The 144,179-nt window shown below is 43.0% G+C and overlaps 3 protein-coding genes and 1 long non-coding RNA gene across 9 annotated transcripts; 1 reads left to right on the forward strand and 3 right to left on the reverse strand.

Moving 5' to 3' along the window:
• Nucleotides 1–2,126: 2,126 nt before the first annotated feature.
• THOC7 (THO complex subunit 7) lies at nt 2,127–11,338 on the reverse strand. The gene is made up of 8 exons (XM_061472902.1): nt 11,119–11,338; nt 10,505–10,622; nt 9,479–9,606; nt 8,590–8,676; nt 7,414–7,471; nt 3,659–3,725; nt 3,474–3,543; nt 2,127–2,276 (listed from the first exon to the last, which is right to left on the reverse strand). Exons 1-8 carry the CDS (start codon nt 11,135–11,137, stop codon nt 2,209–2,211), a joined length of 615 nt encoding a protein of 204 aa, XP_061328886.1. The 5' UTR covers nt 11,138–11,338; the 3' UTR covers nt 2,127–2,208.
• ATXN7 (ataxin 7) lies at nt 11,249–93,362 on the forward strand. Of its 6 annotated transcripts, XM_061472892.1 has the most exons (13): nt 11,249–11,368; nt 26,783–26,875; nt 34,924–35,181; nt 35,759–35,827; nt 57,281–57,385; nt 85,126–85,378; nt 86,094–86,356; nt 87,103–87,185; nt 88,814–89,079; nt 89,496–89,694; nt 90,535–90,656; nt 90,938–91,886; nt 93,201–93,362. In XM_061472892.1, exons 3-13 carry the CDS (start codon nt 34,935–34,937, stop codon nt 93,216–93,218), a joined length of 2,574 nt encoding a protein of 857 aa, XP_061328876.1. In that variant the 5' UTR covers nt 11,249–11,368; nt 26,783–26,875; nt 34,924–34,934; the 3' UTR covers nt 93,219–93,362. The 6 variants fall into 6 exon arrangements, with proteins under 6 accessions (XP_061328876.1, XP_061328875.1, XP_061328877.1 ...); XM_061472891.1 differs by lacking the exons at nt 11,249–11,368; nt 26,783–26,875 and adding an exon at nt 34,538–34,761; XM_061472893.1 differs by lacking the exons at nt 11,249–11,368; nt 26,783–26,875; nt 57,281–57,385 and adding an exon at nt 34,538–34,761.
• A 7,925-nt stretch (nt 93,363–101,287) lies between these two features.
• Nucleotides 101,288–107,332, reverse strand: LOC133279325 (26S proteasome non-ATPase regulatory subunit 6-like). Its single transcript, XM_061472903.1, is given in 9 exon segments — nt 101,288–101,545; nt 101,672–101,743; nt 102,918–103,086; nt 104,124–104,217; nt 104,292–104,532; nt 105,569–105,726; nt 106,228–106,433; nt 107,170–107,261; nt 107,263–107,332. Coding segments are annotated over 9 exon segments (1,176 nt in total). The 5' UTR covers nt 107,310–107,332; the 3' UTR covers nt 101,288–101,448.
• Nucleotides 107,333–128,768: 21,436 nt separating this feature from the next.
• On the reverse strand, nt 128,769–132,152 carry LOC133279288 (uncharacterized). Its single transcript, XR_009746835.1, has 3 exons — nt 131,990–132,152; nt 130,997–131,089; nt 128,769–129,048 (listed from the first exon to the last, which is right to left on the reverse strand). It is a non-coding gene; the product is annotated as an uncharacterized LOC133279288 (long non-coding RNA).
• Nucleotides 132,153–144,179: the final 12,027 nt, after the last annotated feature.

A 144,179-nucleotide genomic window follows, 5' to 3' on the forward strand; every position in this document is an offset into this window, starting at 1 on the left:
ACGCTGCCCGCGTCATCCTGCCTCTGCCTCGCCTCAGCAGATGCTCCTCTGAGCAGCCTTGAGTCACTTCGGTAGTTTCAGCGCTGTGGCTAAGCCCGTGGGTTTAACCCTTGGGCGGTGTGAGCTGGCACTGCCGAGAGCTGTGGTGGTGTGCGTCATCCAAACGTGCAGCCCCACGCAAAACCGACACGGAACAAACTGAACAGATGTAGAAAAACGAGTTTGCCTCTGATCCTCATAGGTTCCTCGATTAATACCTGCTCCTGGCATTCAGCAGCTCTGCTTCCGGGCTCTCTAGCAAATCAAGCCCTCCACCATTTCAGCCTGCAGAGGTTCATCCTTCCCTTCAGGTCTCTGCTAACCTGGACAAATACCATGGAATGTTACATCCCAGCTTTAGGATTACTCTAGAAACCTTGGCTTGGGACACTCTGCTCCCGGCCTTGGCTTTGTGTCCCGGCAGTTGTCGTCCTGCCGGGTATAAGGGGGTAGAACAGGCTTCTTGTTCTGCCTTTGTACAGTGCCTGCAATGTGTGGGCCCTGGGGTACAAGTGGCACTTACAGGGACTTTTGTAACATGGATAATAACATTTGTTAAAACAGACCTGAGAAATGACGGTGAAGGTTACCCAGGAACACATGTGACAATCAGGATGACGCATGAAAGGTAGAGCCCTTCTTTACTGCTTTACTCCCCTGGTTCTGTTGTGTATATTAAGTGGTTCATACACTAGTACAATATATCCAAGATTGCATCACTGTAGTTCAAACTTGAGTATACTCCTTACTTTGCTGTGCATTTGTGTTGCTTCTCTGCTGTACAACTTCTGTTTCCACTTACATATTCTTTTACCAGAGGGGCAGACACAGGCTGTTTCTGGTCAGGTTCTGTACAGAGCAGCATGAGCTGTGGGGTAAGATACTTGAGTTATACAGGTAATTTCCAAAGAACTGTGTAAAACAGGAAAAATTGAGGTTTTGATGACAATGCCATCACAGAGACCATTTGAGCTGGTGAATGTCGCCACCTCTGCAGCAAAATACAATCCAGGTAGGCACAGACGGCCTTTCAAACACAGAATATGTATGCTTTAAGCGTGTTTAGATTTTGTCATTTATGATCCTTGTAATTCATACATGCATAGAAGTGACTCCTCCCTGGTTTGGCAATAACTTAATATTGCTGCTCTACAAAATAGTCTACTATTCACTGTTGTTAGGAGGAGGGTGTCTGAAATTGAGAACACTAAATACTTTTTGACAATGTATTTTTCATATTAAATACCTTTTGTTTGCTTACCCATCCCTCCCGATCTGCAACATTTGTAGTGCAGGAGAAGCCCTGCATGCCTCCACAGGTTCTGTCAGGCAAACCTCAGCTTCCCCTGTGTTCTGAGCTGATCAGCTGTGAACTGGAAGACTTCTGACAGCTTATTAGTCCAGGGCTGTGTTGTGCTACCAAAATTGTTTGACTCCTCGTTCAGCTGGCTTGCCTTTAGCAAACTTGGAATGTGAGCAAAACAAGCTTGGAAATGTCTGTTCAGAGATCCACTGCCACTGAGTGGGAATTACATGGCATTTAGACAACAGGAGTCCAGAGCCACACTCCTGGAAATCCCTCAGCTGTCACCTAGCTTGAGGAGGTGGCTCTATTTTGTGTAAGATCGTTACTTTACTTCAACCATATATGCTTATGACTCAGTCTGAGCACAGTCCAAACCATGTTTCCTTTATCCAAACCACTGGAGGCTTTTTGTAACAGGTGTTCTTAGAACATAGAGAACAGGTACTGACATGACCTGCTGCTGCCCCTTGTTTCTTCTCCCTGCCTTGCAAAAGCTTATACTCACTTCACTTGTTGGGAAGGTTGAAACTTGTATTTCCTACCTCCTGACAGACTGCAGGATGATCCAGGTGGATAGATTCCACCTTCCCTATTAATAATAAAAGTATCTGAGATTCTTTAACAGCGTGATTGCTGCTCTAATGCTTCAGTTTGTCATGAGAAAGAAAGTTACACCGTATGTCTTGGGAACTATTATGTATTTTGTAATGGCCAATTGGCAGATAAAATCCAGAAACAGGTTATAAATGGTGTTGGGATTAGATTCCTCCTTCTACATGAACATCCCTCTTTACTGTTGGTTTCAACACAAACTGAAGACACTTGGACATTCTTCAGAAGTATGGTCAGTCTTCATATCACATCTACTGTTTGGTCTCTGTTTCGATCTGAGTTTCCTGAGATTCTTCAGCTTCTGAAAGTTTTTCATCATCTAAAATTCAATAGGACTGTTAGTCAAACATGCTTGGCGGTACTTACAGACTGCATTGCAGAGCACTTAAATACTTTATGTTGATTGCCTTAAATGTGTAGTTGATTGTCTTATTACACAAAATGCTGAATTCAAATTGAAACAAAATCCTTCAAAGCTTAAGGGTTTTGTCTGCAAAAGCTACTGCAGGAAACATGGGGTAAACCCTACAGCATCAATGCAAGCAAAAAGTACCAAATTTAAATCACATCCTTTCACTTTGACTATTAATGGTTTATTTACTTCAAACTGAAGCTGTGCTGTCCACTGAACTGTTACTTTTTTCACAAAATCCTAGAACTGAAAGGTAATCTATACATTCATACGTATTTTAGAGACCAATACTTAAGTGTTAGTAGCACATAACAACATCCCTCTGCTAAAATGCACCTAGGATTAGCAGTTTATTCTGCTTAAGTAGATCTAGACAGCCTCAATGAAAATCTGCTCTGATAGCCATGTATGTATTTAATCAGGTCACGCTCAAAGGCTATACCAATGATTCCATCTTTGAAAGACATGGCAAATACTCAGCAAATATTACTTGAAACAATACCATCCATATTAGAGAATGAAAAGTAAATGCTGATTTGAAAATATTAAGTGTTTGTATGACAAAAGATGAGTATGACTCAATTCCTGACTTTAGCTCTTGTGTATGCTAGTTTTAGTCCCTCCTCTATTACAGACTCGCTGTCTGAGCAACTCATTTTGCTTTCCTGTATTCCAATTTCTCTTTAGCAAAGCCTCAAACAATACCACAATGGCAGTGACACATTCATAACCACCGAAACTGGAATTACACAAACAAGTTTGGAAGTATGCCCAAGAATACTTTCCTGTAAGAAATACTTTTTCTGTTTAAAAACAGAAACAACCTCAAATTGTCATTCTCCACCCTCACGTTTTAAATAAATTTGTTGTCTACAACAGACTAATCTGAAGCTAGTCATGAAATGACACAGTGGCCAGTTTGTAGGAGAAAAAAATCTCAGAGCAGTCTCAGGCTCTGGGCTACTACTGGAAAAAACTTGCCGCTGATTCAAGAGGTCTCCAACCTCAGCTGCACACATCTGGCCACTGCTGGAAGCTGCGAGTCCTTTTGATCTGCTGAAACCCACCCCAGTTATAGATAAAATACCCAAGAACACCACTTACTCTCCAGGGTTTGCTGAAGTTCATGGATGGTGCTCAGGAGAACATGAAACTGCTTTCTTCTCAGTTCCAACTGGAATGATAAAAATACGTATTTTAGGAAACAGAGCACAGACAGCACATAGCAGATTCTCCATTCATTATGTTCCTAATAATTTATTATCTAACAATCTCTATGAAAAACCTACCTTATCTTCAACATTCTCTTTAATGTGAGAAAGATGTTGCAGTTCTTTCCCCAAAGCTTCCAGCTGCCTGGAAAGAAATTGTTGCAGTATTTTTAAAAAGTTCTGTAAAGTTCTTGCAAAATAGATATGAAGTAAATAAAGAAAAAAGAACCATTAAATAAACAGCATAGCTAAACAAAGCCTAACAAATGAAGTGACACAGAGATAAGGCCCCTTCACATAGATGTTAAATTACAGAAAACACAGTCTTCAAGCCGGGATGCTTAGTGATAGGACAAGAGGTGACGGTTTTAAACTTAAACAGGGGAAGTTCAGGTTAGATATAAGGAAGAAGCTCTTTACTGTGAGGGGGGTGAGGCACTGGAATGGGCTGCTCAGAGAAGTGGTAAATGCTCCGTCCCTGGCAGTGTTCAAGGCCAGGTTGGACAGAGCCCTGGGTGACATCGTTTAGTGTGAGATGTCCCTGCCCATGGCAGGGGGTTGGACCTGGATGATCTTAACGTCCTTTCCAACCCTAACCATTCTGTGGTTCTGTAACAGCTGTATACAGGGCATTTGGGCTGTTAACAATTCAGTCCTGCTACAAACATGGTATTTACAATACAATACATACAATGAAAGTTAAAAGTGGGTTACATTAAACACCCATGGCATTTTCATAGGTTTTGCTACTTCACAGATTTTTTCATGTTGACATAAGATTAAATAAAAACACAGCATCAACCTGGAGAACATATCTGATAAACATACATACCCAACATACAAACACAACAACTGACCACACACAGTCAAGTACGTTATCTCTGACAACGGCCTGACCAGACAGGCAACATGTAGACTTTACAGCAAGCATATGTAGAATAATCTATGTTTTTGATGGAATTACATGCTATAACTTATGCCTTACAGCACAGAATTTAACACTGTGATCCATATAAATACTCACTTCCTTCTCAAATGCCAGGTTTTAATTTAATTGCTTGCCTCTGGCATCAGGAGATAAAGGAAACATGCAATACCTGTAATCTCCATTATTATTGAAGTATATTATCTTTCAACATCTCTTGGGATCTTCCTGCAAGCATTTCTGGTCTCACTTGGACCCACCACATCCAATCCTTTTTGAGGTAGGGCAAAGACTAATAGGTATAATAATGTACACCAGCTTTCATATGAGGACACAGCATCATCTCAAACTCAAATGTCCTGTTTGGTCCTTCTAATTTCCCTCTAATGCCTACCACAATTGATGCTTGGTGCAATGAAAACAATGTGTTTCTTTAAAGGTGAAGTGGACTGAAGATGTTCATCCTTGATCAGCAGACAGAAATATGTTAAGGCCCAGAAAGGAAATAAAGCTTTTTCTGAAGCACTGAGAACTCCTGCAACTGGTCTGGGCAGGGAACCACAGCAAGGCCTCCAGTCCTAAGAAACTCATGATGGTTGGGAAACAGTTTAGTGCTACCTGAGGGGGTTGTCTTCTTTTGAGCCACTACACTTGGTACCTTGAAGGGAATGCCTGGAAGAGGGCTGGGTGTGACATTATCCTTTCCTTTAATGGAAACATACCAACAGCTTATAAGCTTATACAGTGGTTTTACTAGTTTCTGAAAGGCTTCCATTTGGCCAAATGTTGCTGTTTACACCGTGCTGTCAGGTATAAGCAGACTGTGAGAAGACATGCAATTTTTCTTCCAGTAACATCCAAGCTAGATCTCGAATTTTACTTTCCACTCCAGAGAATCTCTGCCTAGCCTTCTCATTTCTGTATCTCCTTTTCTAAGACTTGGTGTCTTGTCTTGGTCCTTTTATGGACCAAGCAGCTCTTCTGATACTGCATCTAATTACACTGTGGGCACTGCCATTTAGTAGTTCTGCTCCTGTTACTTCCTGAATTGGCTCTTGTGTATTACTTGTGACTAAGCTCATAACAGCTTTTCTTCCTTTGTGCTGTACGACTAGTTGTCCAAGAAACAGTCCCTTTATAAGCATAAAGTATTTTTGCGAACTTTGTTCTATTGTGCCATATAACCTGTAAAGGCTATAAATGTAACTCCTGTAATAAACCATGACATTTCTCCTCACAAAAGGTTTTATCGAGTTTTTTTAGTGATTAAGAGTCCACAAGAAGTGTGACATTGTCAGCGAGGCTTCCTGAATTCTGATGTAAGGGTGATTCTTCTTGGTTAACAGTCTCATTTTCTGTATGCTTTCCTCAAACTGGAGAGAAAGGAAGCCTTCTAATTGAAGCACTGAATGAAAACTTATCTGATTCCTGTATTTAAAGTCTATTCATTTGGAGAGGTGAGTTAAAGCTAAAATACCTAATGAACCAAGGCTCCTTTAAAAATGTTCCATTCTGTAACCAGGCCCTATTTCCCCATCTGTAAAATGAAGGATCATACTATATTATAGTTACAGTCTATGTTTTTGACTCCAGATATGAAGGACGAAGGGCATACACTGTGGCTGCTCTTCCAGAGGACTACACTGTTTTTTCTAACCATAATACACTCTGGTAAGTAGATTATAAAGTTAAGTTTAAGAAGAGACAAAATACTCAATTTACTATCTGGACCTTACCATCATTTCTAGCTTTGCTTAAAAAACTTATAATTGGATGTGTTAAAACAAAATTAGAACAACCTCTCTAAACCTAAACCTGGCATCCTCTAAGAAGAAAGTATCATCACTTAGGTATTTCAGTTCTTATTTGATTTATTGAAAACCCTCAATTCTGTAATGCTTTATTATGAAGCCTCACTTGATAAATGGCACATGCTGCCTAATGAAGCAGTCATGCCTCATAAGAGCTGCCTGTAATAATTGAAGTTGTAATAAAATCAAGGCACACAAAAACCACACACAAGAAAGGAATGTGTGAAATACTCTCAGTGGCTTTATACCTAGAAACATCTTATTTTTAGGGTAATATAATAAAAAAGTCTTCCTTTTGCCATTAAAGATCATGGAATGTGAAAAGACAGCATCCCTCTGCAATTTCACTGGAAATGGGCAACAGGATAGGCAAAAGCTGTGCTTAAATGACAGCAGTAACACTACGCTGCATCTGTAATCAGATTGAGAACAAACTCAAAGATGCAGTAAGTTCTGGAATGTTTCTGGGCCTTGAAGTTAAACAGATTATCTCCTCACAAATGACCCAAAAGCACAGATAGTAATCCAAATCCCACAGTGACACAAGCAATACTGTAAGTTACATGCAAGACTAGTTGGACAACAGGTAGGTCTAACCTGCATGCCAGAGCAGGTTATACTGTGGTACACCACGCAATCATTTATAACCGGGCATGCAGGAACAACTACTACAAGGAAAACAAAAAAAAACCTAAAAGCTTTCTCCCTGCTTTGTCTTGTACGTTAGGCATTTTGGGTGTCTACTGATTCCTTCGCTGGCACACTTTACAGCACTTCCCCACTATCTCTCTTTTCAGAGTAGTCCATTCCTGGTAAACTAACATTAGATGTCCATTCACCTCTGAGTTCACTTACTCGCTTTAGCAATGGAAACATCTCAAATACAGAATGACCAGCAACATATCTGAGCCTATGCAAGAGGGAGATTAATGAAAGAAAGATGATGAGGGCACAATTTTAAAACAAACGCCAAGTTTTTCTTGTGTCACAAGAAATTACATAAAAGTGAGGAAAGGTCAAACTGAAACCAAGGAATGTCAACTATGGTTACTTTCAACTTACTGGCTTATTATAATTTAATGTAGTTTCACACTTACTTCAGTGTTTCATGTCTGTCTGGATGGTGCTGTATGACTTTAGCCAATGCATCATATTCTGAAAGAAATTTAAATTGTTATCTAAATAATGCTTAAAGTATTGATTCAAGAACCAAAACTCAGGTACCACAGAATGGTGCAGATTTTTTTCTCCTTCCTGAAAAACTATTTTAACATTCTTCCAATTTGTAATAACACCTTACATATGTAAGAAAAGTACCTGCAAATATACATATACAAAAATGTACATAATTTATACCATAACATCTCATTACATCAAAGGAGATTTTAAATAAACTACAAATATGACTGTAGGCCATTATCTACTCAATCAGACTTACCCAGTACTAGTGATTAGTAAAGGATGTGGCCAGAAAACACCTTTAGGTAGCTCTGCATTGCTGCACACTTGGTCATTTGTATGACCAAAGCATTGGTTTTAGATACAGTCTAACTTATGTGTACAGAAAATGGTGCTGATGTTACACATAGACATTTTTCTAAGAACTTTAAATGTTCTTAGAAATGTTCTCATGCTGTCATGAGAAGCAACAGTATTTTTTTTACACATTAAGAACAGTATTATAGTTACACGGGCAAATAACATAGCCATTTCCTGATAGTAAGATAGTACATATGCCAACCACCTCATTCACATGGCAAAATCTGTGCTGCAGGCTGGTCAGAACATATCAGAAAGCAAACACTTTGGACCTGTGTTTGTGAAGACGTAAGAGTTCTACATTCCTACTGGTTAAAGTTCTTTTAATTTCCAGTTGAGTCTAAAATTATCCACAAAATTGATCAGTTGTGTTTAAAACGTTTCATCTGTTATACTCCTAAACATTCTCATTTAGCATTTTGATCATGTCAATAAAAAAACAAATTCTTCTCTTCCATTGCTAAACTTTTGATAAAACTACTACAGGGAAATGCTTTAAGTTTCTATTGAAATTATCAGCATATACTTTTAAGAGTAGGGAAAAAATACACCCCTCATAACAGGTTCAGTGAGGATATAAACAGTGTTGCTGGGTGTGTAACTGGCACCACTGTCTCTGTGTATAGTCCTTTGTACTTTGTAAAACTGGGAACCTGTTTTCCAATACAATGTATGTGAAAAGCCAACCAAACCCTGAAACTGCCCAGTGTATAAAAGCAGGTACTGCTCCTTACCCTGGCGGTTTTTTCGAATCCTTTTTGCTTGCAGGATTTGCTTTTTGCATTCAGAAATCTTCTCATGTGCTGCAGCTATGCTATTTTCTTAAAGGAATAAAGAAAGTACCCAGAGTTATACTTACATCAAACAATACATGTAAACAAGTTATTCTGCTAAATCATATAGAGATATAGAGCTAATTGTGGCATAGTTGCCTGCCAGCTTTATCAGCTTCAAAACTACACACATTTCAATAGGTTTAAAAAACCTCTTTATTTGTATTGCAGCAAGACCAGTAGAGGTCATGAAGATGATCAGGGGCTGAAGCATCTCTCACATGAGGACAGGCTGAGAAAATTGGAGCTGTCCAGCCTGGAGAAGAGAAACTGTGTGGAGACCTCATAGCAGGCTTCCAGTACCTGAAGGGAGCCAACAAGCATGCTGGAGAAGGGACTATTCTCATCAGGGACTGTAGTGATAGGACAAGGGGTAATGGGTTTAAACTTATACAGGTGAGATTTAGATTGGATGTAAGGAAGAAGTTCTTTACTATAAGGCTACTGAGGTGCTGGCACAGGGTGTCCAAAGAAACTGTGGCTGCCCCATCCCTGGCAGTGTTCAAGGCCAGGTTGGACACATGGGCTTGGAGCAACCTGCTCTAGTGGAAGGTGTCCCTGCCCATGGCAGGGGTTGGAAATGGATGAGCTTTAAGGCCCCTTCCAACCCAAACCATTCTGTGATTCTGTGTGATTCTTTTTTTATATATTGATAAGATGCTTACAGCGTACGTATGAGTGCTCCCTATTAAGAAAAAAACCCTAAACCAGTCATGTATGCATTATGCTCACAAAATGTTCATGAAAGAACAACTGTAAAGCAGAAAACAGTTATATTTTATCACTTTACCTATGTCCTTATAGATTTTTTCATAGTTTTCCATTTCTCTCAGGTTCATATCGTACACCAGAAGAGTTTTTCCCATTGAAAATTCACACTGGGATAAAGTACTCAGCATTCGTTGGTACTGGGTATATCTGAAAACAGACAAGATGTTAATTTGTATGTATTCATTATTCATTTATTAAATATTTATTAAGCTATTTATTAAGCTATTTATTCCTAAGCAGCATGGCCCCCTACCTTTACAGAACAAGAAAACAAACCCTCATATAGCAGAAGGGAAGTTAAACATTTAACAATTATTAACCAAAGAAAATATTTCAAGAAGTCAATGTTTATTTCTTTACAAGTTTAGAAACACGGCACCCATTAACACCACCAGTCTGTCCTTGTAGCTGTAAAGTGACTGTTACAGCAAGGAGCAGATTGATCCAGGGGTTGTAAAGTTCCCAGCTTGGGCTGGCTCTGTGACCACCAGGATTAGTATTTTAATAATGCACTGCTTCTCTGTACACACAATCACTATACTGAGCTCTCTGGGAATTTATATCCAGTGCTAGTAGAGATCCACAGCAGAACAGCACGTTATCACTCATCCAGTGCCACTTTAGGCTGGTTTGGGGGTTTTTGGTATTCAAACATGAAAGAGAACCACAGCAGCAGAATACCAACAGCACTCCCTTCCCTGACAGAACGACTGCAGAACTGCCAACTAAGATACCCGAGTCACAGTCCTGTTATAATAAAGAGCAGGGCTCCCAGACAACAAATCCTGAGGGCACTGGAGCGGTTCTCGCAGATTAGATGATACAGCCCTGCAGCCTTCAGTGATTTCTGACCTGGCTCGAGTCCTCATCTCCTACCACGGGGCTCGGCGTTTGCACTGGAAGCACCACAGAGCCATTGTGAACAGCACATGTATACGTTTTAACACGGATCTTTTCCTAACGGATCAAGCCCAGTTTTCTGCTGAAACGCAAGCTAATCGGTTCCAAGGCTAAAACAAACAAACAGAAAACAGAAAACAAATACCCTTCCTCTTGAGATCCAGAATTACACCACTTAATGAAACTCTTCACCAACAAATTGATCCGCCTGTCGTCACCAGCACCATCGCCATCGATCAGAAGTCGCTTGCGGATAACTTCATCTGAGGGGAAAAAAAACCTCGTTTAATGTCTCACGCTATGGCAGCCGCATCCCCGAGCCGAGCGCGAGTTCCATCCCGGGCCCTCAGGGAACGATTCCCGGGGCTGAACAGGGAGGGTCCGCTCAAGAGCAGGCGCCGCAGGGCCGGAGCGCGCTGCTGAGGGACCCGGGCGGACAGGCCTGGGGGTGGGGGGCGCCCAAGGCCTGAGAGTGCCCCGGCATGAAGGGCCCCGGAGCGGAGCTGCGGGGCCGGGCTCAGGATGGAGACCAGCCTACGGGGTGAGAGGCCGGGGGGCCGCAGGGAGAGGCCTGAGGCCAGGGACTCGGGAGCCGTTCCCTGGCGGGCGGGCGAGAAAGCCGGGACTGTGGGGCGAAAGACGAGGCGGGCCCGGCGCTGAGGGGAGCGGAGCGGGCGGGGGTCGGGGCCGAAGCCGGGGCCGGAGCCGGGGCGCGGGAAGGGAGGGAGTTAGGAAGGAAGGAGTGGAGGGAGGTCTCACCGTCGGTCACGGCCCCCATGGCGGCGAGTGCCGGAGCCGACGGGGCGGCGGCAGCAGCGAGTGAGGTCAGCTTCCCACAATGCAGCCGGCGAGAGCGGCGGCCATGGAGGGGGAGGCGGTGGCAGCGGCTGGGGCCTGAGCCGGCTGTCGGCAGACGCGCGGGCCGGCGGCGGCTGCCGCGGGGAGGGCCGGCGGGCGAGGCCTGCGCCCCGCGTGGAACCGGCCCCCTGGCGAGGAGCGGCCCCGCCAGGTGAGGGGCCGACGGGGGAGGGAAGCGGCGGTCCCCGCGCCCGCAGCCAGGCTCCACCTCCCCGCCCCCGCCACCGCGCCCCCGGCCCCGCCGCCCCCCCGCCCGGGCCGCCCCGCCATGCCCCCAGCACATGCTCCCTCGCCCTTCGACGCGCCGTGGCGGGGTGGCCGCCGGGCCGGGGTGCCCCTTTCGCCACGGTCCTGCCTCCCAGTGTCCTCCCGGGGCCGCTGTTACCATCGCCCTTGGCTGCCCCCTTCTCCCCTCAGAGGGCTCCTGCGTGGCCTGGGGGCTGTGGATCGCATGGTGGAGCAGATGGATGGTCCTCCTGTGGTGCCCAGCACTGAGGTGATGGCGCCTCAGGGGTGGTAGGACCCACCATGGTGGCCGGACGGTCCCTGTGTCTTGAGTGAGCGGGAATAGCAGCCCCTTTGTGCCTGCTCCCTGGTAAGGGTGCAGAGGACGTGCTCATGGTGCAGGCATGAGGGAGCAGGTTGGCCTCTCCTGGGCTGCCCTTCAGCTCATCACTGAAGGGAGACAAGCAGCAGGGCCCATGGTGTAAAATACATCATTATTCTGGTATTTTCCTGGCAAGTTTTGCTGTCACCAGTGGATAAGAACAAAAGTTGTTTCTTCCGACCCTGAAAGCTAAGCTGGCACTGGAAAAAAGGCTAGAGGTGTCTGGAGAAAAGAGGTATTAAGTGTTACTGATACTAAGTGTTGAATTTTAGGCTTTTGGTCCACAGACTTTGACACTTGGGCAGTGCTAAAGCTGGCAATGTTACTGTAGTATATATCATGGTACATGAGACATACATCCAGAGCCTGACACCCTCTTACTCTCTTTTCATTATGGTTTGTACATGACTTGTTCTGCTCAGCACTTCGAACTGACAGTTTTAGGGTGGTGGGGAAAATGAGGGTAAGAAAAGAACAAAGTGAATGTGTGCTGTGATCTGTGCTTCCCAGGTTTTAGAGCTGGGAGTGATTATAAGGTGCTTTTTTTGTTCTGGATGGCGGTAAATACGGATTTGTAGATTGTTTCAAGCCAGTGCTTTGTTGTCAATAAGCAACTGGTGAGGTTCTTTGGAAGGTGCTATTGGGAAAGCATTACAGAGAATGGTCATTAAAATTCTGCCTTAACTCTTGGGAATAAAGAGGTTCCAGCATAGAAAACCTGGATAAGTGATTTCTGCTCTTGAATTTCTTTATGTATTATTTTGTGATTTGTGAGTGATATAATGCATGTGGAAACCTAACTCTCTATTCAGTTATACAAAGTTTGGGCTGAAGAACAGGTCATGAATTCATGAGCTATGTAAGCACTATTAAAAATGCTCACTTTTATGAATTCTGAATTTATTGCCATTTAATATAGTTGGTTTGACAAAAACTTTTGTTTTTTTTAAGGCTTTGATCACTATGATCCAGCCCTAGTATTTTGCCAAAGGGTGACAAGAAGACCTAGCTGAACTTCTCTTTACAGTGCGCTTTTTTGCTGCTTTTCCCTCTTCACCCGCTGATTACCTCTTGGAAGTCTTAAGCATCTAGAAGCATCCAGTCCTAATGACTGGATGAAAAACTTACTGTTTTTCTTGCCCGTCTTTGAGCTCTTTCTGTTTTCTAAACCTTTTCCATTTCTACCACAGATAGACCATGATCTGAACTGTAGACTATTGCAAGTGAAAATCCACAGTTGTTTATTTAATTGTGTTAGAATACTTTTGTGCTCTTTTCTATCATTTAATCCAATAGAATCTTTTCTCCCTTTTTGTTCATCATACCAGTGTTAAGATAGTCTTATTAAACTCTCTACAAAGATAGTCCTTGAGTAATTAATATAGAATAAAGCAGTACATATGATTAGTTAATAATATCTAATGAATTTTTTGCCATTCTTGTCTTCATGTGTGTTACTAATTACAAGATTCTTGCAAATTCTCTGTCCTGGGTCTGCAGTTCTTAAGAACAATTTTGAGAACAAAGCCATTATTTTTCTTTTCAAGACAGGGCTTTATGGCATCTTCAGTGTTCATTAACTTCTCTCCTTATTATTGGCAGATAAATCACCAAGAAACTAAGGCTATGTATTGATGTAATAGCCTGTTCTATTCCCTGCTCTATTTTGCCATTTTAAATATCCATGAGATATTTGTGCCCAGGAAGCCAGGTCCAGCTTGCTGGGTTTCTCTATGCACTTGGGTATTTGTTATGTATTTGGAGTCTTCTTTCCATTTGCTCCAAGTGGAGCTCCCCATCTTGTATGAAACTCCCCTTGTTTCACATGTGTGGAGTGTGTGTTGTGCTGGGCTGTATACCGGCATGTTTTTCCCATTAATTCAGTGTCATGTATAATCTGGATCTCTGGAGCAGGCTTGACCTACTCTTACTTATTTGTCCTTCATCAGTTCTTGTATTCTGTGCAGGCTCAGACTTTTATATAATCCTTCAACTGCCTAGCAGAAAAACTGAGTAGCATTGAACCTTCTTAGGGCATCAGTATTGGAGAGTCATGCAGTAATGTCTTGCACAGGGCATAGCAAGGGTAGAGCTGTGCCAGCTCTTTAGGAATAAGTACCTGTGTGTGCAGGCTTACAACCAAGCTAAATGTGATGTCGTTTTCCCTCTTCCCTTGAATTCCTTTATGTGTGCCGTATGGTAAGACCCTGAAGCAGCTTATACATAATAATTTGTTGCACACCTGTCCTTGTCAAAAGTGTTAAATGATCCTCTGTAACGTTTCCAGGTGACTCTGGATATGGGAAGTATAAGCTAGGTAAGTTTAGTACTGCAAGATGATACATGTGTGTGGAACTGGCTCAGATTTTTCATTACTGCCCTTTCTATTTTGCTGGAAAAAATGGCTTTTAAGTACACCTTTTTATTGAGGAAATCTGTTACAGTTGGAGTTTTCTTTCCTAAAAAGTAAATAACCTACGGGAGTCAAAGTTTAAAGTGACTTTATACCGCCTTCCCTTTTCTTTAACTCTGTATATATGGGTTTTTTTACAGCTGTAGAAAAAGTTAAAAGGAAAGAAGCTTTTTATAGTATTCCAGGCTCTAATGAGCTATGATTTTAGGGCTGAGAAAACAGCTTTAACTATTGATGAGGTGGATTTCAAATATTTTTCCTAAGCCTCCCTAATAATTTATGAGGTGGTTTTAGATTCCAGGTTTTCTTCGTGTTGAATAACTTGTAAATCAGACTGGTGTGTGGCACTAAATCTTACAGAGATCTAAGTATAGTAGGTCAGAAACTACAAGATATTTTTATCCAGTCCAACCTATATTCTTGACAGAAAGCCATACCAAATCTATTTAGTGAGACCTATTTTCTGTAAGCCTATGTTTCGGGTTTCTTTTTACCACCATCATTTATTTCTTTGATTGTATACTATGATTTTGGGCAAGACCAAATCAAGCTGGTGTCACCCTGCTGTCCTGTTCTAAATCATGTTGGAGTGTTGGGTTTTCTTTGCAGCCTTCTTTAGCCTCACTTACTGAAAACTAACATCAGTGTTTCAAGAGCTTGTCATCTTATCCTGTAAAAATTCTTAAGACACTTGTGGTCTGGTTCTGCAGATTTTAAAACACTCACTTTTGGCAGATAAACCTGAAATATTTCAATTGAGTGATAGGGGCAAAGAAGTCGTAGGGTTTCTATTTTACTTTTAGACACTCAGCCATGTGGTTCTTAGCCTTGTAAAAAGCTTTCCTAACATGGACCCTTGTGTTTCTGCAGAGCTAGCACATTTTCATAGAATTACAACATAACGAGAGGAGGGAGAGTGCAAATACTTGTTGTGACTGTAGTGACAAGAGCAGTAATTTAAAAATGCAACATTTTATTAGGGGACCAGTAATCAATTTTTCTGTCTACTGCCTGTGTTACCAAGACTGATTAAATGGACTGTTAATACCGTACTTTAGAAAGCAGATAGTAATGGCACCACAAGTTGTGGGCTACAGGATCGTGTTTGTTTCTTGTTTTTTGCTTTGTAACTGGAAGAAGCCTGTAAAATTCCAGCATTTTTCAAAAGAGCACTTTGTAAAATGCAAGTCCTGGAAATATTTTGTTTATTGGAAAGACATTTCATTACTACTTTTCTCATGAAGGGAGACAAAAGCTTATCTTAGTCTTAAAAAATAGTGCTGCATGGACCGTTTAGATAATTCTTCCTAAGGGCTCTGTCTCTTGGTTAATCTCCATTTTAGAGGTGGCATTCTGATGTTGACCTTTTCCAGCTATCTTCACAGGAATTATGCAACAGCTTTCTACATCTCATACCCGGATCCTACTGAATATTTATGAAGCTTGAAGATCAATTATTGTACATTCTGTCGCTAACTTACTAAAGCTTGTCAAACTCAAGGTGAAACTACAGGATACTGGAAATTTAGGTACTCAGTATAGAAAACTGAGCTTACAGGTTGGTGGGATGTGCCCAGCAAATGGAAGCACGACTTGCTTCTGTGTCCAGCGGTGCTTTAACTTAACCAGATGGTTGAAGTGGCACACCGGGTTATGATAGATATTGCCAGTGGCTTGGTAGGTTTCCGCTTGGCAAGAAAGTCAAGGTGTTTTAGCAGGTATCTCATGAAACTGATGCAAGACAGATTAGATGGTCAGATAGTTCTTCTAAGATGGTTAACACCATAGGCTTCAGCTGCCTGTGCAGTGCCTTGGAGATCCCACACAGTGTCTGTATGCTGGGATTGAAAATGACTGTCAGGTAATTTTAGTCTGTGTTTTTGTGTGTTTTGTGAGGAAGCAGCCATTTATCCTTGCGGAATGATTTTTGGCAGCATTAGTCAGTTATCTAGTAGCCTCCTAGTTTGTTGGCAGGATGTTTTCAATGTGGCTTTATTTTACTTTTCTGAAGAAAAAAAAAGCGCATGTTTTTCTTTTTCCTTCCCCAATCCTTCCATTTATGGGTTTGGAGTATTTACATTGTGCCCTGAAGATCATCAGTGGTGTGCCAGAGTTTTCAGAGGAAGAGGTGGATGTTGAATGAGGTTTTAACACTGACTAAGAAGAAGAATTCATCTGTGTTGGCATCAGGCCAGATGGTAAATGTTTGTACTTAACTGTGGCTCCAAACATTGGATGAACAATAAGAGAGTTGTGAATATCATATTTACTTGTATCATGTTTAAATAAATAGCTGTTAGTGCTACTGAGGAAACTTTGCACACAGATTACAAAGGAAAACAGGCATTTCCTCCTTTGGAAAGCAGCTCCTGCTCGACTTCAGAGTGGTGTTTTCTGAATCACGTGGCCAGATGCTTTGCCTCGGCTAAGCAAGCTGAATCAGAGCTATTGCGTAGCCTCTCAGTCAGCTTTTCAAAGTTTAATACAAGTTGGTTGGTTCAGTTTGTTTTGAGCTATTATTTTTGTTAAAAAGCAATCCAAATCCATAAAAGAAGATGTGGAAATCTTACAAGGCTTTGAGCTTGACTGTGTCTTGGAGGGATGTTGAAAGAAACACTTCTATCTCAGCAGATAAAGGAAGAAAATATCAGTTCTATGTCTATAAACTCGTTTCTCATTTTAGATTTGGTTTATATTTTGCTTTGGGTTATTTTGTGGCTTATTTTTGTTTCATAGAGTAACTCTGTCAGTGGGTAGTGTTTAAGCATGGCTACCATTTACATTTCCAAAAAAACATGGTACGCTGAAGCATGTTCTCATCCACTGATTTGTAAGTGAGTTACAAGCCTGAGCAGTGAAATACTAGTAACTGGAGGCATGGTCACATGCTTTGAGATGCCTGCTCAGGTTTAGGTTTTAGCATGTTGTATGTTGAATGAAAACAGTGAACTTCATTTCTCACTGTTATGAGAAGGTAACTTGTCTTTTCCAGCAGAGACTCACAGATCCAGGTTATGGCATTTCCTTACCTTTCTCAAGCTGATTGTACCAAAGGGAAGGCTGAAGCCACTGGGGTCATGTTTCCAGGAAGGTGGAGCGGGGCAAATGCTTTAGCATGTGCTGATGTTTCGTTAAAATTATACCCACCAGAGCAGCTTGAGAGAGATGATGAATCTGCACGTTTTCTATGCAGTAGCCAAAATAGGAATGTGCTTAAATCCTGCCTCTGTCGAGGGCTAAGCACCTTTCTCTAGGGAGCATTTTGGATTCACGCTCTCTTGAAATTAGGATCATAAGCCCTTTCTTTCAAAAAGGGAGCAAAGGTCAGTCTTTGCTTTCAAAACCCAGGAGGTGGCAATGGTTCTGGTTCCCCTTTCATCATTAGCGGAGCTGTTATCCGCTACACTGCTCACCACATGTGTGGGAGACTTTAACCCAGCTATCCTCCTTCCTGAGGGGATTAATGCCCATAATTCTTTCCATCAGAGTAAATTTTGTAATCACCAGGCTGTTCATTAGTGTGAGGTGGTGTTGCTGTCAGAAAGACAAGCTGAACACCACAGCATAGCCCAACACAGGAGGTGTTAGATGACCGGGGACTAAGGTGTTTAGGGAAATAATCCATAAAAGCAAATTAGAAGTGCCAAAGAACATAAGGGATAATTTTTGCATTGCAGATCAGATTCTATTCAAAGATGTACAAGTGTCTTCCTGGGGATTTCCAAATTATATTTGCAAGCAGGGATAGAATTTGGACTTTAAAAGTATAGGGAAACAAACAAAAAAAAAAGTGGAATAAAATAATCTGCTTCATGAACTGTTTCAGTGAGTTGCAAAATGTAAGTAGAAAAATTAATGTCAAACAGTGGGAAAAAGAGAAATTTAACACAAAATATGTTATCTATAAAGTGAGGGTATATACCTATTTAGGTATACATGTACATTTTCAGTTGAGGTACAAAAGTGGTTACATGTGCCCAAAACATTAAGCCCAAAATGTTCTTTGAAAACCACCAGAAGTTCTTTTTGGTTGTCTGTTTTTTGCCTTTATTTTAATATAAATTTAAATATTGATTATACAGGGAGAGAATTGAACTAATAAAGGAGGTAAGGCAGATAAATTGGATTTTATAACCTACATGAATAAAGATTGGCTTGTGAGAGATGAGAGTAAAACAAAACCATGCTAATAATAACTACAAGTATGCACCTGTGATTTTATGGTTCGTTCTGTTTTCACTTTAGTTTCATTCCAGTGTCACTTTGGCAGTTATGGGTTGGGGTTTTGGTGGGTTTCTTTCATTTTTGAGATCTGTTTGTGGTTTTTGGTGTGTGTGTGTGTGTGTGTAAAGTTAGGATGGTGTTGAACAGTATCCTGAAATAAAATTGTGTGCATGTATGTTAAAATAAAACAGATGAGATTTCTTTTTCTTTATGTCATGAATTTGAAATTTGATTTTCAAAGTACCTAAATTGCACTTAAGCTGCAGCCACTTTGCCCAGGTTTGGAATAGAAGGATATTTACAGTCAGGTTTTCTGATAAAGCTTTTCTTTCCTGCTGTTATGTGAAAGCCTTTCAGGGACAGGAGCAACTGACTGTGACTGTAGTTTATGTCATCAAACAAATGGAAGGAAATAGCTCAAGAGCTGCTGTTTTGACATGTTTATGTTAAAAAAGCCCAGCCTGGTCTGCAAGCTCCTAAAGGGATTTTGAACTTCACTAGTCTTCTCCAATGTTAGCATAGAACTGTAATATGGTAATAATACAGATAATAAGTTTCCTAATGACTGGATTGTTCTTATCAAATCTTTATTTGTAATTGCCTTTCTACAGAGTCTGTTCCCCATCATGTCTTTCTAAGACTGTCCTACTAAATTTAGCACAGAGAGTTACAACTCTTAAGAGATCCATTTTGCAACCTACATTTTCTTCTCTTTCTGCTAGGATCAGTTGAGTGTAATTGCTGTTCTGTGTCTTTTTTATGGTGGTGGTTCTCTTCGTTACTCTTTTGTGGCAATGGATGCTATGAGAACGTGCTGCTCCCTTGAAGAGGCCTCTTAAAGTTACTCAACAGTATAGTTGTCTTTAAATAAGGAGTTTTTCTCTGCTGTCTTCTGTGCCCATGGTGTCTTTTAAGCAGCTGCAGTACTGTCATTTCTTGGGGAGAAGTAGGTAACAGGTAGCTCTAGCACAAGACAGCTTCTAGTAGGTATGGGTACGGTACAGGACTGCTGTTGTCATTGAGAAATATATTACAGTAATTCCCATCAAAATGTGCACTTATTTTGACAAAACTATAGAAATAGGAAATACTACCTTAACTATATGTCACTGTGCTTAAAGAAGAATGATTTCTGCTAATCCAGTTGTCAGCAGGGCCCAGACTTCTTTAGGCTGCATTATCCTTTCTGTTGAGAAAGGAGGGAAGAGTTGCTGGAAATTCCATGGTCTCTTTTGCCAAAAGTCATCTGGTGTCAAGTGAAAGATCTTCCCAGGCAAGTGTCTTCAAGAGGCGTGCTGAAGCTGTGATAAAGTTGTCTGTTGTTACCGGAGTTTAAAGCTCAAGAGTAAAACTTGCTTTAGAAATACAAATCAAAAATAGGAAATGTAACTATTGAGAGTTTATGGTGACATTTTGTTCTCAGTTTCTTAGCATGTTTCTCAGCAAACAGGCTGAAACACAGGATTTACTTGAAAAGCAGTGTGGTGCCGTGTTAAGTTTCCCCACATATACAACTGGAGTGTTTATAACAAAATGCATTTACAGTGTTCAGAGAAAAGCAGGGAGACATGGGCTGAGTGCGTGGTAAGAAGAGAAACCCAAATAAGTTATTTCTTTAGGCTAGTTATAACTTTATAGAATGGGAAATTTTTGAGTTTTTTTGAATGGGCTTGACATTTCTTTCATACCTCTCACATCTTTACCACTACCATGGTCCGTGTGAGGCGGTGTGCTCTGACTGTAGGTGGCAGTCACTGGTAGGCAAAGGGAAGAGGATGTCTGCGTGGCTGGGCTTGGACCCTACAGGTCTGCACCGGATGGCTTCTCTTGCTGGAATTTGTATTGTGTTGGACAGCAATCAAAGCATCACCTCAGCTTCTCTCCCTTCCCTGCTGCAACAGAGGTGCTGCGAAGACAAAAGCAAAGGGTGAAATATAAAGGGAACTGAGAAAACGTTGCAGTGAAACATTTACAAGAGAGCTTCAGTAATGCCGAGGATAGTGAAGAGATTTCTTTTATATCAGCAAGACTCTTGTTCTAGATTAACAGAGCTAAATTTGTTTATAATGGAAAAAAATAGCAGTTTTCCATTAAATTTTGTTTCAAAGAGTAAAACAGATTGACCAAGGTGCAGCCAGGGATAGTAGGAGTGAAGGAATGTGTGACTGTAATCTCATTTAATCGAGTGAGGATTTCCTCACAGTCTCATGGGCATGAGAAACAGTTCTCTTTTTGTTTAAGACCTTGTATCTTCCCCCATTCTCCCTTTGCAGTGTCCAGCCTCCCTTAATTTCCAAACTCCATCAAATCGCTTTACAGGTAATTCCTTTCCTTCATACTTGTTCGCCATCTGTCTCTTGATTCTCCACTCTGTCTCTTCTCTTTAAAGCAGGATGGGCTTGAAGTGTTTTCTCTCCCTGTCCTTGTACAGGTGCTGTTTGCCTTCCTAACTCACCGCTGTTGAGCAGTTTGATGTAACATTGCAGATAGAAAAGGCAGAAGTGCTCAAGCATATGAACAACAGTTTCTCAGCACTTGCCATTTTAGGATGATTTCACTTAATCAGATGAATACTGCTTGATAAGAAAGCTATTGTTATAATAAATACAGTTAAACCCCAGGAATGAATCTATACATGTGATTTTATTGATGTCTGGTTTTATTGATCTGTGGTTTGCAACAACATGGTTGCAAACGCAGTGCCAAGTTACAGTCTTGTTTACATGTGTGCAAATCCCAAGAAACTCTTTGAAAAGTGCTGGAGTCATTCTGGATTTCCAGAGGGATACTTAAGATCAAGTTTTTGCCTTCAGTTTCAATGAAAAGGATTTATATTGTGTATTGTATTAACTACCAATATCAGTAAAGGGACTGTGATCCTGTAAGTGCTTTGCAGATACTCTGCAGGATACCTTTTGCACTAAAAGATTAAGTGAAAATCAGAAGATCTTAATTTTTGCTTAATACAATCCTAGCAACAAGCTTTTCATTTCTTAATGTACTAGTTTAACTGTGAAAAACTACTGATGTTTGAAAGGAAAGGTGCTTTAGTTGCAGAAGAAGAAAAAAAGCAACCAAAGATTTAATTAGGTCTTTAATTTTTATGTGTTTATAATGAAAAATACCATTGGCTTATTATGCCAGTTCTACAGTTCACTGTCAAGTGCATTGCCAGAGCCAGTTTGAGAAGTGTGGACTATCGTTTGTGAGGGAAAGCAGTAATTTAACACAGCTTTCAGTGTGAAGCTTGTGTCAGAAAGCCAAGATAGAGATAATTCTGGTGTTAAGTCAAAATTATATATTAGGCTGACAGGTATCACTGTCCCTAATAGATTGCACAGTACAGAGATACGAGGAGTGATGCTTTCTATTCCCATCCCTGCCTTGAGCTTGGTAGGTAACTGTGGGCAAATCACTCCTCCTGCCTCAGTTTCTCTGTAAAAAGTACGATAACGATGTATACGATTTTGTGTTTCCTGTTGAGCTCTAAAGGCAATACATAGCAATGAAATTGTAGGAACATGCTGGGAAATAAAAGGTAGTAAAATAAACATCTGCATTACAGGCAGCTTTGTCCTGGCAACTTATTATAAAATTATTGATTCCACTGTTCTTTCCCATTGAGAGTATTGCTATGGACTTGTTCATAGGATTGCAGAAAGAAAAAAATTGCTATTATGCTAACCTATCTTTGAGCTTCTCATTCAGAATTTACAATCAGGTTATTGTGCTTTTATTCTTGCCCATTACCATCCCCATGAGGGACAGTTAAAGCTGTAGTTAATGGACAATAAGGACAGCAAAGGTCTGTCTTTCTTGTCTCTATCTCCTCCCTTTCTATCTCTCTGTCTCTCTTTGGCCGTTGAAAATGTAGGTCATATTGCATCACCATAAAATGGAACAGTCAGAAAGGTGCTGGAAAAATGCTGACATCCTTAGCCTGGGGTGCATGCCAGTGTCCTTTGTTTACATTGAGAATAGTGTTGTACCTGTGTAAGAGCCAGCATCTCTGCTAAGGTTAGTGCTATGGTACCTAAATTATGAGTCAGATTTTAAGATGACTTTCATCTGCCTGCAGTAATTTAAAATTAGACAGATAAAATGCAACCACTCATAATAATGATATACACGAGGAGCTAATTTGAAATCTTTAATCTTCAATAACTGTGACAGGGTAGTTTGAATAATATTACCTTTAACAGAGCAGCTCAGTAATAAATTTTGCAAATCAGGGTAATCATGTACTCTGCATTGTCTTGATTAGCTGTGCCTTTCTCTCCTGAAAAGTAGATTTATATTTTATGTTTGTATATTCTTTTAAACATTACTGTGTTGCTTCATACACCCTTTTAAATTAACCAACCAGGATTTTATTCATTTAAAAAAGGGGAAAATCATGTCCAGTGTTCTGTTGCTTGCTACCAGACTGTTAATGTTTGTGTTTCTGATGTAATACAAGTTGTAATCAGTATGAAATACTGCTGTGGCATAAAGTGCAGAACATGTATGTTTCTTCTCTACAGATGTATGTAAATACCATGTTTAAAGAAATGTATAAATATAATTTCAACTGTCCTTATTTATCTTAGTTTGGTGCAGTAAGCTAATGCGTTTTATGGATTGGACTTTCAATTGGTGATATAAATCATACTGTAAGGTGCAGGTGTTTTGAATTATATGACAAGTTACTTTCTTATAGAATATCTTTCATTATTTCTGAAACCAAATCTTTCTGTTCTGTGCTCTGTGTGGTTGTAGGGTTAAAGTGTAATGTGCAGAGGCTTCTTAGGACTTTGTTGCTGCTAAAAGGGTTTCTAAGTTAAAAGAGAAAATGTTGGAAGATAAAACTAAAGTTAGTGATAATGTGATTTGTTGAGCAAAATAATGAATGCAAGTCTTCTTCTGTTGCCATTAGACAAAGGAAGAGGACAGGAGTCAGAGTTAAGACCTCTCACGTGCACTTTGCTGTGCACAATTGTATTTCAATCTTTATCAATTTATTTAGAATTATCCAAAAGGTTATGTGGTAACAAAGATATTACTGAGGTTTGGCCCTTCTCATTCTGAAGATACCTGTGCATGCTTGAAATAGTTTCAGAATAACTTGTATCATATTTTGCACTGAATATTCTGTTGCATTTGTTTCAGAGAAATATTTTATACTGGTATACATAGGAACTAAATGAAATCTTGAGATGCTGCAGTTTTGCAATTGTATTTAGCAAAGTTTGGTACCTAATCCCTATTGGAAGGGTGTAGCTGGTGCTTATTTTTTAGTCCGTGAAGATGTAATGAATTGTGTCTCCCGAAGGGAACTGAAGGGACAATTAGGTGCCTACAGTTTTTTCACCATCTCTGACCCTCTGAGATTGTGTAGTAGCCTGAGAGTTGCTCCGATTTACCCCTGAGCTATTAGCTAGCTCCAAGGGCAGCCTCCAGCCTCTTGCTGACGAGCTCCTGTTCTTTCCACGCACACCTCCTGTGCCCGTTTTTCCAAGGGAAAGAATAAGACATTGTTAGATTATCCCCATAATTATAACATGTCTAAATGAAGCCCAGTATTGAGGTGATTATACCTGTATGAATGGTATTATACCTATATAATGGCTTATATAAATGTAGACATTGTACTTTATCTTAAATTTGGATATTTAGTAGATAACAAAGGAGAAATGTTTCAAAAGTCAGGAACATCCTCTAGTGCATATTTCTGACAGCTTGAAAGATGAAAGAGTTAAAGGAGTTTGTGTAGCTGAGGCATTAGTTTTGAACTTTCAGAAGTTCAGGATGCTTTATCATATATACTTACATGAAAATTGTAATTACAGATCAACTGATTAAAATATAGGAAATGTAAATGTGTTTCCTCTTAAATGAATAATACACGTTAGTCACAGTAACCATGCCTTTATTATATACCTCTGTGTAGATGTGATACAGCTTTTGCTCTGCCAGACTGTGGTTTCCTGTGTGGCATATCAGTATCTCCTCAAAGTATTAAAGAGCAATTGCAAACAAGTTTCTCTGATAGTCAGGCATTGAGAGTGGCATCATGCTTAGTCTGCTTCAAAAATGCATGCAGTATGCAGGCCTTTTTCCATTTTCCTTGACTGCTGCTTTGGCTGCTGTTGTCATCTTTCCATCCTCCGACCAGCTCTCCTGTTCCCAGGGTACCAAAGCTTAGAGAGCTCCTCCTGCCTTGTTCTCAGTCATCCCATCTCTTCCCTGCTTTACTCTCTGCTGACACTTGTGGTTGTAATTGACCTGCTGTAAATTCTGGACAAGAATCATTCCTGTTCTTTGCCACCCATTATCCAGAGAAAAAGTCCTCTTTCAAGGCTCATTAAGCTGTCACTTTACTCTTTTGAAACTTACTCTCTAAACTTCCTTCAAACTCAACTCCAGATGTAATCCCTACAGCAAAATTCACAGGTGGTGACATACTATGCTCTGATCTCTTGTATACAGGAATAAAATTCTTGCTGATCCGTCCTTCATCCTCATCTGGTCCATTTTTTTACATTTACTTACTACCCTATTTCTAGGTCTTTAAGTCTTTGGAGGCCTTCTGTTTTATAGGTAGTTTTTGTTTTCATTGTTACATGAAGCGATGGAACTAACTTTTGATATGACAAATAACATTTATGTCAGGATAGAAAAGCGCTTTGCATGCAGAACTCTCATATTCCCTGAAGAAACTGGGGAAGAGATGAAGGGGTGAGTTATTTCCACTGCAGGGAAGTCATATGGTTGAAGGGATTGGGACTTTAAGGCTAAGCACTGAATGATCTTTGGTGAAGAGGTTGGTCCCTATGAAGTAAGAGTCTCCTGTCGAAAACAAACGAAGGAGAAAATGGATCTTTGGCAAACACTTTGGCATTGCCTTTCCCAGTGAGCAACAGCAAGAGTTGAAGAGAAAGTTTTGTACTGTACTATTCAAGGAGATTGGTGTGTGTAACGAGGAAATACGTTTTCTGAGACTTCTACTAGTGTAGAAATGTGTTAACCGTGAGTTTTATTAATCATAAAGCAGAACATGTCTGCAGAAAAAAAAGAGGAAATAATCCTGCTCTCAAGTGTTGTCTGCTGAAGACAAGAAAGTTTTGGATTTTATAGAGTAACTGGAATATAATTAATCTCAGATGTGCTTCTTAGCTTTAGTTATGTCACTGAGAAGAGTAAAGCTTGGAAATAGTCAATGTATCTGTAGGTGATCTCAGGCAAGATAGTGTCAGCTACTAAGCTGCAGTTTAAAAGAAAAGGAAAAAAAGAGGTGGGATGTTTTATCCTCAATGCATAAGAAGAATTTGAAGCCATGAACCCAGTTTGTAGACAGCTTCCCAGAGGAGCAGAAGGCAGGAACAGGCTCATTGTGCACCTTCCACTGGGGCAGAGGCTGCAGCCTGTGGGGCGGCTTCCATGGCCTCTTGGACTGCATTCCTCTCATCTGGACTTTAATCCTTGGAGAGGAAAAAAGTAGTTTTCTCTGAAGTGTCATCTGGTCCCAGCGCTAGATTGGCTTACTTCTATCTATCTGCATGACTTTTTAGTAGATGCAAAAAACAATCACCAGATTGATTTTTGCAAGTGCTTTGAAATTAGTTATTTGATCTTTCACATAACCTCTGCACAAGGATGGTTGAAAATTTCTTAATGTTTTAACAGGGCTTTGGTTTGATTTATGCTCAGCCAGAGCAAACTAGGCTTACATTTGGTTCCTGTATAAGTTTATAAGCATTGAATGAAAGGATTTTGATTGTGATGATGAAAGTTCTTTTGGTGGGAAGGACAACCTCAACCTATACATTTCTCAAGCTTTTGTGAAATCCTTCATCAGCAATGCAGCTCTAGTCACTGAGGGCTGTTACGTGAGGGATCATTTTTAGCTAGCTGCGTTCTATGACATGGTGGTAAAAATGTCAATGACTCTGTACCGAGAGCCCCTGTTGTCAAATCATGCTGTATTCTAGCAAAATCCTGGGTAGAAAATCCAGCCCTGTCATGTAACCAGCTTGTGGTATAGACACAACTGCCTGCTTGGAAGTCTGGTCAGTAGTAGTCGATGTAAGTGCAGTAACTGGGCTGAAGATTGAGATTTCATCCAATGCATACCTTTCTGGTAATGTCAGGCTGCCATTTAGAGAGCTGCTCTGTACATAAGAGTGCATAACAGCTCCCTGCTTACCTTTGAAATCCATTGCAGAAACTGAATTTGTACAATTGATGAAATGCTCCATAGTAGTTTTTAAATAGATACAGTTGTAGTTACGAAATGGAGGTAAGGTTTCAAACGTCTTAGTGCTTTTTTTGTTTTCTTTCAGAATTAATCAGGTACAAGTTAGAAACAGCTTCCAAAATCTGAACAGATGAAGATCAATTGATAAATCAAGCCAGCGATTCACCATACTTTCAAGGTACTGTGACATGCTTAGCCAAATATTTTTCTTAAGCATAATATTCGCATACTTTAGATGTGAGAAGTGTAGGGAACAGGATATTAGTAGGATTGCAAAGCAAGTCTGAAGCGTTACCAGATGCAGTGGGGAGACTTTTATTTTAAATGCAGGTGTTTAATATATGTTTCAGTGGGAAACTCGGCGACCTTACAATCAACCTAAAGGGAGTTCAGTGCATGGAACAGCCAGACTTAGATAAAGTAAGTTGGATTGTTTCTCTCAGTCATTTACATGAAGTGAGTTGGAGAAGTAAAATGTGGCAGACAGGCAATAGTTTTAATGTATTTATTATATTTTAGAAGAATTAAGCTGCATTTTCTGAATAATTATTTTTGTCTATTTCCAAGTTTCCATGATAATTTTAGGCATTTAAAGGCTGTTAGGCTCTGTTATACACTATAATCTACCAGGTACATCAGTTTTGTTATCTTACAAGTTCAGAAAGCAAGATTGTAAACTAAGAATGTAGTTGCCTGATGCAGTGGGGTTGTTCTCTATAACTAGCATTTTTGGCAAGATGTTAGGAAAAAGAGAAAACTACTATAATAAATTGAAAATTTGGTTAAAAAGCTGCTAGTGCTAGAGTGCTTTATCAGGCACTACTAATTCATTGAAACAATATCTGTTTCCTTCTGTATGTTTCCCTTACATTTATCTGTACTCTTTTTCATCACATCATTTCAGCATTTTACATATTTTTTTGGTTGATTTCATGAAAGAAAAGACTTCACTCTGAGTTTGCATTTTTCTTATGCACAGACTTGAAGAATCCTGTTTGTTACTTGAAGAATCCTGTTTGTTATAGCCTGGATAGTATTTTCTGCGCAAATAATCTTTTAATAGATCTTAAAACAGGTTGCAGCAGAAAGGTCCATTACAGCTAGCATGGAGCTGGTCTGCAGAACTTATTTAACTTATTAACCTGAGTTCAAGAAGAGTGAGGAATGTTTGACATTTATATGTAATGTTGGAAACTGTGGTATATGAAGTTTCTGTAACAAAATGCTTCCCTGGGTTTTCCAGCGGACTGAAAACCCAGAGTGCCTCGGGCTGCAAAAAATGGCATTGTTCTTATCTACTTCCTTGTTGCTCATCACTAAATAGGGTCACACATCTATCAGGTTTTCATATTATCATAGGAAGGTCTAGATTGGAGGAATCCTCTGGACATCATCTAGTCCAACCTTCTTTTGAAAGCAGGTGATTATCTGAGGCCTGATGAAGAGCGTACCTCCATCTTCTCTACAGGTATTTTTTCCTTATTGGAAGACTGTGATTACACCCCAGCTGAGCCTTCTCTTTTTTAGATGAGCAAACCCAATTCCTTCAAATTTCTTCATAAAATTTTCCAGCCTTCTCATCACATTGTTGGTTAGCTGCTGAGCCCTGTGTAGTTTTTTAATGTGTCTTTTGAACTTGGCCTAGTCTTCCAGCCTGTCACAGTCTCTTGTACATATGACACTTTCTTCAGGTATATCCCAAGGAGCTCTGTTTGTGACTGCTGGCCAGTTTGATTTTGAGCCATTACCACCCTTAGAGCACAGCAGTTTAGCCAGTTTGCCAGCAATTTCACAGTCAACATCCTTCCAAACTGACTTTCTCAGCACCCTTGCATGCATCCTGTCAAGTCCAGTAGACCTATCCCTGTCCAATTTGTATGATGTATTGTTGCTAACTAGCAAAATCGGTGGTCAGTGCAAGGAGTATCAGCAAGCAGCAAGCAATATGTAAGAAGGATGGTATGAAGTTAAATTTCCTTGTGCCAGGGTTCTCAGGATCCTTAATTGATGTTAACCAGCGTATTAAACTTCTGAGGGTATGAGGACTGAGGCAGCTTCGCATTGTAGGTAGGCATCATTGTGGTCTTGGGGAACTCCTGAGTCCTGAGGGCTGTGCTTAGACCCAGAGTGTTCTGCCTCAATGAATTGCCAAGGAGCTACGTGGGCAAGCTGGCAAGAAACCAGGCAGGGTTATGAAACCTTGTGTGGTAGTTAGGTTCCATTGGAAAATCCTAGGTAGCAAACTGTTCCCAGTGCTTTGATTTCAATAAACGGAAATTCAGCACTAATGTTTTCTTACAATTGACCTGAAGAGCTGTGTATTTTAATCATTCTATTTGTAATATCTTAGTCTCCATGTATAAATGAGAATTTAAAAGGTCATACCCATTTTTGACTCCTCTGCTTAGTGATTCATCTGCATAGTTGGATTGGCGAAATGGTTTTAACATTTCCAAATTCAAAAGGTGATTTCAATACCTTAATGTAAAATTAATAAACATTAGTTTGATTTCCACATATCAACTGGATGAATCTTGTGTAGTTTTACCTATTTCCCTTTAACACTTTAAAACTTTGTGTCACTACTCAGTGTATTCTCTGTAACATTCTTTTCAATAATTGACAGTATTTAGTGACATCTATGCAGGTCAACGATCTGTGTTCCTGTATTCCTTACACTCCATATTGTGTTAGATTGCTGTGTTATCAATTCTTGCGGAAATTTGACTTGCATTTGAGGCATATTTGATAGTTAAGAGAAGAAGGAAATAGTTGCAAAGTTTTGCTAGATACTGTAGATCCTATTAGCCCATGGCAATGACATTGACTTGTAAATTGGATGTAAAAATGTTAACGCTATGTTCAGTATAGTCACTGTGATGATTGGATAAACATACAGGGGCATCTGTTGCCTTTTTATCCTAATGCAGAATTCTTTGCAGATTTACTTACATTTATTGACCTATATTCTCCCATTTTTTCTCCTCAGAAAAGGATACTTTAAGTCTTCAAATCTTAACAATATTGTTATTTTCCCTGGTATAAGTGGTTTATAAGAGTTACCCACAGTAATTTTATATTCCAGTATTTAAAGTAGCTATATTCCAGCACTTCTGAGCATCTTTGACTCCCCCTTTGAAGTATTACTCATCAATGAAATTACAAATATCAACCTGAAGCCAGGATCTGGGGGAGAAAGGGTAACAGACTGGCATGGCTTGTTGTGTAATTTTTTATTGTGTGCTAATCATGATTGTTGTTCTGGGGAATCACAGTCTTGTGTATAGTTATAGAGGGAGAAATTGCTTGATTTCACTGGAGGTGAGGGTGAGCTACAGATTACCATAATGCATTTTTCTTTATGTATTCGTATTTTTCTATAGCAGGGCTTAAATGAAATAGTCTGTTTTGAATGGCGGATAGTTTTCCCAGCTCTGTCTGTTCTGATTTATATGAACTTTTTATGTCTTGCTTCCTCACTTGCCCAATTATATTCTTACAATTCTCGTACCAGGGACATACTTCAAAATGCACGGCGTGTACTCCCCATTGCACCGCTGTCAGTGGGAGCTGGCAGAGGGTCAGAACTTCAGCTTATCAGCTGCTGAATCTTACCTACCAACAAGTCTTCACTAATAATATTTGTTCTTGGTTCTTAAGCCCTTCTTGATCACTTCATAACTTGTGGCTAGAAATAACTTTTTTTTTATTTTCCTTAATGCCCCTCAGATCTTTTCCTTGACAGACTTTGTTGTGAATTCACTATTTTTCTTTTGAGTACTGATAAAGGTTCTCCTCCCTCTCCCTTTGCGCTTCAGTTCTTGTCTTCTTTCACTTCCATTGTGGAAAATCATCAGTGAATTGTATCGTTGTGCTTCTGTTCTTAAGAGTTCAGCTACAGATTCATCCTTCCCTTTTCATTCCAGTTAAGTGTTAACCGTATCTCAGGTCCCATACAGAGGCTGTCTTACAGGTTGTAACTGAGCAGCTGAAGTAAGTGCTCCCTGTTTGAATGGCTTTCCCAGTCCCACTGGCAAAAGAAAGAAACCTGGTGGTACACGTACAGCTTTAAGCAGTCGTTGTATGCGGTTTGTAAGCATACATTCATTCAATCATAGTACCACCAACCGCATATATTATATTGTTAAATCTATTTAGTGAGGTTTAATACTGTAGGTTTTCCTTTTTTGTATAATTGGTTTCCTCTTCTTGACTCCTTTCTTTCATTTTGCAGGCTGTGTTATATTTTTTGTTTATGCTTTCTTCACCCCATTGTTTGGCAGCTTTCTCTGCATCATCCCCAGTTTTCTGCTGCTTTCCTGCCTCACATTTCCTTTCCCACTGTCTATCTGACTTAACTGATCTTGTTTCTTCTCTCCATTCTCTGAACACCTGTTCACATTCACACATAGGAGTAGTTCATGGTTATTCACACACTGTCTCAGTCGTCATGCTAATTCTTAAGCTATTTTCGTTCCTCAGCTAAGGCCTTCAAACTGTAGCATTTCTGGACCCCTTTATGTTCTCTTAAAGCAACATTGGCTTCTAGGCAGTGCTTTTCACACCAGTGTTCTTCCCACCCCTAACTAGATTCATCCAACTTAACTTTGGGTACCTAATGCAGGTGCCTGATTTATGTGCATGGTCATCTATGACTACTTCTGTGGCCAGCAGGAAGAGAAGGGCTTCTTCAAAAATGCTTTGGACCAGGAGGAACCAAACTAATCCAAAAACTACCCTGACTCTCTGCTGATTGCCCAGGGAGCTTTGGATGAGCATCCTCCTCACCTGGATGTCTCAGATTTGTAATAATAATTTCTGTTCAAAGCCTACATGTATTTTCAATTCTGATCTCCTACTAACATGATGGATTTTCAGGGGTTTTCCCTATTTTCCCTAAAATCATCAATGCATCCATGTATAGCACTGTGGAAACAATTTAAGAGAATTGAACTTGTGTGCTTAAAACAACCCAAGTACATATTCAACCTGGTCAGTTTGTGGGAAAAGAAAATTCTCTCCACTTCCAGGCCATGTAGAATCACATTTTCATCTGCCCTGTTCCTGCTCTCTGAGTGGTCTGTCTTGTGCGTTGAGCTGATGCACTGATGAGTCTGCTGCCACTTTTCCTCCCTCTGCTGGAATACTGATGTATTCACGACACATAGGGAAAATACTAGTGGAAGAAGGATTACGGGAGGACAGCCTGAGGCCCAGGCTGCAGAATTAGATCTTGAGTGGGAATACATAGGGAAGAAATAACAAAAGCTGTGAAAGAGGGAGGGAGAAAAATGTAACAACCAGTTTGAAAGGGCAAAAAATAGGAGTGAGAAAGGGGATAATCAAAGTTGTATGAAAGAACAGAGGTGTGTGCTTTACCTGCTTGGCACTTTTAAAGCAAGAGATGCTTTTGATTAACTTGAGGAGTGTCAACCTTAGAAACTGGTTGGTTAAAGTAGTTGGCTGATTAATGTGATTCTGCCAAATGAGGCCACAGAACTTTTGTGTTATTTGACATACATCTATCAGTAATAATTAAAGAAAAGAACCATGTGATGTGTGAATGCTAAACCATGGTAAAATCTGATCACTATTAAAAGGTATATGATGGTGTTCTGTGGCTCTGCCTGATCAGCCATCACTGTATGTGCTTTATGATCTATGCAAAATAAATAGTAGGAAAAGCCTTTATGAATTTGATGGACACTCAGATGTATCAAGGACTCTTTTCCAAACTGCAGCAGAGGCAGCTTTCTGTCTGCTTTCTCCAGACTAAAGGGGAGCTCTATGAGTGAAGTTTGTAACATAAACCAGATTATTTGACACAGAAAATATAGTTCTGTCTGTAACATGCCTTATCCTATGGCTGGAGTCAGAATTCAGCTATGGATGTTGTTAGACTCCATTTGTGGAGCATTTGAAGAGCTAAGCTTGAAGGAAATCATGATTTTTTTTTTTTTTTTTTTTTGCCTATCTGGCTTCTACACTGCAAAAAAAGCTCTGTCCAGGAACTGTTTAGCACCTGACATTTTTTTTCCAGTCATGTTCTCAGCTTTGATTTTAAGTAGCTTTCTGTATTACAAAGCATATAGTTTGATAATTAATCAAGCAATAATGCCCATCATTCGTCATTTATCTTTAGATTCTAGTTCCATAAACATCTTCACTCATGCTTAAACTAAGAGGAGGAATTATTTCACTGTTTTGGGAAGCTGCAGTACAGTTAAGAGTGTAATTATCTGAAAGGTCAGGGCTGAGCTCCAGAAGTTGATACCCTTTGTTAATTAACCCTACTACAGATGTCTGCAGCAGGAGCCATTTTTGCTCTCTTTATCTAAATCTCTTGGTGTTTGCCTTTTATTAAGGAGTTAACTTAGATTTGCAGTGATCAAGACAAGATTCTGTATTAGATCTACAATTCTACAAGATGCATTCTGAGTGTGACATAAATTACCAGTTGAGTAGAACACTGAAACTATTCTTACAATGACAGCCGATCCCATATGATGTCTGATGAACTTGTATTTCTGCATCTTCTATATGGAAGGATTTGGGAAGAAACAGCTGAAAGATGGTAGATTTAGATTAGATATAAGGAAGTTCTTTACAGTCAGGGTGGTGAGGCGCTGGTACAGGGTGCCCAGAGAAGCTGTGGCTGTCCCATCTCTATCAGTGTCCAAGGCCAGCTTGGACGGGGCTTGGAGCAACCTGCTCTTGTGGAAGGTGTCCCTGCCCAGGGGCAGGGGGCTGGAACTGGATGAGCTTTAAGCCTTCCAACCCAAACCATTCCATGATTCTATGATCTGTAGCTTGTATAGTTCCACACTTTAAAGGAAACCAGTGAAGCCTCTACTAAGCCTGCATGTATACACACTTCTGCAGGACTGAGACCTTGTAGCCTAAACAGATTTATTTACAGCTTTGATTTCTGCTGCCTGGTTTTGCAAATACACATATGGGATCTGTGAGCAGTTTGAGTCCTGTGCTCTCACCCTTACTACACACGGGCTGAAGACTGTAGAGGAAGCAGCAAGTCACTTTTTTAGGAAGCAGCAAGTCACTTTTTTATAAGTTTTTAGCTGTTTGTTCAGGATGCTGAACAAATGTTCAGAATGCTGCATCCCTGGCAGTGTTCAGGGCCAGGCTGGATGGAGCCTTGGGTGACATGGTTTAGTGTGAAGTGTTCCTGCCCATGGAAGGGGGGTTGGAACTAGATTATTTTAAAGTCCTTTCAAACCCTTACTATTCTATGATTCTGTGATGTTGGCACTGATGGCAGCATCAAGTGTAGCCATAAACCTTTGCAAATTTATTTGACATTGTTACTAGAACTTTTTATTTTATCGAAAAGAGAGCCCTGTAATAAATAGGGGGTTAGAATCTACAGTTTAGAAACTCTAATAAATAGTTTCTAAACCGAGATTTTTTTAGCAAATAACTCGATTTTGCTTAAACTTCGTAACTAGGAGTTGCCAAGCACGAAAGCATCCTTTAATCCGAGCTTTTATCCCAAAGTTTAGGGAAATAAAACACAACCAAAACACTGTTGGGTAAAAAGAAACGTGGAATATCAATGACAAAACCTCCCCGTGAGACAGGTTACGAGTAGGATGAAGGCGGAGACCCGGCCCCGTTCCCCCCCCTCCAATGCCCCGGTCCCCGGGCGTTGGGGGGGGTCGGGCCTCCACCCGCCGAGAACTCGTTTCCTGCTCTCCGCTGCCTTTAAGGAGGCACCGCATTTAAGGTGGACCGGTCAAGAGGGGAAGAGGGGAGGAGCCGCTTTTGCGCGTCACGCCTCCTTCAGCGTCGCGTTCCTCCGTTCCGCCCCCCCTTCCCCCTTCTCTCCGGTGCTAGGCGGCGTTGTGATGCGGCCGTTGCTTTTGTAGGGTCGCGGTGAGGCTTGAGAAAGAGCGGCCCATGGAGCCGGGAAGCGCTTGGAGGACGGTATAACCCTCCTCTATCCCAGCTCCCTTCCGCCGCTTTGTTAGCGCAATAAAGAGGAAAGGGAGCGCTTCCCAGTACAATAATGGGAGCCCGGCTCCTTCCCCATGGGCCGCCGCTGAGGTGAGTGGATGCCTTCCCTATAGAGATTCCTAGAGGAGAAGGGGGAAAAGGGGTTAAAAACCATTAAAGCTGGTTGTCATCCCCTCGGCGCTTCCTTAAAGAGCTCGGCGCCACCTTAAAAAGCTCCCGATGTCTCTTCCCCCCCCCCATTACGTTCTATAGCAGCGGAAAGAATGTCGGCGCGGGCCGCGGGTGACGTCAGAAGGGAGCAGCGCAGCGCGGCGGCGGTCAGGCAGCGGCAGCGGCGGCCCCGCCACGGCGAAGGAGGAGGCGGAGGAGGCGGGAGCGGCGCCGGCCCCGCCGCCACCGCAGCGGCAATGGCGGCCGTCGGAGAGCGCAGGTCCCTGCCCAGCCCCGAGGCGATGCTGGGGCAACCCTGGAGCCATTGGGTCGATGCTGCTAAACTTCACGGGAACGACGGTGAGTGGCCGCCAAGTCTCACTTGCATCCCCCCCATCCTCAACCGTTCTACCGGCCTGGTTTGTAGTGGGGGGGGTTGCCCCCGGTGCGGCGCGGCAGGGTGCCCGGCCGGAGGGCGCCGCGGGGACCGGGCCCTAGGAGGCGGTTGGGTCCGTTTCTGCTCGCGTCGCGCTTCCCCCTAATGTCGCGGCCGAGTTCGTTGTCCGGTGCGCGGTCCCCGGGGCTCGGGCGCGGCGCGGGATGAGGAGCGCTTTGCCCCAGTTCCTTTAATCCGGGGCACGGTGCTGGGAGGTCTGAGCCCGTCCCCGGAGGCCGGTTGCTCCTGCCCTCGATTGAGCCCCGGCCTGGGGCGGGGGCAGGTCCCGGCTGAGGTGAGGCAGCCCCCGCCGTGACAGCGGCTCCGCTGCCGAGGACGGGACGAGACGAGAGGTGTCTGGCTCTCGGAAGCCGTGCTTATTGCGGCAGCGACTGGAGCGCCTATTCCTGAGTTACCAGTTTGTTCCCGCGGGGGAACGGGCGGTCAGTTCTGCTCTCTGACTTGTGTGGGCATTGACATCTTGTGGCTTTTCGGTTTTAGGAACGGCGTTAGAAGAAAGTTTCAAGGAATACGGCCGGAACCGAGAAGCAATGCGACTTTGCCGAGAAGGTGAGTTGATTCAGTCATGAAGAGAAGTGCACTGCGAAGTTTTCCTTCTCGTAACGAGTTATGAGAGGACGTGTATGGGAAAGAGAAGGGAGACTTCAATCCTATCGCTTTGGATTTGGGACTTGCGGCCTGTCAGTGAGTGGTGTCATTAGCATTGTTACTAAATTAATATATAATCTCAAAACTACAAGATAGGGCAGAGGTTACTTGTTGTCTTTACAGTGTTTCTCTTTGGATTATTATTTAAAACTACAAATAAGACTACAAGGAAGCTGTGTGAACATCACTGATATTTTCTCTTGAACTAAAACATTTTGACTTTTAGTGTAATCACTGTCAGTGCTTGAATACTGATACCTTTACTCTGTTGTGTCCATGTGTTAATGTTTATTTGTTAGGGCACTCCTAAATGAGAGTGACCTTTCACCTGTGATTAGCAAAAGCCCATTAACAGCCCAGTTCATCTCAAGAGTAACAATGCTGCTCCAGGTTGTAAGCAGATGATGAATGAAAACTATAGATTATTGGTAACTTTGTAACAAGGAGTGGAAAAAACCCAACAATGATGAGTCTGATTTGTGGTGTTCAATTTTTGTTTGTTTGTTTTTCCAGTCTAACAGTTGTTTTATAGCAGAGAAATGTTCTAAAACTTCCCTTCTGTTGTTGTTGCTAGCTAGGTACTGTTGGACTTGGAGAAGTATATCACAGAACAGGCCTTGCTGTTTTAAATACTAGATCAGTTAATTCCAAATAATTAATTTGATGCTGTTAGAAATGGAAGACTGAGTTTGTAAACTTGGCTTAGGACCTTAGGAGATGATCTGATTCAGTACTTACCTACTTGTGAGCTAGAGACAACAGGTGAAGTCTCAAGCAAGGTGGTACAGACTAGTAAGGTGGGGAGGCAGTGACGCATCTTGAGGCTGAATCAGAATATCTGTTTGTTGTAGAATTCCTACTGTTGCTAACATTGTGGGAAAATCAATTTCTAGGACCAAAGTCAGTGGTCAGTGACCTGTAAGAAAGATGTAACAGGCAGCTGTGCTGTGGTGTTCAGCATCACTTGTGCCATTGTGCTAGCTTCTGAGTGTCTGCATAAGTTCTTAGGCATTTAAAAAATGACCTTATTGCTTCCACTCCTGAGTTCCAATCTAGTAGTAGTTGTGTTGGATATTTATTTTTCTGTATAGACAAATCATTCAAGTGCTAGAACAGCATTTGTAACAATAAGCATACGTATTACCCTCATAAAGATTTTACTAATAAGGATTTTCAAACATTCTTTCTTATTTCTACCTCTTAAAATGCAAGCATCTACGGTTTCCAGATTTCAAAGATTAGCTGGCAGGATGAAGAATAATCTTTTTTCCTTTTTCTCTGGAGAGAGCTCATGAAACTGTTTTTGCATAGGCTGACCACCGAGACACAGCTTCTCTGCACTGACTCCAGCCATGCGAGTCATTTGTAGGGTTAGGAATTAAAGGAAGTTCATAAAATACGGTGAGAATTAAAAGTGAAACCTGGTAGCCCTGTCAGGCTTCCAGACCTGTTTGTTTTGGTTGCTTTATGACACAGGGATGAGTTGCTGCCTTGGTGTCTACCTGTAGCTATTGTATAGGGAGCAAAATAAAGCAGAAGAAAAAGCTCAGTTTGCACTTACAGAGCAGCAAAAGTTGCCAGCATGTGTATGTGTTGTGTTATTAAATACAACTTTGAGAATCCTGTAACTGATTCCTTTTCCCAGGAAGAATTTTGCGTTTAAAATTGAGGCACAAACATTAAATAATTGAACTGTGTAAACCATGGGTCTTGGCATAGGAAGGTGAACCAATGGTATACATTCTGTCAAATCAACTCTTAACTTCAAGATTTTGTCTTGGTACCTCACAGTGTTTTAAATACAGCCAACAACAGAACTTGTGTAAGAAAGTTATTTCTCTCCAGATCGGGAGTTGACTCAGAGGCCCAACTTCACAAAAGGATTTCAAGGTTATTTAGGCTAATTTAACCTTGCATTGCAACTCTTCCAGTTTGCATAAAAGAATTAAATATTCATGGCCTGGAGAGGCAGCGAAGGAGGGAACATGACTTTACAGCCCACTTATTAGAATCGGGTTCAAACCCAAGAACTGCTTGCTTTATTTAACCATTGTCAGCTTTCAGGTCAGGTTCCCACTCGCCTGTGTACCCACTGGGTCATGGCATGTAGTTGGTTCCTTTCCCACATGTGGTTTCTCTGCATCTTCTAGTGGGAGCAGCTTCATCATCAACCTGCCTGGTGAGAGGTGGATTTCAGGCTGGTAGGAAAGAGTGTCTGTTCCTCCTGAGCGAAGAGTGAATGTTCCCGTTTTTGTAACACTGTATTAAAAAGGGACTTAGCATTTCCAGCTCCTCCTTTTGTTATGTTTATCGGGAAAGAATATGCCTGTTATTTCTTGAAAAGAACAAAGGACATAACTCTGTAATTCCAGGACAACATTTGCAAGCTGTGGAGAGGGGCAGGATTTTGGGCACGTCTTTGTCACTGGCAGTTCCTATTGGCTGATCAGGCAGCTCCTCTCAGCATGATTTTGGTTGTGAAGCCTGATGAGTCCTTAATACCTGTCTCAGTGATGCTAGTTCCATGTAGGGGTCAGGCAACTAAAATTAGTTCATAGTCTCATACCCTTTTTTTTCTGTATCTAACCCTTCTTGATGTCACCAAGCTCACATTGAAGTAAGAACAAAAAACTGAGCTTCCCAAACTCCCTGTGTTTGTCTCTTCTACTTCCCTGTTTCTTTTTCACTGCTCTTACATGCTTTCTATTCTGCTAATCCATAACATGCAGTCATTCCTGCTGGCATCCTCACAGACCTTCACAAAGTGAGAAACTTGCTGGATGCTTCTACTGCTTTTTGAGGCAGTAGCAGTCCACACTGTGCTTTGATGTAGAAATTGGAGCTGCAGGAGCAAGGTACAGGCCCAATGGACTAGACTCACTTTTGGTATGGAAAATGCGCAACAGATGGAAATGAGAAAGGAGCATCCATCATCATGGAAAAAATGTTACTTTAAAGTACCCTTTAAAATTCACTTTTAACACTCAAATATTCTTGTGATGAGCAGTACTATCGATGTAAGAGCATGTTGGAAGCAATTGTTTGTTATTTTCATATGTAGTTCACGTGACAGAATCTTTTAGCTCACACAGTCACTTAACTACTTACTGCTTGTGAACCAGCTGAAGGTGTGATTCCTCTGCCACACAGCTTTTGCTGTGATGAAGCAAGTACAGCATGTTGCATTATAATCTATAAATGCATCCTAAAATGGCAGGGCAGAAAATGTAGTCTTCTTCATGCATTTTTTCTTTTGTTTTGAAATGAAACATTGCTGAAGTGCATCTTCAGACTTGTGATGCTGGGAGCATGTGCCAACAGATGCAGCCAGTGTGCTCACATATGCCTAGTTCATCTTGGAGATGCAGCAGGTCTGAAAAGGAGGTCGATGTGTCTTTAGTTTTCATTTGAACATGATGATTCTTGCAAACATTGAAAGATTTTGGCAAACAAGTTCATTTTCAGGAGGTTTTTGCTAACCTTTGTTGAATTGGGTTTGCTTTTAAAAGTTTTTTTAGCCCATTACTGTTGCGAAGATGATCTCAAAATAGAACTGTGTGTGTCAGCATAGAGTTCATTCATGGTAACATTGACAGGCTTCAACAGGATGAACTTAGGCGTCTTGCAGAATTTGACAACAGGTTCATTCCTTTCACTCTATGGAAGAGTTTGGCTCACCAAGTAGAAACAAATCTGAAGTTGTTGTGATTGGGGGCTTAGCCCTCTCTCACCCCCTGAGAAACTGACTCTCCCTGCACTAAACTCCTAGTTGATACCAGTTATCTTGTATGTTGTGCTTTTGGTTTTGTTTTATTTAATACATATCACCACCGCCAACAAGGCTGGATTGGAGAGACAGAGGAAAGAACCTATCTGCTCTTCAGAGATCATAGCTACTTGCAGTTATAGTTACGTGTGTAACCCTTTTGAAGTGGTTGGGGTGAAAGTCTGTTAGATTCTTATATTGACTTATAAAATAAGTTTAAGATCTGTATAATAAGAAGAATGTGAAGGAAATTACAGCATCTCAGAATGGAAAATAAGCGTGGAGAAGATTTGGTTAGACAATTTGAAATTAGGTGTTTAATAATGTATTTAGGGCATTCTGAAACCATGGGGTGTCTTTACTAGAGCTTAAACATCTCATTCTTTCAGTTACATATACAGCCCCTTGTTTGTTTTGGTGTGTTGCGTACTTTGAGAGGTGAATCCCTTGGTACTGCCTATTTCAAGCACTTCACTAGTACCGTCACCATAGCTTATAGCTAAATGGCAACAAAGGATTAGGAGGAGTAGAGAACAGTTGTAACTTGGGTCTTGAGCTCGATTTGATCAATCATCATGGATCAGGATTGTTGAATCTTGGCTATAAAGGTCTTGGCCACCCTTACAGCATCCATACAGGCTGCCAGTGATTTGTTCTGTTTGCACTTGGTGCTTCTTAGAATCCTGAGGAAGTGTGTGATTGCTTTCTGTATGTAGCCAAGCTATTTTGGCTGAGGTGGTCCTCAGATGGTTGTGGAGGGAGATGCAGAGGAGACAATTACTTCGTCATAGGTTTGGGTCAGTTGAGTGATGGTCACTGGTGCATTTGATGGTGCTTGGAAGGATCTGAATTGATGCTTGCTGTGTGGTGATGTAGCATGGAACCAGTCTTAACAGTTTTTAGACTATACTGGTCTTAATAAAGCAAGTGTTGAATATTCTGTGGGAGTGCAGGTTGACAGATTTTGGTGGGCACCTTCAGAAGACACTTCAGAAGACTTTCTGACTGCAGGAATCAATCAGGATTGCAGGTGGAAGCAAATTCTCTTCATCATCGTGTCACCTGATAACAGTTGAACATTGGCTCTTGGGCAGTTAGTATGTCCTGGGCATGGGGGAAGAGACTCCATGAACCTCTAGGAAGGGCATTCATTCTAAGCTTTCAGATTTGATTACATTAGTTGTTGTAAATGAAAGTTAACCAGAGCTGTGAGGGTACATGTGATGAACCCTTGTTCTTCTTGAACCCTGAGCTGGGCAGGGTTGAGCAGTGAAATCCAGGACCAGGCCAGGAGGGCTCACTAGGAGCATCTTTACTACATAGACCCATCATCTAGAATTTTCCCAGCAGCAAGTTCAATAAATAATGAAGGTATTTGTGAAACTTTTGTTCCAGTATTAAGTTGTAAATACAAGTAAGAGCATCTTATTTCGTATTTGTCTTTATTCAGCCTTGGGAGGTGCTCAATTGAGTTGATTTTTTATTGTGTTAAATTGTGTCAACGATGCTTAGAGGGCTCTGTAGTTCTTGACTGCCTGCAAATACCTGGTGAGAATTTGTAATAGATTGAAATATGTATTTCAAGGTAGCAGTACAAAGTGCCACTCTTCTCTTTTGACATCCTGCATAGCTGTTCACAGTCTGTAATCAGATAAATCTCCTCTTCATTTCATTGCATTTTAATTGACTATTTACACAAAGTGGTGTAAGGATTTGTGGGCTGGTTATCGTAAAACAATTACAAGGAGACTTTAAAAGTGCATTGAACTGTTTAAGAAAATTGGAGAGATTTTATGAGATAGCTTAAGCCCCATGCAGTGTGACAGGATTTTGAGCTGATCTGCAGTGACTGGCCCTCGTTGTCTTGTTATTTTTTCCCTCAAATCCAAGTTCTGTTTACAATATTTAATTATTTCTGCTGGGATGAGTCACATGTTATAAATAGAATATTGTGATGTTCGACTGCAACTTAGAACTGTGTCATCTTTTATGTTTTAAAGATACTTTGCAGGTTTTTGATATTACCATAGTATTAGTGTGATATTGCAAAGCCTTGGGGACTTTCAGTGGAACTGCAGCCAAAAAACTGCCTCAATCTGTCTGTAATATGTGAGGAAGCAGGATATTTTTCTCTTTATAAGAACCTTTGAGACGGTTGTCTGTACACATACATCGCTGTCAGGAACTCACTGTTACCTAACGCTTCTTAAGAGGTATGTATGATTAGCTGGGTTATCCCTGCGTGGAAGAGGTGATGTCTTGATAATTCTTGATTAAATACTGCTTTTTATATAGTTTCTATTCTATATTTATCTACAGATGCTCAGTAAGAGAAGAACAATGTGATAAATATGTAGAAATATGACTGTAATATTAGAGTTGATAACACTAGTATCTAAGTAGAGCAAGAAAGACACAAAGGCTTAGTGAAGGGTACTTTTAAATAAATTGGGTTAAGAGGATGCAGATTACTGTCTCTAAGGTAACTATTTTAAAAGCTATTGCTTCCACTGCAGTGGATCTATAAAAGAAAATGCATACAGTTCTTACACCTTCTCTGACTATGCTAGTGTATGGCTGTAACATCCACAGGACAGCTGGGGATATGTGTGATGTCTTAGCACTTACAAAACAGAAAAGATTTAATCTTTCACAAAGCATTACAGTATTTGATTTGTAATGGAGTATTCTAAATAGTCTATAAGATGCTTTAAAATTGTTTCTCTTCATTTTTAATGAATAAAATCACCAGTGGTGTGGAAGTTGCTCATATGTAAGCCAACATATCCTGGGCTGCATTAAAAGGAGAGTGACTAGCAGGCCAAAGACAATCCTGCCCCTCTACTCTGCTCTCGTGAAACCTCACTTGGAGTATTGTGTGCAGTTCTAGTGTCCTCAACATAAAAAGGACATGGAACTGTTGGAACAAGTCCAGAGGAGGGCCACGAGGATGATCAAGGGACTGAAGCACCTCCTGTATGAAGATAGGCTGAGAAAGTTGGGGCTGTTCAGCCTGGAGAAGAGAAGGTTGCGTGGAGACCTCATAGCAGCCTTCCAGTATCTGAAGGGGGCCTATAGGGATGCTGGGGAGGGACTCTTCATTACGGACTGTAGTGACAGGACAAGGGTAACAGGTTAAAACTTAAACAGGGGAAGTTTAGATTGGATATAAGCAGGAAGTTCTTTAGTGTAAGGGTGGTGAGGCACTGGAGTGGGTTGCCCAGGGAAGTTGTGAATGCTCCATCCCTGGCGGTGTTCAAGGCCAGGTTGGACAGAGCCTTGGGTGGCATGGTTTAGTGTGAGGTATCCCTGCCCATGGCAGGGGGGTTGCAACTAGATGATCTTAAAGTCCTTTCCAACCCTAACTATTCTATAATTCTAAGATAGCAAGGTTATTACCTAGAAATTCTTACAGTGTAGGAAATGAATGCAGCTTTGTAGAACCGCAGAACAGTTTTGGTTGGAAGGGACCTTAAAGCTCATCCTGTTCCAACCCCCTGCCATGGGTAGGGACACCTTCCACTAGAGCCGGTTGCTCCAAGCCCTGTCCAGCCTGGTCTTGAACACTGCCAGCGATGGGCAGCCACAGCTTCTCTGGGCAACCTGTGCCAGAGCCTCCCTTACAGTGAAGGATTTCTTCCCAAAATCTAATCTAAATCTTCCCTCTGTCAGTTTAAAGCCATTCCCCCTTATCCTGTTCTTACAGGTCCTTATCAAAAACCCCTCTCCAGCTTTCTTGTTCGCCCCTTTAAGCCCTGGAACCTGCTCTAAGGTCTCCTCAGAGACGTGACTTCTCCAGGATGAACAAGTCCAGCTCTCTCAGCCTGTCTCCAGAGCAGAGGTGCTCCAGCCCTCAGGGCATCTTCGTGGCCTCCTCTGGACTCATTCTAACAGTGTACTTCAAGTTTGTAGCAGCAAGTGTTAAAATCTGGCAAAGGGGATTCAAAGTGTATTGGAGCAGAGTAGCACAACTGTAAAAGCAGTTGTTATGGAAGGCAAAGAATGCATTGTAATCGCTGTTCCATTGCTAGAAGGCTTTGCACAGTCAAAAGTTCTCCCTGCTTGTGCAGGCTGTGTACAGATGTGAGCCAGTTCCGGTGGTTCAGTGGCTGTCAGACTGATTCTCGTGGTAAGCTGGATACTCGTGGTAACCCCAGATACTACAGGGATGACTTCATCAAAGTAAACTGCACTCACAGCTGCTCCCACATCACTTGGAGCCACGATCGCTAGCTTTGGAAATGGTCATCATGATGGTAAATATTCCAGGTTATTGGCTCAAGTAGATGAGAAATACTCAAGTGCTCAGTTACTTGTGTGTAAACGATGCTTGTCAGCCCTTGTGGAATAAGCTCTTTTATGGGAACCTGCTTTCCCATGAGAAGGATCATTTATTTACAGTCTCACCCTGCCCTGATTTTGACTTTCGATAGCTTCAGTGTAGTCCACAGACAAACTTCATTGATAATAGAAGGTGAATGGGAGAATTGGTTATGCCTCCCTTCTCTTCTGGTGGGTTATAACAGTCAGAAAACTTTGTCATCTTTCTATCACACTACGGACATTTAATGAGAACACAGCATTCTCAACTGGCACTGGAAACGTATACACAAAGCAGCTGAAAGGCTAAAATCAATAGGGAGCAGCTTTGGGGTTGTAAGTCTGTGGTGTTCTATGCGTTTTTGTTCTGACATCTAGAGCTGTTTTTATTTGCAGGAAAGTTTGTTGGACAGTTTAATGCTGTTAAAGTTGCTTGAAAGTCCTGTGGCAGCTTGCATTAAAATGAAGTGTTGAAGCTTAAATTTGAAAAGCAAATAATATGCTGACTACACAGTAACGTTTCTTTTCTTTTAACATCAAATTCAGTTGTATTTTGCCCTTCACAAATGCATTTTCCGCTCTACTGTCATTTTCACTGACTGCATAAACACAGTGGTAGATATTGTCAGTGGGAAAATTTTGGTTCTGGTAGTTTAGTAGGTAGTGTCCGGGGATGTGAGGTCTTGTTGAGCCACTGAAGTCTTCCTTCTGACTGGAAGGAGGATGCAGGACCAGGGTATGGGCTTGGCCAGTGAGACTTTGCGTATGTGACAGCCACATTCACTACAACCTGTGATCAGCCAGCAAAGTACTTCTCTAATGCAAACATTTTAATTGTCAGTCCCTCGATATTGTAGCCATTGCTTTGTCAACGTGTATGCAGCCTAAGTGACACCCTCTGGCTATTGTTTCAGGCTAAAATACAGAAAGCCTGTATCAGTTTATACCTGGGGTGTGGTTCTGCAATCTTCTTTTTTTCCTCCCAGTAATGTGGGATTAAGCAGCTCCTCCATCTCTGCTGAGTGAAACATTTGTGAAATAGTGGTTGCATTCTAACTGTCAAGTTGTTTCCAAAACAAGGTGATGGTTGCTTAAAGAAGGTGCTGAATTTTCCAGCATCTATTAGGTCTGGTAATCCTCAAACCTGTTGGCCTGTGCTTGATGACGAATCATTTCAGAGTGAATTTGGTCCAGTTCTTACATGGCTACCTATGTGACTATAGAGCATAGTAGATCTTGTATCTTGGGGATCTCTATGTGAGATGATGTATCAGTGGATAACTGCAGTGTATATCAGTTATGAGTAGTGTATTGTGAAAACTAAACAGCGAGCAAGAACTAGTTTATCTTATTTAACATACTGGTTAGTATGTTTTTATTATTTCTTAATTTTCAGTAATTAGCCCTGTCAGAAAGCCAGGTAATAGAAATCAAAAGGGTTTTCGACTGCAATTCCTGAGGTGGTTCCCAGTAACATTGTGAACTGGAGAAAATACCTTTAGAATGTGAGTTACTCTGCTGAGGAAGAGTTACGGCACCATTTATTTTTATCTCTTATTGTAAGGCTGTTGCGAATGATGCCAGAAGGAGAAAGAGGGATCATCTATACAGTGTATGTGAGTGTGAGCCATACCAAATAGCCTTCTTATCCCTTCAGAGCAAATCTATAGTAATGAGGAATATCCAGAGGCCTCAGACTGCAAAGATTTGAGTTAACTGGCTGTGGTGTTGATGGCTGTATCAAAGGAATGAAAAGTGTTCCCATTAGCCAGACAGTGAGGTTGTTGGATTATTGAGACAGCCATGTGAAATAATATGGAAAACAGCTTTCAAAATAAGAAGTTTTCCCAGGATTTTTACTACTTTTCCCAGGAAATACTAAAGTTGTCTGTTTCATTCCTGTTCAATTAATATGACTCTATAAATGTGTTATAGAAGTCTAACTTTGACAGCCAGAAGGCTTTGCTGGGCTTTTTTTTTTTTCTTGTAAGGGATATAATCTTGGTTTTTAGGATGTTTTCTTCAGATAATTCATTTTTTAAAACGTAGAATCTGTGTTTGAATGTGTCTGTTCTGCCCTGCTAAGAGAGGTGGCAGTTGTCCTCTCACTGGGACTAAATGGAAGTGTTTGAGAGGAAAGGCTTAAATGAATTTCCTGGTGAGCAGCATTTGCTTCATAAAAATACTTCAAGTTGAATTTTAAAAACAATTTTGGTTTTTCTTTCTGTATAAGGTGTGTTACCCAGAGTATCTGTCTGGAAGTCATGCTTGTTCAGGAGCTGCTGTGCCATGTTGTAGTTGGGAATTTACAGAGGAGTTTTGATCCAAATTCAATAGAACTGTGTTTCTTACCAAAGCTGGTGCAATATGTGCTTACAGAATAGACTGCAAAGTATTGTCCTAAATATTCTTTTTTATCTTTGTTTTGTGGCCAAGTCACTGAAGGAAGACTTCTATTACCAGTTGTGTTACGAGACTCTGGGGAAAATACCGGTGTTTGAACTACTACGTTCATGAACTACTCATGATATGGTTTGATTATGTTTTGTATCTCAGCTGGGGCAGAGCCCTCTCCTTATCTGTTGTTTCTTTTCTTGAGCCTGCTTTAATAGCCAGCTGACTTGATTTGCTTTGCCTGGCTATTTCAACACTGCTATTTCCATGGGGTGTTTGGAGAAGTCCAGAACACTTCAGCCCCTGTTTGGGAAATTTCCTTTGGTTCTACCTGACTATAAGCTTGTGCCCTAAATGTAGGGGCATAGACCACCATGTAATTTGCTGGAGTAAAACTTAGACGACTCTTCTGTTGTTTTTGTGGCCTGAATTTAATGATCTGAAGTGTTAGCTTCATAGCCTTGGAGATAAGAAAGCTATTCTTACCCATGGAGCAGGTGGAGCACAGGAGTAAAATCTTCAGTGTGCTTGTCAGTGTGTCTCACCTAAGGCTTGTTTACAGCTTCTTGGGATGAAAAGGGTTCTCTGTGCAGCACTGCAGTTCTCTGTCCTCTGCTGACACCATTGAGAGTCCTTGTGGATAACAACAATGATGTGAAGGAAGGCCCCTGTCCTGGGAAAGGACCAAAATCACAGTCTGGATAGGTTGATGTTCTTCATTTTGAAATGGGAAGAAATGCTGGTAAGGTGCAGCATCAGCAGGTTTATTTATAATTTAATCACACTAAGAGTTCTCCTGCACTCTGTGAAATCCAGGCTTAACAGGAAGCCTGGTGTTGTTTTGTCATCGCAGTGACTCAGGGTGATGTCACCAGCTGACGGGAGCATTTGGGGTGTACCCACTGTTACGGTGGCCCTGTGATACCCTTTCTTGGACTCCTTTGGCATCTTTCCCCAAGTGCTCAGCACTGTTGCTGGAAGCAAAAGCTTTTGAGCAATTTCCAAACACAAAGTGGTGCATTGTGGGCCAGCACTGGGAAGACTGGCTCAACAAGTTTGGCAGCTGAGGTTTTGGCTTCCTGCCTACCTTGGATAGGCACCAGTAGTCTCTGAGCTGGTCTGAGCTGAAGACCTCAGTGTAGGTCCTGAAATCCATGCGTGTGTGACTGCTGTGTCTGGCACAGGATCTGCTTCCATTGTAAACCACAGTCTTGACATCCTAGACGTGTTTGCAGTAGTTATCTTTTGTCTGCTGTAGGAAGGTGGATGTGTTGGTTCTTGTCAGCATGCTGGAGGGAGGTAAAAAATTTGTTATAATATCAAAGGATCCCGTTTACTTTTCAATTTTCTGTTACCTGTTTAACCTTACCGTTGTCATCCTGAGTCACCTAGGGGTGGGTAACTAGTGCTCTGAAATATGCTTTTCCATGCCTTTTCTTAAATACCAACTTCAGATTTCCTTTGCTGTGCCTCTTGCTGATAAAATTGATTCCATGTATCTTCTGTAACATTTACTCTACAGGACTCTGCAAACAGGCCTAGTCTAACATGCTGCATTGGGACCACTGCTTGAAGTCTGTAGCGTTCTTGACGGGGTGCAGGACACCTCTTGCTCATTGCATGATCATACTCCAGATATATCTAATCTTCTTGCATCTGCATAAGGATGACTTTATTTTGCTGCCTGTATAATCAGGTTTATTTGGTTTATGTCCTTTTTGACATGAGATGACTAAAAAGTAAAAGTTGTGCCCTATTTGGTACTTTTTTTCCAAGGGCAGAGCATTTTCCTTCCTGGCTGGCCCACAAAAGAGATAAAAGTTCTTTTGTCACATTCCTCTGTGCATTTAAGTCCATTTCTACGTGTTCATATACCTTCTTCCCAAGTGTGAGAAGAGCACTGTTAGCTGCGGAGGAACCAGAGGAGAGAATTAGTCTTAGAAATTTGTGTCAGAAGCATGAGTTAGATGAAACCAACTGAATCAATACCTTAAAGAGCCTGAGCAAATTCTTCTCTCCTTTGCTTTTGTTTTGTTTTACTTTTGGTATTAACTTCTGTGTACATCAGAAGTGGGCTGGTGTTCTGCTTATGTTATAGAGGCCCACACCATGACAGAGCAGAAAAATTACTTTCAAGCATGTCAGCCCTTTCAGGTCTTGTGCAGGTATGGTATGTTCTAAGTGATCTTCAGTTTTGAATGCAGTCCTTCCCAACCAGTCCTTCTGTTGAAGAGTGGAATGGGTGGTTTTGGTAGCAGAGAGATAGTGTCAGATATGGAAGAAGAATACCTGGTACAGGTTTGTTCATCCTGTGTTTTCAAAGTCTCATTCTGTATCAGGTATCATGTATTTCATGTGTAATGTTTGAAGATGGAATTCTGGAAAATTCTGTGAAGTCAGGCTCCTAAAATAAGGTGAATCACTCTTAAGAGCTAAGAAACACATCTTGAAATAAGGATAGCAATGGGCTTATTCTAAAGTTGAAATGATGTGTAAAGGCAAACCCTAAATTTAATCTTTAGAAGAATTCAAAATTGCATAACAATAAAACAGATTTCATCTCCATAAAGATTTTTAGGCTGCACTAAGTTTTTGTTGTATCACAAACAGCCAACAGGGGAATTACTGACCTTTTACTGTGAATAGGTAGCTTGATTTTCTTCAGTGCTCATCTATTTAGTTAATATAAGTGTGTGTCAGAAGACAACTCTCACTGGTTTAAAGCCCAACACTTTGGAACAGATAAATCTCCTCTTGGAAGGGAATCTCTGATAACTGTAGCTCTGTATATGCTGGAATACATCAATTGTGAGAAGTAAAGACTTACTGGTGCCTTAGCTTGATAATTGAAATAGTCATATTTATTTGTCTAAAGGTATGCAATAGCCAAGTTTAAAATACTTTGTGTCACTACATGTGTCTTCAAATACAAAAGAGGCGAGTTAGCTCTTACTAGAACAAAATAATTGTTTTATTCTCCACTTTATCTTTTAATGCTATTAAATATCGCAGTGCTACTGGTTTATTAATTATAGTACATTCATATGCTTATTGCTGTGCCACTTGCATTTTATTCTCTTTTAATTGTATCAAATCTACTGCTAGTAAATCTGTAAAGCAAAGGAAGTAAATTTTAATGCAAAAGCTATAGTGCCTGCCAAATTGAGAGGGGTGTGGAAGTGTAAGTTGGTATGTGAGAATTGACAGGCATCAGTTTTCTTAGAGCTATAATAGACGTGATTGAAACATTCTTACTTTTGGGGTGGATGTTCCATTGCATAGAGAATGGGAGTGGCAGGGGTGGGGTGGTTTTAGGTAGTTGGGTTGCCTAATAAAATACTGAAATAGAATTCAGTTGACAGGTCATCTCTGTAATTTTCCTTACTTTTGGGGGTTCTTGCATATGATGGTTTGCTCCCTCAGGTATTAGGCGAACAGTGTGAAATGATGCAAGTTGAGCACTACACATGTCCTATGTAGCAGGGAATATAATGTGGTTTTATTATTACGAAGTTTTGTTGTTTTCTCTTCTAAGGAACACACTGTATTCCTCCAGTTCTCAATAAGAAAATGTGTAAATCTGTAGGTGAATGGTTGTTACCAGTCCCCCAGTTACTGGGTGCTGAGATGCAGCCAGCACCCAGTTGTGTTGCTGTGATTTGGACTATTACATGGGGAAAGATCGTAAAACCCACACATGCCAAATTGATTTCCTCAAAAGTATGTCTAGATAGGAGATGGGAGAGGATGAGGAGCTTCAGAACATCACTTGCATTCATCATGTATCAAAATACTTGTACTGCAGTGAGCAGTTTATGTAAACTGTGAGTTTAGGTTTAAATAAAACAAACATTTTTTTCCCCCACTACAAAAGTATAGCTGCTGCAACGTACAGAGTGCTGTGCGTGAAAGAGAAGAACCAAACTTGTTGATGTTAATTCATAACAGTAGCATGCTGCAGGGTATATGCCTTAAGATACAGTTTAGACTATTCTGTGGATGATTTATGTAATTGAGGCTATGTGATTAATTGCTTATCCAGATCTTCTCCCTCCCATAATAGACCCTGTTTTTCTGTTTAATAACTGGAGTGGTTATGTGTATACTTTCATATTAAATTAGCCCAAATTTGAATTTTACTGTGTGAGCTCCCAAGTTTTTTTATTTCCTGAATTCTGTTTAACTTTTATGTCGTAATTACAAAATTAAACTCAACTTTGAGGCTTCCTTGAGCTATTTTGGTGTTGGGAAGATAGCAAATAGTTGATTCTTTTTGACACAAACCCAAAATAATAACTTGTTGGCTTCCCTGAAATACAGCAACAGCATGATGAGATCATGGCACCTAAAAATAATGTGTGACTTTGAATAAAGATTTTGAACATGACAAATTGGAAGTTCAGCATTTACATAATATTATACAAATTGGCTGGAGAAATTTCAAATATCTTCATCTTTGAAAACCCGTTAATAAGGAAATTGGAACAGTTTTTGCAGCTGGCTGAATTCATTCAAATTGCTGATGAAAACCTGATGTAACAGAATACAATGTGTGGGGGGAGACAATCTGCTGAAAAGTTTTAAATACACTGTTTCATTGAGAAATGTATTAATCAGCCTCTCTGCAGACAATCTTCTGTAAACTTGCTCACTGAAATTTGGTATTATTCTGTGTAATAAACTTAGGAAACCCATTTAATAGTTTTGAATTGAACAATTTGACATAGGTTTTGTGTTAGACTTTCCAACAGATTAATTGTGGGTAGCTGAATTCATATACAAAGAATTTGACTAAATTCTTTGATGTTTGCTTTAATACGTTGTTTTATGTATAATTACATGAACATTCAAATCTTGGGAGCCTAAAATTAGAACTCCCATCTGCATGCTAGGCTGCAGGTGCACGTGTGCATGACATGCTTCTGTTTGGTATCTGCTGCTCAGTTTCATCAGTAGGCACGATACAGAGATTTCCCAAGACTGCTGAGTATCAGAGGACAGGAGATGTGACAGTGTTGCATTCTGCATCTCACAGAGAGAGGGAGGAAAGACTATGGGAGAATTGCAGTGATTGTGTTCTTGTAGCCTGCAAAAGGGTGGTGTTTGGATTTATTGCCTGGGTATGCACACAGGAGTGTTACTGCCTGCAACATCAAACCTTTTTGCTAGAGGTGAAGCAGGAAGGCGCAGTGCAGGGGAAAGGATGTTGGAAACGCAGTATAGCTGAACCCATGGAAAATGGGAGCTGGGAGAAGTGGGTCCTCCTTCACCCTTTCAGGTTTCACTGGGCAAGGTTCTGCTTAAATTTGGAAAAGCAAAGTCAAAACTGCAGAACCATAGCTTTGGAAAAATAGGCAGTTTTGAGCTTTGAAAGGAGAGTGGACAGAGGGGGCTCCGCTTTTGGAGATAAAGTGTTCTAACAGTTGTAAGGATTTGCAATGGTAATCAAATCTGGTAATGCAGCTCCTGTGCCCAGTTAAACTAGATTGTGGGTTTTTTGGTGTTGAAGTGAAAGGAACTTCTCCAAGCTAAAACTTTGAGCTTTAGGTATTCTTAGGACTTCAATAAAATGCTATGTAATTGCTGTATTTGCTCAAGTGGAAAATGTAGTAAAACTATTTAATGAAGTCTTCAGCTGTTCCATCCTTCACCCAATCAATCGGCAACTGCACGGTGAAACAAAGTTCATGCGCTTGTGGTGGGAACCCAAGGAGAGCTGTGCCTTTCAAATGCCTCCTCGCATAGCTGGGCTTTCAAAGCTGAATGTGCAGAAAAGCCAGTTACTTAATGTACAGAGTGGAGCTGGCAAGGAATGGAAAAAATAGGTAACCTTGCAGAAAATACTTTAGCAGTCTTTCCCTCTGAACCTAAATGAAATAGCAGCTCGAGTATGGGGATGTCCATTTGTTTTGCTTTATTTTGTATTAAAGGGTTCTTTTGTATCTAAGGCAACATGAGCAGAAACCTTATGGGGCACATTTTTAAGAGGAGTGTTTCGGTGTGTAAATTTAATCATCTTGCGTTGGGTTTGTTTGACTATGCATATGTTCTTTGCAGGCACAAATTTGTTAGGCCTGCACATATGGTTCATAAAATACTTGGGTTCTATTAATACATCAGTGTTCATTACTTGAGATTTTGCAGAAAACCCTTAAGTATGTATATTTTACCAGAAATCTCTTGTTTTGGTTTAAAACTTGTGTAAAACCAGAGCACGCTGAATATTCACTTTGAGTTAGTATTAGTTTTACTTACTTCGTTCACATTATCTGCTTAGGAATATTCTTTTTCTTATTGCCATCTTTCAGAGTACATGATAAAAGAATTGCCAGTAGTTTAATTTCATTTCAACACTGATAAGTATACAAAACCACATGTGTGTTCATGAATGATAAGCACTTGAGTGTTTCTGGAAAACAGTTTGGGAAAATAATGTGTAGAAAATAGTATTTCAGTTGCAGGAAGTGAAGTGTTTGTGGATGAAAGGTAAGTTTTGAGCTGCTAGCTTAGATCGCTTTTTAATCAGTTAAAATAAGGGATTATTTAACTTAAAATTGATGGGAGCTCTACGTAAGATAACTGAGTTACAGTACCTTATACTGCTGTTTAAAGCAGTGTACTTTGCATAAAGCTTGACCTGAGATCCTCCCTGTACCTGAAGATTGCTTGTTACTGACAGCTAACATAGGTGCAGCAGGACTCACACCCAGTGTGCAGCTATCTTGGGCAGAGCTTTAGCTGTTTGGGCTGGCTCTAAGCAGTTGGTATGATTATAACCAAGCTCAGCTTTCTGTCTGCAGCCTGCCTGGGTTTGCCATTTCATGTGCTTCATTTTCCGTCCTCATGCCATGCCTCCAGATCACAAGCTTTTAAATACACTAATTCCACTGGTTTTGGAGAGGTTTTGTCCGCTTTCTGCACAAACAGCGCTGCAAGGTATCTTAACTAACGAACAGTTATCCTATTTGCCTGTAACACTTGTCCCAGGTACTGTCAGATCCTGTTAAAGTAATAAAAGTAATGTATTTCTACTCTTTTACCCTTTATGGTTGTGGAGGACATGACTATCATTTTCCTTATTACATGCTCAACAAATACTGCAGTTAAGATACCTCAGAACTGCCTATGGCACAGGCTTGTTCCAGTCTTGCTGAAGAGTAGGGCAATATATAAAATAAAGTTACCTTTTTAAAACCACTGTAACTAAGTTACATTTGAAAGGAGAAGTGAACTGTGGAGGTCACAATGTTCAGAGGTTTCATATTGTGGAGGTAAATGAAGTTGTTTTTTTTATGGCATTAGTAGAATTAACATAACTGGGAGCTCTTATAATAGTATTTGTATGTTGATACTGCAGAAATACTGCATTTATGGAGAAATAAATGGAAAGTTTGAGGTCTTGGTTTAAATTTTTAGTTTGACCTTGAAAAACATTCCCAGATGGAGAGAGTTAAATGAGCCCAGCTTTGAAAGAGGAACATATGAATCACGGTTGCTAGGCTCTTCCTTGAGAGGCACAGGCTTTACATGTACAGCGAAGTATTTCGAAAAGTAATCTTTAAACTCGGAGGAACAGTGCATTTGAAATGACACTGGCAAAATACTATAAACTTCATTAGACTTTTAAATAGAGAATTTGCATGTCATTAAATGAAATGGGTATAAAGTATTAGGCGTTAGAATATCAACCGCAAGACTTGAGAACTTTCATAAGAGGTTGAGAGGGGAACAGAAAAATTAGGCATACATCTCCTCCTCTTGGTAAGTACTTCTTATGTAAGTTCTGTTATTCTCTGCCACTTGCATGGTCTCATTTGTCAGTCTCGCAGCAGTGCCACATAGGTGTTTGCCGTGTTCAAACACAAACTGAAGTAAGGTTTTCCTGAGACATGCTCTTGCTCTGCTCATCTAAAATGATAGTGAAGCACATTAAACACATGGGATGTGTTGTGCCTAAGGCTGAGGTTCCTGGGTTGGGAAGTGTGGATTCAGGTCTCTTGCAGTTGTCTTAAACAATCTTGGTTGAGTCACACTCCTTATAGCTTCAAACCCTTTGTTAAAACTAGTTCAGGTGAAGTATTGATACTACTTTTTGCCCACTGGTATCTGTTCTGTGACCCTTAGGTGCTAGTCTCATGTGTTCGTGCAGTGCTCAGCATCATCAGGTTCTGTTGTTACTTGGGCTCTATCGATTTCCCTAACAAAAAGATTTGATCATGTCTATTTTAAATAAATGCTTTAATAATAGAAAAGCTATGGGTTATTTTACCTCATACGAGAAAGCAAAAGAAATCACATTTAGGACTCTAACCATCACTACTTCCTCACTGGTTACATTTAGATGCTTCTGTATGGCTATCTGTATCAGTATAGGGCGAGGGAACTGGGGAGAAGATCTTTTACATTAATGTCTGTGATCTGGCTGGGAGTCTTGTGTGTGACTTCCTTTGCAGTCACAGTTGAGATTTTGGGTGTGCAGCAAATCCTTTATTTCTCTGTCATGTGGTTTTGCTCTTAAACCTATGAGTTTATATATTTATTAGTATTTTGACATTACTTTGTCACTCAGAGCTTTGATTTTAAAACCCCACATATGTGCTTCAGAGTGTAAAGGACATTCATGAATCACTCATTTCTTGGGATCCCCAAACTGAAATAGGAAAACATTTTTGTTTGCATCAATTTGCCAATTTGTTTCACTTGTTGTTTAAAATTGCAGCTCTTTATTGCCAGCAAATATTCATAGAAGGGTACTTAGAGAGCAAGTGGGATGTCTCAGACTAGTGTCAAGGCGTGCTTTATCTTCCAAGAGATACAGAAGTAGGCAATCCTCTTCTGGTGTAAGCGAATTTTCCCCGCCCCTCTCATGCTGTACAAGCTGGTGTAAAGTCTGTGAACCCAGTGTTGTCTGAAAGGTATGATTATGGGAATAGGTACCGGGATGTGGATTTACAGTTCCTTAGATGTTATACGGTAGTAGCCTCTCTGTGTGCTATTAACTGTGTAAATAGCAGGCAGCGTGCTATTGTCCCATTCATCATGGCCTGTGAGTAGTCAGATGGAAATATTCGATTGCCCTGTGAAAACTGTTTTACACAGGCATACTCAAAAAGCTCCTGCATGAAATATTACCATTTAAGTTTATATGCTTTTTTTTCTTATCTATCTTAATATTGCATCACAGAAGGTAGATATTGAAAAGTAGAAGTTTATTATTCCTATCTGGCTTTTTTTTTTCCACCAGCATATATTTACTAGTTATGCCTAGTTTGTGGTGTTAGGTGTGCCTGAGGTCTTCATACTTCTGTTGATAAATATCATATAAATAAATAAACAAGAGTCACTACTTAATGAAGTGCAAATCAGAGTTATTTACTCAATGTAAGCTCAGTTGCAAAAAGGTGCCTGTGACTTAGAGAAGTGTAGCTCTGATCTGTCACAGCCAAGTCAGGTGTCCATGGTCATTGTATTTGCATCCAGCAGCAAAATCCAGTTGCAGCTGTTATTGTAGGAATCATGCTTAATTTTCATGTAGCACTAACAATATTTTTGGAAAACCAGGGATAAATCTTATTTTTAAAACTAAAGTAGTTAATATGATGGAAGACTTACTACAAAGGGAGCCCATCACTCTGGAAGCTGTTCCATGGGGATACATTCTTTTGTCTGTGAGAAACAAAGTGTCCATGGGGCTCTGCGGGGCTGACGGTGTCATTCTGCCAGTGGTTACCTTGCGTTAGGGCACATTTGATCTTCAAATGCAGCTTGCTGAATTTATGTCATAATTGATGTTCCATTAATGAGCAAAAATATGGATGTTGTTAAAAATACACATAGGCAAATTAGTATCTGTAAAACAAAGCACTGACATCAATTCCTAGCATTAAGATAAATAAGTTTAACTTAATTTGTAAGTTACTGTTAAGATAAATCTATAATTTGGGTATTTCTTTTGAAGAAAATTCAGTTTTCATATATCAGTTTTAAACCTTTAAATAGTGCTGTAGATCCCTTAGCCACAAGGTTGGCAATAATTAATTTATAGTATTATGTTTGCAGCTTCCTATTTTGTATCTTCTGGTGATTCAAGATAATTTTTAGTTCTATAAATGTAATATACCTTGAAGTTATGTAGTAAATCTTGTATTTAATGCTCCAGTAGTCTCTGAATGCAGTTTGAACTGTTAAACTATATTCATAAGAAACTATACTCTTAAAAACAAAATGGTAGAAACTAATTTTATTAGGAAAAGTCTGCAAGTATGTGTGTTATCTCTGAAATCCACACATGCTCTGACATACTGTTATCTCTCTTTCTCTCTCTTCCATAGCTGTTACACAGATCTCTGGCAGCAGATGGTTGGACTATAATGCACTGTTAAATAAATAAAACCATTAGGCATGTAATAGTGCCTGGTGAATGACTGTGTGTTTTAAAATGTTTTAAAAAAATTAAATAGAAAATAAAGTTCATTTTTTTGAATTTATGTAATTAAATTGGAATAAAAGCCAAACCTCTTTCAGAATACATAAAACATCCCCTCTGATGTTGTGGTTGTCATTTAAAGTCAGTCTCTTTTTATTACATTCTTACATCTGGTATAAGATAATCAGTCCTAAATCAGTTTCCTAATAGATGTTTTCTGCAAGTAATCACTCATTTTACATTTATCATCATAGGAAGATTTTTGCCTTTGTCATTCTCCAGCACAAAATTATCTCTTGCATTATATGCCCTTTTTTTTTCTAATTTTCAAATTTGATACAAATGTATTACAATTATGATTCAACACTAGTGTCATGGCTCTGTAATTAAACTGTTTCTCAATAATTGTCAGCAGCTGAGAGATGCCATTTTGTCTTTTTGTTTTTAGATATGCCAATATTTGGTCTTTGCCCGGCTCATGATGATTTCTATTTGGTGATGTGTAACCACTGTAATCAGGTCGTAAAACCACAGGCATTTCAATCACATTATGGTAAGTGCTTAACTGTTTTTAATAATTAAGGGTGAGGTTAAATCAGGATTAAGCCTGGCAATTTTTTTATTTTTGATGGTACATAGATCATTGTATTCTAAATAATGTCAAAGAACATAACCTGTGTTTGAGCATTTTATATACATTGTGATGCCGTTAATAAAGATCTTGTTCCTTTGGATTTTTTCGGTGCCTTCTTGAAATGCTGAAGCCATACTGTTCAGTTTTGAAATGACATATGTCTAATGTGTTTCACAGACAGTAAATGTAGTATTCTTCTGTCTGTGTGTGTCATTTTTCCTCGTGTTCACGCAGGTTATTTTTACACAGGTTCTCTTACAGTGCGAACTTAAGCTAAAAGCTAAACTTACAGATTTGGTTGTAAAACACCCAATGGCCAGTAAGCTTATTTATTTATTTTCAGAAGTATCAGTTTGTATTTGTTTTACTGGTCTGATGGTTTTGTATATAAACTGTGCTAGGAAGTTCTTATTGTGTTGGTTGGTGTCAGCCAGTGTTTATAGAGGACTGAAAAAATGTGAAGTGCTGCACAAGTTCAGGTGCACTGTTACTTCCTACAAACCTCACTGGGGGGAGGTTGGCAGTTCTTCTTTTCCACACTTAAGGCTAGAAATTAACTTCAAACAGTTTCATGCTAGTGTTTTGATAGGAGGTTTTTGGTATTCAGCTTTTTGTTTCTTGAGAAATTCAGAGGATGTTTTCTGTCCTGGTACTAATAAAATAGATGGACAGAGCGTCTTCTGAATTACTCCTTCCTCACGCTGTGTTTGTACACATTTCCTCTTTTCTAAGCCTACTGATGGTGTTTAAAATAGTAGGAGATGCTGGGTACAACTTTTCTTGCATCTTAAAGAATCCAGCCCTTTGGCAAGAAAAGAGATACTTGTTTCTGCTGCTTCGTAGAGACTGGGAAAAGGTCTTCCTATGCTGTGCAGAGGGTGAACTTCCTGTCCTTTCCACCTCTCACTTGTTTGGGTTTGTGTTGTTATGCCTTATGGCTGCTGAATTCTGTGCTTGTGTTGCAGAGTGACTTGGAGAAGAATCTGATTAGGTTTTGTGATGTAATTCTTACTAGTTTGCATGTTATTCTGTGGATGCAATACTAATAAAACATTTTATAAACCCTGTGGTTTTGTGGACATAGGTCTTCAGAGCTGTAGGGAGCCACAAGAAGAAAAGGGCATCAGAATTTCTTGCTCTGGTTGCTCTAAGCCTTTGTATCAGCCAACAGCAAGTCCACCCCTTGCCAGTGTTGATTCCTCACCTGTCACTGAGTATAAGTTTGGGATATCTAATAAATCCTTCTAAAATACCATAATAAATTGGTTCTGACAGTTAAAAATAAATATATGGGGGAGGACTGGATGGTACTTTGTTCTGAGTTCTGGCATATTGCATCTTCCATGTTAGTGGCACTAACATGGAAGTGGCTTAGGTTGGTAATGATGGAGAGCAGTTGGTATCTGCAGACACTTCGGGTTATCTTTCTGAAACAAGCAGGTAATTGCCAAATACTGCCTGATAAACATGTATCTGTACTGTAGGACCCAGTGTTGTAGTTGTTGGCATGACAGACTTATGGGCAGATTGAAGAAGTGGTTTAGGAACTGGATAGGTAGAGCATTGCTGCTTGACCGTGGACATGAAAACGTGTTGTAATACTGCTTGTACCAGTGTTAAGCTTGTTAGGCGAAGTTAACTCAAACTCTTTTGTAAGCACTACTTGCAATTTAAAAGGGACAGAGTAAAGAGGGAACTACAAAATGAAGGTATGGAAAATACTTTAAAAGAATAAATACTACCTATTCCCATCTGTATCACATTTTAGGAGCATGACTTCTAACCATGAACCTTTCTCTAAGGTAAACATTACATCAGTGGTAGGCACATACTTTGAGGGAAACATAGAAGGAGGGGATGGAAACTACGAGGTTATTCTTAGTATTCCTTAAGCGCATTCTGAACAATGAAGATACTCAGCGAGGCCTGTGGTGTGTAGAGGAAACAGGCGGGGTCATTCTGATGAGAAAAACAGGCTTGGGTGGGGTGAATGTCATTAAAGGACCTCAGTTTGCCAAACTAATAGCCTCAGAAAGGTAAGAAGGCTGACTTGATGATTTTGGGTAGTGCTAGCTCTCATTGCTTTCTATCAGCCTTTACGTTCATGAAATCCTTATACAGTTGTCCCTTGTTTTAGCAAATTGAATGCAAAAGCTGATGGATATGGCAGATGATCGATTACTAGGCAATGGTGTAGGGTTTATTTTAACACAGAATGAAATTGCTGCAGTCCTCAAAACACCCAGTGCTTGTAAATCAGAAAGTACACTATCATGATAGTAAGAAAGTAAAACAGTCTTTGGATTGATGGCAGTTTGCCCTGAAGTAGTCTTTTATTTGTGGCATTATTTCAGGGATTGATAAAGGACAGATTTTTCTCAGAACCTGTGAAGTATTGCAGTGTGAAACTGCACCTTTGAGATGTTCTTAGGGTCTTTTAAAGTTATTTCTAATTGTTACCAGAGAAATAATAATCTCTTAATACATTCTGCAGCTCCTGGTGGTGTGTGTCGCTTGTACTCGGTGTTCTTTGAAACTTGTCATGTGGGGTTTTGTATTCTGAAGTAGCAGAATATGCTCTTTTAAAATGTCACTTTTGTCAAAGGAGGGCCAAGCAAACTATTAACTAAACCTAATGAGCTAATTAATTTCTTCCCAAAGCGTATTTGTGATACACTACTTAACTAGGTAGACTGAAAGTGCATTGCAGGACATATGCTGGGTTTTTTCCCCAGACTACAAGTAATCTCCACATTCACAAGAAATAACTTAAATGTAACCTAATTAATCATAATATTTGACCTTTTTAGTTAAATACTGTATTAATACAAATCACATATTTTTGTATTAACTGATATTTTAATATTTCAGGGGCTTGACTAGAAGAGATACCAGTTTAAAATGGACTTTGCTTTTTGAGGCAGTCAAAGCATTTGGAGTATGAATTGTCATTTATTCTATCCTGTTGGTATAAATACTTACACTGATTTGTAACATTTGATGACATATTTGGTATTTTTAACACCATGTGTAGGTTAGTTTTTAAAAGCATTTTAATACAGTGAGATACCCAAAGTCTTCTTGTGGTATTTCTTCTAGCCTGTGTGCAGGTGAAGACCTTCAGTAACCACAAATGATTCTAGCTTCTCGGCCTAGGGCAGCAGTGATGCTGAGGACCTAGTGGGGCAGGAACCAAAAAGGAATTGTTTCAAGACAGATCCTATGTTCTGTTACATCTCAGCTGCTTCATTTGTGGGGCTGGACAAGTGATTTATGTCCTTCATTGCTAGGATTCTTGCTACTGCTTTTGGAATGGTTATGCTTACATGGTACCAGCATCTTCCTTGGATGGCTGTAGATCAATTCAGAGGTGAAAGATGATGAAAGTGTGTAATATTCAGGCATTCAGTCTTGTGGGTGAAACACCTGAGATCACTTGTCATGATGATCTGTTCTGAGAAAACAGAATTTTTCTCCAGTTGGAGTATTTTGCTCCACTCTATATGATCATATGCCAGCATCTCCAACTTCCGTGCCACGTAAACCTTCCCTCTGCATTCAAATCAGGTATATTTCTGCAGTTCCTGCACAGTTTTCTCTCTTAATGTATAAATTCTTACAATAACAAAAACTTACCTGCTTGTCAAATTGCTAACTGCCACACTGCTCAAGGCAGTGGGATGTACCTGTTTTCCTTTTACTTCCTCTTTCTCTGTCCTTCCACTGAAAACATGCTAGAGACAGTTCTCATGCCTCACTGGAAGGTTGCTCTTTGAGGAGTCTACTGTGACAGTTACTTCACGTTGTTCATGGAACCCCTGAAGTGACATGGTTTTCAGCCTGTGTGAGATTTTGTTGATATTTTGACAGTTCCAAGGGTTTATCACATCTCCTGTGGTTATCAGCCTCCTGTCTGAGGAGAGCTGCCTCTCTGCGCTGTCTGGGCTGCTTTATAGCTGGGGGAGAGGAGATGGCTCAGTGTACAAAGTAGCATCAGTGCAGAGATGTGGGGTTTCTTCCTCCTAATTTATCCTAGGGTTTTTTTTTTCCAGTTCCCTGTTTCCTCTGTACTTTGTTTTCTGTGAATACAAAATGGGGTTAAACTCTCAGCAGTAATACTGAAGGCTACCTGTAAAACTTAAACTGAGAGTACATGTGAGTCATGTAGTGATTGTGAAAGCCATTAATACAGTACGTGTTGGAAAGAGATGATAATAGTGTGTTGGGCTGTTGAGTCATTAAAAAGCTATGTCTGGTGTTTTAACTTCCATAGGTTTGGCATGCAGTGGCAAAGGTGTGCAGCTACTGTGAGCTTTGCTGGCTACTACTCTGTGAGCTGGTGGGGAATTGCTCAAGTGTTTCAGTTTCTGATCAGTGCACCTTTCAACCTCAAGCACAGGATTCAGAAGCAGGATACAGATTAGCCCACCTTGTGTGATTTCTAGGAGGTCTGGATATTGGATAGAGCAGATCATCACACATTATACTCAGTCTGGTGAGACTCACAGGACAGATCCTAGTGGTAGAGCCAGAGATGCTCACTTGTGTAACTTACTTGGGTCCATTCTGCAAGTCAGTGTAAGGTCTCTTGTGATCTCCTTCATCTAATTGTATAACCATGCTCCTTCCTCTCCCAGCCAGTTCTCACACCCACCTTTAGTTAGCAGGTTTACTACTTGGCTAGTCATAAGGGGGGGTTTATTTTGGTGTTGGTGTTGGTGTTAAGTGCTTGGGTTTGGAGAGAACATGTGATATTTATGTTTTTAATTGGGATAAATGATCTGTTAACTATCCCTGCCAATATGCTGTTGTGTTTTGGATGCTATATTGTGTTGTTTAAGTATTGGAACCCCTCACTGTTACATATTTGGGTTCTTCTGACGTACTGTGAATCAAATATAAATTTCTCCTACCCTCTTTCTGTTACCTCAAATTTGGCAGCAGCCAGTGGTTCTGCAAAACCTGACGTCAGTATTTCATAGTTTAAAGTTGTATTTTTCACAGTTGTGCAGATGTTGCTTGTTTGCAATCCATGTTAAACACTCTCATTTGATTCTAAAGTCAAAGATAAAATATCTGTACAAGGCAACATTTGAAGCAGATAAGTAAAGAGAGGAATGTACTGAATCTTGTTCCAAAGCCATTGGACCTCAGGATGGGGGTTGGTGTTTTTAGTTGTTGGGGTTGTTTTCCCCTCATAGGAGGTTACCTCAGCTCATCCACATTTTGTGAAGGATAAACCCTCATTATAGCCTGTATAATTTTGGCAGCAAGCAGTTTGTTTCAGTAATCAAGTATCCACTGTTTGCTAATGTCTTTTTAAAGCAGGATGGGAACATTTTATACAAATCATAAGAATTTTCTTGGGTATCAGTGATCTTTTGTAGTCGTCTAACCAAAAAGAAAACTTGCATATTACATGGTGTGCCACAGATGTGCTGGAGTAATCTGCCAAGCATATTGCCAAACTTGTGCAGGTGGCTTTTGGCATATTATGGCTTGAGTTAATATATATGATTTAACAAATTATCACTGGCAGCTTCAGCAACTTCTGTTTAAATACCCAGTCCTCTTTCAGTAGTTTGCACAGTCCAGATTCCAGCAGTTGGATCTTAGTCTCTGGTTCAGCAACAAGTAGTTTAATTTCTTGGCAGAGTTATGTGAAATGCTGTGCTTTTGCAAGACTCATCTTGGCATATTCCCAGAAGGGAATGGGCTCAGAGGTCAGCACAGGATTCATTTCAGAAACAGCAAGAAAAACCCCATTTCAGCTGGTTATTTAGTTATTTTTAAGTGATGCATCGGTAAATAAGAAAGCATTACCACCTGGAAAGAAAGAATGTGTGTTTATAATATATATATACACACACATATATATATATATATATAAAATATATGTATTTCAGGCTTTGAAATGTGTACCTCAAAGCCATTAGCTGAATACTAAGTGTGCCATGCAGATTTTAAGGAGTGCTGAAGTCAGGTGCTGCAGTTAATTGTAACATGGCAAACAGTTCGTATGCCGAAGGTTATTTTTGTAAGTGTAATGGCTGTTGTGCTTGTTTTATTACCTGCAACCATAGAGAGGCTCTTTGAGAAGCTGATGGTAGTTTTCTAGGAAAACTGCCTCCTTTTTGTGAGTACATGGATTTGTCAAGCTCTGTTGAAGACATAAAGCAGTTTTGAGTATCAGCTAACAAAAAGGTGGTGGTCAGCTTCAGAATTAAAGAGGAAATTTATCATTCAGTTTACCATTTACACTTACCATGTAACTCATGTTGCATGCACTGTATATGCTAAAATGCTAACTTAAAGTGCTTTGGTGTGTTTTTCCCTTCCCTGTGGTTAATGTCAATTGAATTTCATGCTGTTCTGCCATAGATGCAGAAATCCTTGTGATTTATTACTGAGAATGTTAATTCTGTTCTTACCCAAATGTTAAAGTATTTAAAACAAGCCTCAACATACAAGGGTTCCATGAAAGCCCTGCTCTTTTATAGTGATCTCCTTGCTAGGTATTTTAGAGACTGGGACTGACTGCTCCCTTTTCAAGGTAAACATTGACAGGGAAGAACAAGTGGAAAGAAAGAAAAACAAAGATATTTGTCTTTGTGGGAAAAGAGGAAGCGGTGCTATGTTCACTGTCGCTTACTGAAATAGCTGTTCAGCAAGAGGGAGAAAAGTGAGTATGTTGATCAATAGAAATGGAGTAAGATCTGAAGAGAACAAATAGTTCTCATGAAAAGTATCTGTGGAGTGTATTTGGCTACAGCTTCCCTTTGGAAGAAGCCAGCTGGGATAGTTGCACCAGGTCTGCAATTAAAAGTGATTGACAGTGAGAGAGTTAACCAATCTAAAAGTCAATCTGAAGTTTCATCATTCAGAACTCGTTTTGAGTGATGAAATGGCACGTGGAGCAGAACACAGCTCTCATAACCATAATTTCAGATTTTCTGGAGGTTCAAGGAAGGCCGTTCCACATCAGCTTATGTGCCTCTCATCCTTGGAAGGTTTCCTTCACGGCTAAAAGGGCTCTTTCTAATGCCTAAGCCACTCCTTCGTGCTGGAGTCCTGCCAGAGGAGGTGGCACACAGCGTGAGGGCAGGCCATGGGCATGCAGGGTTTGGCATGTAGCCCAAAGCTGAGTGCAGAAGAATGAAGCTGCAACCTGTTTAGGAGCTGGGGAGGTGGAAGAAGCCTGAATTGGAGTAGAAAAGGGCAGGATTTCTGCTGTTGTGGAGGAGAGTTGAGAATGTCAGAGCTCTGTGTTGAAGAGTGGGGTTAGAAGTAGTTTAATTTCAAAAGCCAGCCACATGCAGATTAATTATAAGCACTTGCTAATTTGTTTTTTGGGGGAGAACGATGAGTTTGCATGAACTCTCTAGATTATTCTAAGAGCTGCAAGCCTCAGATGAATACCATGGTGCTTTTGGATTCCAGGGAGAAGTATTCTGAGAAGCTTATAAAACCATGTTGAGTATTGAACTGTGACAAAGAAAAAAGTTTGGGTTGCTTTTTGCCTGTTTTGTTTTCCTAGTTTTTCTCTTCATGGAAGGACATAGTTTCAAGTTGCACAGACTGTACTCTCTCATCTCGCCACCCGACTCTCCAACAACTGCTGCATTTGGAAGAGAGAAGATTTGCGCATGGTCTCTCTTCCTCTGCAAAACAGATATGAAGGTCAGATAGGAAATCTCGTCAGTGACCATGACTTCCATGGCTTCATTTGCCAGGATACCACTGCTCCCAGCACAGAGCTGTGCAGCACCCGGCAGCAGCACAGCAGCTTTGGCACGGCTGGCTCAGCACAGCTAGAATTAAGTGGTTTGCAGTCTGGGTGTGTGTGTGTGTCCGAAGAGGGGAAAGAGAGGACGCGGGGGAATAGCTAAAAAGGGAAATGTAAAACAAAGAACTTAAGTAAAAGACATATAAAAAAAGATGAAGACAGTAAGGGAGAAACTAAATAAGGAAGGTAGGAGAAAATGACCTTGCAGAATGAAGTAGATACGGTGCTAATTTTGTGACTCTCTAATAGCAGGGGTGGGGGGGAAGTGAAAGAAAGGAGACGTTAAAGAGGGCAAAACAAACACAAGGGTTTTTTTCCACTAGTTTTTCCTCTCTGTGTTTTGGCAGCAGTGCTGTTAGTGTGGTTTGTGTAACATCCTGGCATTCTTGGATTTTGCATGTTTTGGTGGGGAGAACAACAGTGTGTCCTACTTGAGATGCCTCTCCTGGCTTTACTAGGCACTCACCATAAAGAAAAGAGATGGTTATATGCATGCATATGCACTTATTAATAAGTCATCTTACTTTTTGTTTTACTTATGTACATTCCTTCTACTGTCTTTTGCTTAAGTTTATTTTTAAATTCTCATTTTCTGTGCTCAAAATGTTATCTTTCTTAGAAAGTAGGATGTATGTGTAGCTTTCAGCGGTGTTTGCAGTGAGGGGAATGCCCACCAGTTCCCTACAAGTAGAGAGAAAATGAGGTACTGTACTAGCTGGAGGAAAGTTACCCAGGCTGGACCTACATAAAAGCAGTGTTTTGTAGGAGCTTCTCCATCTGCTGCCTCAGGAAAAGTAGGCAGTATTCTGAAAGCTGTATTGTCACCTACAGCAATAGGGCACCAAAGGGTAACCAGGCAGGAAGGTGAGTGTTGCATTTTGGGGAAGAACTTGAGACAATATTATTCTTGGCAAATGAAAGAAATCAATAGCATTTTGGTTTTAGGCATGGCTGCAAGGTAGCTGCTACCTAGTTTATATAGGCATTATGTCAAGTAATTTTCACCTGTTGTTTACTCATTTTTGGTAACCAATTTGCAGGCTTTTTGAAACCAAACTTGCTGGTATTGACATGATACTGCTTGCTTTGCTCTTCTTCCAGGCAATATAATACATTTAAAATCTAACATATGATACACGTACAGCCTAGAAACTCTTTTTTAGGTATTCCCAGAAGAGGGAGTGTGTAACACTTTGTATACACTGAAACCTGCATGTTTATTGATGAATAGCAGTCAATCTGTTTTACCTAATAAGTTAAAATGATAATTGCAGGCTGAAATTCAGAAGAGCACACCTAATGCCATTTTTTTAAGCTAGTCGTTAGGCTTAATTCAGATTAACACTAATTAATTACATCAAAGTAATGTAAAAGGCCTTGAAGTCAATTCAGATTCCCAAATGTCATGTCCACCTGTAACAAACAGCTTTTCAATAGCAGTCTTGGATTAGCTATTGCAGTACTCAGCTTTGTACAAGCTCCGTAACAGTGTGAAATCTGAAAACACAGGTAAACTACTTTTTATAGTGTAGAAAATAACAAGCAGAAATAGATAAATATAAGGTGAAATTTCATTTAAGTCCATGAAAGTATAATTAACTAAATAGACCATCATTAGCTACCTCGGGCAGTAACAGCCAAAATACTTCCAAACCCTATTATCTACTATTGATGAAACGAAAACATAATAGTGCTTGTATAGAAAATCAGTATTTTTACTCTATAATTTATGTAGATGTTCCTCCAGTTGTCATGCAACAGGGGCAACAGGCTAATCCTTTGAATAACAGCAAAATGATGTAGAAGAAAAAGCCATCAGTGTGGCTTAACATGCAGATTCCTGATAAACGTCACCTGTTCTGCTGCTAATACAAGTTCTGTAGTGTCTGAGAGTGCTGCTGAACACAAAGACTGCAATTGCATTTTGTTTCCACAGGTTGGACAGCCATCACCCAGTGATTCTTGTCCTCTTTTCTGTTCTCTGTTCACCTGAGAACAAATTGCCCATGTTGGTGTGAAACTCTCACTCTTTACACTGCTTTGTAAAGGATGCAATTAGACCAGGCTCCTGGAGAGTTGAAGCTGTTCCTACACAACTGATTTTTTTTTTTCTTTGTTGTTTGGCAAGTTGGTCAGAAAATCTTTAACTCACAATTCTATATAGAGTAGCTTTTGAAAGGAAGCCTCCTCTTCTAGCCAGGTCACCTCCTTATGTTTTTACCCCATAGGATTTTCTTCCTCTGCCAGGCAGTTGTATTGTGCTATGTGTCCTCTATGTGTGACTGTGCCAGTTGCAAAGAACCTGTTTGTCATGTCTTGTGGTTGGAAAAAGCCCTAGTATCTGGGTTGCAGGTAATTCTGTGCATTAGGTAGAAGGTGTATGTACTTTTTTCAGTGTGCCCTTCCACCTTTGAGCCTGAAAACTTGTTTGTGGGTTATTTGTAGAGTTGGATTTGAGCAGAAGTTTTGTGTGATATACTTTGATAGTTTTAAGAGCTGTTCATTATTGTCTGTAAATATTCATGTGGAATTCATGGCTCCTCTCCTTGCTAAGAGGAAAATTGGCTGCATCTGCTTTGCTACTATGTGGCTGAAGTCTTCCTTTGAGTTCATAGGCTAAGCATTTTGGTGTTCTGCTGTGTCAGTGTGGTCTTAGTGAAGTAACTGTTTAATCTCTCTCACTTTTCTGGATCATAATGAGAAACCTTATAGTACTCTTTAAGTCTCTGGCCATTCTCATCATTGGCATGGGACTAGCAAGCGCTCGCTTTCTTCAGTTTCATTTTGGCTTACAGCCTGTGACGAACCACATGTAACCATGTATGTGCCTGGAAGCATGCCACGTGGGCCCTCTCCTGGCCTCTAAGGTCTAAGGAAAGGTTTCTAAACAGCCACAGTTCGCTCCCCTCCCCTTGTAGTGCCCTGTCCTCTGCCCAAAGGTCATCATGTGGGTCACAAAGCTATCCACCAGCCAGCTTCTAAAAATACCTCTGATTTAGAGATTATATAAACTTATATATGTGAGTAGTATTGCAAAGCTTGATGCTTGCATCTTGCTCTTTGCAGAATGAGAGTGACAGCTAGTGTTACTTGTATTTCGTGGTGGCCAGTTCCTGTCTTAGCTCAGCTCTCCATAGGCTCAGTCAGTGTTTAGGGTGGTTGCTGACCTTTAGGACCACACTCATCACATTTTTCTGTGCTCACAAGAACATACCGAGGGAGGATGAAGGCTTGGCATATAGTTAGGATGTGCTGAAAGCCCATATTAGCTCCTGGGCTGCTTGCTGTTTCCTCTGCCCTGTCCCAGTTGTCTAGGTGGCAGTGGTCCACAATAGCTGTGGTTGGACACTTGAAATCTAACGTACTAAATGTCTTTTCCTGGTTTCATTCCCTGAAAATAGCATAAGTCTCTATAGAAGCCTTCCCTCTCTGTGTGCACACGTGCTATATGCATAGCAGTTATTTATCATATTTCTGGTATAAACAAGCACATTGTGTAAGTGGAGTTGATACTGAGGCATAAAATGCTGTCACTTGGCTGTGCACCAACAAGTCTGACAAGTTGTTCCTCTGTACTTGTTTGAATTTGGACTCGCTTCACTCCTCTAAAACCTGAGGAACTTCCAAGCATGCCCACTTGGAAAAGAAAAGGAAACACCAAAACCAGAAATCTTGCCTGATACATTTGTGTTTTCTGTAGCATGTAACATGCTCTCCAAAGTGGGAGCTGCTGGAGAGAAAAATCCACTGATTGCAAAATCCATTGTCCCATGCTTCTGGAGGTTCTGGGTATTTCATTCATGATGGTACTTTGGAGCACTTGTTTCCAGCTTTGGGGAGAGGAGGAAAGGCATACAAGGCCTTACAATCAAGTTTGTAGTGCTACTTTCTGTATGATTTTGCTGTTCCTTTCACTAAGGCTGGTTTCGTGGTGTCACGTAGCACATGGTGGAGTTCTTTCTGTGCAGCCACTGTATCAGCCAAGTAATTTTTCTAACTAACTACACTGGAGTTCTCAGTTGATCAACTTTAAGAAGTTTGGTGTTGGCTCATGGCCCATCATTCTCTTCCTTCCAGGAAGAATAATAATAGTAGCCAGTAACCAAACAATCTCTTTAAAACAAAATATTTACAACAAAATTGTTTTAGGCAGTACTAGATGTAAACATAAGCAAGCTGCAGTGTAAGCAAGCCCAGCTTATGCAGTGTTGATATCAAGCAGATGAAATTCCATGGGAGTCTGAACTTTTTTGTTATGTACCCCCCAAAACTTCCAGGAACTGGCAAAGTAATGACGACTGCAGATCACAACCCAGTTTTTTGCCCTCCCCAGTTGCTTAGGCCTCCAGCCCATTCCCTGGGATCAAGTCACACTTTAATCCTTGCTTCTCCTAGCTCTGTTAGTTGGTTTTATGAGACTGTCAGGTCTGTGAGCTGATGGGTTTGCTCTTTGTTAGGGAGCAAGCAGATGGTGGGAAGGCTTGAAGGGAGCAGTTGGGATTGGGGGAGAGGGCAGGGACCTGCTGTGGCAGTATTAGCTCGCACCAGCGAGCTTAAAGTGATTGTGCAACTGGTGCCTGAGATTGCTGAATTTTGGGAAAAGATAAATGAGTTGTTTCATGTGCACTGCAGATAATGAAGCCTGGTCGTCTGTGGTTTTCTCCTGTGTGTTTTGCCATTGCGCACCCTCCTGTTGCAACACCTCCTGCCCTGTGTACATAGATAGCTTTATGTCTTGTGTCGTGTTTTGTTCCTGGCTCTCTTCCTGCCCCCTTGGTTTGGTTTAGGGTTTTTGGTTGGGTTTTGTTTCTTTGGCTGCCAGATTAATCAGACATATCATGGCACAGCTAAACTGGAGTGTGCATATGATGACTGACCAGTGAAGATCTTCCTTCTATAAAAGCACTTGAAAGGTCTCACCTTTACTGTTTTAATGCTGATTTTAATGCTAATGATAAACCCCAGTATCTCTGGGACCTCTCTCAGCAGGGGGCAGGAGGCTGCACCACCTCAAATACAGCTCTTCATTTGTCTTAAAATTAACCCAATTTCAAAATATAGAACACTAAAATGTAGTCAAGTGGTAGCAGACATGGTCGAGCTGTATTTATCTCACTCCACAAAGCCAGGCAAGAAAATATAATGTAAGTAAAATATCAGAAATGCTCTAGCCATTCTTAAAAGCAATTTTCTTGGCAATGCAAAATGTGCAAAATACTTCAGGTTGTAGAATTTCTCATTTTTTGAGGCATTTTTTAACATTCTGCAATACTCATTCATATCAGGGAGCTCCTGCATGTGTGTGCATAGTGATAGCATCACAAATCATGTAAATATCTTTTCATGTTATCTGTGTTCAGTGAGAACAGGAGGGGGTGGATGCTGTTCTTCACCTTATCTTGAGCAGCAGAAAGCAAACTTTCTCACATTGCAGTGGTTTCAGCCCGAGTCCAGTTGACCTTCTTGGATGATCTTGCAACACCAAAGACCTGGAAATTATGTTCTCTGCAGTGATTCACATTGAACTGCTGCTCTCCCTTCTGCCTGCCTGTGCTGCGCTGATGCTAGAGAAGGGAGAGAGCAGTGTGTGTGCAGGTGTATGTCCCTTTGTGTATGGATCTGCACAAAGGATCCTCACAGCTTGCAAGGCTGATTTTAGGGTTCTGAACTCAGGTATTAATTGATAGTATGTTTATATTCTCTAATGTTGGTGGTGCTTTGGGGGAATTATTTTTAATGACTTCAGTTAGTGTTAATAGAAAATAAAACCTTTTGCAGTACTTATACCAGGAAAAGAATTTTGGAATTTCATCGCCTTCTGTAGTGGGTTGTTTTCACCACGTTAAGTAAAATTACTCTTGCGTTCGTCAGAGTACACTTGCAGCATGTGATTGCACTGTGGCATGTGCACAGTGAAACTCGGTAAGTATTTACTGTATGGACTTACTTAGACTTTAGTCATTGGGAAACAGTAAATAAAAACAAACTCACATTTGTTGTTGAGGCAGTTGGCATGTACGCTTCTGTTATAAGCAAGCATAAAATCCCATTGCATTCTCTCTGCTATTGTGTGCCTTCCCGTGGGCTGTTGTTTCTCCCCATGTGAATGTACTGTCATGCCTCTCCCTTCCATTCCAGCTCCTGCCTTGATGCCCAGCTGTTGGGGTTTCTTAGCAGTTGGGTTCTTTGTCCTCACTCAGAAGGAAGACAGAGTTCTGTATTGTTCCACTTGGGAATTAAATTGCCTGATCTTGGTCAGTTTATTTGTGGAACAAGCAACAAAATAGAAGTTACTTGCCCTCTTGGTCCTCAAATGAGGTTAAGCCAAATCAGAGACTGTACAAGGATAAATTGTAGTTTTTAAGAAGACAAGTACATCAGTGCTGGTTCCCCACATAGTAGTTTAAGGTCAGGGATTTTGTGAACCACTAAAATATGATGGAGATTTAACCCAGCCTTAATTACGGCTGTCAAGTAGAAGAGTGTACAATAGAAACAAATTCCTTCAAAAGCATGCATGCCTCTGGTACTAATTTTAGCTATGGAAGGAGACATGTTTTAAAACCAGCATAATCCAAGGAAATGTCTTCGTTTTCCTGAGTTGTCCTTCACAATTAATGGGTAGGTGACATGAGGTGTCAACTTGAAATTAAGAGCAAAAGAGGAGCTGGTTTCTGTCTCATACTCTGAGTGCATAGACATGGGAAAAGTTAGTATTTAGTATTTGTTGTTTAGCATTTAGTGTTCATTTCTAAGCTTGTTAATGGGAGCAGTAGTCTTAGGGTTTCTGCATGTTCCTTTAAAAAGAGAAAAAAACATCCCAAACAAACCCTAATCTAATGAAATGGTGCTCCCTGCTGCCTTTTAACCCTTCTTAATGGAAGTAATATGCTAGCACACTGATACTGACACATAAAGGTGTTTGTACATGCCAGCTGCCTTTTCTCTTGGCTTACTTTGTTTTAGTGAAAAAGTGATTTGCTTGGTTTTAAAAGTGAACTTTGGTGTAATTCGATAAGTGAGGAAAGACCAGAGAAATCAGCTTTGATTATGGTAATTTAAAACAAGAGCAGGCCACAAGCTGTTTCTTCCCATATTTTCTGTCAGCAGATTCACTGTAATTTTTATGAGTGATTACTAAGGAAATGGCCCAGAAATTTAGTAAAAATTAGATTTTAGTATCTATGCACTGGCTTTGGCTGGAAATCAATCTTTGACGTTCAGACCTCAGAATCTGGAAATTTAGGTTGTCGAGACCTATCTGGAAATTCAGGATAGTAAATACTGGAGTGAATTTTTGCTGCTGGAGAATCGGGTTGGAAGGGACCTTGAAGCTCATCCAGTTCCAACCCCCTGCATGTTGCTTGTAGTTGATCATAGAATCATGGAATGGTTTGGGTTGAAAAGGACCTAAAGGTCATATAGTGTCATATCCCCTGCCACAGGCAGGGACACCTTCCACTAGAGCAGGTTGCTCCAAGCCCCATCCAACCTGGCCTTGAGCACTGCCAGGGATGGGGCAGCCCCAGCTTCTCTGGGCACCCTGTGCCAGCGCCTCGGCACCTTCACAGTAATGAACTTCTTCCTAATGTCTAATCTAAATCTCCCCTCTGTCAGCTAAAGCTTTAAAGCCATTTCCCCTTGTCTTGTCCCTATGGGCCCTTGTCAAAAGCCCCTCTCCAGATTTTTTGTAGGCCCTCTCTAGGTACTTGAAGAATTTTACAAGGTCTCCCTGCAGCATTCTCTTCTCCAGGCTGAGAAGAAGGCTGAAGGGAGCCTTCCTTCATAACAGCATCCATGTAGCCTGCCACCGTGACTGTACATCCCTGGTGCCGATGCCACCTCTGTGGCAATAATGCCCACCGTTGGTGAAGCTGAGCCTGGCCAGAAGGCTGGGGACAGCACTTTGCCACCAGCCTGGAGCCACAGCCTCAGTGCACGGTGGTCGGTGTGGACCACAGCATTGCCTGCAGGTGTCGTGGGGCCTCGACAGGGCTCCCTGTGGATAATCAGTCTCACAGCGAGGGATAAAGCGCTGCAAGCAGCCCGTTGAGCCCTTCTGAAATGTCACCGTCACACCCTGGCCCTGCTCCAAGAACAGGCGAGCGGCGTGTTCCCTGCAGATGGGGACAACCCAGTGAGGGTGAGCTCTGCTCTGTGCAGACCCTGCCAGGCTCTCTCTGGAGCTGCAGGGCAGGGTGTATGAGTACCTGACCACGGGCTCTCTAAAGAAACTCAGATATCCCCAAAAGCGCACTAAAGGCAAAGCTCTGATGGGAAGTTCAGAAGCAGAAAATAGCAATAAAGCCTTCAGGGCCTATTGCAATCCTGTCTAGGTTAATTCATCTAGGTTAAATTGGCAGCTGTTAGTCAAAGTGTTAATTAAATAAACTATTAAGACTGTGTTTGTTTTAGCTTGTTTTCCTGAGTGTGCTCACCCGTGTAATTTATAAATCAGAGGGCAAATACATTCCTTGTTATGGCTCTGTGGATGACTAGCTCTGAGCAGGATGGTCTATGCTGTTATATCTCTGCTTGGGAGGAGGTGGGAAATGCAGACACAGACTGGATATGTCAGGTGCAGTTGTGTTCTTATTTAAAGTGTTAAACTTGCACAAACATCTTAGCACATCCTAATTACCGCATTGCTCCATTCTCTCAAAGTGAAATGTGCAAAGGCTTGGTTATCTAATTTGAAAGACATTATTATGCAAGCACAGTAGCTTCATGCCCTCGTTTGACTGTATTTGTGATTTCTGTGATACTTTGCTGTGCTAATGCTGCGGTAAAATTTTAATTAGGGTATAGTTAATGTGGTCAGTGTGTTTAAACACGAAACTTGTTTCACACCTATTCTGATTGATGAGTGCTAGTGAAATAAGCTGTTGTGATCCTATTTTATAGTTGAAAAATGACTAATGCCTAGAAATGTTAAATCAAGGTAAAATAATGTAAGGATCTGACTTAAAACAAGAAACCAAATTATTTATTCTCCATTTTCCATTTGTGTGGCAAATTTGAGTATTTATGTTCCAAGAAATTTCATGGTTTTGGAAAGTTGTTCAGCTCTTGAAACATCCTTTAAAAATACTGGCCTTCACCTGACCACAGGTTTGCTTCCTATCTTTCCTTTCCATTCTGACGAAGTTAAAGATCTTGTGTTTAAAACCTCAGAACAGAAGATGGGGTGTTGCCCAGCCTGGATCCCTTCATTTCTCCACGACGTTTTCCTCGAAGTGGGCACTACCCATTGGTGTAGAGGCCCAGAAACACTTTCATCCTGTTTGTTGTGGGGAAGCACCCGAGTTGTCACATCCGTAGGGTGTGCATGGTCAGTGCTGTACATACAGGAACAGAGGTGAGAGATGGATAACGTTAGAGACAACAATAGGAGCTTCCAACTCGGCTCCATCAGTGTTTTCACTATGAGCAGTAGCACCTCAGGGAAGAGGAAGGGCTGTTGTAGTTGCTAGTTCTGAGTAGCCATGTGCATGTTTATTTTATTTTGTTAATCTTATAGAGCTTTTGTATCGTGTGACAGTGGATATCCATCACTAGGTAGTTGTACAGCATATAAGGAAAATGTTTGTGCTCAGTGTCTTTTGACCCTGTATTTTCTTAATGACAGAATCAAAGGATGTGATTTACTTAGCTGACGCTGCTATTTTTGTGTATATGCAGTGATACTTCCTCTTATTCCCTGGCTAAAAGCAAAGTCAATTCACTCTTCTTGATCTCTTTCATATGGAGAACTTTCCATTTCAAGGCCTTGTTTTTTATACCCATCTCCAGAAGTTTATCTGTTAGCCCATAACCCACTTCATATTTTGGTTCCTGACTGTGGCATGACTAGAAGCTGGGCAGGCATTGGGATATGTGGACTCATCCGAATGCATGACACAATATTATGATATTATGTGCTAAGGTCATGTAGAATCATAGAATCATAGAATAGTTAGGGTTGGAAAGGACCTTAAGATCATCAAGTTCCAACCCCCCTGCCATGGGCAGGGACACCTCACACTAAACCAGGTCGCCCAAGGCTCTGTCCAACCTGGCCTTGAACACTGCCAGTGATGGAGCATTCACAACTTCCCTGGGCAACCCATTCCAGTGCCTCACCACCCTTACAGTAAAGAACTTCCTCCTTATATCCAATCTAAACTTCCCCCTGTTTAAGTTTTAACCCATTACCCCTTGTCCTATCACTACAGTCCCTAGCGAAAAGTCCCTCTCCAGCATCCCTATAGGCCCCCTTCAGACACCGGAAGGCTGCTATGAGGTCTCCACACAGCTTCTCCAGGCTGAACAGCGCCAACTTTCTCAGCCTATCTTCATCTGGGAGGTGCTCCAGTCCTGATCATCCTTTCTGGGCTGCGAGTGCACGCTGAAGCTGGCTCATGTTCATTTTCTCATGGACCAACACCCCCAAGTCCTTCTCTGCTGGGCTGCTCTGAATCTCTTCTCTGCCCAACCTGTAGCTGTGCCTGGGATTGCTCCGACCCAGGTGTAGGACCTTGCGCTTGGCATGGTTAAGCCTCATAAGGTTGGCATCAGCCCACCTTACAAGCATGTCAAGGTCCCTCTGGATGTAAGGAATATTTTTGATGCTGAAGGGGAAGAACATGGTGATAAAGGTGTAAACCTGATTTCTGGGTAGATAATAGGCAGAAAGAGAGAGAAAATGAGAAATTAGGTGATGGTTATTCACTTAGTTCTTTACTCCCATGCTTTCCACACACTGTTGTCCGTTAAGTTTCTGTTTGCTCAACTTTTAATGAAACTTTGGAGTAATGGTTTCCTTTTTTATTATTACTTTTAATTTGCCTTAGGCTTGCTGTGGAAAACTGAAGCTTTTCCTTAATGTCGTTCAGAGTAAGCATATATGAGACAGAAGTTTTCCAATGCATTTTTGAGGAAGCTGACCCACACTGCTTCTCAGTATGCTGTGCATCTGTACTGCTTAACTTTGTTGTATTTGATGCTTTTGTTTATTATCACTGTGGCTTTTTCTAAAGCTTATTCCAAATAATTGTATTTTTTAATAGCAAAAGAATAATTTATTCAGTATCTGCTTTTTAATCATGCAGCGCAGGTACTGTCGTGTCATCCAAAGGCTATGCAGAAATTAGTGCTCATAATGTGGACGTTGTAATCTCTCTATGGCCTGATTACCATCTAAGACACTCTACTGTCCTTCCATAATAACTCTGCAATATTTATATGCCAGTGCTTGACAGATTTACAAGACAGCTACTGACCTAAAGGGCCAGAGCCTGTTCCCTGGTGAGAAATCTGTCCTTTCCTCCATCACTTGGCATGTTGGACAGGAAAGTGTACCAGAAGTTTGGTCTTGGATATTATGTCTGTCTTTTTGAGATGTTAAAGCCCTTGTGCTTGGGTTTACCTGAGTAAAGAGAGGGATGGGGAAAACATCCTTTTCTAGGTGATGAAGAGGGACTTCCATTGGTCATGTCTCCATTAAGCTTGTGATTCTGCTATATGAATAATTTAATGTCCAGCCTCTATCAGTTTTCCCACATTGCTCTCAAGAGTTTGACTGGTCTCCAGAGGGCTCTGAGTAGCTGAAACCAACCCAGTGGGAGCATCCCTAATTCCAGTTTGCCACTGCATGAGGGAGCTGCACGATGCAGCAAAATCCTAGTCTGTCTGCAGGCTTGGGGTGACAGTATGTATTGGTTGGTACTTCAAAGGGTGTTTTACATCTCTCAGAGGCAAACCCTGTGTGTTTTAAAAAGGAATTTTAAATCTGTGGAAATTGATTACAGAACTGCTCAGGTGCACTGAATACAAGGGGGTTTGAAAGGATTAGTAATCAATGTGGAAAAATGGGAAAAGTAGCTTTAGTAACATGGACTTGTGGGGAGGCAGCAGTGGGAGAAGGGGATGAACTTGAAGGTTGTTTATTTAAATACATTTTAGTGTTTCTGGTTTGTTTGCTATATTCTTAATAACTGCAATTTACTCCTTTCTGTGGTGGTAATCTTGGAGATCAGGAGAGGTGGTTTTGGTTTGGGGCCATCTTGCAGCAGTTACCATGGTGGAAATGGACATTCCTGTCCAGTTAGTGTTGTGCTATTGGAGAATTACAGCACCCTCTTGGTCACACTGTAGGTGTACCAGTTTTAAAAGCATTGTTTAAATACCCTAAGTCATAGGTACAGAATCATCTCCTTTTTGAAATAGAATTTTATAGTATTGAAGTTGGAATTCACAATTGTACTGATGGAAACAAAGTTTTTTTTATTCCCTGTGTTTTTTCAATGGTGGAAACAAAACTGTGACCCTGCTTACATGGAGTTTCATGCTCCTTTATCTAACATATTTTGCACAGTGATCACTTGGGAGTGCATTTTAGTTCTTGAAAGTAAATCTCTAGGAAAATAATAAACACACATACTTAGAAATCAGAAGTCGAGTAACTGCTTTAACATTCTTAAAAGTAACTGGTGCTTCTCTGTAACTGCTGTAGTGAAGTGAACAAAATAATAGCAAAAGCTAACATTTGCCTTCTGTTTCTATCAGAGAGATGTGGTTAACTAACATTCATAACACCTCTTGGGAGTTGAGTAAATAATTTGCAAATATTCAAAATTAAATGGTGGGAAGCGTCAGGTTGTTCAATCAGGACACCTAATGCAGTGCCGTGAGGCTGGCAAAGACCAGAGCCAGTATGTTTTCCAATTCCTAACCTGACTTTCAATTCCTGTGTTAAGTGCTTTGGTAAACCTGCTTTTAAAAACAAACTAAACTGAGAGTTGAGCCTAAAATCTGTCAGTCTCACACTTCTGCACTGACAGAAATAGGTTACATGAAACTTTTAGTTAAAATAGCTACTACAAACACATAATTCAAAATGATCAGTGACTTTTAAGTGTACTGGGCCATCATAAACACCCAGATATGTTTCCTTTACATGTCTTAAACCAGTGTGAATTACTATGGGGGGGGTTTGGAACGTGAATGTTACACTGAAATCCAAATATTTGTATATATGAGAGCTTAGGGTTCTGAATTGAGCATTTGTAACCAAAGCATATCTTTATTTTTTTTCTCTGTAATTATGAGTTTTCATAATAGATTAGTGCACCCTACTTAAAGCAAAGCCAGATTTTATACTCCTTTTTCATACTCTTTTATCCAGTGTATTTTATGCCTTTTAGGAAGCTTGTAGTGTGTGTTTTGGAGGTGAATGACAAGGGAATGGTGCAGGAATTTGTACCTGCAACAGTGGAACCTTTGCTAGGATGAGGAGCAGTGGACAGCAGAGTGGGAATTAGATGCACCAACGGTGTCATTTAAACAAGGATGCAGAAAACAGATGACAGACATATAAAGCTTAGTGGTGATACAGCCCTCATGTGAGAAGTAAAAGTGTCCTAGGAACTGACAAATAACTTTGGAGCTTACCCAGTCAGCAATTAGAAAGGTCTTGATGTATTGGCTTTATTTGTCTTTTGGCTTCAACAAAAGATTTTCTGAGAGGAAGGTCATTTTCTAAGTTCTCATTGTGGGTGAGGGTAAATGTTTTATGGCCCTTACTAAGCCGAAGCCTCCATGAATTCTTTTAATGTGAAAGAACATTTTATAGGGAATTTAAAACATCATTGATCTCTATAGTTATGTTTTTGCCTAGTGTATGACTTTAACTTTTTGTCCTGTTTTAACCTCTTGGGTATTAACCATCTCAGTGTAAATGTAAGGCTATCTTTGAATAATACTGTAGCACATATGTGGTGAAGGTGTAATGTAAAATACATACATAAACCAGCATGTTTAAATCTCTGCTAGGCAAAGCAAACCTGTTAACATACCAACTTACGGAGGAGGAATCTGGGGTTTAAAATATACTCTTCAAATTGCTGAGGTATTGTATTTTAATAGATATTTGAGAAGAGACACATTTTAAGTAGCTTAACTGTCTCTTTACGTGATGGTATCTACACAGGCAATAGAAATATTTGCTACTGCAGTTGTGCCGGGTATTTTTAAAGTGAGGAAGTGCAGGACATAAGGTTGCATCGGTACTGCTTACTTGGCATAGTTATATGCATAAAAGATGCTATAAAACCCTAAATAGATAAATTATTTATACCTATTGCTATTTATGTATAATACAGAAGAACTCTAGTCAAGTAAAGGCTATGGTGGCAATTGATGTAAATACATAAAGCAACATAATGCTTTTGTATGTGCTACCCTCACTTGCATTTGGTATGCTGTGATATAAATGATACACTCTATTTTCCTTTCTCTTCTGCTAACCTGCTGTTTTTCTGTGAATGAAGTGCTGTAAGCATACATGACTATCCGTCGGATTCTCTTTGTGGTTTTGCTAACACTGAGTGGTAAACAGTAATATCAGCTGCCAGTTGCAAAACAGTGTGGGGTTTTTTTATGAAATAGAAGAATTCTTTCTAGAGACATGACAGATTGTACTGGTGCCAGTCAAGCCTTGGCAGTCTGTCGTACTGATAGCTTGGACTCTATAAATATTCTTTTCTGTAACTTTCTTTACTGGAGTGAAGAATACAGCTTCGTTTGGATGCTGTCTGTTCTGCTCAGCATATGTTTAAACACTGCACATTTGAAGGTGGAGTGACCTCATCCTGATTTACAGTGCAAACAGAATTGATGGGGTGATTAAAGGGACATCAGTGGAAGATTAAGGCAGAATCCTTGGTATCTAGCCCCTGTGATTAGAGCCGGATAATGAAGCAGCAATAAGTGAGTGAGCCGCAGATCAAGATCCCACACAGGCGATTGTTCCCAAGCAGCTTCGGCTGCCAGGGAGGCATCAAAGGAAGAGTAATTTGCCTGCTATGCTCATGACTGATTTAGCTCCCAGGTTTCCCCTGTGAAATCCTCATGGATCTAATGTTTTTCTTATTCCTGTGTCATGGTGGGTCAGAGCCCAACATGATCATTTGAGTTAGAGCCACAAAAAGGATTTTAGTTGCTTGCTGAGTAAGGTCTGGTGCTCTGGTGAAATGCCCCTCCAACAGCAGTGTCCCTGCTCTCCTGTCAGGCCACGGATCTGATCTTTCTGGAGAAATTAGATCAAGTTAATTTGCTCTCCACAATTACTCTAGGAATATAATAGTCATATTGACAGAAAACAGATGATATCCTCAGGTGAAAGATGTTTGTCTTAATGTGGCTGCACTAAATTTCTCAAATGACAAGTCAAGCAGCAGGAGATGGAGAAAAATCAGTTTGCTTTCAATTGCACTTTTATCATGCTTAGGTGAGACAGAGGTATGAAAGAATAGTTTCTTCAACATAAAATTATCATTATGCTTTGTTTCAGTATACACATCTAATTCTATACTCTTGAATTACACACTCAGGCTAAACCTATGTTCAAGCCATTTTTCTGACTGCTAACTGAAGTTGCTCCATATTTCACTGAACTAAACCCATGTGTTCGGGTGTGCTTCAGTTGTAACAACGGCTTTGCGCGCACTGACACAGGTCAGTTTGACTTTTTGCCCAGTACTTACGTAAGAAGTGAGTATAAAAACCCCAAGGGTTTATGAAATTTGATCTGTACATCTTGTATTTGCTGCCTAAAGCTATTAATTGATGCCCAGACAGAATGAACAACACAAAACACTTCCTACATTTTGGGAACTAAGTGTAGACTTGGGAGGACTGTTTAGAGTATTATTACTCTTTTTTTGATGTTGTTGTTAAGCATACAGCAAAGAAAGTAGCATTTTATGAAAAACAGAATATTTTTCCCTATAAAAGCATATCTTTTCATTTTAATAAAATAAATGAAGTTATTAATCACGGTAAGTCCAAGTGTTTATTCATTGATGGAAAAACAAGTAGTAGTAGCCAAACATGGTAAGAAGTGTTCCTGTTTTTCTTTCCCCTTGTTTTTGTTCACCTTCCAGGTTACTTTTTAGCATTTTGTCAGAAATTGGTGTAAGTTTAGTAGCAAATACACAATGGAAAATAAGATTTTAAACCCAAGAAAACTGGCAGCCAGACTAAGGGCCAAGTGAAGCTGTTTAACTTTGTATTTTTTAAAAGCTCTTGAGATTTGCATTATCAATATCCATTTTATCAGGAAGCTTTGTGTTCTTTGGCAGTATGCGTATTTAATTCTTGTCTAATAGCACAAAACCTCTTTGCTGTATTTGTCAAAATTGGTAGATGACACATATCCTGGTCACCAAGCAGAGGCAACCTTTGCTGTGATGCCATCTCTCCTCATAGCTTTCTAACTTTCCATACAGGCCTTCTACTTAGGATCACAAAGATGTGACATAAATGCAAAGATACTTAAGGGGAGAAATTTGTCTGGTAAGGTTTAGCATTGAATGCAGCTTTCATTTTAAGTCAGGTTCTACCCAGGGCTATGGGATAAACAAAGGTTTCCCAGTTCTTTTTCCATAGCCAAAACTTAGATCTTTCTGATATTTAAAGAAACAAAACACCAAAACCAATGACAAAATCCTGCCTGAAATTTTAGAGTTTAGAACCGTGTTCCATAGGTGCAGTATTTTAAATATCACTTTGATGTGTTGCAGAAGCAATCATGACTTCAAAAAGTTGTTTTTCTCTCAAGAAATATTATTAAAGGACATGAGTGTTAACTTGTAAAATATGAAAACTGAACACCTGAAGATAATTATATCTTTTAATGTTTTCAGGCTGACTCAGAGTTAATGGGAAATGGGAACTGTATTAGATTGGCAGATGATTAGTAGAATTTATCATTATAATATGCTTAGCATAATAAGCATGGTGGTCTTTGTTATTCAGTGACAGTTTGTGTAGTAATTTTTTCATTAAAAGACTATGTCTGTCAATAAATATATTCATCAGATCAAGATTGCCATGCTAACACATCTGGTTTCAAAACTATTAGCTTTCTGCAATAAGGCGAGGCACCAGTAGTCTTCAGATGCTGTACAAAAGAGACCTTGAGCAGATTTCACTTGAGAACATGAAGTTTATAAAAAGACCAAAACAAATCCCAGTAGCAGCTCCACCTGTACGTAAGTCAACTTGAAACACGTCCAGGCAGGTTATGACAAATGAGCTGAAAAGTCTTTTCCTTTTGTTGATAAACTACACAGGTCATGGTTATGTGCAGAAGGAGTGATTGAAGGTTTCACAGACTTAGAACATCTCTTTCAGAAATTGTGTGTGTTCCAAATTGTGTATCTGGCTGTAGAATAGAAATTCTCTCTGTTTTGTTTGGTTTGGTTTTTTTTCGTTAGCAGCAGTTTAAAACACTTTATTTTGGTATTAACTCACTTGTTTGAGACTAGTGCTATGAAATGTTCATGCAAACAGTAGTCAGTAACATCTCAGTTCAGTACCAGAACAGTAGCAGTTGAAGCTGCCAGAAAGAAGTGTTCATATCGCTTGGATTAATAGCTGAGATGAATATTTTGTCTAGTTTATTGCTCATGATGGGATGCAAGGAAATACCAGTCTTACTCTAGTCCCTTCTCATCTGTCAAGGAAGTAACACCCTCTCTTCCTTAAAAAAAGCCACATTTACCTCCCAATGATTGCATTAGTCATCCACTGGATTGAGATTATTTGTAACTGTGGTAAGAACTTGGGCTTTGAATTTTCTAAATATACCGAAGGTGGAAGAGAATTGAGCAATTCCTCTCATTATCTCACAGAATAATCTCACAGGGTGTAACATTGCTTGAACTAATGGCCCTCAAATAGTAACTTATCAAAGCTGCTCAGGGATTCTTGCCACTACTATAAAAAGACATTTGGCAATAAGCAGTACCTCATATTAAAAGCACAGCCATTTACTAGAACGTCAGTGTGCTAACATACTTCACTTACAAACCCTTTAATGGCATGTGGTTCTAGAAACCTAAGTAGATAACTTTTGAGTATCACAGATAACTATTTCTGAACACTATCATTTTAAAGTAGTTGTTTCTTGACATGGGTGATGCATAAATGCAGTGATTTTATTTCTGTCAGTCATTTCACATGACCTCTCAGAGCTTTTTGGTTAACACTAATTAAGAACTGATGACTCTCTTGCAGAAAGTTTGTTAGGGTGCACCCATTGTGCAGTTAAACAGAGAAACACATCATATGGTTCAGTCTCTGAGTTGCTTCTTGACTGCAGTTTCCTACTCCAGTCAGAGCTCTTATGCTTCCTTCCGCTCCCATAACTAATGAACATATTTAAAACATTACTTCCCCACCTCTGCAAGAAGGTTGATAGATGTTAAGATTCCTATGTCTTCCTCTTGCACTGCTGGAGTGGTTTGACTTTTTTCCCCCTGGTTCTTGCTGTTGCACCTCATTAGTCTTGCTTGCAGGTGATGTGCCTCATGACACTGGTGCAGGGTTGGTGCTGACTTGTTTGGTGGCTTCCAGCTATAAATGGAGTCCTTGTGGGTCATCATCTGAGTGTTTGCTGTATTGAGGATAGCAGGGAAGATAAAATTATAGAATGGTTTGTGTTGGAAGGGACTTTAAATGTCATCTAGTTCCAAACCCTGACACCTTCCACTATAGACCAGCTTGCTCATAACATGAAAATAGGTCATATAAGCAGAAGATGGATGTATTAATTTATGTTTTCAAGAGTGTTACAGCTTTCCATACAGGTTGCACTGAACTTTACTTTCACTCTTGAAGTAGTTGCAACTTCATGAGTAGCCTGCTTCTTTCATAGTTTGCTGAAATTAAAGTCAAAATCTGTAAGCTGATCCTGGGATTGATGAGTGGTGGATTTGGGCACCTTTAACATCACTTGGCTGAGGAAGAGGTATTATTGCTGTTGAGGTGAAAGGTGCATTTCCACTCCCCTGATGGACCAGCTAATTCTTGAGTCTCACTTAGATCTGTGGTTTGCATATACTTGATTACGAGATATCTCTTAAGCAGGTGTTGATTACAGAGATCATCGAGGAAGCACAGGTGCCCAAGTATCTGTTGAGCAAAAGGTCATTTAACATGTCCATGTGTAGGCAGAGCTGGGGGCTCCCTGGAGCTGTGACTGGGAATTCATTGTTCTATAGAGCTACATTTTTATATAATTACAGTAATAACAAATACAGTAATTAATAACATTAAATGCATCAAGTAATTATATACTTTATAGATTTGATTTAATTCATTGTAATTACGTTAATATTTTAACTGAATTGATGCTAGCAATATATTAATGTCCTAACATTAAATAATTTATTTGCCAACACAAACCTGACCACTCTCGATTCAGATGTTCAGATTTATTTTTTTTTTAGAAGAAATAGAAATCCTGTGGAATTATAAGAGGAAAACAAAGCAAACAAAAAGCAACCACCACAACACCCCAAAATCCACTGTAGTCAGTACTTCAGGTATTGTTCTCAGGGGTGTTCTCACACTGAAGGTCTAGTAGACCATACCAAAAGGTTGTTGTGAAGTCAAAGTTAAAACATTGGCTAGAGTATAATATTGACCGTTAGGAGACAAATTGTTATCCTTTGAGGAAGTACGTTTAAGCTTGTTTGGCTGGAGGATAGGGGTCTGTCTCTCTGCTTTGTGTGTCTGAGGTCTAGGTTTCATTCTCACTTTCTTGTTCTTTAAGATGGAAAGTGGGGAGCATTATTAAAAGCCAGGCTTTAGTGGCTGAGGCATGTAGCTCCCAAAGTTAAAAGAGACTCCCATAACCGGCTGGGGACCAGCATTGAGTGGAACCTCCTGGATTGCAGTGAGGCTTGAATTCTCTATGCTTTGTGTGTGGCAGGGGACCTCCCAAGCTAATAAAGGAAAAATGTTAATGGAGTAAATGACAACATGAAATATTTGAGAATTGTTTCTGTGTGGGAGCTTAAAATCCCTTTTTCTTCCTCCTTTTCAGAAAGAAGACACAGCTCCTCCAGCAAGCCACCTTTGACTCCTCCCTCCTCTTCAGTATTTTCCCTCATTTCATCCTTCCCTTCAAAAAACAAAGGTAGCTGTGGAAGTGGGAGCAATCGTTCATCCAGTGGAGGTACTAGTGCATCATCATCAAATTCCAAGGTGTTGAAATCGCCCAAAGACAAGCTGCAGATGAGCGGAAACAACAGGTTAATGCATTCGGTACAGCATAGCAAAGTTCCCCATGATAAAATGTGAGTATGCCTTTTGACAAAGAACTAAATGTTATTGCTTGCATAGACACTGCTGTATCAGTAGAATTTCCTTTGTGTTTCAGAGGAGTTTGTATGAAATCACTTTAAACTTCTCCAGATCTTTTCCAGCAGCCTAGTCTAAGATTATAACATGATCATGTTATATACATTATGATATATATGTCATGATATAACATGACTATGTTGAACAAGAATTCTTGCAAAACTGCATCTTAAATCACTATAAATACAAGCCATTTTATTAGAGGCCCTTAATTCTTCAATCTGTTGTGCACACTTTGATCATAAGGGGGCTCTAGCTCTGATTCAGGTGAGTTTTGACCTGCACACATGAGATTACACAACTGATAATATAATTTACTGTCACAGAACAGGGCATTTCTCACTGGACACAGCTGGCTCATTCCAGTTGCTTTGGTAATAGGTTTATTTGTGAATCCAAGCAACTGTTTCTGAATTCTCTGACTCACTGAAATACTTACAAGAAAATGAGGAAAAGAGGTCAGAAGAGATTACGGACATGGTAAAAAAAGTGAAAACAAAGATAAGAACAAAAAATCTGTGAATAAAGGAGGAAGGCCTCCATTTGCATTGTGAATAGATTGGAGTAGTGTTGAGTAATAACATATTAAGTACATTTATAATTTATGACTGTAATTTTCAATTTCTTCCCCCTTTTTTCCATAAATAATAGTATGACTCCATCTGTCAAAGTGGAAAAGATTCATCCAAAGATAGATGGTGCCCAACTGAAAGCTGCTGTTGGTCCAACTTGTTCTACTACTGTGAGTTCCTCAATAAAGACTGGCCTTAATTGTCCCTCAATACCAAAGCCACCCTTGCCTTCCCCTGGACAGATACTGAATGGTAAAGGTCTTCTCTCTGTGCCTCCGTTTTTGGAAAAGAAACCTGAAGAAAATACAAATAATAGGAAATTTTTACATAAAAGATTGTCAGGTAATTTTTTTCAATTATTATTTCCTGTATTTCTCTTAGTAGTGTATCTATAGAAACACATACACAGAATATATAGAAATAAGCTTCAGAAGTAAATTAAACACTTTTATAACATTAACTTGTAATTATATATGGTTTATATGTTAGAATTTAAATCTATAATTGGACATACTCTTAAAGAACACAAACAACTTGAAATGTGGATATTGCTTTCAGAAACCATACAGACCTCTAAGGCCTGTCAGTTCTTACAGTTATAAAATTACATTGAATTACTATCTTTAAGTATTTTCCTTTCCTTCTTTCTATATGGAAGGTCCAAAATGTACATAGCAAATGGAATGACTAGCACCTTAAAAAATGGAAACCCTGTCCGACCTTTACACTTTCTAAGCGCAGTAACTTTGAGCGTTAGTGGAATGGTAGAAGAGTTCTCAACACCCAAAAAACCATCATTTGTCACACTTCATATTGGTGGTGTACTCTAATACTAAAATGTAGGATCTACTCCTTCAGGGTCCCTTATAGCTGTGAATGTCTCTGTTCTGTTTGTAGACTTGAGATCTGTATCTCAGCACACCATAAGCTTGCTGAGAATGTAGACAATATTGTGTGCAATTTTATTGTGCAGTTTTATTGGTACATTTGAAAACAGATTCCAGTCTGGTTAATTTTTATAATGAAAATAGATGTTAGTATTTCACAATGTCTTTTGATAACTTTTCAATACTGTGTACCTTTGACAGAGAGAGAATTTGATCCTGATATATACTGTGGTGTCATAGATGTGGAAACCAGGAAACCTTGTACTAGGTCTTTGACATGCAAGGTAGGATATCTCAATCAGAAGAAAATTATGTAAAGTTTAATTCAATTTCCTGAGGAATATGACAGAAAATGGAAAACTCCAGATTTCTGCTGTCAGTAATTACCACTTTAAATGGCACCTCTCAAAATATGTTGCCCAAAACTGAGAAGGAATTGGTTTTGAAGTTCAGTTAATGCTTTATTCAAACACTTATTTTTTAAAGTAACTCAGAGGTTTGTATTTTTGTATAAACCTTTTAAACATGGATATTGACATGGGGCAGATTATGTTCCTTTGCGTGTAGGTAGTAGGGGGTCAGCATGATCTTTTCGGGGATATCTTTTGGGTCATAAATGATGAATTTTAAAATTCCTCATGAACATTGAAAGTATTTGTTTATGCAGGATTTAGATAAACTCCTTTCCCCCCAGCAAAGTCTGCAGCAGATACTTAGGAGGTATTTGTGTAAATGCTCATGCTGCCTCATGTACCGCTACAGCCAACCCAGAAATGAGTTTTAGAGTTAGGAACTCTAAATTAAGCAACCCATAAAATCTTTTTGGTCAGATGAAATGTGTCCTCTGGCTCAAAAATCTTGGGGAGTCAGATGCGGAGAGGTATCAGTCCCAGGGAACCAAAAATCCAGATCCCTACAACTGTGTAGTATCAGCTACTGTTCAAAGCAGCTGAACTGTCAGTAGGGGAATCATCTGGTAAATAAACTACCTACAGAACAAAGGTAAATGAAGCTAGTCCTGATGTCCCAGAGGAGCTGAACTTGAACACATTGCCCTTTTGGAATTGCAGGGGGAGGCAATTGTTTTGCTACTAAAGGAAGGAAAAGCTTCAAGATTTTACAAGAGATCTAGGCAAATCAAAAATGTAAAGTAGAAATGAAGTAAAAATGCTTCTCAGCAATTCCTTACATTATACCTATTAACATTATTCCTGTTGGAATAGCTGTTTGTGTTTGAATTACATAATGGTAATTTTTATCTACGAAAATTGACCCAAGGAAAACTTTTATACCATATGAAAAAAGGTATTGTATGTGAATTAAGAATTCACAAAAATAACTTCCATCTCTTTCACTTTACCTAGAATTCGTGCCATATAAACATGTAGCATTCAGGATACTCAGAGGACTTTGAATTCTGTCTCACTCTGCATTCTGCTCTGTTGTTTTGCATTCCTTCATATCTATTTGATAGCATTAGTTTTTAAGGAGTATATTATTATACAGAAGGAAGCAGAGTATTTTTACAAATATTTTTCCTGTCTTTCATTAGATTTAAATATCGTGTTAAATATTTTTGTAAGTGAAAGTACATACTCAGTATGTTTGTTTGTGCAGTAGTTGGCAATTAAAATACCAGTGTGAAAAATATTTTTGGTTCTAGTCTTAACCTTAGAAGAACTCTGGCAGCTTCTTCTTTAGAAAGAAATTTGAAAGAAACCTTCTACTTTTATCAGACAGGGATATCATCGTCCACGCAGCAATCTTAGTTTGGTTTCTATGATTCTTCCATTTATTTGCTGAACCGTGAATGTGACAATTTTGTGTTTCAGAGCTCTAGACACATGCTTTGAGTGTCTGATTTCCACAAATCTAATAGCCTGGGATTAATGATTTATTCATGGTTTTGCAGACACATTCCTTAACCCAGCGGAGGGCTGTACAGGGTCGAAGAAAACGATTTGATGTGTTATTAGCTGAGCACAAAAGCAAAACCAGGGAAAAGGAACTTCTTCGACATTCGGATCATCATCAGCAGATGCCCCCTCTCAGGGAACCACATCCCTCACCTACTAAAACTTCCCAGGAGCTGCACCAAAATTCTCATGGAGTTACTCTTACAGAATCAAAGCCTTTATTACCTAACAAACCCAAACCTCACCCCCCCAGTCTTCCAAGGTAAGAAAAACCTGCAGATCCCATGGTATGAAATTAATCCTGATAGCTTCATCAGGTGGACTTTGAAAGAGCGATACAGATCTGTTGGACAGGGCGGAATTCTTGCTCTAGGCCTGGTGACCGTACAATTAGCAATTACATGCTGAGCTGTAACTCCTAGCAAGGAGGGTTTGGTGTTTGAAATAGTAAAAGCAGTGTCAACTGACTGCTGACAGTTCAGCAGTGGTTGGGCAATGCTGCTTTTCCAGGGGTACCAGACCTCCTGTCCTTCCTCCCAGTGGATGTATTATGAGACTCTGGAAAATACCGGAGATCTGTTAATGTAGATTTCCTTCTGTTGGTAGTAGTAAGTGTTTAAGCTTGGAATTTTTAACTAGATTTAGTTCAGTAACACCTTTCCTGCTTGCCTTGCCTAGGCTTCCAGGCTGTCCAGCCCAGCACAGTGGAAATGCCCCTAGTGAGTCTCCTTCTGTCCACGAGTCCCCGCACCCTCCCTTGCCTGCAGCTGAGCCAGCATCTCGGTTATCCAGTGATGAGGGCGAATGTGATGAAAAAGAAGAGCCTGTTGAAAAACTGGATTGTCATTTTTCAGGTCATCATCCTCAACCAGCTGCTGTACGTTCCCAGTAAAACTTAACCTTGGTCTCTCACTGGCTCTGAACTTGCAAACAAATTACTTGAGGGGGGTTTAGGAGTTGTTTTGTATTGGATATGCTTGGGGGTTTTCCCTTGATTTTAAGAAAATCATTTTGTTGCACAGTAGGCAGTGAAGGTTTAGCTGTACTTGTAAAATAAATGTGCTAAAGAACTATGCTTGCAGATCACTTCCTCAGAGTCCAAAAGAAATAGGAACACAAAACGCTGAGGATCAAATTGGTAACTGCTTTAAAGGGCTGCGGGTTTGGAATAAAAACATGTAAACGGTGCCCTTTGGGTGAGATTTTGTTACTGGACTTGCTCCCCCCACCCCGCATCCCCCACCCCATTCATGCACACATTTTTTACTTCAGGTGCCATTCGTCAAAGTACAGGTAGCAGTGATGTGTTAGTTTAATAATCAAGTCTTGACAAAAGCTTAGTCTAAAAGCACAAGCTTTGTTGCCTTGCCTGTATAAAAAATTATCTCCTTTGCAGAAAAATACAGACTCTGAAGTAGATCTTACATGTGTATATATATTTATATAAACACAAACTAATATCCTTCCCTGTTCAATCAGAGGGATTTAATTTTGACCACTGCTTTTGGTCATAATTATGGGAGTATCAGAGGGGAAGAAAATGATCATAATAAAAATGGTGTTACACCATAGAAATAAAAATTGTAACATATTTTTTAATCTTTTACTTAAACATCTAAAAACATGCTCATTTAGCAGGATTTATTTGTAAATAAACTGTTATTCAGTGAGTTGTTACTGAAAGTAGAAAACACCAACAAAAATCTGTTCTTTCCAGTTTTGCACATTTGGTAGTCAGCAGATTGGAAGAGGTTATTACGTGTTTGACAAGCGGTGGAACCATATTCGATGTGCACTTGACTTCATGTTGGAGAAGCATATTAATTCACAGATGTGGAAGTGAGTAGAAGTGAAAGACTTCTTATTCTTCTTGGTATTTGTGGAAATATGTGAAACCTGTAGTTCTGGTTAAAGAACAGTAACCTTGTGTTCAGATTAATTGGATCTATAGTTGATAATCTGCTTTACGTATTTTTGCAACAATTAACTATCAGTTTAATACAATGTTAGTGGCATTAATCAGCCTCAAGATACACTTTAATGTAGCATTGTTAGACTTAATATTATTCCAAAGAACAGTAGCTCCGTAGGTTTTCACTTGTTTTTCTGTTCACCTGTAGGAAAATTCCTCCAGCATCCAGTAACACAGCATCAGTTCGTGCACCTCATCGGACAAACTCGATGCCTGCTTCGCAGTACGGTGTCAGTGCAGCAGGTTTCCTCTTACCCACCACAGTTATGTCATCGCCAGCGTTGGTATCTCCTTCCTGCGTGTCTCTGAATAATAAATCAGTACCATCACATGGAACGACACTAAATGCCAATCCTGCTACTTTGGGTGCAGTGGATCCTGTCTGCAGTATGCAATCAAGACAAGTGTCTTCATCCCCTTCAACACCTACAGTGCTTTCCTCTGTACCTTCACCTATGCCCAGCAAACCTCAGAAAATGAAATCCAGCAAATCTTTTAAACCTAAGGAATCTTCTGCTGGCAGTGGCACCTGTAACAGCACCGGCAGCGTCAGTAGCAGCAGCGGCTCAGGAAAGAAGCGTAAAAACAGTTCCGCACTGCTAGCACCTTCTCATTCCACAGAATCCTTTAGGAAAAACTGTGTGGTTAACTCTGGAAACTCTGGGACCTCCTATCATCCATCAGTGACAGCTTCGTCCCACAGCGTTGGCCTCAACTGTATGACAAGCAAAGCTAACTCTGTTAGCCTCAAACATGACCAATCAGGGAGGGGTCCTCCGACTGGAAGCCCTGCAGAATCGATAAAGAGAATGAGTGTGATGATGAACAGCAGCGACTCCACACTCTCCCTAGGGCCATTTGTTCATCAATCCAGCGAGCTGACTGTAAATTCACACAGCAGTTTTTCACATTCGCATACTTCCCTTGACAAATTAATAGGAAAGAAAAGAAAGTGCTCACCTGGTTCAAGCAGCATAAACAGCAGCAGCAAAACAAATAAAGTTGCCAAATTGACATCGGTGAACAATGTTCATGCAAAACACACTGGTGCAATCCCAGGGACACAAGGACTGATGAACAATTCTCTTTTTCATCAGGTAGGAAGTTTTCTCTTGAAGTAAGCTAGGATGAACATGCCTTTTCACTTGCTTTTTTTACATGTGTTCTTTTAATTATTAGCGAGCCAAGTCCAGATCCTATTCAAGTAAAAGATAGTTCTCTTACTTGTCCACTACTCATTTAAAGTGGTTTTATAGTACATTTTTGTAAACACTCTCATAAAGTGTAGCTTTATTTCTTCTAAACTTAACCTTAAAATGTTCCTTAGATGTTGCCTCTGAACTGCTCTTAGGTGAAATTCAGTCCTCACATTTAAAAACCCAATGATTTTAAAAGTAAATCTTGCCAGCCAGCCATGGAACTGATCTGTGTTTCTCAGCCTGACTTCTTGTTTCTGTGTCAGTTATAAACATTCTGCAAAGTGGAACATAATGTTGCTGATAACAGAACTGTGATACTGTGATAAAATAAGCCTATTATCCCAAGGTGTCATTGACTAACTTCTTAATAATAACGAGATTAAATGTTGTGAATAAGATAGAAACCTTTTTAGTCAATAAAGGAAATAGATTTACTATAAAGGAAGCAGATCTGAATATACAAGATCCCATTTTAAAATTTCGTTTAGGGTTTTGTTTTTTTTTAGATAAATTGCACTCGAAAAGTAATGTATTGGGAGAGAAAGTTCTTGTAAGCTAGGATGAGAATTTAGAAACGTGGCTCAGGCTTCTTAACAATACTATTCAAATTGACTTGTAGGAGCACTTGGAAGGGAACAAAAATATTTGATACAGCTTGAGGAGAAGACAGAAGATGGAATTTTAGAACTAGATTTTGTGATTGAAAAACTAAAATTTTTTGTTTCCCCTGGTGCTGATAACCTGATGTCTGGGTCCCTGCAGGACCCAGAGGAAGGTCAGGAAGAGCTGCTTCAGAATGGCTTCTTACTTTCCAGTTTCAGCCATAGATGAAGATTTTTCACCATTATGTTGTGTTCACTGTAACAAAAAAGAAGCATTCAGAGGCTGAATTTCTTTTTGAACTTACCTAGTAGTTTCTTTTTCAACTATGCAGTATAAAGGAGAAGTATAATTTGAGGTGAATTAAGGAAGGAAATCCTGTCTGAAATCATTGTAACTTTAAAGAGCTTTAGCTTGAGAATTGTCAAGTCTTGGAGGAGCCAACCTCATGTTGTTACATACAACATCTCGGAGGATACAACCTCGTATGTATCACGTTGTTTCTGCTGATTCTTCCCAAAATATGCTCTTGTTATCCAGAAAATGTCTTTCAAGGGACCTGCTCTAATAGCTGCCTCACTCATCCTTCTCTTTCTTTTGCTTGCTTCAAAGCCAAAGGCACGTCCCTGATAGCTGGATGCACCACGGTGAGAAACAAACTGGACACTTTCCACTACAAGCAAAACCTCCATCTGGATTTCTGGACTCCAAGATGCCTTGAGTTTTCCCAACTTCCCATGGTCCTCAGGTGTGGAAATCTACTGGACTGTCACTTAAACAAGGAATTTCCCTGAAGCCATGTCTGTAGCAGCGAATATACTAGAAATGGACACTGGATGAAGTTCAGCCACATAATTGCTCTTATCAGTGTTAACGGTGGTCTGGACTGTTTGCTACAAATCTGTGAGATTTTACTTACAGGAGTACATCATCTTGCCACTATTGGACATAGATTGGCTGGGCAAAGGAATGTTTTCTGGGAGGAAATAAACGTTACTGTGGACTTATTTTTATACTGATGGTGTCTTTTGTAGGTGATAGCTAACCAGACAGACACCCTCAATGGAGAAGACCCTGTGACAAGGGGGAAAAACGTGTGAGGCACAGGGGAAAGAAGCCCTCGAGAAGGGAATATGGCTTTAGTGTTCTTATAGCAATGTTCCTTTAATGGAATATAAAAATAGCACAATTCAAAAACTACTCTGTTTTGCCCAGCCTTTTGCAAGTAATTTGGGATAAGAAGCTATCAGGAGTTTCAAAAAGACAGCAACAAAACAAACCCAACAAAACCCAGAAAAAAACTTGTTTGAAGCCATTGCTTAAAAAAACAAGTATAAAAATGTTATACTACCATGATACAAACCTTATTTTCTGTTCTTTAGAATAAGATTTGATTGCAGAAGAAAACAAGTTAGGTTTGTTTTTTAAAAGAATCCAAAACCATCCAACAGGCAAAGGCCAATAACCTCTAAAACTGTATGCCCAAAGAACATATTTATTGACCTATGCTGTATACCATAGGCCTTTGTTATTTAAAAGGAATAACATGTATTGGTTAAATGATGCTGGATTTGCCTTCCAGCTGGTAAAAACAGCCCTTTTTAAAGTATTTAAATATTTTCTAAGAAAACCCATAAAAGCCAGTTTCTTTATGCCTTGTTTGTACAGCTATGTCTTTGACATGTTACGCTTCAAAACCACTACCCAGTTCTGGAATAAAGGCCAGTTTAGCAGCAGAGCATCCCACGCCTACCCCAGGCTTTCTGAGTAAAGGGGCTTTACCCAGTTTTATATAGTCCAGTCACTTTTGATGAATGATTTTTCTCTTGCTCCAAAACACCTCAAAAGTGAATTCCACTAAAGGGCTTATTTGTCATGATTTGATCCACTTGGATGTTTTTGTTAAGTTTTTGAACATCAGGTAAAGTTTCAAAACTGACCTAAACTTTCATAAAGGGGGCAAAGCAAAGGCAAACAGATTCCTAACCAAGAAGACGGGGGGTTTTCCTGCCTTAAAGGGGCACCAGCTATTGCTGAGAAGAGACAATCTGAGCCTGTCCAATTGTTTGCGTAGCCCAGCCTTCTCCCCAGTTCTGGTGGCAAGTAGGAAGTACATCAGGGAATCCACAGCCACTCTGAGTAGCAGTTGCGTAGTTGTTTACCTAACGATGCTTTCAGTTTAACCTGAACTTGCTACAAAATCATTGTTATAGCAAAACAACAAGAAGCCTCTATGCAGACACTTTAGCTTTGAATTGGTACAAAAGATCACATTTGAGAAAGCAATGTACTTAGAGACACTTATTATGCAAACTTAAATATAGACAACTTTTCAGGAACAAAAGGATTTGTATTTAATAGGATGCCCTGTTGAAAGTATTTTTGCAACTGCAATTGGGATAATGTGAAAGGAACCAAAGTGATAATGCCACAAAGAGAAATTGGAGTGAAATCCACGCTCCGATGAAGCCCCTGGGGCAGAGCTTCCATGTCGGGATAGCGCCAGTCGCAAGTGCAATTTGACTCTCGGTAGGCACAGAGGTAAAGGAAACAGGAATTTTGGCCAAGGTTGAACATTAGCAAGTCTGTGATCCAGCTCTCCTCTGGTCTTTGAAGGTTCTGTTGATCTGAAAGCATAATGGCAACCTCATGCTCCTTCGTAGCGTGCAGCCATGTTAACATGGGAATTCCCCATCGCTGCTTCTGCAGTGCCTGTGTTGCTGGAAGCCATTGGGAATAGAGTTAGAACATCCTAAATCCTGTCTGCCCTTGAGCATAGACCTGCTTCAATATTATGTTTTCGATCTTGGTTACGAGCAGAACATTGTTCCTGAAGCTTTTTTTATCATCACGTACTTCTTACTGTAAATAATTAAGGAAGCTTAACAATTAATTTTTTCCATGCAAAATGGAATTTGCAGTGGCTGGGTTGTTTCTAGACAGATTTTGGTATTAATTTAAGAGATACAGTTTTTATAAATCTTTCCAACTTTGCATTACGACTCCTGCAGTTTTCTTAACCTACAAAATTGCTGCAATGATGAACAAAGAATTATACAAGAAAAAAAAAAGAAAAGACAAAAAATACCCCATACTTTTGTATCTTTATTTTGGAATTTTCTTGTTCTATTATAAATATTGAAGTATCCCTATTTCAGAAAAGACATATTTTGTTAATTGATTGTACATATTTAAATATGTATTTTTGCACAGGTCTTTTTTTCTTATATCCAGTTTTGGTACAATTGAGATCATCTACTATTTATTTATTAATTAATTAATAAAAAAAGAAGAAAAAAGTACAGGAAAAAAAAATAAGCAAAGCAAATACCTGTTTTTTTTTTTTTGTCATTTGAAGTGGTTCACTGCCAAGCCAATAGCTCCCAGGCCTCTGCAACATGAAGGGATGCCTCCGTGCTGTGAAAGCTGTGTCCCTCGTCCTTGTCTTGGGAGCTGATCCATCCTTGCGGTCGGGTTCTGCCACAGGAACCTGGGTGCAGGGTCAGAGCCGACACGGTCAATGCTGGCATTACTTCTCAGTTGCCTGGTTCCCAGATGACTACATTTAGTTTCTAAATGACACACTGCTTCTCTCTTCCCTTTAGTGTCCGTGTGTGTGCGTCGTGTGTGGGTCTCACGTGGTTTCCAACTAACGGAAAAACTGAAAGTGCCTGATTAAAACTAGTTTTAAGCTTGGACTGTTCATAGACAGCTTCTCCTTAAAAGACTTGAATGTTCAGTTGAAACTTTGGAGCTTGCTTTTTCCACCTGTATATAATATATGTGTGCATGTATATATGTATGTGTGTGCGTATATGTGTATATATGTACACACATACATATATATGTGTTTTCTGAAATGAATGAGATGACAAAGCAAATGATGCTGGTGACTTTTTTAAAACCTTTTTTCATTAGAATACCTTGTGTTGGAACAATCCCATTGATAACTTGTGTTTAATGTAATGCCAAGGGTTTGGAAAATGTGGTTTTAACCAGCTATTTCAGTCTCATTTTGGGAAAAGGGGAGTATGGTATTCATAAATAATCTAAAAGATGGTCAAAAGAATTCATATCCAGGAAAACAAAACAAAACCCCAAGTAAGTACCTCTTAAAAGCATTCAGAAACAGACGTGATTTCCAAATGGCATTTCTAAGGCAGTTGTCTTCCTGTAAGAGTTCTCTTGCCAAGGAATCTCTCTCTTTGTCTTTTACTCATTCTGTCCTGGAGGAGGGAACTGGGCTTAGAAAGACTCTTATAAATGTTTCGCTGTTCAGCAGGAAAGAATCATTTTTACCTTTTGTGCAAAGATATTTTACGTTTGAAAGATGATTTTAACATGAGCACTACATAATGTCAATGTGAATGTAGGCCTTGAAAGCATCTTGCTCGGTGTTGAGCCTGGTTCTAAAAGCAATCTCCTGTGTAAAATGTGTGAATAGTTTGATAATTTGTATACATAATCAAGAGCATCTGATCAGCTGAACCCTGTGTTGGCTGTTGTATAGTACATGAACAAATGTCATGAGATAGAAAAAATTACTTTGGATATTTAAAAGAAGAAAAGAAATATATAGTCTATTTGTTTTGTAACAAGTTTCTGTAAATAAAATAATTTATACTATTTATAAGAAAAAGTTGTGCTTTGCTTCATGACAAAAAGATTAGTTTGTTGAACAAACATGTTACTAAACAAGGCAATAAAATTAGGACTTTTCAATAAATGAGGTTGGTTGCATGGAATACATGATATGTTTCTGCTTCATTCTAAAATCTTTCACCATTAAAAGGAAAAACATGACCTGTGTTGGTGCCTACGTGAGCTGATTTCAGAGGACTGGATCTGGGCAAATCCTGCCACCGCACCTCGGCATCACATCTGTACATCCTGCGAGGTTGGGTACGGGTACCTTTTCTGGAGGTACCTGCCCTCATAGTCACTGCAGTATTTCTCCTGTATGAGGACATTTTGCTGCTTAAGATTCATTCTTTATATTGTTTATTGTTTTCTAAAGTAAATCATGAGAAGCAGCTTTTACAGCCCCAAGTGCGGTGTGTGGAATGGTCGCATTTTCTTTTTATTTATGTGGGTTTTTTCCCCCTTCCAAAGAAGTATCTTTGTGTTTTCACTGTTTAAAGACCCGGTGTGTGGATTCATCTGGTTAAATACTTGTTCCTCTGGGTGTGACTCAGGACTCACATGCAGTGGACAACTGAGGAGCATTTTGTAGAGCCAGTTAACTCCTGCTGGTGGGATCAGGCTTCCTGGTTACACCCATGCTGATGCTGCCTTCTCTCTCCCTGCTTTGGTTGGGTTAACAGTAAGAGCAAAATTTTCCTTAGTGTTTAGAATTGATGCTACAAGATACAAACAGGTCTCAGCCAACAGGCAGGTCCTGTTTTGTCTCTGTAGAGTACTTTTAATATTTCTACATTTACCTCTTGTGTTGACTGAAGGTTTTGTTTGACTCACCTGCCTGCAAATCTCTGTCTTTCCAGTAGCAGTTCCTGGTATCTGCACTGTGCTATGTGTTTGGCACTGGAGCTGGGTGTGCTGAGCTGCACAAGTGATGCACAGGGATGGCGGTTTGCAGAGCGGCAGGACAGGCAAGTGTTTGAGCTGACTCTGCTTCAGAGCTGGGATTAACTTTACATTCAATACAGGGCTCAGTATCCTCTAAAACTTGGAGTGGTGGAGAAAGAGAGGGAAAAAGGTGTGCTTATCCCATAGAACTCTTTGAGGTTCCACAGAGCTCGGCAGGTTTGGGGTGTCTCCGCCAACCTCGGGGCAGAGAGTGGAGCTGCTTGGGGGGGGGTCATCGCTTCTCCCAGTGACTCAGTTGGTACAGGAAAGGGGTTTGTCATGAAAAGTACCTTCTGATGCCATGCTGGAGCAAAACCCAGTGAACATAGGCTTCACTCATAGGGGCAGAAGCAGTTTTTGTCTTGGCACTCACTGATTGTCTCACAGGAAAATACTCCAGTTTGTATTGGGAAGAGTTACTTGGTGATATAGGAGTTTGAGACCAGGGCTTGCAATGCAGACTCAAATGTCAGAGGTTCTTGGTGTGCACACCGTATTTCCAGTGCCCTTTGCATTTAAATGGAAGCTGAGGCTGTATCCTTTGAACCTGAAGGCATCAGCTGCCTTCTGATGTGTTGGGCTCAAGGATTACAACCTAAATCTCAGTCCTGCATCCACAGCACTTGCAGCTCTGGATGCAGAGGTGTGAAGCTGACACGTGTTAACATTGAGGCCATTATTTGTACCAACCACAACCAATACCAAGAGCTTGCAACTGGCTTTATTTAAATGCAAATTCCTGTTTGTTCATTATTACCATGTTCTACTGCAACAAATAATCAAATATATGGCTTGTAGGATCCATCCCAGGACTCTTGATTTGTCTGAATGCTTTCCTCAGTGCTTTGGCTCAGAACTGTGTTAGCTGCTAGATTTGCTCCTAACAAGCAGCTCTGTGGGATCTTGGTTGGGGAAAAGCAGCATATACTTGTTTTCTGGCCCACCAAACTTCAGGGGAATCTTGGAAGTTTTTCCTGAAGTTGTTCAAACTGACCTGGATTCAAATTCTACAGGAAAGGATGGAAAGTGGGCTGAGAAATGCAGTCAAAAAACTTTGTCCATCCCTGTGAGAAATGGCTGCAGCCAGATCGGTACAGAAGCTTTTTCAGCATTGGCTGGGACAGTGCTTTAGGTGCTCTGATCATCCTCTGTTTTGCAGCTAAGCTCACTCCCCCTGCCCTACTCCCTGCTGCAAGGCTGGACCTTGAACTTCAGAGCCCAGTGTTCAGTGAGAGAGGAAATGGAGCTAAAGAATGTTTGCACACAACAGATTTCAAGCCCGTTGTAGCTCAGCTACAGCCCTACAACACCCCAGCTCCTGTCCTTCCCTCCTGCGTCCCCACAGCTCTCAACGACAGAGCAAGGTGGGAAGTGGATGCATCTAAATCTGTGTCTGCTTCTGGCCACCTCATCTGAAGTGAGCTTTGCGAAGTGAAACTGGAGAATGGCATTAGTTCAAGGGACTGCATGAGCTTAAATTACGAGAGGGAATGTACAGCTTTGGCATGTGGACTATAAATCCATGGAAGGGTGTCAAGACTGAGGCATGAATGGCTCTGTCTGGAGCACTGCTCACAATCACAGTGAAGTAAATGGAAATTGTGAGAAGAAATAAACCAGTGGTAAAACCAACATGACCGCGGGGTGGTGAAGGGTAACTTGAAGCTATTTCAAGGTTTAAAGGGAGCAGAAATCTCATTGTTTCTGATTTGACATGGAAATTGAAGTAGTGGTTAAAAATGGAAATATAGGAAAAAATGTGCTTTTGATCAGCCCAAGGCATGACCGCCCTGAGCCCTCAGCATTCCTACTCTGTGGAATCGGGTTTCCTTCTTTGCAGGAGAGCAATAGACAGCTGCTTTGTGCATCCAGCTGTGGACTTGAGGAGGTGCTGCCTACAACCATCCAGAATTGTGTTCCAATTCTGAGCCAGAAGGCTGAACTGCTCCACAAAAGCCTTAACGTTGTTCAGGTAAAACTGTCACGACTCTTTCCTGCCAGTTCTTGACCCAAAAAGCTCTGCCAAGCAGCTCTTCCCGAGTCCTCCTTCGCAGGACAGAGGCTGAGATCACAATACAAGCAAGGCAGGACTGTCAAAGGGGGTTTTTGCTCTGGTAGGATTCATGTGCCTGTTCTGAACAGTGTTTTCATCCACCTGAGCAGAGAGCGCCAGACTCTGAAATGCTTGGCTCCACAGGGGTACAATGATGTCAGAATAAACTTCTGAAATTGAAAGCTCTGCAGATACCTTGCAGCACACTGGGAATCTTTAGGAATGCTTTAATTTTTGACACAAAGCAGACATTTGGGGGGTTTTGTTGGTTTAGTTTGTTGTTGTTGCTCTTAGCTACACTAAAAGAGCAGCAAGATTTCTCCTGAGTGAAGCCTGTGTTAGCCTCGTTGTCTTGAATTCCTAAGTGCAGTGGCATCAAACAGAACTAAGTCACAGACATTTTTGGGAAGAGAAAAGAAACCTCAAGCCAAGCCAGGTGGGGAACAGCTGCTGCTGTAGGCTCTGGCCCAGCCAGAGCCCACATGTCATCAGGATGGCAGCAGCCTGCTTGAGACCTTTATTCCTCAGCAGCTGTGGAGAAAGACATGTACCCCCCACCCCATCAGCATCTGATCAGTTGTGTCAAACTGCAATGGGATCTTCTACTGTTCCTACCATCAATTTGACATCTAACAGAGGAAGGAATTACAAGTGTAATGCTTTGCTAATGTGCTGACTTTGTTTTCAACAGCTAGCAAGTGTAATCTTCAGGGAGAGGCTACTTCAGGTAAAGGTGTTCCCAAAGTTACAGTCCTGACAGGTTTTGTGGTTATATTACAGCTTCACCACAGCCACTTGTATCCTTACTCCTTCTCCAATCCTCCCCTAACAGGAGTTTGTCCTGCCAAAAGTGCACAATCTCAACTAAACTTTTTGGCTACTTTACTATTATACAGCTGATCCTTTTCACCTTGCATTAAAACACCGAAGTCTTCAAAAAGCAAGCACGGAACCACCACTAGTTCTCCCTGCTCACAGATCTTTGACCACTGTATACACAGTGAGGTCAAGAAACAAAGTGTATTACAGGAGATCATCATACATTTAATAACTGAACCAGGATGCTGTTTTACAGAATGAAGTGGAAAGTGAAAACACTACCTCTCTTGCTAGTCATGTTTTTTTTTAACCTACAGTATAGCAAGTTATACAATATATTTATAGGTTACTTCCAAAACGTTTTAAACATCTAAAGTCTGCATTCCCTTGCATTAAAAAAAATTATATATTAATTACTCTGGAAAGTTTCTGAACTCTGTTTAGCAGCAAATCTCCTTTCTTGATGGTTTCTTGGTACTGCCAATTCTTGCTATCAGGCCTAGGAATTGTGAGGGAGAAAAAAAGAGAAGTGAGAACATATTTTACACAAAGCCACTTACACTTCTGTAATAAGTGTCACTGACTGTCCAGAATTCAACTGGGCTGTCAGGAACTGTCAGCATACCTGTTAGTTTCTACAATCTCATTGTCTATTTTGCAGTGTAATTGCCCTGCTGCAATGAATCTTGAAAGCTCCCTAGGTAAAGAAAAGAAAAAGAAAAAGCAAGTTGGTTAAAAAGAAAAGAAAAAGCAAGTTGGTTAAATGATGTTTCAGCAAGGACTTGCAGACCCAGCAGCACTGAACCTGCTGTTACAGACCAGCAGTGTCAACACACTGTGTTTCTCAAGCAACAGCCTATATATCTTCATAAGTTATCTTCTTCCTCCTCATCTTACTAAAGTTTGGACATTACATACAAGAATTCTAGTGATCTGAACACAAAACATCTTAGTACCACCTTCTCAAAACAAAGGGTCATAGTTGAGGAGGTGAAATTTATCGCTTAGCTTATCAGCTACTCTTCAAGAGCAAAGGTAGCAGCAGTGCAGTGTGCCTACTTGTAATCTATCCTGAGGTAAGTATCTTCAATCCATTCAATCAGCTCCTTAGGAAAGCCTCTGAACAGTTCCCTACTTTGTAGTAGCTCCAAATATGCTGCTTGTTTTAATTACTGTTTTGCTTAATCAGCTGGTGGTCTACAGCACATTACTGACGGTAGAAGAAAAAATTCCTGTGATCAACAGTAAGACAAGTTACAGCTTGGGAAGCATAAGGACTAGTATGACTTTAACACATTTACCTTTGTATTGAAGGTATTTGGTTTCTCTTGAAACACCTATTAATTAATTTCTGAGTATTTCAAGCAGTATTCACATTTCTTTAACACTTTGTTTCTGTGAAACTTCTCTATGAAGGAATGACTCTAGTGAAGGCATTTGAATCAAAGTTTCCTGTATACAGAGTAAAAGTCAATTTTGCTCTTCCCTTTAGTTCTCATCCTGATCTAAATCTGTTGGTTTTACACTAGAAAAGAATTGCAAGTTGAGACTGCAGAGTATGTTTGAAATGAAAAACATCAGATCCAGTCTATGTACTTGAAAGCTAGTAGTAGATAAGGAGACATGTAGGGTACGTAAAATGCATGGATCCCCAAAGTTATGAGTTAAGTTTTGGCACAGACTGCACTAAAATTATTTTCTTCACTGAAACATAAGGTTTGCTTAATTTTAGCCAAGCTCTTACACAGAAACGTAACTCGGCATGGTTAGAATCAAAGCAGAAAAAAGGTTTTATTCATAATCGGATCATTATAAATAATTCCAAGATGTAAAATGAGATCTTTATGAACTTAAAAAGCCAAATAACTTACTGATCTATGAATTCTACACTGACTCCAAATGCTTCTGCCATGTAGCCTAATGTCAGTGACCGGCAGGACTCTAGGAGCTGGCTGTAGGCATGAATTCTCATTTCCCGTAGGTAGTATCGATTGTGAGGTGCAAAGAGCCAATCCTTTTTCATCTCTTGCTCTAAAACAGCTGAAAAGAATAAGAGTCAGTAATCTCTAAGAAATGGAAATTATCAGTTACTTAGATAAACCACGGAACACCAGTTAATAAGTAACCAGTGTGGACAAACTATATTGTGTTCTTGCGTACTTCAGGTGTTCTACACCAAAGAGAAGTAAGTTTGTATAACCTGTATCAGTCTTAGAATAAGAAGCAATGATAACATGCAGACAGTGTTGTGGCAAAGCTAGTGAGACCCTCTGTCAGCATAGAGGAGACCACCTAGCTAAAGACAAGTGCTGGGCCCTGCTGTTATGTGCTGGGAAACAAGCAGTACTTGGTATGTAACTACCTGAAGAAACATTGGTCCCCAAAGCTGTGTAAGGAAATGAGATTCACTTTCTTGTACTACCTCTTAAATTAATTATAAGGATTTCCAGGCAGTAACTTTTACTCCCACCAGTTTTAGTTCACAGATAGTGGTAAGGCCAACAGTAGAAAAATGTTGCCCTTGGCTCTCAGTTTCATCAGTCTTCCATAAAATGAAGGGTTCTTTTTTGCTCTGAGAACTGAGCACTCTGAGAACTGGCAGGAATGAGAGTTTTCTGAAAAGCTTTCCTTCAGTGTCACTCTTTTACATACAAACCAGAGCCAAAAGCCAAAGGTAAGATCCATGAAAACAACCTTCTTTGTAATTTTTTACAGGTTGAGATTTCAGGGGCTTTAGTCTACAAGTCCTAGAACTTCTTTCAAAGATAAAAACATCCAAAGCTTTCCCATCTGTTCCTGCTCTTCAGGTCAGTGCTGCACAGCCATTTTCAAAATGCTTTTACACCTAATCAGATGTGACCTTTCAGAAGGCTCACTGTACCTGAAAGTCTTCTTTGCTTGTTTGAGAAATCAAAAACAGCAGCAGATTTTAGGTCACTGTGCAATAATCTCTCTTCTTTCCTGTGTAAAGTAGTTCTAGTTCTAGACTATAGATACACAACTGAAAGTTGTGTCTGAATGTGAAACTAGGAACTGAAGCATCCGAACTAGTGTTGTAGGCCAAAACAGAGACTTACCTAATGACTGGAAAAAGGCTGAATAGCGGCATTCGTAGAGAGAAAAGAGATACTGCCGTACAGCTGGCAAACTGCGTAATGCTTCCAGAATCTGCTCCTTCAATAACCTGAAAGCAAACAAACGTGTTTAAATACCATCACTTTCAGCCCAGAGACAAACAGATAAACTGTGTTGTCACCTGCTTTCCTTACCTTCTCCCTGAAGTCAGGCCTGTCTAATGCGATCATGCTGACATAGACAGTGTATGTCACAAACATTTTGTAATCCATCACTTCATAGGATGTAAACGTTGAAACTGTGTTAAGGAAGAGCTCGGCTGCTTGCTTCAAATCTCGAACAGCTACACAGTAAAGGCCCTGGTACACTTTGAGGTGGTTTCTTGTGCCCCAGTCTTCTTCTTCTATTAGACTGAAAAAAGAATAAAAAGCAGTATTTACTTATGTAAATGCATTTTTTAAAGTACAGTAAACCAACTGCTATCACGTGATCAGAGAAGGAATAACTTGTTTTCTGTTACAGCTTGCTGACAGTCCAGGAGGCTTTGTGAGAGGGGGAGGAAAGTGGCTTCCTTAGGACAGGACAGATGCTTTTGCACGGTGTAAGCTTCAGCTGAAAGGAAAAGTTTACAGCCCCCTAAGTTGTGCCAACAGTCTTCTGAGATGTGCAGGTAAATACTGCTGTCAGCCTTGGCTGTGGCAATGTATTTCCCTGCCCTTGCTGCTCAAATCACAGCTGTCCAACCAGCAGCATAGAAAATACCTGAAAGTTAATATGGTTTTAAGAACCATACTAACACAAAACTGATGTGGCTGTGAGCAGGGGCACAGGCAGAGACAAATTCTTGTTGCTGTGAGAAGACAATATAAAAAGTCATAGCCCAAGAAACGTGGTTAACTGGGAAGACCCCCTGTCCCCTCTGCCTTAGTGTCTCATGGCACCAGCAGAGACCGGCAACAGCAGCTTGCTACAGGAACTGCTGAAATTCCAAACCTGGAAACACAGGGACACAGAAGCTAGCAGTGGAAATGCAGGAGGAACGACTGCAGCATGCTGACACTGGGCTCCTGCTTCCAGAGGTAAAACTGGCACTTCACAGAGCCAGCTCCACTGGCAGCAGCTGCATTCAGCTGGCAATTGTACAAGCTAATCACACTCAAAATTGTCTTCTAAGAACAGAGAAGTGGGAGCAGAGGGTGAGCTACAAATTCAAATCAAATCAGTCGCTAGAAAACAGATGACACAAAATATTAACCTTTCTTTTCTCTTCCCTCTCATAAAAAAAAAAAACAGGTATAGGAAGTGTTCTGCTACAAGGTACCACCCCCCCACACCCCCCCCGTGGCTGTCTCACAACCAGCCTTAGCCATTTCTTGACAGCAAGGTGTTTACCTTCCATTGCTTTTGTTCCACTTCATCTCAAAGTGCTTTAGTGCACTCAAATGACTGAATTGATGCCTTTTTTGCCTTCTCAATGTTCCATGTGATGAGGTTGTTATCCATGTAAAACAAGCCAATCCTTAGGAGATAGAACATGATATCCAGACGATGTCCCAGTGCCACGGTTTTGTCATAGGTCTTGTGGAAGGCAGTGAGAGCTCCCTCCTAACAAGACAGCATTTTCTACTGTAAGAATGTTAAAAGCACCTAGAATACTCCCAAAATGTCTGTTGTAAGTTCCTGTGTTGTCTTCTGCTGATAGTCCTCATGTTGTTAGTTACCCATAGAACTCTAACATTGAATAATCTTAAAGAATCAGTTTAAGTCAGGTTAAAAGAGGTGATTCTAATATAACTTTTAAATCTCTATGAAAACCAACTCTGTACCTTGATTTCAAGTTTTACTATGTAAACACCTTAGAAAAGTCTACAAGACCACAAGGAAAAAAAAACATCTGCAAATGGAAAATGGCTTTCTTACAAGGGCTACTTAGTTTTTTCCCTGAATTTCAGTAACAAGCTCCCCTATTCCCACTGTTCCCACCATGTTTGAGTTGTGCCCTAGAGGAAACACACTGTAAGTCACTCGGTGCTCAACGTGCCTAGCTAAAAGGATTACAATGCAGTGTTTTTCATATGAGTCCATAAAGCCTCTGCATGCACCAACCTTGTCCCCAGTCCTGCACAAGTACTCAGCTTTGGCCATCATTGCATCTCGGATCTCACTCTCCCCCAAGATCTTTTCTGCATCTTCTAATTTGTTGTCCAGACATTTCAACTCTTCCTCGTTGGCTTTCTTCATTTTGTTCTGCAGCTCCATGTCCATCTGCCGCTCCAGAGACTTGCAGAGTGCTTCATAATACAGAGCCATGTCTGAAAGAAAAGCAGGAAGGCTTCTACTGCTGACTGCTGCAACAAGCGTTTTTCTAGAGCACAGCACTGGAGGACATTAGGGCTGATCCTCAATGCCAGCTAACTCCTTTACGATCAGGTAACTATTAAATCCAGATGTGGAACAGCCAATGTTTCCGCACTGTCACACTTCTTTTCTGACCCTTTTCAATCACTGCTCCCGTTTGCACTTCGTAACATCATAGAATGGTTTGGGTTGGAAGGGACCTTCAAAACTCATCCAGTGCAACCCCCTGCAATGTGCAAGGGCACCTTCAACGAGCTCAGGTTGCTCAGAACCGCACCCAGCCTGGCCTTGAATCAGGCATGGTGCATCCACCACCTCCCTGGGCAACCTATGCCAGTGTTCTGCCACCCTCACTGTAAAGAATGCCTTCTCCACATCCAGCCTTAATCTCCCCTCTTTTCGTTTAAACCCATCACCCCACGTCCTATCACAACAAGCCCTTCTTGGAGTTTTCCCATCTTTCTCATAGGCCCCTTTTAAGCACTCCACTCAGATCAGTGCCGCACAGTACTCAACCCGTGCCTTTTAACACCACCACCCCCCCCCCCCCCCAACAGCGGGGGACGGGGGACAGGGCACACACACACACACACACACCGCCTACCCCGAGCACTCAGACCGGCTGCTGCCCCAGACAGACACGCAGGGGACGGAAGGGGCACACAGGAGGTTAATGGGGCCCGCACTCACTGTGGAGCCGCACGGCCACCATCAGCTCGTCCCGCGCGGCGGGGCCGGGCGAACGGGGCCGGAGGCTGAGGAGGAAGCGGAGCTGGGCGATAGTCGGGGGTCTTGGGCAGCCCTTCTTCCTCCAGGTTCTCCAGCGGCATGGCTGCGGGACGGGACGGGACGGGACGGGACGGCACCGGGACAGCTGAGGCCCAGGCGGACTCCGGCCGAGCGGCAGCGCCGGCGCTCCCCCGCACCTCAGCCGCGACGGACGGAAATCGGCGGCGCGCTTCCGCCGCGCAGCGCCCCCTGGTGTCGCGGAGGCCGGGAGGAAAGGCGCGCACGGGCGGTGGGGTGGCCCCGGGGCTGCGCAGGGAGCGCGCTGTGAGGACGCGCAGGAAACGCGCAGGGGAGTGACCGCGGGCACGCAGTGGCGGCTGCAGGCATTGAAGGTGACCGGTTGAAGCGGTCGCGAACGCCCGATGCGGGAGACGCTGGGTCCTGTTCGCTGGTGGATGCTGTGCGCGCAGGGTCGGTGGGTGAAGCCTAACGAGGGACCTCGGCTTTTGCTGGGGAAAACAGCGAGGCGGCAGGTCCAAGGCCTCGAAGTTGTAAGAAAGAGGTGGGGTGTGTCACCAAATGTGGCTCAAAATGCAGGAAGCAAATAAAAGGGGCTTTAAAACCCCCGTGTTTTGGTTATATTTCATCCAATTGGGACACACACACACACACACACACACCCCCCATCACACCCGACTCCTGGCCCACATTCCCATGTACTTTTCACCCAGCTTTTCTTTACGTTTTCCCATCTTTTCATTAAATACCTTTATGTTTGTGTTTCCAGACCTCACACAGCACACACTGCTGGTACCGGGGTATGGAGCATGTCTCTGGCCAGTGCCCAGCCAAGGCAGGTGAGTGGCAGTGAGGTCTCGTGGCCCCATGTGTCCCCCCCACCCCATGAGCCCACTAGGGGCTGCCTGCACGCTGGTTGTGCCAGATGCTGTAGGTGGAATATCTGCATGCAGCATGGATGCGTCTTCATGAATTTGCATGTGAGGAGTTTTCCTGGGCAGTGCTGGGGGAGTGGGGCTCCTGCAGAGGGGAATTTTGGGTGCCCAGGGTTATCCTGTGGGATGCAGCATCCCACCCAGCCTGACTGGACCACATTTCCTTGCCCAGCTGGGCTCCTCCAGACACTTTTTGGTTTTAAATAATGTCTATTGCTGGGTTTTAAACACAAGGCTTTTTGTTAGTGCCTCTATTTTGGGGTTGTTTTTTTGGTCTGGGTCATGGGATAAACCATTCCCTTGACTGTTTTGGTGCAGTATATTCCTAAGATTGGCTTCTTTGTGTTGGGTGTGAATAATTCTGAAAAAGTCTGTGTGAAAAAGTCTGCTGGAAGGAACTGTTGTCTGCTGCATTTTTCAAAAGTGCCAATATCTGATATGTTGATTCTGATATTTTCTTCATAGAACCATAGAATGGTTTGAGCTGGAAAGGACTTTAGGATCATCCAGTTCCAACCCCCCTGCCATGGGCAGGGACACCTCAATCTAGATCATGTCACCCAAGGCTCTGTCCAACCTGGCGTTGAACACCACCAGGGATGGAGCATTTACCACTTCTTTGGGCAACCTGCTCCAGTGCCTCACCACCCTCACAGTAAAGAACTTCTTCCTTATATCTAACCTGAACTTCCCCTGTTTAAGTTTAAATCCATCACCCCTTGTCCTATCACTACAGTCCCTGATGAAGAGTCCCTCTCCAGCATCCTTGTAGTCCCTTTCAGATACTGGAAGGCTGCTATGAGGTCTCCACGCAGCCTTCTCTTCTCCAGGCTGAACAGCCCCAACTTTCTCAGCCTATCTTCATACACTTAAGTCATTGGCTTGTACTTCTAATGTTTTAGAATAAAATACAGGAGAATCAGTGCTTTAAGTTGAGCAGCTCCTTTATTTCTTTAAAACCAGGGTTTTTTTGGTCTTCATTTCTTATTTTTTGAGTTGCAATCACTTTTGCATTGATTGCATGATAAGGAATTGCTTCGATGTTTTCCAGAAAACTGCACAGAGATCTTCTGCAGCAGCATTTATGTTACTTGCCTGTTGGCCTTTACATTTGCTCAGAGACCTATTGATTAGGGGGTTTATGACAGACACTTTCAGGCCTCTTGCATCTTTTTCTCTTGAATCTTGTCCTCAGCTCTATTTCTTGGGCAGTGTGCTCCAGAGCTGGGATGTGCTGCTTATCCTTCTACATTCACAACTATTACAGCTCTGGCCATTCTTACTGTGCATAGAAATACCCACATCTTGTCAACATCGCTGTGTTCATTGCAATTCATTGTGGCAGTAAAAGCCGCAGTTTCATTATGTACTTTGGCAGAAAAAGTGTTTTATTCCCTGTTTCTGAATTTGCCACTTTTTAATTGGACCCAAACTAAGTTGCTCTGTGGGAGAAAAGGGAGCTGAGTTTTCATTTTCCTGGGTTCAGTTTATGCTAAAAGGTTGAGGTTTGTTTTGTAATGAAACACTAATTAATAAACCCCATCCATCCCTTATTGTATCTAAATATTGGCCCACATTTTCATATTTATGTATATATAAGCAATAACTGGGAGCAAGGGAGCTGCCTACACAGACGTGATGTTCACTGCTAAACGTGAAAGATTCAGAAAGAACATTTATATGTCAAACATATGAAGAAATAAAGCTTTGTGTTGAACATCATTCTCACGTGGCCTTACAGCATTCAAATGGTCCAAATCAATGAATATTCATATTCATTGATTATGAATATCCCCAGAAAATGGACTTCAAATGGTAGTTTCCTTCCCTGCAAGATGCAGCAGGGCTGCAAGGAGCCTGGTGGTGGCTCCTGGTAACAATAAATGATGCTCTTGCTGGAAGAGAAACAGCATGGCTATGCTGCAGGTTGTTTAAATGGCATAATGCACCCTGGTTATCCAGCTGAAAGCAGGAACCAGCTCCGTATGCACCTCCTCAGGACTTCTCTATGGCTCTGCACCCACAAAACACTAATCCTGTCTGCATTCCTGCTCACACCAACCCCAGCAGTGGCTTTGATAGCATTCAGGGAGGTCACCTCTACCCGATGGTGATTTTGGCACAGAAACTCCATAGCTGGAAAACACATTTTGCCATATCTCCTGCTTCCCCAGAGTAAGGCGGCTTTCCATACCCCTGTGGGAGGTTACTCCTTGTTTCCTGAGCAGCCCTTCTGCCTTAGGGCCGTACCCGAGCCGCCCGATGTCCCTCCCTCCAGCGAGGCTGGTGAGGCGCAGCGTGTCCTGCAGCGGAGCTGCCACAAGGTGGCAGTGTTTCAGAGCAAGAACTGCCCCGCGTCTCTAATTCCGGGAGCTCGCTTTGATGGGCTTGTATTTGTTCTCCCCTAGCGTGCAAAGCGAAGCCCCGCTATCGCTAAATGCTACCCGAAAGCTTTGGGAGCCACCAGCCAGGGACCCTGCTGCCACTGCTCCATCCACTCATAGAGCCCCTCTGAGTATGAGGGCTCTTCTCTCGCAGCTCTCAAAGGGAAAAGCACACATAAAATCATAGATAGTTAGGGTTGCCAGCAACAGGTCACAGAAGTGCTCTGCTTCACTCTCCAAGGAGATCTGGTGGCACTACCTGATTTTCTACGGCTTCAAAGGCATGGAGGACCCTGGCTCTGGGAGCAGCCTCTGCAGGTAGATCAGGATTCACAGCAAGGCCTGGGACTGGACCTGGGTATTGCTGAATGGCTTTAATTCCCATCATGGTAGGAGTGAAGTGTCCTGGGAGCTGGTTGGTATGTCCATAGAATCATACATAGAATCCCAGACTTGTTTGGGTTGGAAGGAATCTTAAAGTTCGTCCCATTCCAACCCCCTGCCACAGGCAAGGACACCTGCCACTAGAGCAGGCTGCTCCAAGCCCGTATCCAACCTGGCCTTGGACACTGCCAGAGATGGGGCAGCCACAGCTTCTCTGGGCACCCTGTGCCAGCACCTCAGCACCCTCACAGGGAAGAGCTGAGATGAGCCTAAAAGCTCATCTCAATCTCCCCTCCATCAGGTTAAAGCCATTCCCCCTTGCCCTGTCCCTACAGGCTCTTGTCCAAAGCCCCTCTCCAGGTTTCTTGTCGCTCCTTTAAGCACTGGAAGCTGCTCAAAGGTCTCCCCAAAGCTTTCACATCTCCAGGCTGAAGAAGCCCATGCTGTATCAAAGAGCTCTTTTTGCACAGCCACCACACCATGAGCTACAGCCTCAACTCAGTAACATCAGTTACACTTTCTTACCTCGCTATGATCCTCAGACATCTTCAAGGACAACGGGTTTGTTTTGTTTTCAGGGCTGTTAAACTTTGGAAAAGATGACACTTGAATCAAGTCTGGCTTCATCCTTCAGTAGTGGAAATGTTGACAGCAATGCTCACAGCTGCACTGTATAAACCTACAGGTGTTTGCTGTTGATTTCTTCCGAATAAGCTCCCAGAAGTTACCTGGGTTTGTAAGTGATTACTGTTGGCAAGATACGGCTCTTTTCTCTGGAAGTGTGGCTCTCAGGAATTACAGTCTGTGTTAGCAAGGAGTGAAAGGCACAAGGTCAAGCTCTCTGCCAGTGCAGATCCACTAATGTCTAATATAACATTAGACAACCCCTGGCACCAGTGTAAGGACAGTTAGAAAATGCCCTTAACAACTGGATTTATGCACTTCTTCACCTCCTTAATGCTGTTTTGTCACCCTTTTCATATTGCTAATTGCATCTGATCAGCCAGGTATATGTTTCACAGCAATTCCTGTCTCCTATTTATCTGCTTATTTTCAAATCAATAAATCTTTCCCTCCTAGACATCAGGATGTGTTGAAGGACAACATCTCGCATAGCTCCCAGATTATGTCTTTTACAGCATTAAAGTCTGTTAATCAGGGTGTTCCAACAAACAGCCATCTTAGGGGGAGTTTATTCCCCTGGAATGAAACCGCAATTGTAATTAGAGATCTGAAAAGCTATTCATATGTTAGAGCCATGAGAAATCAAACTGACAGGAGGGGATGGGATGCGATGGGATGGGATGTGGGGGAGCCTTTTCCTTCTCCCTGTACCTGGGTGCAGCGGAGGATGATGGCACGCTGCTGCCTGAGACTGCATCTTTTTGGACAGCAGAGGACCCACTGTATTTGGTGCCAGGACAACACATATGAAGAGACAGCTCAGGGGTGAAATGGCTGTAATGAGGAGTGGGAGAGAGCACTGCCAGCACGGGGAAGTGAAATCTTGCATGGAGCCTGTTCTATCATCAAGCCAAGAGATTCCAAAATGCTGTTTGTGGAGATGTGTAAATATACACACACACAAGTGATTTATGCTTGAAGCTTGTGTTTTAGGTGCTGTGTTCAATCCGCCTGTTTTTAATGCAGACTGGTGGACGGTCTGTACCAAGTGGTAATCTGTGAGGCTGAATTTCAAAGTGAGGTCTATTTACTGAATCTTTTCCCCTAGAGTTCCTTTCAGAACATTGGTACATCAGCTCACTGATGTATCTGTTTCATGCACAGCAGCAGCACCCTGGACATAACTGGTGTTTCCCATGACAAGCAGTGTCAATATTGTCACAGACTGGTGCTGGTTCCCCGCTGGTTCCCCTTGGTTCCCCGCATGGAGCACTAATATTGGTGCCCCATTCAGGCTGACGTGATGGTTTCTGGGGGGTACCATCCACAGGGTAAGGACTGCTGCTTTTTAAGGTATCCTATTGCATGTAGAAACCCACAAATCTTTATTAAGATCTGTCAGCTCCAGCTGTGTGTCTGTATCTGCCTTTATCTTTTAGGTAATTCGTGCTGTACACATTCACGGCAATTGCTTTTATTGTATGTGGCTCCTTCTGCTGGGCACTTCTGTGTTGACTATGATTACTACCACATCAACTCAAAATGCTCCTGTACTGTATAATTATCTGCTTTGCTACAACGCCTCTCACTGGTAATTACACAACTTCAGCCCTTTTACTAAATTTCAAAGACTTTAAGAAGTGCCGATTGCTCCTGCCCAGTCTCTGTCCAAACTGGCAGAGTTTTACATGCCTAAAATTATATTTTTTAACCTTGTAACAGCTCTGCTGTAATCGGGATATTGATTACAGTACCTATATGTTCAAGTAAACAATTTGTTTGGAATTCACTGGGGATTACATGTGCTGGTAGCAAAAAGCTTATTTAACTCCTCAGGCTGTTGGCTGCTTGATGTGATAGTTGTTAATTTACTGAGATTATGAAATGGAGAACAGGGATTTGGAAATCTTTCAGTCCTCTGGGGACTTACTCCATTTTCCTCCTCGTCAGCTCGGCCTTTTCAGCCTTCCCTGCAGCACCTTCGTGACTTCTGTCCTTTGATGATTTTTTTAAGCCTGTGTTTCTAAGGCTATAGTCTCATACAGTTATGCTCTTTGCCCATCTATATTTCTGTGCTGTAATGCACTTGAACTCCTTGGTCAATATGAACCAGATTTGGTAGCTGTTATTAGCTCTCAATAATGTCCAATTCCTTGAAGTTGTTGTTTGAGGTAGGGCAAATCCAAACTGGGAAGGCTCAGCTGTTCTGGCTAACCCACATTGTCCTGCCCTTCATTTCAGTACCCTGTGCTAACAATGCCTGTAGTTTAGCTGGTGTTCAGGGAGCATCACAGGGTGCATGGAGGGACAGGATATATACAGGCATGAGGCACATGGGAAGGAAGGGCCATAGTGGGGATAGGGTGAGGAGAATGGGTACAGGATGCATGAGAAAGCCACCTTCTCACAGAGCAACAGCTGCCACTGTAATTACAAATATTGATGTATTTTCCACAGCTTCTTTTCAAACACAAACACATTTATTTATTTTACACTCTTTACAACAATAAGTCATTTTCACATCAGGCAAAGAAAAGCACTGGGCTCAGAAGTGTTCTACAACTTCTGAGTTCTCACAGCAAGCAAGGCACACGTTTACTCATCAAGGGAGGCTGTGTGTGATGCAAATACCACTGCAAGGGTTTAGTATCATGCTGTCTTTTAAAATCAACACATTGGTGGTAAGGGTGGAGTCTGAACGTACTGCTAAGTTCTAAAACATAGGGGAATTTAGCTCTGGCATCACAGTATATTTTCCTGTACTTAAACAGCATCTACCAAATGGCCACTGGCTTGAATGTCAATTTAACTGAAGCAGATGCTCGTTTTGTTCTCCTGAGTGCACTATGAGTCCCAGAGTGAGTGGGATTTGAGGGTACATGCTGCCAGCCCTGTGCTGTACTGCCCTGGTACCTATTGCTTTACTTTGGGTGAAAATCGCTGGATTATTACTTTAGGGAGTTTTATGCCATGTTTAATGAGTGTGCAGAAAATTCACACCACCTGGAACTGAGAGTCCATCTGTGTGTTCCTCCTTCCTGATGGAAGCTGCTTTGCAATTGCAGAGGTGCCTGCGTGACTTTGGGAAGCAGAGAACTCAGATGCCCAAGTACCTTCAGTATCTCTCTTCCTGTTGTCAGAAAGACTAACCCTGCTTTCCCAGAATAGGAATATCCTTCATTGAGCAGAGGTGAAGAAAACTCTCCAGATGATTTACATCATGTCTTGAGACCAAACCTTCAAAGTCAGAGAGAAGGGCCTTAAGCAAGGAAAGCGTGGTTTAGCTCTAAATGCTAGTGTTACTAGCAGTATTACGACAATGTGGGTAACTATTGGTTGTATATTTGATCTTCTTCAGCTGTGATTTGACATTATCAAGTAAAAAACACCTGTGCAATTAGTTCCTTTTTGTGTCCTTCTGTCTTGTAACTGCTCAGAAAGAAACCTGCGCCTCCATGGTGTTTCAGGAATATCTAGTTAGTGCCCTGTAATGCTCCAGCTGGCTGCAGCACCCATCCTTAGTTGCTGTGGCAGGTATCTGCGCTTGCAACTGGGGCTGCATTTACCTCTCTTTTTGTAGCTGATTAAAATTGCCTCTTAAATGGTGTTATTTAGTCTCAATTTCCACTATCCTTTCACCTCTCCCTTGACCTTCCCATCCTCATCTCTTGCTTTATGGACCTTTCTTTTCCCCTTGTTCTCCTTTGGTAAATGAGATGGTTCTGCCGCTGTTGCCTCCTTTTGGGGTGTGGTTTGAGTTTTGATCATTATATTTTATGTGGTGCAGATGTGACCAGCTTCTAAAATCCACTCCCCACAACTCACATGAACCTGATGCAATGCTGGAACATCCCTAAAGTACTTGCCCTTGAACCAACCTGCTTTTGTCTTGCTGCTGAGACACACTGCTTGGGAGTTAATAGCACACAGGCACCATCTGCTGTCACAGGATTATTCCCATTTATTCACTGCTTGCTCCAATGTGGCATAAAAAATGGAGTGGGATTATCCTCTCCCCAGCCAGCAATGTGTGCTAGTGAATGATATAACATATTCTGCTGCTTCTTGCATTTTCCAGCTAATATTTTTCCTTGTTACAACTCAGTCCTTTCCTCTCCAAGTGCTTAAATTGCCCTTTAATGTTTTCCAAGGGTGACCTGCATGACAGTACCTTCACATCAGTGTTAACACTGAATCCTGCCCTACTGCTCCCAGCGCTGTCCCATGGAGGTTGTCCCTGCTGCTCTGCTTTCTAGGCTGGCACCCCTGCTCCTGCCCCTGCACTTGCAGCTCACATGCATCAGCCCACCGGCTGGAATAACCCTGGATGTGCCACCATCCATCTGGCATGGGGAGGCGCTCCTCATAGCAAAGAAAAGGCACTTTGTGAATCGTGGTTTGCTGCTCTCCTGAGCAGAGACAAAGGTTCCCCAGTTTGTGGCCATCACTACTTGCTGATAATTGCAGGGTACCTCCCAGTTGGTTCAAGGTTGTACCCTGCCTTCCCCCCATTGGGGCTTTCTGCACACATGCTGAGCTCCCTGTTTTGTGCATGTTCAGATTATTCCAGCTCTCTGGCATCCATCCATTCTGCTGCTGGGTGGCTGGATCTCGCCCTCACTGTATTCTGGTCATAACCATCCTCAGTCAGATGCCGTTTAGACCCTGGTCCAACTCATCAAACAACTTGCTTTCCTTCTCAAGGCCTTGGACTTTGGTCAAGTTAACCTCTCTGAAACTCACTCATCTTCAGTTTGGTGCAGGAAGTGTTGGTTTTGTGCTGGCTTCTTTTTTTTTATCAATAGTGTGTATATACATACATATACACTACATAGTTATATATAGAATCATAGAATAGTTAGGGTTGGAAAGGACCTGAAAATTATATATATATAACTATATATGCCCACCGTACTGTATATCTGTAATTACACACACATGCATGAGTTAATCTATCTATACATACGTAGGTATGTATATAATAAGGCTTGCAAGTGTCTTACTTGCATTCATTTTCCCCTCCAAGCTTTTTTTCTCCTGGATTTTTTGCTGAGCCATAATTTTCTGGTTTGCCCCATTTTGCCCTTTAAAATCTATTTTCCAAGATCACCTAAATTACCATACTGTTTATTCAGTTGACTTTTGATGTCTAGAACCTTTGCAAAAAAACATTCCTGGAGCAGCTACTTTCAGCTACCTTTTTCATACCTACTTGTGTTTTGTGCTACTTTACTTGTAGTTTTCATGACAATTATCCCCAATTAACCTTGCTCTTGGTTGCTGGTTTACAAAGCTGCCCCTGCTCTTGCTCATCTGAAAATATGACTGCAGAAGTTTATATACAGTTCAATTTCTAATTCTCCTATCCCTATCTCCTCTATGTCCCACTAGCACTATACAGGTGCTGCAGCCTACCGTAATATATATTGCATTCTCCACAGTGACATGGGAATGATTTAGAGGGCAAAGCCTTGAAAGAAGCAGCATGTTCCAGCTAGTGGAAGAGGATACATCACCCATGGAACAACTTGTACAAAGGATAATCTTTACCTGGCGCAAAGTGAATCAAACCACTGCCCAGCAGGGATTCCCAACACGGAGTGGAATCAGGTCTGGTACCTGGAAGAACAAAAGGAAGGTGAAACGACCACTGTGTGTGGGGATGGTTTGTGCTGACCTTGAGGCTTGACTGGCTCCTGCCCCACTGTAACCCAGCACCAGCCTCTGCCCAGCCACATCCTCCATCCTCCCTCCTGGACACTGCAAAAGTTGCCTAAACATGGAAAACTGCATTTTGAGCCATATATTGGCTATTTCAATGTGTTACCATTTTTAGCATCTTCTTGGTATTTTCTTGTTGCTTATCCCCCCTTTTCCTTTTTTTGCCACCTCTACTGACTCACAGCCATTCCTGAAGTGCCAAACAGCAATCCTTTGATACATTATCCTTATATATTTCCTTATGATCCTTATCTATTCAGTCTGTAACTCTGAGCTTCTGTGTGATCTACTCTCAATCCTGCCGTTCCCTCCTCACCTTTTCTGTGCATCATTTTTTCCTTTATTTGACCATTTCCTTCCATTTTTCCAAGTGCTGCCTCCTTCCCTTCTTACCTACTCACGTCCTTCCCTCTCGCCACCCCAGCTTCCTCTCCTGAATCCACTGAAGTGTAATCTAAACCATATTGCATGAAAATGGAAGCCCAGAGAAATATTTGCTCTGGTTCTTGCTAGCACCTCGCGATGCCAGTGAGCTCTGAGGCAGTGGATTCTCAGCCCTGCAGTAAAATAAGCTTTTCCCGTAAGTTGAAAATCTGAGTCTTTCTCAGCAAACTCCAGTCAAAATGATTGTCAGCTCCAGAAGTGCCTTTTGACTGAATTCAAAGGAACGCATTCGGAGCGGATCTTTTCATTTTGACTGTGATAAAACTAATTACAATTACCAGTCTGTTACTGAAACAGAAACCATTCAGAATGCCACAATATTTGAAGTTAGATTTTAAGGAACAAACATCCCAGATCAGAGGAAAAAAGGTTTCAAAGTGATCATCTTCTTAAACAGTCTTAATTGCTTGCAAGATAAATGGGAACAAAGAATTAGGAAAAAGAAAGAGGCTTGCAGATAATCCATATGGAGAATGTGATCTGCTATGACAAATGCGGTGGGATTCAGTACCGAATTGTCCCACCAACCTGCCTGCCCAAATGCCACCACTGACTTGGCTTGTGATATGCAAGGGGGACCAAGAGGTCCTATTTCAGGAGGTTATGAGATCTGCTGGTAACCAAGAGGAGCTCTACAAAGCTCCTTAAGTTTTTTACTCATCCTTGTAGTAGCTCTCGCTCATCTCATCCATAGTCAGATGAAATGCGGGGTGAATTGCAGCCACTCTGGGTGAATCACTCTGCCTTGTGAGAGCAAATTATCCCAGTTCTGGGAAAACCTTTGGGAGCTTGCCAGCAGTGTGTGGCCCTCTTTGGGTAGAGAGGGAGATCTTGGTCATATGTGAGACTGAGCTGCTCTGTGCAGCTTTTTCCAGTTAGCTCAAAAACTCCATTTATCCCTCTGGAAGGCTTTTTATTCTGGAAATAAGTTATTTTTAGGTAAATGACTGATCAGAGCCTTGACTTATTCCACTGTCTGCTGGAGTTGATCTCCATGGGTGCGCTTTGGTAGTCTTATCCTTGCAGTTACGTATTGCTCACCATCAGGTCCAGCCCAGCCACAGTGGGTTTGGGGTGACATTCCTTATCCGACTGTCTCACCAGGACCTGGAAACACATCGTTGTGGGTAGCTTCATCAGCAAGAGGTTAACCTCACTTTCCTGAGGGTTACTAGTGTTTGGTGCTCTATCTCCATGCTCTGCTCCCAGTCCGTGTATCCAATCCCAACACCTTGGGACACACCTTGTTAAGAGCTGCATTTCCGTAACACCATGTACTCAGGGCTGTACTCAGTGGCCCTTTGTGCTGAGAGGCCCATTTGGGCTCCTTTTCCTGGGTGGTGGGATGGGCTTGCCATGGTACCACATGGATGTGGATTTGGGAGCAGTCACGGCTGGCTTTGGCTCAAGCTATGGTGTTTATAGCCAGCTGTGGTTTTGGCAACATTGTTCCTGCTCCAGCTTTTCTCTGGACACGTGGTTCGGGTACAACAGTTCCCTGCGGCACAGGGGTCGCTGCTGATGGTTTCCCCATGATCTCTTCCCAGTGATGATGGGGCCGCTCGGTGGCCCACTTCTGTCATGGAATGGTATTTCATTCCAGGTTAGCACAATGAGAATGTGCTGGACACTGGAAAGAGATGTCTTGAGCACACAAAGCAGCTTACAAGCCTGAGAAGAGAGGAGGGAGCTTTTCATTTGGCAGCATGATGTGCATAACGAGCTCTTGCTTTTAATAAGCCCACAAAGCTTTCTCAAAAGCCAAGGATTTTTTCTCAATCCTGAACACATGAGGTAATTTCATAATGAATGTGTGTTATGTCCAACTTCCAGAAAGCCTTTCATGTGAAAATAACCCAGCAAAGGATTTTCAGGATGCTGAAGTGAACTGAGTGGAAGTAATCATGGAACAAAATGTTGTGATATTTGCTCTGTGCTCAGAGGTTGTGTGGCATCTTGTATTGTCTGAAACAGCACCAGATAATAATCATATGTGCAGATCTCTCAGACTGGGGGAACAGGGAGAGGAGCCAATCCTTGTGTCTCCATAGAGCTGGAAGAAATCTCGGATATTTGTCTGTGGAACAGATGGAGATTTCACAGACATGAATCTAATTAAGCTTATTCCTCGCCACAAACACTTCAAGCCCTATTTCTGAGATCTGAATGTCTTTCCAAAATGAAGCCATAGGAATACCGCTTTCATGCAGTGTGCTTTTTTTTCTTGCCTTTTTTTTTTCATTCTGGGCAAAATTAATACAGTTATAGGCTCAGAGCAGTATTTGCTGGAGTCAATAATACTGATTGATAGTTGGCTATCAGCAGAATGTCATGCATTAATAATAGCTGAATTTAATCCACAAGTCCAAGAGGGCTCCTGGTGGGTACTGGAATCATCCAAGCTGGGATGACATTTGACATGCCTGGTGCTCTCTGCCCAGTGATGGGTGTCCTCCCCACCATGGGTACCAGAGCCTGTCCCTGCCTCCTGCACTGCTATGTGTTTGTAGGTGCTCAGGTTAGGGCCAAAACTGAAATATTTAGCTGTTTTTTTCCTCTCTTCTCACCACATCCCAAGCTTTAAATTAGAGCAGTAATTTCCTTGGTAGAGAAAAGGGCTTAATACAGCAAGGGGCTTCACTGGAGCCTTTTTGTTCTGCCTGGGATGTGGAGCAGTGCAAACCTGGCTCCAGCAGCATGTCCCTGCTCCCTCTGGCACTTGGCATCCTGAGCCCCCTCTCAGCTGTTTTCATGGCACACATCCCTTCTGCATGTCTCTGCCATCCCACAACCACTGAGACCACAGCCCCACCACAGCTCTACAATGCACTAACTTCATCTTGTAGCCACTTGGTTTAAAATCCATGATTTCTTGATTGTGTAAGTTCTGTAGCTCCATGTTCACATGAGTTGTGGCATACCTGAAGACAGACAATTGAAAGCTCAGGTTAGCTACTTAGTTAATAACTGACTGTTAACACCCTAACCAGAAGCTTGAAAGGTCTTTGGTAGTCTTGCTTTTTATAGTCCCTTAAGCCCACAGCAGTGGTCTCCGACAGGCATTGTTAATGCTCCTAAAGACACTGATTTCAACATAAAGGTCTCAAAGCCAGCTCTCTCTCACAGACCACAGAAATCCAGCTACTGATTTGACCCAGTAACCCAGTTTACCTAGACCAGGATCTGCTCCCATGCACCAATTTACCCGAGAGTCAGAAAGACAAGCAAGAATGATGACCTATTTTGAGACATTTGCTTTCTGCAGCAGTCTTCATGCCATAAAAGCCTTCTGTTTACACATACTCAAAGCAGTCCTTTTTCAACATCCCACACTTACCATACACAGAAGGAAGGTCCTTTCCTGCTCCCTCCCCATTTGCTTGCCAGTAAGCAAATGTCTGAACCCAGTAACTAAAGTGCAAAGCCTCAAGTCTTCCCTCTGAAGTTGGAGCTGGTGTTCCAGTTACTATCCTGTCCAAATCTGCTTCCATAAACCACTGGAAATAGAAAACATACTGATGAAAACCTTTGAATTCTGTAATATTGTTTAAAGCTTTGAAAGAGTTAGGCTGCCAGAATTAAGATTCTCAGCAGCAGTTTAGAATGTATATTCGAATTAGTATTGGTATGTAATTTTGGTAGAAATTGAGAGATACTGTTTCCTGAAGAGCCTTCTTTGGCAGCCTGTTTGAAGCATGCTGTGTATCCCATCACACCACAATCCAGCACAGTTACATCACCCAAGTTAAAGTAGAGGTTGAACAAAAAAACCCACTACCATTTCCACCAGCGACTGAATTCTGGGGGTAATATGAGGAAGGGAAGAACTGGGGTAGTTAAAAGGATTGGAAGAAGTCTGATTCGTGAGTCCGCATCTAAAAGGAAGCCAGTATCTCACCAGGAAGCATTCAGTGCCACATTCCTCTATCACACCCAGCATATCAGAAATGCCACCTTCATTTTCTCCTCAGTGTCTGATGCACATTTCCACTCTTAAGGGTCAGCAAGTGTTTGGTGGGTACACACATCTGCCTGTATTCAAGACTGTCACCCTCAGCAGCGTTCAATAGAGACCTTATCAGGATAAGAAGTTTCTGAGACTATGATCATCTCATTCCAAAGCAATGTCAAAACCAGGGCAGATGAATCACATTCTCACCTACAAAGGAACCTACAGAGCTTCCAATGTCTACCACATGCAGCTTCCAGAATTTGGCAAGTCAAGTGTAATCCTAAATTCCAGTCATATTAATGTAGTCAAGTTTAGTTAGCATGGACAGCAGCAAAGTTCAATAACTTGTCAACTTCATGACTAAAGCTACAAAAACATTCCATCCAAGTATCTTCCAAGCAGTCATATGCACACCAGTCACGAAACAGCACTCTGAGCAGAACTAAGAGCTCTAGGATACTTTACATACAAGAACAGAACACGATCCCAGGAAATCCACTAGAAAGTCTCTATTGCAACAGTATGCCATGGGGAGATGTTAGCAGCTGAGGAGGTCAGCAGAAGCTTTCCTCATTGTATGCACAAGTCATTGTGCAAGCTGAGGACACTCTTCCAGCTTGTTTTTTCTCTTGTTTGTAGTATGAATAACAGGTTTGCATATCCTAATTTGAGCTGCATTGTTATTCAGAGCTGTTTTAAGACATTTCTCTAAGCAACTCCTGACAGCATCACTTTTTAGATCAGCACCAAGTGCAAGCCACCTACAAAACAACCAGCCAGCTTGATCTACTAGATGTTGTAGTAACTGCACGGAAACAGGTTTCCTTAACTAACATTTCACATACAGAAAATCTGTACTTGAAAGCCTTTACAAACAGTTTCTATCAATAAGTCTTTACTATTATTCTAAACCTGTACATGCACTGCTAACATCCCTGCCCAGGAGAGCAGTTACTTTTATGGAATCCTATTTGATTAGATTTCTATACTCAGTGTTCTTTCAAGGACTGGATATCTGATCTCTGTTCTACCTGATCTGCCTTGGACCTGGGAGTAGACAGGAGAAGCAAATATGAACATTCACACTTTCAGGGCGGTCTAAAGCTCAGACCTACAAGATTCCATAGAGTGATCTTGGCCTAACCAGTCCACTGACAGATATCTACACTGAAAACTGAAGCACAGAGCAGATGCAACATGGCAATAGCAAAGGCCTGCATATGAAGTGTTACCCAGATTCTGCTCCAATATGCTGGGACAAAAAGCAGACAGTGTGAGTGTCAAGAGCCTCCTGCCCTCTTCCTCACCGAAGCCACCTGCTCTTCTTTCTCCAGGCATCTAAGTTTGTTCTAGTATTTAGTTAGTTCATACTTTCGGAACAGCAGCCACCTTTCAGTTCAGTTCTGCTTCATCAGAACCCAGTCTCTACACTGGAAACAAAATGCTGTACTTCAGATCAAAACAGAGGTCATATTAAACATATTAGCGGAATAAAGTTTAGCAGAATGCTTATCTGAGGGAAACAAGTTTTACCTACAAAGTTCACTTATTTTCAAATTGTTTAGAACTAGGCCTTTGGGGGAACTAAAAAACCCCCAAACCTACCACCAAAACCAAAACTCAACAACTTGTACCAACCACAAAAAGGACTGAGCAATACTGTCTTAGTTGAATATGCACAGACTATTCCAAGTCTGTGATTTTTCTTTAAATGCAAGAAAGAGCTACAGAAGAGTCAAGGCAGAATCAGTTATAATCACAACATGTGGTTTTATTTGAAGACTATTCACTACTTCATTTAGCCAAGATTAGTTTCTCAAACCAAAGTAGTTTATAACAAAGCAACAGATCCTTACAGTTTATAGTTCTGGAGCAGATAACTCTTCACACTGAAGTTGGAATCACTACCAATCACACAAGGCAAGACATTTCAGTGGGATTTGTTTAACATTTCCATCTCAAATAAAGATGTTAATGAAGCAGGAATTCCTCTAATGAAAGTATTTTCTCAGTAAGTATTAATTTTGCTCTTTATGTCACAGGATCTCTAGCAGCATTCTCCCATTCCACTATTCTCTAACAGAACAAAAAAAAAATCACTTCACTGTCAGCTATGTCCATACTTTGGTGTAAATTACACTGCCTTGTTTGGAGGAGCAGAGAAGGAAAGAATTACTAATTTATGATAAGCTTGGCTCCTTCCCTGAAATATTAGTAAACCGACCTAGCCAGAGCCAACTGGCTGTGACTATAGCTGCCCCATCACAGAGTAAGCTTATAAAGAAGGCTGATACTGCTTCATCCTGTTAAAACAGCTGGTTGAGTCATCAAGGTCCTCCATTCTGAGGATTAGCTAAACCTCACTTCCCAAAACTGCCAGCATCCCTGAATTTTAGCTCTCGTGACTGCTGTCATAAATACTCTTCTTTGAAGAGGGACAGTTCAGCTTATTTCTGCAAGAGGAACATTCACAAAGCTATTAAGTGCAGCTAGTAAAGTTTGCCACAAGTCATCTCCATTATCTTATTTGCAGTGCAACAGAAATTCAGGCTGCTGGTACTGCTCTGACTCTACACTACAGCAAAGCATGTGGTTTAGCCTGATACTATCTATAGTCAGCATGAGCAAGGAGCTTTGATGATTCTGTCAACACATACTCACAAGAAACAGAATTATTTAATCTGCTGTAACGGGGCCCTACACTGCAAGAGTGTGAAGGTGAGTGGTACACACATGCTGTATCGAAGCATCCCAAAAAGCATCAGAGCAACAAAGATTGTTATCTAAAAATACGATGAGTCCTTTAAAAAAGCAGGGTGGTTACAGCATTTTTAAGCGATAGTGAAGTCAAGTTAGACATGGCCAGGACCTTGGAGTCTTAACTATAGAGGATAATACAGAATATTACTGCCATACAGATCTCTCCAAGGAAGCTTAACAGACAGACTAGCATCTCCTTAATACTTCAGATCAGTGCCACTCAACTGATCATCCTGTAGACAAACCTAGTGTAAGCCACCAAATAACCAGCACTCCAATGTAACAAAGGCTTCTCTCACAACCAGCCGCCCAAGCTGCATCTCAGCTTTGATCTGGAAAGTGATCTTAATTCCCTAATTCCCTCAGAATTTTCACTACTCGAATATTTCAAAAGCAAATCCTGTGTAATTGCCAGAAACTCGACCCACTCGAGATTACATTGCAAGACATTTTCCACACAAATAAAAACCACTGAGCTGTCACATTAAGTATTTAATAGTTTTCTAACTTGTTAATTTCACTTTTAATTAGACATTTACAGCTTGAAATAGGAGCTGTGTCCACTCTAAATTGAAATAATGCCACATTTCTCCTGTTTTAGAGCAGTATTAGTGCAGGGTATTCTGCACTAAATTTGAGAATATTTACAACATATTGCAAATGGAGCCAACAAGGGCATGGCTATTCCCCTGGTTTCAGTGGTCCATGTTTACATTAAAGAGCACTTGCACTTCTGGTTCCACTGCATGCATCCTCCCTGCACGATTTTGCTGGTTGAACCAGACAAGTCTGCCTACTCAAACAAGTCTCTGTGTCAGCAAGGATTTGGCAGAAAGATGAAATAAAAGCACTCAGAAATGGCTCAGTCTGCAACACCCTTGGGCTTGACAGCTCTGGAGAATGGAAGAGAAGCTTTACACTCTCAGTTGTCTCCTGCCTCTTTTTAAAGAGCATGAAGTTTTGGGACAGTATAGAGAACACAGACTGCCCTCCTCCACCTCCCCTGGGGGGTGAACTCTGCCAACCTAGTGCTATACTGATCTGCACACTTGCTGTTGGTTTTGGTTTTTGGCGTGTTTTGGTTTTTTTTTGGGGGGGGTGAGGGGTGTGGCCGTCAGAGGCACTTCACTCTTCTAGTTTTTCCTGCACCTTACCCTTAAAAAAAAAATGGACAGGTCCTGACTTCACGTTACTACCAAGGCACAACAAAGTGCCTCTGGCCTTAAAAAAAAAAACACAACAAAACAATCCTGACTTCACATTACTACCAAGGTACAACAAAGTGCCTTTGGCCTTAAAAAAAACCACAAACATAACAAAACAAATGACATCTGTAAGAACAAGCACATACACTGAATTTTAAGACATTTCCAAAAGCTGCTTGAGCTTACAATTAAGTTAATTTGAGAAGGAATAGCCATTTAGCTTTACAGATATACATAGAAAAGAACCTCCCTTCAGCTCCAGCTACTCAGACTAGTACTCTAACTGGCTTTTGGTAGTCAGAGATCCCCAGTCACCACTTTCTTTAAACACTTAAACAAAACCTACCCAAAGGTCGGACTGGCATGATTTGAACTGTTCTTGCACCTAAATGGGGGCAAGCAAGAGTCAATACAGGAACAGCTACTATAGTGATTTCCTGGTGATACAGCTCATTTGTTTCATTAGCAAAGGCACTGGGAAGCTTAGTATTTGGGGGGTTGGGAGGGAGAACAACAACCCACATCTAACCTGAAGTTATATTTTGTGACTGACATTGAATATCCCTTCTCTTAGAGCATTATAAGCATCCACAACATGCCACTTAAGATGACAAGCGTGTGTATATATGGTGCTGTGATACTATTTACCTGCTCAAGTTACAATACAAGACAGCTTGCTCAAGAGAAAAACAGAAGTCTGTCTTCATATGCTTATTGAAGCAACCTGGGATTATGTTGTAGAGTTCTGTCTCACTGACAACCAAGAACTGCCAGTTAACCTTTAGCAAAGTCTTCAAGACTTAAAACTTAGGTTACTCATTAAAGCGCTATGTGCCATAACACTTATTTTCCCCATAATGTCTTTATCGAGAAACAAAGCTTATGGGAGACAGAACAGATATTCATTCTGAGACCTACTGTTGTACATTCCTTTCTCCTCCTGTCATTGTTTTTCCTCATGGGATTGAAAAGAGCTATCCAAGACCTCACTCATTAAAACACTTTAATATTCCTCAACTGCTCCACCTTTATATAGGTTTTGGATTCCCCCTTCAACCTCCCTCCACTTCTGGATGTCCTGCTCCAAGTCCAACAGCTCCAACTGCAGACCCCTTGTGCTTGAGTAATGCTAATTTGACAACTGAGTGATCTAGAGCAATTTAAGCTCGTATCTACTGCCTGTTCATTGCCCTCCAAAACCCAACCATTAGGTTCAACCCAGTGACTCACCACACAACACAAAAGCTGCAGGCAAGCAGCAGAAGGGCTGAAGTATCAGCCTCACCAGGGGAAAGAATAACAGTGTTGATTTTTGTTTTGAGGCAGAACAAGTAATGTGGGTGTAAACAAAGGGACACATGGGAGCAGCTGACTTGGGAGAAGACAGCAGGGAAGAGGCATCAGACATCATGAAGCGCAGCCTCTGCATTGCAACTTCAAGCAGCCTGCCATCAGAACAAGCAGTGTCAGAGTCTAGTTTCAGCTCAGCCCAGATGTTAACTTGGGTTATCATAGAGAAACTATTTTCTTTAGGTCAGTTACTCCAGATGGCACTTTTGAAGTACTTCAGTATTCACCACACACAAGTAATGCACAATCACAGTCACTTTTAATATTGTTTCAATTTTGTTTTGAATGCATATAAAAGGCTGCTAAAGGCACTTATAGTACTTAAAACACACCACCACCACCCCAGAAGAGATGCACGATACATGCAAATGGCTGCAGTACTTGAGTAAGCAAAGTTGAATCAGTAATAGGAGCAACTGGAAAAGCTTACTAGTTTTTACCGTTACAACATGAAACCTTCAGAAATGAATAGAAAGGTAACTAGAAGTTAACCCCAAATATAATGGTCTAAAAGTCTACTTAAACACTCAAACAGCATGTTCTTTTAGAAGGTCTTAAGACCTCACAATACAAGTTAAAAACCACACACAACAGAAACCAACAACTAATACTTATTATCAAGAGGCTTCAGCTAAATGTCAAGCTTTCTTTCATGGAGCACAATTAGCCAGTTAAAAGAGACATCCCAAACAACCGAAGAACTATATTAGCTTACTAAAGGCTCATTTTGATCAAGTTAGAGAGCGACTGTTCTAAACTATTGCTTCCCTAGAGGGATCATTTATAGCAAAGAGAAGCTTTGCATAAACTCCAGCTCCTATATTAAGCCTAAACCTAGTGTTATTAGCATATCCAAAGGTGCAGACACCTCACTGAATGTCAGTAGCAACTTCAGTAGTTACTAAGGCATTAAGGTCCATGCTTATGTCCAGGAGCCCAGCCACTGTATGTGTGAGATTATTTTTTAAAAGAATGTCACCCTAAAGGGGTAAAAAAAATCCCCCCCCTTCTTTTACCTTTACAAATTCTTTTGCTATGTGACTCCGTTTTGCTAAAGAGTTCTAGCCCTTTTTAACTTGTCTAATTTTGTGTCTTTAGCGAGCTTTGTTTCCGTTATTGTAAACTCGTACAGTTATATTCACATAACCACACCTATGATTTGCGAAAGCCAATCAGTCGTTTCTCACAAGTCTCAGGCCAAATCCTCCTCCGCGGATTGCTGTGCTACTCCGAAGCCCCATCCCTTGCATGAACACCCAGCACGCTCCAGTGGGGGTTGTAAATGCCCCATGTCGGCGCACCCAGCACGCATTTCCTTATCGGGGTATGAGGCAATTTTTACGTAAGGGACGAAAAAGGCAATGGGATTTTCACGAGGAGCCGGGCGGACTCGCGCGTGTTCTCGTGGGAGGGAGTTACTGTAGGCGGAGGCCGCGGAGCCATGTGCGGGCGGAGCGAGCCCCTCCGCACCCGCTGCCAGCTCCTTTTGCTTTAAACCTAGCAGCGAGAGACGCATGGAGCCGCATTGCGCGCCGGGTCGGGCCGGACTAGATTCCGTTCGCGGCCCAGGCAGGGTCCGCGCTCGACCGGCGGCGCGGGACAAAGGGAAGGGGCAGGAGGGGGGGCTGAGCTGTTGGCAGGCAATCATTATGTAGCTCATACTGTACCCATCTAAACCAGAATTGTTCCTTAATGGCTCTTTCTCATGTAGAAAGGGAATTGCACAGCACCTGCCCACATGCTGTCTGTTTTTAGCCTGTGCTATCAGATCCACGCTTCCAGAAGCATTTAAACACAAGTGTTTTAATTTTTAGAACTATATTTATAACCTAGGAAAGGAGACAAATTTACATCACACTCAACATGCAACAATGCAGCAGCCTGCAAGAGCTTTGGAGTGCCTTTCCCAAGTGTCTGATTAACTCAGCAACTCACGTCAAAACGTCGTCAGGTTTTCTCTGCTGGAGCCTCTTTCCCAAGCCAAATCCAAAGAAGCACACAGCAAACATGGGTGTCACTCCGATAATAGGAGCTGCCATTCCTCTGTATAAGCCTCAGACTCCCTGCAAGAAACAATATCACAAGAATTAATTGGTTTTGCATACTTTGCAAACATCAACTTACTGAGAAGAGAACAGCTACAATACAGTGTCAGTCATACAACCAAATTAATCACAGGAATAACGGGGTCTGTTGTTCATTTGTAATGATACATGTTTAGCTGAGGCTCAGCGGTTGTTACAAGGGAACAACCTTGTAACAGGCACCACTTATACCCTCCTGTTCCAGTACTGGTCATCCTGTACTTATATCTCAAGTATGAGGAAATTAAGTTGAAAGCCAACAGAGTAATAGTCCTAAGGATTTCGTTGCAAGTCTTATTCATAAGTGTGCTTTATTAACAAGTCATCAAATGCAGTAGTGTAAAATCCTGACACTGAGCCTGAGAATGCTGGATTCACTCTCTAAATAAAGGAAGATCCAAGGAGACCAACCTGAACAACTTCACTCCCCACACAAACTCGAATTTGAAACGAGTTCAAGAGCAAATTGTTGGGTTGTTTTTTTCTGTCCCCAAGTCAAAACCTTTTCAGCATACAAATTTACACTCCTGATGTTTCCTTTCAGCAGGCTACACACATGGAAAACTTCTCATGCTGACCCCAGCAGCAGCAGTTATTTCATTTATCTTGCCTTTGAACTGAACTTTATCTAACAGAAAGGAGTTATCTTTCTAGATAAAGGCTAGATGCACAAATTAAATATTTGCTGGTCTGTCCACCCCTTTCTTTCCTCTCCCAAAATAAATTACTGTATCTCAGTACGTGTCTGTACTCTTATAGGCACAACTGACTGTAATTAAACTGGATGTGGCTGAGAAAGATCAGACACTCCTGCTCAACCTTCCTGTGAGCAGTTCCCCGTTTCCATTTCCCCCAGAGGGAAAAAAAGGCCTTGGCAGGGAGGTTTAATAGTTTTCCTCATAAAAATTGATGAGTATTGAGTAGGAGTTGAGAGACGGCATTCCTTCGAACTTCACATCAAAAGGCTATTATTATGGTTCGGCTCTAATGTCTGTGCTTCAGCAGGGGTGTTAAAAAACACAGGAGATTCAGGGCTAAAAAAGCATTTCAGTGCTTTGTAGGAGAGACTAGGGAAACAAGATTTATTTTGGTTGCATAACAACCTGTTAATACCATCATGAAAGAAGATTTTGGATATGAGGCAGACCTTAGTTACCCAACAAGATCCAATGGTTAGAAATCAGACTAGTAAACCAACAGTTGGGCTTTACAGCCATTGTTTCTAAGTGGTAAATAGCTGCTGGGAAAACTTGTGAAGCAGAAAAATAGGTTCTGTGTCACTTACAAGACTTTAAACCAAGGCTGCCTGTCCTTCTAAAACCAAAATAGACTAGGGTTCAATCACGTGATAGGGCTGATTCCGGAGTGAAAGCCACTGTCCACCTTCTGAAAACTGAACAAAACTGCTACAAAACATAACTGCCCCTCTGTTATCCAAAAACCAAATAGAAAGAGAAATAAAACTGCCTATTAATGCTCCTCTGCCTTCTTGCAGGCGGTATAACACATTATAGAAAAAAGCAAAAATACTACTTGTATCAACAAAGTTGATATTCTGCCTATATCAGCATTTCCAGAGACAACTCCAAATACCAAAGACAGCAAGATTCCACTGACTGCAACAACAAAGCTGGCAAACAGCTGCCAACATTCACTCCAGCCTATAACTTCAGGCATTAATAGCATGCTATTTTGAACCAAAAGCGTTTAACAAAATAGAGACATACACATGGAGGTCATGTGGATGACAAGTATTCCACAAATTTTTTAACCCATCTATAAACTTGGATTAGAACCACTCCAGCTGGTAACCCCAGAATGGTGTAGTCTCCAGGAGGGCAACATTCCCACACGATTCCATTCCTGCCACACACAGAAACAACTGATGTTTTTGGCAGGCGCTGCAGATGACATGCTAACACTGTACCTCTCCAACCAGAGTCTTTCTGAAGCAGTCAAAGGTCCCAGAATAGAGCAAAGGCTGACCAGGCTGCAGCTTCAGCTGGGTTTGCAGTCTGACCTAGTGAGATGAGATATGAAACCAATATTTTATTAAATATTACTGTATAAATTTTAATTCTGAGAATACCTCTATATGAAATATATCCCTGGAAGTGCTCAAGGCCAGGTTGAATGGGGCTTGGAGCAACCTGATCTAGTGGAAGGTGTCCCTGCCTAAGGCAGGGGGCTGGAACTGGATGAACTTTAAGATCCCTTCCAGCCAAAACCATTCTATGTTATGATGATATGATTGTTACAAAATAAGCTTTGTGACTGGACTTTATGATGGCGTTAGAGATTGACACCACTTTCACCCTTTGCAGAAGAGACTGAATTTTAATGCATTTAACTATTAACATATTCAGTGAATTAATCGCTGGGATGACATCAGGATAACACCCCCACCTCATTACCCGAGAGCTAATGTCGTGTCACTGCTCCACTTCCTCACACATTTGGGGGGGGGGGGTGTGTGCACCCTCCTTCTGCACCCCATTTGTCTCCATGTGTCTGCCCTGCGTCTCCTGACCCAGAGGGCCGGGTCCCCGCCGCAGCCCGGTGCTGACGGGATCAGCTTCACCTCCCGACTCCTTCCAACGCCAAAAACACCGACGCCCTTGTTTTAACGTTTACCACAAACCAGCTATAAACGGGACCCGGCGGCCTCCGCACCGGCAGAGGGCGCCCCGGCGCATTACCGGCCCCACGAGGTACACAGGCACCTTAAAGCCGTCCAGCCTCCCTCCGCGCGGTGCACGTCGGGATACGTAGTCCTCCCACCACCGCCCGCAGGCAGCCGTGCTTCTCCCCGCGCAGTGCCCGCCCAGAACCGTAGTCCCCGCCGGCTGCCACGGCCTGAACCGAACCGAACCGAACCGCACCGCACGGCACCGGGCCCCGTCGGTACCCACTGCCTCACCTTGATGGTGTCCAGCGGGTGCCCCACGAACACCAAGCAGACCCCCCCGAAGCCGCCAGCAAAGAAATTCTTCACGGGGCTGATGGGCTGCGCCTGCTCCGCCAAAGCGGCGGCGGCGGCTGAAAAACCGGGCCAGAGCGTTGCATTCCCGCCTACCCCGTGCCGCCCCGTGACCTTTACCCCAGGGCCGGGCCGCGAGGCACGCCGGGATGCTGGGGGCGGTGAGCGCGGGGCAGGTCGGGAGCGCGGCAGCAGCTGCGGGACCTTCCCCCATCGAGCGCTGCTACCGGCTGAGGTTCCGCCGGGCCCAGAGCGGCTCCTGAGAGCACTTACGCGGCTCGACCCCCTCCCTCGCCTCATCCCTCTTCTGGGGCTTGGTTGTGTTCGGAGCTGGGGCCCCGCCCGGCGGAAGTGACGCCCCGTGGAGGCCGGTGCTTCCGGCGCGCAGGCAGGAGGAGCCCGGCAGGAGGAGCCCGGCAGGAGGAGCCCGGCGCCGCTCCCTGCCCGCCACGCCGCCGCACGGCCGCGCTCTCTCGCGGGCCCGGCGCCCCGGCTTTTCCCGTCCCCGAACCCAGGCTCCACAACTCCTCCTTCCCCGCACCCGTCCCGCCCTCTCGCCCTTGGCGCAGCCCCCTTGCTCCTCCGTGCAGGCTCCCCCCAGCAGCGGGCAGTCCCACTCGCCCTCCCCAGGGCAGGCCCTCCCCCCCACCCCTCCGCCCCTGTCCCGGTACTGCCCTGTCCTCTCCCCACCGTCAGGGCCTGCAGAGCCCCCGGCTCTCCTCCTCACAGCAAGGGAAGTAGCAGCCTCCCCCTCCCGGCCCGCCCTCCACGGCTCAGGGTACGGGAGGTGAAGGTGGGAGTGAGGAGGGGAGGCGGGACTGGGGCACCTCAGGTCCTCACAGGAAGGTGCGCGAACGGGGCGAGTCACCCCAGGCCCGAAGTACCGCTTCCAGACGGGCTCCGTCCTCCGCCGCTTCTCTGTGCCTGACAAACATCCCCCCTCACACCAGAGACTTCTCCGCACACAACCCCCTCACCGCGGGGAGCGAAGCCGCGGCTCCCTTCTGCACTCTCCGCGCCGGGCAGAGCGAGCTGCGAGAGTGGCGCGGGGTGGCGGGGCGGCAGGCGAGCAGCGTCGTTGCCAAATCCCACTTCCCTGCCGGGACGGGGGCAGCGGAGGAAAGGCCTCCCCCGCCATGCCGGCCCTCCGCACCCCTACCCCGGCTGCCCTGGCAGCGACCGCCGGCAGGCTCTCCTCCCGCCCTCGGCCTAGTTGCCTCAGCTCCCGGCTGGGCAGCAGAGCTGCAGGGGAGCTACGATTTCCCCTTTCCTCCCGCGCACATACACCCCACCGGCCCCCCGCACCTTCCCCGAGCAGGCGCCCCTTTCCCCATAGCAGGCCCCGGTCCCTCAGAGTCCCGCCGGCCTCCTCTCCCCGACACCGGATCGGCTCTCCCCGCGCCGCCCGCCAGCCCGGGTACTTGCTAGTTGTCTCCGCAGTAGCAAGGCGGACTGGAACTTCGCCATTCCCCCCACCTCTGCCCGCGGAGGGAGTCCCGGCGGCGGCGGGGAAGGCGCGGCTCCTGGTGCTCCGAGAGCCCGAGGCGGCGGCGAGTGGCCCTCGGCCCTTCCGCAACGCGCCCCCCGGCGGTCTGGCTCCGCGCCGGCCGCCGCCGCAGCACGCAGGGTCCCGGACAGCGGCGGGCGGGCGGGCGGGCGGCCGGATCCCCCTACCGCCCTTCTCCTCACCCCGCCCGCAAGGAATTTCACTGCACTCCACACCCCAAAGTGACCACACTCTATTATAATGCAGAATCTATTAAACAAGCACACTGAAACCAATAAACACACTAAAAGCAAGCATACTAATGTGAATTAGGTAAATATCTCTATTGAATGAGTATAATAAGACCAGAGATATATGAGTACTGGAGAAAGTTAGCAATGCATCTGATCATTACTGCATAGAAAGAACAGAGACGAAGAAGAAATACAGCGTGGGGCAGCCCCGAGCGCTCCTGCGCGCCCCTGTGGAAGCCGCGGTTGCCGACGTGTCCATTTTCAGCAGCACGCACGGGAGCTGCGTGAGCATCCTCCTCTGCCCCCAGCTCTCGCCAGAAAGACCTGAAGGGACATGAGGGCTGCACGTTTCAATACAACACATTTGTCACCAGCAAGGGCAACCTTGATTCCAATGGGTGCCAGTGCTGGGCTGTCCCCCTGAGAGCTCAGGAGGAGCCTGTGATGCCCTTACTAGCTGTAAGGAGCAAAGCTTGCTCTGCCTGCGTTAAAACCCAGTCCAGTTCTGAGCACAGATTTCCCCTGAATCTCAGGTGCGGCGCTTGGCAGCTGCTGAGATCAGAAACCTGGTGGTTTGCACTCGGTTTGTTATTTTCCGTGGGCGTTCCCTGTGTGCCCCTGCTACCTCTCTGGGAAGTACGCTGAAAGTGTGGCTGCAAGAGCTCTCTAAGACTCGATGTGGACTTTTAGCAAGCGGGCATTCTTTACCGCAGCGCTGGCCGCAAGGGGCCATCCGGCACATCTCCGCTGCCGAGTGTTGTGGGGGCGACCACGACGTGGCCCCTGCTCAGTCCTGAGGAGCAGGGCGGGCTTTGGCCGCCCCACCAGCCCTCTCCCTCTCCGGCGAGGTGAGGCCGTGCAGACAGCCCTGCCCTCCTCAGCTGGGCTGCAGGGTCCGCACGGCAGGGCCGTGGCACGGGAGATGCTCAGGGGAACCGTGTTCTTGTGCGGTCCCTGGCATCGTCCGTGCCATGGTGCCTGCCCGGCAGGACACAGCAGGGCTCTGGAAGCTGCAGGCACAGAGGCGAGGGTGGGCTAAGGACAGGGGTGGCCCAGGGAGGCTGGCTGTCAGGGGCACGGGTGGCACAGGGCTGTCAGTAGAAGGCGGCTGGAACGGCGGGGCCGGTGGAACAGGGCCACGAGCTGTAGAACGCGGCGACTGCCGAGGTCCCTGGGCGCGGCTCCCGCAGCGCGTGCCGGGCCGGTGGCCGTTGCAGAGGAGACCGAGAGCGATGGCGCTGCCGGGCCGGTGGCGCTGCCCTCGGCGCTGGCCGTCGGCGCTGCCAGTGGCGCTGTTGGTGGCGGTCACCAGCCTGCTGCAGGGATCGCTGCTGGGAGCGGCGCTGGGCTTGGGGGGTGCCTGGTGGGCGCTGCGGTCCCGCCCGCCCGCCAGGCGCCTTCTGCCCCTGCGCTCTCCCCCACGGTGGCTGCCCCCCAGGCCCTGTCCCCCACTGCGGCTGCCCCCGTACAGGCCCAGAGCCAGCCTGATCGCCCGCTTTCCCACCGCCTGGGACGTGATGGCTTGGCGCCTGCGGAGGAAAATGGCCAGTACCAGCGGGCCGGCCACTGTGATCGGCCGAGGTGTGAGCACCTCGACCCGCGGCAACTGCCTTGGGTGAGCGAGGGAGTAGGATGTGCGTGGGATAAGGACACGGGTGGCCCAGGGAAACGGGTGGGATGAGGACACGGGTGGCAGTAGGACACTCCTTGTCAGGGGCACAGGGACCCTGGGTGTCAGGGATGAAGGTGGCAGGGGGACACGGGTGGGATACAGAGACAGGTGGCACAGGGACATAGGTTGTGAGGGCTGCAGGTGGCACAGGGCACGGGTGAGATGAGGACACGGGTGGCCTAGCGATGGCCATAGTGCTGCCCTTGGCGCTGCCCTGCGTGGTGCTGCAGGGATCGCTGCTGGGAGCAGGGGCTCCTGGTGTGCAATGCGACCCTACCAGCCCGCATCGCTCCTGTCTTCGTGTGGCCCGCACGGCAAAACGGCCTCTACAGTGGCCCAACCGCAGACACCATCCGTGCTGAGAGACCCCGTCGCGCTGCTACTGCTTCTGGTGAGCTTGGGAGGAGGATGGGATCGGATCTTCCTGCCGCTAACAGTGCTGTGACCATTGTGCCCCAGCAGAGCTCCACCGCAGACCGTGCGCCACCGGCACCCGCTCCCGCAGGACCTGAGCCCTGAGGCCATTTTCGCCCGGGTACGCCAGGACAGTCAGATGCCCAGGGGCTCCCCGTGGGCCCAACGCCCTGCAGCGCTCCGCAGCCCACGGCCCAGCGCTCTTTTCCTGTCCCCACTTTGCCCTGGCCGGTCTGCAGGGGGGACACATCCAGGGGAAAGGAAAGGGCAAAATCCCTTTGCTGTGCTGGCACCTTTCCAGCTGGAGGCAGCAGCACGTGTGGGAGCCCTGCGTTCCCACTTTGACACGGGTCTCCTCAGCACCTGCTGAGCTGTACTAAAACACTGCTCACATCCTGGGCTGGGCTTGCAGATGTGAGAGTGGGATGTAGTCGTGGCTAATGGAGCTCTGCAGCTGCGCAGGGAAAGGTTTTACCCAGGGTGGGTCAGTAGGGAAGGGTTTGCTCTGAGGTCACTTGCCTCAGAGCCTGGAGGCCGCTTGCTCCCAGAGTGAATTCAGTTTGGGGTGCTCAGACTTTGCCCTCCATGGACATTGCGGAGGGCTGTTGAGCAGCGTTGAAGTAAGAGAGGTTCCGGGCTCGGCAGCCAGCACCAGGGAGATGGGATTTACTCTGTGGTGAGCAGGAGGAAGGGAGGCTGTGCTCCCCTGAACCAAATGAGTTACTCCTGGTCTCTTTGCACATTCCAATAGAAGAGGATGTGCGTGAGGGAGACCCTGGAGTCCGGCGCTGGATCCTACCGGGAGGTGCCACATCGGACAGGAAGGTAACGTAGCGCTCAGCCAGCTAGTGCCTGCTTGTCAATGCCAGCCAGGAAGAAAGCAGTCACCTTCCCAGCTGACCCGGTGCCCAAGGCCTGCTCTCCACCAGAGCCGGGCTATTCCAGGCCCGTGAGACATGGCTGCTGGGTCACCCAGCGGTGGGGAAGCCCCTTTGTTGTGTCCATCAGCATCCCCGCTGCCTCGTTCCACTGCCGTGCTGGCGGCAGCGCTGAGCGGCACCATCCCCGCCCTGCCCCAGGCCGGGTTGGAGCTTGAAGGGCTCAGACGGCTGCAGCGGTGACGTTGCCGTGTGGCACTGGCATGTCCTGTCCCAGCCTGGCGCTGACCCTAACTGGCTCTCTCCCACTCGCACAGGGAACGGGAATCGCGGCGACGGGAAGAGAGCACCCCGGGGACAGCGAACAAGGCCGTGCAGACCAAGGAAGGTGAGTGTAGGTGGGGCCCAGCTCTGTGCCGGATTGGATGGGCCACCGGTGCGGGCCTGCTCCGATGCCAGGCGGAGCTCATGCCAACACTTCCTCAGCTGAAAGAGAGAGGAAACCGCGCGTGCCCATTGCGGAGAGGGCCCCGTGGCACAGCGCGAGATGTGGCCACGTGCGGCACCTTGTGTGGTTTGTGGTTCGGGAGGGCAGCGTGCAAGGAGCGTCCGTGGTGGTGGGAAGGGGCCGCTGGCCCGTGGAGCCCCAGCAGGCTCTTGTGAGAGCTTCCCCACGGATCTCTTGTGGCCAAGCTGCTGCCCCGGGGCATCGCAGCCCTGTGCTCAGCTTAAGGCCGTGTCCCTGCCTCTGCCCTCCGGGATGGGCATCCAGAGAGCAGTGAGAAGGGACAACCCCCTTGGTGCAGGCCGAACGCCTCTGCTGGGAGCTGCTCCTGACTTGTCTCCTCCTGTAGCTGTCGAGAGGACTGAGGAAGAGCGGCAGCAGTCCCCGAGCCCGCCACCTTCGCTGGGGAAAGGAAGGCCACGCAGGAGGAGCATCTGCCTGCTGGTGCCTGGCGAGATCCACCCACTGGTGCTGGTAGGTCGCTGTCTCGCAGCCTCTTTTGCCCTCCTCTGGGCTAGAATGTGCTCAGTGCAGTTCCTGCAGGGCGGGGGGCAGGCTGACGTGCCTGCCTTGGGGCAGGAGGTCTCGGCCTTGACTGGGTGGGAAGTGAGGCTCTCCCCTGCCCCAGTGTGTGGTGACCGTGCGTGACTGCTGCCGCTGCTGGAGCAGGTACTGGCCTGGGCAAGGTTGCCGTGGCCTCAGCCCCAAGCCGATGCCAAAATGAATGGGGTCCAGAGCTGGCTGTGGCAGAACCACGGCTTCATGGCTCTGGCACAGGCCTGCTTCCACACCTCCTTCAGAGCGGCTCTGCCGGCTGCCCTGAGAAGGAACTAAGCTACTGCTCTCTCTTGGCAGTTCCCGGAGCTTAACCCACAATACTCCGGCACCGGGATGACCCTGGAGGAGGAGGGGGAGGCAGCGTGGCAGCTGTCTCGATGGCTCTTGGGACTTAAGGCTGGTAAGGGCAGACTGGGAACGCGAAGGGCACGGCAAGGGGGAGAAAGCCATGGCCTGGGCTGGCAGGGCAGCGGGAAGCTGCTGGGCCAGTGCCGCCTGGTCCTCGGCTCTGATGCTCTTAGAGACTCGTGAAGAGCCCGGAGGGAGACCTCGTGTCCTGCAGTCCCCAGGGTGATGGGCGAGGTTGCCCAGGGCCGGAGCTGCGAGCTGTTCATACTGGGAGGGTTTCATAAGGGGTAGTCCCATGCGGCAGAGCCCTGCCGTGCAAAGGGAAGGTGCTTCCGTCACTTGCTGCCCCAGTCCCCAGCCCTGCGGGGTGGAGGGGAATCTGAAATGCCGCTCCTTGCCCTCTCTGGATGCACTGGATGCATCGGCTCCTGCGGGTGCTGCCAGCTCCCTAAAGCCAGGCTCTTCCTGCTCTGCCGACCCGGGCTCACAGCGGCGTGTTGCTTTCCAGGGACTCCTGCGCCCCTCTCTGGCCAGCGCCCCTCAGGCCTTGGACAAGACGCTGCTTCCTCTGGTAAGGATGGAGTTGGCGCTTCAGGCTTGAGGAGCTGATGGGTCGTGTTGTTCCCTTGGGCTGGGGGATGGCGGAAGGGTCAGGCTGTGCCCTAGGAGCCAGCCCGGGTGGTAGCTACTGGGCTCCAGGGATGCAAAACCTTCCATTCCCCCAGGGATAGGGATGGTGGTAGGCCCGGTGCCAGCCCAGAGTGCGGCTGCAGAGACCTGAGCAACATTTGTGCTTCTCTAGGTTCGTCCACCCGCGCAAGATGGAAGGACAGAGCCTGCAAGTGGCACAAGGCATGGATCCATCATTTCTGCAATAAGTAACGGCCAGTGCTGCTGGCCCCCAGCCGTGGGGCTCCGGTCCAGAGCAGCCCTGAGGCGGCCCCGGAGTGACAGGGCCAGGCCCCGTTTCTGCTGCTAGCAAGAAGCCGTGCTGGGTGGCAGCGCCTGGGGTGGGACAGGGGAGCCCTTCCTGCTGGAAGAGTGCCCCAGCCAGGGCTCATGAGCCTCTGGGCATCTGTGCAGCGTTTCCATCCTGGCTCTATTTTGCCACGTTCCCTAAGGTGTAACCTTTTGCTCCAGCCCTGGCAGTCTCTCCCCTCCCTTCTTAGGCCCTTTCCCATGTTGGGGTGCTCTGGAGCCACTGAGGGAGTCCAGAGCGGACTGGGCTCCTCCCCCTCCCCAAATCCCAAATGTTTTTCATTTGTGGCTCATCCCCACCCGTTTGGGATTTACCAGCTCCCAGGAGCTGCGGTGCTGTCTCCCCTGGTGCCGTTCAGCGGGAGCGGGGCAGAGGCTGCTGGAGCCAGGAGTCCCCTGAGAGCTGCTCTCCCCTGCCCCGGGGGTCCTCACCACCCCCAGGACGGCTTCGCTGCTGGGTCTTATACTCGCTGAGACTTGTAATTGTGTGTGTTGGGTGCAGTCGAAATTACCCAAAACCCCACAAATACTGAAACGTTCTTTAATGAAATCACACTTTGTTTTTATATTGGAGCTGTTACAGCACCTCCTGCCTTCTAAACTGCAATGTACATGGCTGTGACTAAACCTGTTCTCTTTGGGTTTTTTTCTTCCCGAAGGAGGAGGACCACAGAGATGCCGAGTGGCGTTTTGGACCACCAGCGGCAAAACGGCGCCATCACTGATTTTTTGAAGACTGTTCTTGTTCTCTGTTTGTTTTACAGTTGTTCTAATATTCTTGTTTAATATACTGTTCTTGTTTTGTTCTTATACTCTAGTTGTTTTGGTTTTTTATTGTAGCTTTGTGTTGTTATACTGTTGTTCTGTTGTTGTAACAATAGTAAACTAGTATTTTTACCATAATTTTACTATCATTTTCGCATTTTTTTACTGTCAATATATAATTTCCACCCCTCCTACTACATCCCCCACCCCCTGTTTTTATGTCCCCCACTTAAAATAAACAGACTATGTTCACATCTGCCTTCCCTGTGTTTGATTTCTGGGCCAGGGCACAGGTGCCGCTTTCCAGCAGCCTCTGCTTGAGCCATCACTAAGTGTCCCCTCTGCCTGAAGATGCTCCCCATGGTGCTGCGGTACCCAGTCTGCAGAAGGTCAAGGACAGAGAAGTGCCTTGGCAACGGCAACCACAGGAGTCCTTACGCTCTTGAGCAAAGGTGGATGGGCTGAACAAAGCACCTATGGTGCTCGCCAAGCAAAGGGATGGCAGTGGCATCCTCTGTATGGCTGGGAGAGGGCAGGTGGGGAAGCTGGCTGGGGGCAAGGTACAAGCAGGATGGGGCAGCCGCAGGCTGCACATGCCAGAGCTCCTGCCCTTGCCTGACCTTTTCCTTTCAGTCACCTGAAATAGTTCAGGGGATGGTTCCCCTGATGGTGCACCTGGGCTGTCCCCATGGCGATGGCTGTGTCCCCCTTCTTCTCCCATCCCTGCCATCATTAGGTGTGTGCTTGTGGCTTCTGCAGTCTATTGGTTCATTTTGCCAAGTCAGGTGATGCCACCTTGGGCCGGCACTGCCACCCCTGCTTTCACCTGCTCCTTTGGTCCCCAGATAAATCTGGGCTGGGGACGTCCACTCTGGCCAACAGCCTCTTCCGGACAGACACGCGCAGAGGCCGCAAGCTGCTGAACGCTGAAGGTGAGGAGGGGAACAGTGCCAGGGATGGGGTATCCTGGCTGTGCGGGATTTGGCAGAGTCCCGTGCTGCTCGTGAAGGGGCAGGAGGAGCCCCCTTCCCAGCGGGCTCCTCCAGGTCTCCGATGTTGCCTGCAGCATGCTGCCAGCTGCCCACAGGTGCTGGGGATGGCTCCACAGCAGCAGGGACCCCCCTCCACCTGGCACAGGCACACTCACAGGGGCTTTGGCCTCACTGGGGAAACAAGAGCCAGCTGCTGGGACTCACAGAGAAGGCAGCTCCCCCCAGGAGCACAGGAAAATGAAGTGCTGAGGCCTCGCACACCCCGGTGCCATGATGCTGTGCTCAGAGCCACTGCCACACTGGCTGGGCACCCACGGCCGCGCTCTCAGCAGAGATCGCAGCTCACAGACCCACTGAAGAGTTTTCTCTCTTCAACGTACATTTGTCCCCTGTGAAAACACTCGAGTCCCCTTATTGCAGGGGGCTTCTCCTGGATTGGCAGTCTCTGTGGGGACTGCACAGCCAATCTTTACAGAACAACAAATCTCTTATTAACTCCTCTTACGGGACCCGAGTGTTTTCAAGAGCTCTTTTCCTCTGAAGAAGAAGCCTCTCCTCTTTTCACTCTGAGCAGGTACATGACTGCCTCTGAGAACAGCCAGCAACGCCTCCTCTGGGCACTGCTCGCCCAGGCTCAAGGCAGCACGCTGGTAGAGGAGGGGGAGTTGGTGAGCAGTTGCTCTGCTCAACACCTGGATTTAACTGAGTGGGAAAAAGAGAAAACAAGAGCAAAAGGCACAAATTAGAGCTGATGAAGGACATCACAGCAACAGACGCCTCATCCGGAGAGCCCTGCCTTCTCCCCACCAGCTGCCCCTCACCCTGCACGGCTCAACCCCTCTATGCTGCTGCAGACCCAGTTAGGAAGTTTCCAGGGGATTTAAACTTTCTTGTACCCATGCCCCAGACACTGCCTGAGCTCAGATGTTGCAGAATGACTCTTAAGAGCAGAACCATAGAGTTCTGGAGGACTGTGCAAGCAAGGCAGGGGGTGGCCCCCACAGGTAGCCAGAGACGGGACCTGGGAGGAGAATGTGGAGGAAGCTGTGGGGGCTAACCAATACTGTTACGCCAAGAAGGAGTGGCTGAATACCACTCCTATATATGTGTGAACTGCGTCACAAATAAAGTAGAAGTTGCTTATCACCCATATTGGGTTGGCGTGTCTGCTTCTCCTCGCCGCTTACAAATGGCGCCCGAACAGGGACGCGGACTACAGGGCCCTGGTCGCTGGGGACCCGGATTACAGGGCTCCGACTAGCGGGGACCCGGAATACAGGGCCCCGACTAGCAGGGACCCGGGATACATGGCCCCGACTAGCGGGGACCCGGGATACAGGGCCCCGGTCGACGGGGACCCGGATACAGGGCCCTGGCCGGCGGGGACCGGGGATACAGGGCCCCGACTAGCGGGGACCCGGGATACAGGGCCCCGGGCGACGGGGACCCGGAATACAGGGCCCCGATTTAACGGGGACCCGGATACAGGGCCCCGGTCGACGGGGACCCGGATTACAGGGCCCCGACTAGCGGGGACCCGGATTACAGGGCCCCGACTAGCGGGGACCCGGATACAGGGCCCCGGTCGATGGGGACTCGGGATACAGGGCCCCGGTCGACGGGGACCCGGATTACAGGGCCCCGACTAGCGGGGACCCGGATACAGGGCCCCGGTCGATGGGGACTCGGGATACAGGGCCCCGACTAGCGGGGACCCGGGATACGGGGACCCGGGATACAGGGCCCCGGTCGACGGGGACCCGGATACAGGGCCCCGACTAGCGGGGACCCGGGATACAGGGCCCCGGTCGACGGGGACCCGGAACGGCGAGTGAGCGGCGCCGGCGGCAGCGGCCGGGAAGCGCGGGCAATGCTGCTGCGGTGGCGTGACGGACCCGGGTGCTTCGGCTAACCGAAAGAATCCGCCGCTGGGGCGAACCAGACACTGCTGCGTCGGGAGGCCGATCCGGAGACCGAGGTTACAGGACGACCCAGAAGAAGACGATCCGGAAAAGGCTGGCCATGAAAATGGACCGAGAGGTAGCCCTGGACTTATTACAGTGCTTCTTATAAAAGCGGGGAACTGAGCCCTGAACTTTTTACAGTGCTTCTTATAAAAGCGGGGAATTGAGCCTGAGACTCTAAAGCAGCTAGCAGGTCTAGTGGCTAGGGAAGGCTAAGAGATTTTTTTTGCAGATCCTAGTACAATATTTGAGGAGAGTGAGTGGCGAAAGTTTGGTGGTGAACTATTTGACTCAGTGCTTAATGATTATAAAAAGGCAAAGAAACTCGGTAAACCACGGAGGGAAGTAATGAACTGTATAAAAAGATACAAGGCAGAAAAGAAAACTGCCGCGGTAGCAACGGAGAAACTAGGAGCAGACGTCCCCGGTCGGTTGAAACCGGGGGAAGATTACAACTCGTTTCCCCCAACTCGCGGGAGCACAAGGTTTCCCCACCCCGCACCCCCCCCTTCCTTTTCTCCCCCCCATCAGAAGGTGCCGCGGAGGAGGTGTAACCCCCTGCTCCCCCACCACCCCAGTTCCGAAAGTAGGGACAGAGAAAGTATATTAGAAGGTATACGCATGATAAATGTCGAGAAATCCGAAAGAAAAAAGGCGGTGCCTCGGCGCCGGATCGATTGCGGCGCCACTGTGAAGCACGCAGTAGAAAATAGGGATCATGCGCGAGCGGGAGATTTAAAGGAACCGCGAGCCTCTCCAACCCACTACGCCCTAGAGTGAAAAAAATTTTAACTCAGTCACGGAGGAGCCAGGTCTGCAGATGGCTACATACCGAACGAGATACACCTGATAAGAAAGACACAGCTGCGAGCAACGGAGACCCCGAGTTCGGCGCAGGATCAGCCCCCGAATCCCCTGAATCCGAGCCAGATTTATATCCTCTGCTTCCAGACCCTGACTCTTCGTCTCCCGGGTGGGTCTGCTCAGACTTACTGGCCCTGGAGACGCTCAGTTGTAACAATGGGTAACCAAAGAGGTGAACATTACTGGGGAATTTTCTGCAATGGGCATCTTTGCATATCCTGTGTTTACTACACAGCAGGGGGCTAAAGAGTGGGAAGCTCTTGATCTCAAAATAGTTAAGGAGGCCTGACAAACAGTGACCACGTATGCGTTAAAATCCTCTTATACTCAAGCTGTATATGTTATGATTTTTTTCTTGCAATTGACAGGGGGAGCCCATACAGTTTCTCTGTGATACTCACGTACTAGAAGTTGGTAAATATAAGTATGTCCTGGTTTCTATCAACCCTTGG

Source organism: Pezoporus flaviventris, unplaced genomic scaffold, assembly GCF_033815535.1.
Source record: "Pezoporus flaviventris isolate CSIRO_AGI_PZ_B2104156 unplaced genomic scaffold, CSIRO_AGI_Pfla_v1 ptg000073l, whole genome shotgun sequence".
NCBI lineage: Eukaryota > Metazoa > Chordata > Aves > Psittaciformes > Psittacidae > Pezoporus > Pezoporus flaviventris.

Coding starts and splice junctions, on each gene's coding strand:
- THOC7 (XM_061472902.1), bottom strand. Junction 8,677..9,478: donor AAAAATCTATAAGGACATAG/GTAAAGTGATAA, acceptor TATTCCTTTAAG/AAAATAGCATAGCTGCAGCA. Junction 2,277..3,473: donor ACTTCAGCAAACCCTGGAGA/GTAAGTGGTGTT, acceptor ATTGAATTTTAG/ATGATGAAAAACTTTCAGAA.
- ATXN7 (XM_061472892.1), top strand. CDS start 34,935: ATGTCGGCGCGGGCCGCGGGTGACGTCAGAAGGGAGCAGCGCAGCGCG. Junction 89,695..90,534: donor ATCATCCTCAACCAGCTGCT/GTACGTTCCCAG, acceptor TGTTCTTTCCAG/TTTTGCACATTTGGTAGTCA. Junction 90,657..90,937: donor ATTAATTCACAGATGTGGAA/GTGAGTAGAAGT, acceptor GTTCACCTGTAG/GAAAATTCCTCCAGCATCCA.